The 137,977-nt window shown below is 35.9% G+C and overlaps 22 protein-coding genes and 2 long non-coding RNA genes across 45 annotated transcripts in view; 14 read left to right on the top strand and 10 right to left on the bottom strand.

Annotated features, from left to right (window-relative positions):
* TBPH (TAR DNA-binding protein-43 homolog) overlaps positions 1–4,535 on the top strand; it is a 5,587-nt gene extending 1,052 nt beyond the window's left edge. For 4 of the 6 annotated variants that reach the window (XM_064686965.1, XM_064686966.1, XM_064686964.1 and 1 more), the window contains exons 2-7: positions 2,509–2,769; positions 2,839–3,149; positions 3,215–3,419; positions 3,485–4,113; positions 4,173–4,325; positions 4,385–4,535. In XM_064686965.1, coding sequence (XP_064543035.1) covers positions 2,529–2,769; positions 2,839–3,149; positions 3,215–3,419; positions 3,485–4,113; positions 4,173–4,325; positions 4,385–4,465 — 1,620 coding nt within the window. In that variant the 5' untranslated portion in view covers positions 2,509–2,528 and the 3' untranslated portion in view covers positions 4,466–4,535. Of the gene's footprint in view, positions 1–2,508; positions 2,770–2,801; positions 3,150–3,214; positions 3,420–3,484; positions 4,114–4,161; positions 4,326–4,384 lie in introns of all 6 variants that reach the window. The other 2 variants (XM_064686968.1, XM_064686969.1) reach the window with 2 other exon arrangements.
* A 1,126-nt stretch (positions 4,536–5,661) lies between these two features.
* Positions 5,662–8,694, bottom strand: Cpes (Ceramide phosphoethanolamine synthase). Of its 3 annotated transcripts, XR_010436876.1 has the most exons (3): positions 8,411–8,693; positions 5,924–7,300; positions 5,662–5,865 (listed from the first exon to the last, which is right to left on the bottom strand). XR_010436876.1 is itself a non-coding variant. In XM_064687426.1 (2 exons), the coding sequence occupies exon 2, from the start codon at positions 7,244–7,246 to the stop codon at positions 6,116–6,118; it is 1,131 nt and encodes a 376-aa protein (XP_064543496.1). In that variant the 5' UTR covers positions 7,247–7,300; positions 8,512–8,694; the 3' UTR covers positions 5,662–6,115. The 3 variants fall into 3 exon arrangements, 2 of the variants coding, with proteins under 2 accessions (XP_064543496.1, XP_064543495.1); XM_064687426.1 differs by having other exon boundaries at positions 5,662–7,300; positions 8,512–8,694; XM_064687425.1 differs by having other exon boundaries at positions 5,662–7,300.
* Positions 8,695–10,331: 1,637 nt separating this feature from the next.
* Positions 10,332–11,300, top strand: LOC135431913 (NADH dehydrogenase [ubiquinone] 1 alpha subcomplex assembly factor 3). The gene is made up of 3 exons (XM_064687322.1): positions 10,332–10,623; positions 10,694–10,892; positions 10,950–11,300. Exons 1-3 carry the CDS (start codon positions 10,370–10,372, stop codon positions 11,088–11,090), a joined length of 594 nt encoding a protein of 197 aa, XP_064543392.1. The 5' UTR covers positions 10,332–10,369; the 3' UTR covers positions 11,091–11,300.
* A 341-nt stretch (positions 11,301–11,641) lies between these two features.
* Positions 11,642–13,858, bottom strand: Mtpbeta (mitochondrial trifunctional protein beta subunit). The gene is made up of 7 exons (XM_064687321.1): positions 13,701–13,858; positions 13,191–13,350; positions 12,949–13,123; positions 12,683–12,883; positions 12,440–12,614; positions 12,250–12,380; positions 11,642–12,194 (listed from the first exon to the last, which is right to left on the bottom strand). Exons 1-7 carry the CDS (start codon positions 13,762–13,764, stop codon positions 11,691–11,693), a joined length of 1,410 nt encoding a protein of 469 aa, XP_064543391.1. The 5' UTR covers positions 13,765–13,858; the 3' UTR covers positions 11,642–11,690.
* A 3,327-nt stretch (positions 13,859–17,185) lies between these two features.
* On the top strand, positions 17,186–24,040 carry ken (ken and barbie). Its single transcript, XM_064687169.1, has 3 exons — positions 17,186–18,019; positions 21,690–21,859; positions 21,920–24,040. The coding sequence occupies exons 1-3, from the start codon at positions 18,011–18,013 to the stop codon at positions 23,424–23,426; spliced, it is 1,686 nt and encodes a 561-aa protein (XP_064543239.1). The 5' UTR covers positions 17,186–18,010; the 3' UTR covers positions 23,427–24,040.
* A 1,551-nt stretch (positions 24,041–25,591) lies between these two features.
* TM4SF (Transmembrane 4 superfamily) lies at positions 25,592–28,423 on the top strand. 2 transcript variants are annotated; one of them, XM_064687302.1, is made up of 6 exons: positions 25,592–25,725; positions 26,110–26,276; positions 27,183–27,371; positions 27,449–27,634; positions 27,840–28,040; positions 28,103–28,423. In XM_064687302.1, exons 2-6 carry the CDS (start codon positions 26,211–26,213, stop codon positions 28,319–28,321), a joined length of 861 nt encoding a protein of 286 aa, XP_064543372.1. In that variant the 5' UTR covers positions 25,592–25,725; positions 26,110–26,210; the 3' UTR covers positions 28,322–28,423. The 2 variants fall into 2 exon arrangements, with proteins under 2 accessions (XP_064543372.1, XP_064543371.1); XM_064687301.1 differs by having other exon boundaries at positions 25,634–25,805.
* A 27-nt stretch (positions 28,424–28,450) lies between these two features.
* On the bottom strand, positions 28,451–30,219 carry LOC135431901 (uncharacterized). The gene is made up of 4 exons (XM_064687300.1): positions 30,087–30,219; positions 29,695–29,961; positions 29,311–29,638; positions 28,451–29,257 (listed from the first exon to the last, which is right to left on the bottom strand). The coding sequence occupies exons 2-4, from the start codon at positions 29,919–29,921 to the stop codon at positions 28,580–28,582; spliced, it is 1,233 nt and encodes a 410-aa protein (XP_064543370.1). The 5' UTR covers positions 29,922–29,961; positions 30,087–30,219; the 3' UTR covers positions 28,451–28,579.
* A 2,454-nt stretch (positions 30,220–32,673) lies between these two features.
* On the top strand, positions 32,674–35,603 carry LOC135431751 (uncharacterized). Its single transcript, XM_064687027.1, has 4 exons — positions 32,674–32,840; positions 34,631–34,821; positions 34,882–35,159; positions 35,236–35,603. The coding sequence occupies exons 1-4, from the start codon at positions 32,792–32,794 to the stop codon at positions 35,501–35,503; spliced, it is 786 nt and encodes a 261-aa protein (XP_064543097.1). The 5' UTR covers positions 32,674–32,791; the 3' UTR covers positions 35,504–35,603.
* A 2,635-nt stretch (positions 35,604–38,238) lies between these two features.
* PHDP (Putative homeodomain protein) lies at positions 38,239–41,978 on the bottom strand. Its single transcript, XM_064688213.1, has 3 exons — positions 41,533–41,978; positions 39,533–39,723; positions 38,239–38,424 (listed from the first exon to the last, which is right to left on the bottom strand). The coding sequence occupies exons 1-3, from the start codon at positions 41,804–41,806 to the stop codon at positions 38,239–38,241; spliced, it is 651 nt and encodes a 216-aa protein (XP_064544283.1). The 5' UTR covers positions 41,807–41,978.
* Positions 39,591–49,300, bottom strand: DNAlig1 (DNA ligase 1). 3 transcript variants are annotated; one of them, XM_064687029.1, is made up of 8 exons: positions 49,171–49,300; positions 49,047–49,103; positions 48,726–48,983; positions 47,925–48,557; positions 47,103–47,728; positions 46,641–46,886; positions 46,208–46,582; positions 39,591–39,723 (listed from the first exon to the last, which is right to left on the bottom strand). In XM_064687029.1, the coding sequence occupies exons 1-7, from the start codon at positions 49,185–49,187 to the stop codon at positions 46,215–46,217; spliced, it is 2,205 nt and encodes a 734-aa protein (XP_064543099.1). In that variant the 5' UTR covers positions 49,188–49,300; the 3' UTR covers positions 39,591–39,723; positions 46,208–46,214. The 3 variants fall into 3 exon arrangements, with proteins under 3 accessions (XP_064543099.1, XP_064543101.1, XP_064543098.1); XM_064687031.1 differs by lacking the exon at positions 39,591–39,723 and adding an exon at positions 46,095–46,150; XM_064687028.1 differs by lacking the exon at positions 39,591–39,723 and having other exon boundaries at positions 46,095–46,582.
* Positions 44,488–46,243, top strand: Upf3. The gene is given in 4 exon segments (XM_064687032.1): positions 44,488–44,648; positions 44,706–45,474; positions 45,477–45,817; positions 45,886–46,243. Coding segments are annotated over 4 exon segments (1,452 nt in total). The 5' UTR covers positions 44,488–44,585; the 3' UTR covers positions 46,165–46,243.
* Positions 49,301–50,557: 1,257 nt separating the features above from the next.
* DCP1 (decapping protein 1) lies at positions 50,558–51,760 on the top strand. Its single transcript, XM_064687550.1, has 2 exons — positions 50,558–50,575; positions 50,627–51,760. Exon 2 carries the CDS (start codon positions 50,628–50,630, stop codon positions 51,720–51,722), a length of 1,095 nt encoding a protein of 364 aa, XP_064543620.1. The 5' UTR covers positions 50,558–50,575; position 50,627; the 3' UTR covers positions 51,723–51,760.
* Positions 51,761–56,220: 4,460 nt separating this feature from the next.
* Positions 56,221–57,620, top strand: LOC135432075 (protein-L-histidine N-pros-methyltransferase). The gene is made up of 3 exons (XM_064687545.1): positions 56,221–56,564; positions 56,669–56,956; positions 57,016–57,620. The coding sequence occupies exons 1-3, from the start codon at positions 56,472–56,474 to the stop codon at positions 57,565–57,567; spliced, it is 933 nt and encodes a 310-aa protein (XP_064543615.1). The 5' UTR covers positions 56,221–56,471; the 3' UTR covers positions 57,568–57,620.
* A 1,097-nt stretch (positions 57,621–58,717) lies between these two features.
* Positions 58,718–65,890, top strand: Lpt (Lost PHDs of trr). The gene is made up of 10 exons (XM_064686951.1): positions 58,718–59,367; positions 59,424–59,546; positions 60,104–60,273; positions 61,655–61,845; positions 61,909–63,833; positions 63,895–63,956; positions 64,017–64,102; positions 64,166–64,413; positions 64,470–64,781; positions 65,226–65,890. Exons 1-10 carry the CDS (start codon positions 58,764–58,766, stop codon positions 65,879–65,881), a joined length of 4,377 nt encoding a protein of 1,458 aa, XP_064543021.1. The 5' UTR covers positions 58,718–58,763; the 3' UTR covers positions 65,882–65,890.
* Positions 65,891–69,003: 3,113 nt separating this feature from the next.
* Positions 69,004–80,725, top strand: SERCA (ATPase sarcoplasmic/endoplasmic reticulum Ca2+ transporting SERCA). 5 transcript variants are annotated; one of them, XM_064688176.1, is made up of 10 exons: positions 73,066–73,298; positions 74,753–74,900; positions 75,090–75,107; positions 75,199–75,281; positions 75,432–77,603; positions 77,663–77,778; positions 78,005–78,241; positions 78,305–78,422; positions 78,480–78,597; positions 80,557–80,725. In XM_064688176.1, the coding sequence occupies exons 2-10, from the start codon at positions 74,783–74,785 to the stop codon at positions 80,583–80,585; spliced, it is 3,009 nt and encodes a 1,002-aa protein (XP_064544246.1). In that variant the 5' UTR covers positions 73,066–73,298; positions 74,753–74,782; the 3' UTR covers positions 80,586–80,725. The 5 variants fall into 5 exon arrangements, with proteins under 5 accessions (XP_064544244.1, XP_064544245.1, XP_064544246.1 ...); XM_064688177.1 differs by lacking the exon at positions 80,557–80,725 and adding an exon at positions 80,157–80,388; XM_064688174.1 differs by lacking the exons at positions 73,066–73,298; positions 80,557–80,725 and adding an exon at positions 69,004–69,147 and having other exon boundaries at positions 78,480–78,787.
* Positions 80,726–83,808: 3,083 nt separating this feature from the next.
* Positions 83,809–86,815, top strand: Taldo (transaldolase). Its single transcript, XM_064687430.1, has 3 exons — positions 83,809–83,965; positions 85,526–85,649; positions 85,911–86,815. The coding sequence occupies exons 1-3, from the start codon at positions 83,869–83,871 to the stop codon at positions 86,683–86,685; spliced, it is 996 nt and encodes a 331-aa protein (XP_064543500.1). The 5' UTR covers positions 83,809–83,868; the 3' UTR covers positions 86,686–86,815.
* Positions 86,816–87,775: 960 nt separating this feature from the next.
* LOC135431367 (U3 small nucleolar RNA-associated protein 25 homolog) lies at positions 87,776–91,063 on the top strand. Its single transcript, XM_064686486.1, has 3 exons — positions 87,776–88,043; positions 88,107–88,778; positions 89,807–91,063. The coding sequence occupies exons 1-3, from the start codon at positions 87,812–87,814 to the stop codon at positions 90,934–90,936; spliced, it is 2,034 nt and encodes a 677-aa protein (XP_064542556.1). The 5' UTR covers positions 87,776–87,811; the 3' UTR covers positions 90,937–91,063.
* Positions 91,064–91,711: 648 nt separating this feature from the next.
* Positions 91,712–96,415, bottom strand: LOC135431368 (WD repeat-containing protein 47). Its single transcript, XM_064686487.1, has 5 exons — positions 96,340–96,415; positions 93,041–93,198; positions 92,580–92,976; positions 92,301–92,521; positions 91,712–92,048 (listed from the first exon to the last, which is right to left on the bottom strand). The coding sequence occupies exons 1-5, from the start codon at positions 96,373–96,375 to the stop codon at positions 91,823–91,825; spliced, it is 1,038 nt and encodes a 345-aa protein (XP_064542557.1). The 5' UTR covers positions 96,376–96,415; the 3' UTR covers positions 91,712–91,822.
* A 1,906-nt stretch (positions 96,416–98,321) lies between these two features.
* Positions 98,322–112,432, top strand: kcc (solute carrier family 12 member kcc). 6 transcript variants are annotated; one of them, XM_064686480.1, is made up of 22 exons: positions 98,322–98,482; positions 100,380–100,504; positions 104,246–104,437; positions 105,391–105,524; positions 105,590–105,672; positions 106,283–106,385; positions 106,454–106,559; positions 106,631–106,760; positions 106,820–106,938; positions 106,998–107,216; positions 107,289–107,445; positions 107,507–107,766; positions 107,831–108,083; positions 108,170–108,532; positions 108,591–108,777; positions 108,834–109,049; positions 109,109–109,216; positions 109,458–109,511; positions 111,385–111,477; positions 111,812–111,945; positions 112,004–112,143; positions 112,204–112,431. In XM_064686480.1, exons 2-22 carry the CDS (start codon positions 100,390–100,392, stop codon positions 112,293–112,295), a joined length of 3,258 nt encoding a protein of 1,085 aa, XP_064542550.1. In that variant the 5' UTR covers positions 98,322–98,482; positions 100,380–100,389; the 3' UTR covers positions 112,296–112,431. The 6 variants fall into 6 exon arrangements, with proteins under 6 accessions (XP_064542550.1, XP_064542552.1, XP_064542554.1 ...); XM_064686482.1 differs by lacking the exon at positions 109,458–109,511 and having other exon boundaries at positions 112,204–112,430; XM_064686481.1 differs by lacking the exons at positions 98,322–98,482; positions 100,380–100,504 and adding an exon at positions 102,615–102,789 and having other exon boundaries at positions 112,204–112,432.
* Positions 102,783–103,903, bottom strand: LOC135431369 (uncharacterized). 2 transcript variants are annotated; one of them, XR_010436783.1, is made up of 3 exons: positions 103,739–103,903; positions 103,611–103,678; positions 102,783–103,563 (listed from the first exon to the last, which is right to left on the bottom strand). It is a non-coding gene; the product is annotated as an uncharacterized LOC135431369 (long non-coding RNA). The 2 variants fall into 2 exon arrangements; XR_010436784.1 differs by having other exon boundaries at positions 102,783–103,556.
* An 839-nt stretch (positions 112,433–113,271) lies between the features above and the next one.
* Positions 113,272–117,717, bottom strand: LOC135432483 (inactive pancreatic lipase-related protein 1). The gene is made up of 7 exons (XM_064688212.1): positions 117,558–117,717; positions 117,441–117,501; positions 114,928–115,076; positions 114,681–114,753; positions 114,448–114,623; positions 114,053–114,386; positions 113,272–113,408 (listed from the first exon to the last, which is right to left on the bottom strand). The coding sequence occupies exons 1-7, from the start codon at positions 117,715–117,717 to the stop codon at positions 113,312–113,314; spliced, it is 1,050 nt and encodes a 349-aa protein (XP_064544282.1). The 3' UTR covers positions 113,272–113,311.
* Positions 117,718–118,663: 946 nt separating this feature from the next.
* On the bottom strand, positions 118,664–121,259 carry Nap1 (Nucleosome assembly protein 1). The gene is made up of 5 exons (XM_064687181.1): positions 121,155–121,259; positions 120,617–120,721; positions 120,079–120,547; positions 119,031–119,360; positions 118,664–118,968 (listed from the first exon to the last, which is right to left on the bottom strand). The coding sequence occupies exons 2-5, from the start codon at positions 120,700–120,702 to the stop codon at positions 118,750–118,752; spliced, it is 1,104 nt and encodes a 367-aa protein (XP_064543251.1). The 5' UTR covers positions 120,703–120,721; positions 121,155–121,259; the 3' UTR covers positions 118,664–118,749.
* Positions 121,260–124,157: 2,898 nt separating this feature from the next.
* Positions 124,158–133,186, top strand: Galphas (G protein alpha s subunit). 2 transcript variants are annotated; one of them, XM_064687191.1, is made up of 9 exons: positions 124,158–124,176; positions 125,548–126,021; positions 127,900–127,996; positions 130,275–130,395; positions 130,698–130,826; positions 130,891–131,070; positions 131,124–131,248; positions 132,773–132,846; positions 132,910–133,186. In XM_064687191.1, exons 2-9 carry the CDS (start codon positions 125,746–125,748, stop codon positions 133,054–133,056), a joined length of 1,149 nt encoding a protein of 382 aa, XP_064543261.1. In that variant the 5' UTR covers positions 124,158–124,176; positions 125,548–125,745; the 3' UTR covers positions 133,057–133,186. The 2 variants fall into 2 exon arrangements, with proteins under 2 accessions (XP_064543261.1, XP_064543262.1); XM_064687192.1 differs by lacking the exon at positions 124,158–124,176 and adding an exon at positions 124,301–124,316.
* Positions 133,187–133,240: 54 nt separating this feature from the next.
* Positions 133,241–136,645, bottom strand: LOC135431852 (uncharacterized). Its single transcript, XR_010436848.1, has 2 exons — positions 136,495–136,645; positions 133,241–133,653 (listed from the first exon to the last, which is right to left on the bottom strand). It is a non-coding gene; the product is annotated as an uncharacterized LOC135431852 (long non-coding RNA).
* Between the last annotated feature and the right edge of the window lie 1,332 nt (positions 136,646–137,977).

Genomic DNA, 137,977 nt, shown 5'->3' with positions numbered 1-137,977 from the left:
TACACACACATGCATATATACACACACATTAATACATACGTATATACACACACATTAATACATACATAACCATACACATACACATACATAACCATACATACATACCCACACACACACATACATACATACCCACACACACACATACATAACTATACATACACAACCATACATACATACCTACAAACACACGCCTCCTGCCCCGCCCCCATGGTGGTCCTCCTCCTGCTCCACAGCTTCCAGCGTTGTAACCGCCTGCGACTAATTTATAGGTGAAGCCTGCAAGCCTTACTTACATTTTTGAGAATCGAGGAGGAGAGCAGCTTTAATAATTACGTTTACTTATTTCAATTTGCCGCGCAACAAGAAAAATTGGTCTGCTATTGGTATAGAAGACAATTTACATGCATACACACATACATATATATACACACATACATACATACACACACGCACACACATACATTTATAATTACATACACACATTTCAATTCAATCATTTTGTCATCTTAATCTGACAGCATTATTCGTATATATACATATATGTATATACTATAATTATAAAATATTGTATATTGTACCACATGAACTGCTGTTGGAACACTATATTATATAGCTCACATAGGAATAATCGGTCGAAAAGTGGGTTCTTGTATAAACAATCTATTAGTTTTTCAAAATATGTATATATTCACCCAACTGAGCAACTGCGAGCTTCCCTATTCTACACATACCTTCAAGCCCATACGCCACAATTCTGCAAAGGTATTTTATCTTCGGCGACTCGAAGATAGCAATTCTTTATTGTTTTCGGGGTATCAAAGTCTTCAAGGTAATGGGCGGGGTGGACACATAAATAAGAAAACTTGTTTTGGTTGATTTCCTTTTTGAATAACAACAATACTGAACGGTAAATTGTTAAAGTATATATGTATATGTTTTCTTGAGAACTCATAATTTTTAGTTAAGAAAAGTTCAGTTTATGAAGCTATTCAAACGTTTGTAACAGAAAGTATATATAATTGTTTCAAATTCAGATATAATAAGACTAGGTTCTAAGGTTGCAATGGATGCATTGCAATATTTAAACATGTATACTCCGTTTTGATATACTCATGTCCGCTTTTTTGTATGTTTCTTTTTCAAAGACGATTAATTGAATTGGCTACGAATATTTGAGAAATGTAGAAAGTCGTATGCCAAAGAGACTTTCAAGAAAACGAAATATATACGAATTTATTAAGAAATCAAGACCGACAACAACAAAAATAAAAAAAATATATATATATATAAAATGTGTTTACAAAGATTTGTTATTTGTTTGCATTATGTTATGTATTTAACTTTGTAAAACTTGTATATATCATAAAGCAAATATTATCGTTAGTTAAGCTCCTTATTTGTACATAAATCTGGGTACCTGCATTCCCCCTCTACTCGACGCTGTCGATGGGGTTGCTATCCATAACCACCCCTAAAGATGGAACCACCAACGAATTCTTAAAATCTACATTTTATAAAGTCTCACTTAGAAATGGTCAAAAATCAATAAAAAAGAAGACATCCGAGTGCTAAGTTAATTATAATTATATATGTACAAATATTTTTTTATGTCTTTATTGCATCTGATTGTAATTTTCTTGCATTTTTCTTTTTATATAATGCAAACTATATCAAATCTGCATCACCTTAATTAGCACATATTCAAAATTGTATTTATTATATTTGAAATGTTAATATCAGTATGCGTCCAATAGGCTGTGAGGTGTTTGGAAGACATGTAATTGAGTGTGTGTTTATGAATGTGTATATGTGTATGTATTTGGGTATATGTGTAATGTGTGTGTTTTTATATAAATAAATATATACCTCGTTTTTTTTTTCCTGCAAAACTCAACTATTTTGAAAGGAAAGTACGTCTCAAAGATTTTCGGTCGAAGTTTTAAGTTTCGAATCGGCTTCTACATTTTCAAATTTCTGCATAAGAATTTTATGAGTACGTGCTTCAACGAAAATGGAATTAATTAAATTTGCATAAGTAAAGTTTATTTTTCGGCTTCGAATTTGCTTTTTAATTCGATGGACCTTAAGTTCATTTTTAAATATCTATGTAAAGTATAATTAGGCTTCAGAGTTCAGGAAAATACAGGTAGAATACAATTTTCCATCGGAGGAAAATGAATAGAAAATTGATGTTTAAAATTTAAAGCAAATAACTTGGACCGAGCAAAGCCAGAAACTTCCAACTAGTTAATAAGAGTTAAGACCAACACAATATTTTGAATACCATGTTTTGTTTGTTTTGTTTTTTTACACATAAACGCATTTAGTAGGCAAATCAATGTGTGAACAATCTGTTGCGGAGTGAGTGAATACATTGAGGTAAAATCCAAATATGGGATTAAATTTGGAGTATATTAGAGTGATTTTTCAGTTGATTGAATGGTGTAGATAACATAGAAATCATATTAAAATGCATATAAATTGGATTAATATTTTAAACATTTTTAGAATTTTGAGAAAATCTCAAAATGGATTTCGTGCAAGTATCCGAGGAGGAGGGTGATGAACCAATCGAGCTGCCAGCTGAAGAAGATGGAACTTTGTTAATATCTACACTTCAGGCGCAGTTTCCTGGTTCTTGTGGACTTAAATACAGGAATATGGATTCGAAGGCTGTTCGTGGTGTTCGCTCTAACGAAGGCAGACTATTTCCACCAAATGTCGATTCGGATTGGGGAGATTATGTCTACTTTTGTGTGTTTCCAAAAGGTATACCAAATTTCAAAAGTTCTGTCCCACAGATCGACAGTGCTTATCGCCCCATATTGCCTCCCATAGAAAACAAACGTAAAAGCGATGATAACTTGGAAAATTCAACGGCAAAAACAAAACGTATTGAAACACGTTTACGATGCACTGATTTGATCGTTTTGGGACTGGCTTGGAAAACAACTGAAGACAGTTTACGTGAATACTTTGAGGGTTATGGCGAAGTGCTCATGGCACAAATAAAAAAAGATGTCAAGTCGGGCCAGTCAAAGGGCTTCGGATTCGTACGTTTCGGTTCTTACGAAGCCCAAATGCGTGTACTCTCAAATCGTCATCTTATCGATGGCCGTTGGTGTGAAGTAAAAGTACCAAATTCAAAGGTGATAATAAACTACCTTTGAGTTAAACTAAGCTTAACTCAGTTTTTTTTTTTTTTTACCCATAGGGCATGGGTCACCAGGTGCCATGTAAAGTATTTGTAGGCCGTTGCACGGAGGATATTAACTCGGATGATCTACGCGAGTACTTTTCGAAATTTGGAGAAGTGACCGATGTTTTTATACCACGACCATTTCGTGCTTTTAGTTTTGTTACGTTCCTTGATCCTGATGTAGCCCAATCTCTCTGTGGTGAGGATCATATTATTAAGGGTAAGCAATTAATTGAATATATATATGTATATATGTATATGTGTACAAATGTGTCATTTTATTAGGGGTGTCAGTGCACGTTTCAAACGCTGCTCCCAAAGCCGAGCAAAATCGGACCCATCAAGGCCAAAATTACAACTATAACTCTGGAAATAATTTCGGGATGCATTCATACCATCCTCAAGGAAATCACATGAACTCAGGCCGAAGCGGACATCATAGAGGTAATAATCAACACAATGCACACGGAGGTGATAGCACTGCAATCGGCAATAGTCACAGCAACATTGGCAGTGGTGGCTACGGAATGGGTAGCAATAATTTTGGTGGAAATATGGGTGGGGGTTACACAAACGGTAGTAATCATAATAGTGGTGGGAACATGAACCGCCAAGAAGGTGGTATTCCCTATAATAGGCAGAATAATTTTCATGGCATGAACCAGCCACACAATGGCAACGTAGGCAATGGTGGTTGGATGAACAGGGGACATTTGGACATGCCTAACCTACAAGCATTAGGCATAAATTCGCAAGGATCCAGCTCTTCCAATCAAGGGCAAAACATGAACAACCCTTTAGGCGTTGGACTTAATTTAAACTCATTGCCGATGAACCCTGCTTTGGTTGCTGCTGCGTTGAATCAGTGGAGCCTTCTTGGCAATCAGCTGCAAAATCAAAACCAGGATCAGCAGGCAAGCCTTCTATACACTATCATTGTTTCAAACAAAAAACTCTTTCAGTTACTTCTCAGGGAGGCAATTTTTTATCATGGATGGCTCAAAACAACGGGGGGCATTCCAACGCTTCTAATATGAACTCGGGCAACCGCAAAGGTTCTAACAATCCAAACAATTCTGGTTCTGGCGGCATGAACAAAGGTGATAACTCGGCTGCTAACGATCAGGTAAGAATTTGCCATTAAGATGCATTTCGAAACATACATTTTTTTCAAATATTTTACAGAATGGCTGCCCATCTGGTAACTCTTGGTCAAATCAGAGCAGCGGATCCCAAAATTCTGCGGAAAAATCAAATTTTCTCTAATTATAAAATATAAAAACTCTACCCATATGGTACCATTAATATAAAATAAAATAAAATCATTTTATCTCAACTATCGAACTTCAATATTTTTAACTATTCAATTTTTCCCAACTGGGAAAAGCCAGCCTCTTGGCTTAAATTAGTTTAAAGCACATTCACATAAAGCACGAAGAATCTTTCAAACAATTTTTATACCCTGCACCCAGTAAAAATGGGTAAAGGGGTATAATGCAAGTGTATGTAACAGGCAGAAGCAAGCATCTCCGACCCCATTAAGTATATATATTCTTGATCAGCATCAATAGCCGAGTCGATCTAGCCATGTCCATCCGTCCATATGTATGAACTAAGGGATCTCAGAACCTATAAGAGTTAGAGACTTGAAAACTAGTTCCTCTTCAGCTCGGATGTTTCCTTTGGGATTTCAGATTGGCGAGTGTTAAGATTTTTTAGTCTTTGCCGGACTGCCTCTAGGTGCTGAGCGAACAGTTGCAGGTCCTGCACTTTGGTGTCGGTTGCGTACCATCCCCCTGGAGGACCATGCTCATGAGGAAAGGTCTGTTGAACTGTAGCCGTTGGTATGCACCACTATCACACTGCTAAACGAGCTTGTTGCTAAGATGCCCAGCAATATGAAATTGGACTGGGCTACGAGACAGACTAACTACGAAAACAAGAGCTCTGTGAAAGCCAATAAGGGGGGCTTCATATGCCAAGTAAGCCGGTAACCACCGTCCAGCAGATTGGGATAAATGGATCTGCAATCGTATAGTAATGTGACGGCTCAGCTTATCTTTGATTTAGATATATGGTCTGTATATGGTCATCCTGTTGTGGGTGACAGCACCACGCCTCGGGTGCTACATATTTGCCCGTGCAGTGCGGCGCGTAGGATGGATGAGGCTCCGAAGAAATACTTTTACCTGAAGTCCCTAGGCTTGAGCGTCTCTTCACATTACAAAGGATGAGCTCTAGAAGCAGATAGTTAAGGCAACGACAATCTATCTGGTAGAGACGCTGGCAGAGCAGCCTGTAATGCAGGTTTGGTCGAATGTATATGTCGGACACGATGTCAGTTGGCTGTTAAGCGCCTTAAGTGCTTAAAGGCAAAGACCCTCCAGCGAACGAGTCTATTATAAACACGATCTGAGACTATAGAAGCAAAAGAGAACAGAAGCGCATGCAGAGCATGAATGTAAGTATCATAAATTTATAAAGATAAGTTGTTAAATAATAGCAAAATAATAAAGATTCCAGCGTAACGTACCATATCATACAACACCTTCGAAATAGTTGTTTATTGGGATGCTTAAAATGCCCAAGTCTGGGTGCTAATAATGGATTCGGGGTATAAACTAAATATAGATCAAATGAAATCATAAATTGTCGCTTTTGTGCTCCTCTACAAACGAAACACACATTAACTGTAGAGGATATGTTGCACGCAAATAAGTGCACGTTTTTGATCTACTTGCATAATTATATATTTGACAGATACATACTAAAGTATTTACCCTAAGTTGCACAATCACAATGTATATGTAGTTTGCACACAAACACAATTTAAAATTATGGATACAGGGTATAAAAAGGCATTGTTGATCTCGACTACAAAAATATTATTGTATTTTCAGTAATATATAGTTAAAATCACAGTGAGATGTTACTGCACGCTGATGAATTAAATATATAGTTCTGGGCCTCCAATATGTGCATTTCAGTTAAGCAAATGGCAACTAGTAAGATTATATATCCACTGTAACGTATCGCTCGTAGAAAGTCCCATAATTTGTCACAAAAGATACTAAGCAAAACACAATGAAGCAAGGCATGCACGTTGACAATGCGCCACATCCAGGCCACAGAAAAAAATAATGTGGACTTAAATATATAGTTCTGGCACTGGTACTGGCTGCTGTTGACATCTTCTCGCTCCAACATATTCTGATAGACGGCGATATAGCGATTCCACGCCGTAGAGCTTAGTAAAAGTTGGCCAGTAAAGCTAATAACATTTTTCGCAACCTTGCGCGTGGTTGCCTTAATTTTAGGAATAATCGTTGGCTCTGGAGTTTTGGTGTCGCTCATTGGAATTATTGAGTAGCCTCGGCGAGGTGGGTTACTTTTTAAAAAGAAGAATATGCCAAAAAGTAGCGCAATGCAACCAAGTCCATCGCACAGTCCGTCAACATAATAGCCAGACGTTCCAATCTCCGACCGCTCACCGCGTATATGTTTCCTTACACGAGCCACATGGCCGTCCAAATCATCAAGGAACGTGCGTATCTGAAAGAGCAGTACACCAAGCCGCCTGTATCCCAAGCTATCGGAGGCAACAAGTTTTCCCGATACGCAAGCTACCACAACATGAAAAAATGATATCATGTTGGGTGTTATAAACGTCGACTGCGAGATGCCAACCACATTGTCAAAGATTGTTGCCAGCGGTGCGAATAGATAGTGATTGGTATGATCCAGCAGTATCGCTTTGACCGTAATATGACAAAGTGGATTTATATTGCATGATATCCACGTATAATCTTCGTAGGACGGTTCTTTTTCAACGGTGGGTGGTTTCAGGCCGCTGCTCGAATCGGATGCCAAATTGGTTGGTTCCATCGACGACAATGGCGTTGTCGTTGTATTGATGTGGTAATTTCGGTTGATAGCATAATTATGAATTCGCAGATACAGCTCAAAATCCATAAACACATAAAACACTATTAACAGAAACAAGAGCGTTAATAGTATCTTGCTTATTTGTGAACTGGGGCCAATCATTTTTATGCTGTGAGGTAGATATCATCTATAAATTCTTCAACTCTCAGTGAATAGCTAAAACGAAAAGAAACAAATTGAATTAATTTTTTAAAAAAATAACAATAACAAGAATCATTATCTTCGGCACGCCCAACATTCAATACCCTTTTTGTCTATTGGAGATATGTGAGAATAATGAAATCAGAGTAACAAATTTCTTCTTTTTATTGTTAAATTTATTTTTATTGCTGCTAAAGCAGAAGAGGGTTCAAGGTTCATTCGTCAAGTCGGGAACTCCCGACTAGAGCCTCTTATGGATTTCGGGAGAATGGACATATTCAATACTGAAATATGTAAAATCTGTGTGTACTATACGTGAGCCTACGTTTGGTGCATCTAGCTTTTATAGACTTTGATGTATACTTAAAAAGCCAAGTCTTAAAATGGATTTAATTGTTATTTTGGAATTATGAAGAGACAAAGTACATGCAAGACATGATGGAAGAATATATGCATATTTCAAATTTCAAGTCTCTAACTTTTATAGCTTTGTAGTATTAAAATAGCTGATCTTGTCAGAATCTCTATCATATTCCATGTGAGGGCAGCCTAATCAATGTGTACCCTTATCTGGCAGTTTGTTAACGTTTACATAAGGGATACCTTTTACGTGTAAAAAGCCACAGCCAGAGATTGAGCAAAAGAGCCTTAAGCAACAACGTTTTTTTTTTGTACAAAACTCAATTTGCAACCGGAGCTATCTATAATAGATATGTATGTAAATATATAGAAATATAAAAAATGACATGTTTACTAACAGAAACCATCTATGTATATAGATTTAAAACTTATAAGCATAGACACAGACATTGCTTTAGCGACTATCTTTTATGCAATGACACAGAACTACATATAAACACAACCATAAATACATACATATGTACGTAAGTGTATATTTGTAGTTGTATTTTATAGTATGCCCATACCATATTTTATGCAATGACACAGAACTTCGTATAAACACAACCATACATACATACATAACTGTATAGTTGTAGTTGTCTTTTATAGTATGCCCATACCATACATGCATTTATACGTACTGTATAATTTTGGCGAGTTACTCTGTGAAAGATAATAACCCATTGAATTACTATAATCAAATAAAAAACTTTAACTACTTACTACCGATGTGATACACTTTATATTATTTACATTAACACATTTCATTTTCGATAAATTAAAATATTTGTTTATATGATAATTAATCATATATTTGTATATACCATATGATCATACATATTATTGTATGCAATTGGTTAGATAGCTTTTGCTATATTTTATTTTGTTTATTATAGTTTTTCGTAAGAAAAGCGGCTATGCTCGTCCAATTGTAAATCGGTAATCAACTTTTGCGTTAAACTGATATTAATTTAATCTTTTTCTTTTATTTTACTTGTGTATGTTTGTATGGGAAAAGTAATAATTCTTTAATTATACTATGATTAAATCGAGTGTATTGACGCAGCTATTATCGATAACTTTTTTTTTTATATTCCCACCTTGCGCGTTTTGTATCAAGGCATTTGAAAAGAATGCCGTTTGGCGCTGATACTGTTTAATTAGGGCTGCTATGAACTTAAAAAGTTTTAGATATTGAATTCACTCGTTAAATTTTAGCATTATTTTATTAAAAAGAACTTAAATAATTCGTATATGTACAACTTTTTGTTCTAACTTAATGACTGACTGACTGATCGGTGATAAACGCACAGCCCGTACCTTCTTTAGCATCCGCTCAGCCTCAAACTCACACTTTATGGAAAATCCATCACTTCTTGGTGGAAATGGGTATCAAAGATTTGGTGGGTGGTGTTACCGATTCAAAATCATTTCTAAGAATCTCTGTGAAAATTCAGGGTCGGGGTCATAGTAGCGCCGACAAACCTCTGCGGCGGATACGGCGGTGCAACCTCCGGCAGTGCGAGCTCCGGTCCCGGGGCTGACAGGGGACCTTCCGTTTCGATTGGACTTACGGTCCCTGTTTCTTTTATGGAGGCGGTGGGCTTGCATGGCTTCGACGCGAGCCGCCGAAGTTTCTCATCATCCACCGAATCGCAGGCTGTCGCTCAGGTCGCCATACCAGGCGACATTGGTAGGGAAGATGCCGGCAGGGGGACGGTGGTGGCTTCACCTTGACCACCAGCAACTTAACCACCATGTGTACAGAGTGTGGCGGAACGGGTGAGGCGGCTCCTCCTCCTGTCGTCGACCATAATAAGCGCTTCCATGGCGGGGGTAACGCTAGTGGCCTCCTGTGCCGAGTCCGGGGAAAGGCTATATGTTTCCCCTGCATGCATCTTCGTCAGATGAAATAAAATTTGCTTCGGGGTCTATCTGTGAATTCAACTTATTTGTTAACATATCTATTACTTAACCGAAAATACACTGTTCTCGCAGTGCGGCTAACATTCCATGAAATCTGCTCGTTCTATTCTACTTAGATTAGCTTCATCTACGAATTCAATCTACAGGAAAGTAGAGTGTCGCTGTTACTCTTCGGATACTCTTGGGCGTCTTGTTTTCCTCGTCATCGCTGGTCGTCTCCTAAAAGAAATGCTTTAACTGCGTGATATTTTCCCCACTTTTCGTGCGTTCGCTGGGCTTCACGACACGCCCTATGTTGGGGGATATAAGTTTGACGACCCAATAGAGAAAATCGAATTTGGCAGCTAACATCGCGGCGAAGCCTTCAGCGGCTTAGTACACTGAGACACTGCCGCAATTAGTCGGGGCCCTTGGGCTACGAATCGTCTCCACCTTTTCCGGATCGTTTAGTATGCCGAAATCTGCACACATACATTTAAATTTATGTTCGTTACATCGGTCATTTTGAAGACCGATGGAGCCGACGGCTTTCCATTTGACCGTTTCGCTCGTTTCTGCGTTCTCAGTTTTGTTTCTTGTGTTACAGCAAGCTGTTAATAAATTATGAACGCTATAATCAAATGTTAAGTGTGGGAAACATGTTTTCATATATCGCATTGGTTATCGATATATTTGAATATCGATACATTTGGATATCGGGTATTTTTATATTCGTTTTAGTTCTTCGCTATTGGGTTTAATAACACATAACAGCAAATGAATATACAAGCGTTAAGAACTGCGGCGTTTAAGACTGCTGGAATGAGTTGGTTTCAGTCCTTGGGACGACGGCGGCTGATCGCAACGGTAGCGACAAGACTGAGCAAAGCATATGATTATGATGGAAAAACAAAAGTTTCAATATTCAACACGGAAACAGACATGGGTCTTATGATCACAGGCTATAGCCAGTACGGTTTCCGGCTGAACAATGATATGGTCTTAATAGGACCTATTACAGTATTTCCAAGGTGTGTATCAGACAAACATGTACATACAACATGTAGCTTAATATCCATTTAAGAATTTTCAATATTCTAGGTCCGTACTGTCTTGGAACGTAAACTCTTATGATGATATAAACGAGGAAAGTCTTTCGCTTTTTCCGACATTGGAGCCAAAGATAGATGTCCTTATAATAGGAATTGGGGACCAGAATCCAACACCAGTCCTAACAAAACGCATTATTAAATTCATGAAAAAGTACAAAACAAACGTCGAGGTGCTTCGGACAGAACAGGTACGATTTCTCACAATTGTTAAATCTATCCACCAACTGCAATATTTCTCTTTGCAGGCTTGTGCCACGTTCAATTTCTTAAACGCAGAGGCCAGAATGGTGGCATGTGCTCTCATACCTCCGTTGCATATTTCTTACAATGAAAACGATGTTCTACAAACGAAGCTTAAGCAGAAACAGCTTTATGAAACAGAATAATTAACTAAATTAAACAAATCAACAACTAGGAACAAATAAGAAGTTGTGTACATTCAATGAGAATAATTAGGAGCAGATATTAAATTACATATGTTTTGCGTTCAACGAGTTAAAAATGTATGTTATATAGATGTTGTCCTTTATTTTAGAGATATGTCAATAAAACAAGGCTGCACATTAATGTCGATTTTGCCTTAGCAAAGACACAAACCCTGTCAGAATCCCGGCTGCAAATACATAAAAACAAATCAATTTGTAATTGCCCTATTTTGTGATAAAATGTATATCGTCTATAATGTATGGGTCTATAGGGAGAATCGGGAAAATAATATTTTGTATGGCAAAATATTGCTTGCTGGCGTACACGTGCTTCACTATTCTCACATATCTGCAAAGCCGTGTCATACATACTACAAGTGTATCAAATATTCTGTGTAAATCTCCGAAACATATTGTAGGTTTATGGTAAAAATTAACTTGAAATTTCGGGTGCGAGCCGTTTCGTAACCAGTTTTGGTAGAAATCTTTGTAATCAGCGTAGCACCAATACGTATTTTTATTAAAATATATTTATTGAAAAGAACTTAGCATTTTATATTTTCAGTCGGCGGTTGCTCCAGGATAACGTTCTATAAGCATGGCCACGCCTTGTCCACCAGCAGCACATGCCGCAACTACACCAAGTTTACCATCTTCGCGCACCAGGCGGTTGGCGGTGTGCATACATAGACGAACTCCCGTGGCAGCAAATGGATGACCAATAGATAGTGATCCACCCCAGTTATTCCACTTGGATAAATCTACAGATCCTACTTTCTCGTTCAGGCCCAAATATGTTTTACAAAACCAATCAGAATCCAACGCTTTCAAATTGGCCACAATTTGACCAGCAAAAGCTTCATGAATTTCCCAAGTATCGACATCTTTCAGTGTGATTCCGGCCTTTTTCAAGAGTTTTGGTATTCCATAGGCAGGACCCAATAGCAGTTGGTTGACAGGATCTTGAGATACATAAAGAAAATCACGTAGAAAAGCTTTCGGCTTTAGGCCCAACTGCTTGGCTTTCTCCTCTGTCATGATTACACAAGCTGATGCACCGTCAGACTAAAAGTACAACAAATTGATGATCGTTCGCTTATATAGTATACAAAATACGTACCAAGAATGAGGCGTTGGCAGCCGTAATTGTGCCATAAGGTTTCACAAAGGCTGGTTTGAGCTTTGCCAAACTTTCAGGGCTGGAGACTCGAATGCCGTTGTCTTTATCGACAACTTGATCAACACCTTGAACTTGAAAAGAAACATACCTTATGTAAAATATTGTGTCCAATCAGATATTATTTACATACCTTTGAAAGGAACCAAGTCCGTAAAGAATCCACTTTCCTGAGCTTTTTTGGCTAAAGTGTGGGATCTTAAAGCGTAGTCATCCTGTTCTTTGCGTGTGACATTAAAAGCTGATGCCAATCGATCGGCGGAGTGACCCATGGTCTCTCCAGACGAAAACTCCGCAACAGCCGGCAACTGCAAATGGAAAAAATTGGTGTTATTAAAGCTTGAGTTAATATGTTTGGCACAACTGTTTGCCATACTTCCGGAGCCAAAAATGCTGGTCTGAATGTCGAGAGTAACGAAAGACGCTGTCCAAGCGTTTTTGCTTTATTTGCCTTCAACATAAGGGCTCTCATCTTGCGCGAATGCCGGATCGGCACATCCGACATAAACTCAACGCCACCAGCGACAATCACATCATACGTGTTCGTAGCAATAAGTCCCATGCCAGTTGTTATTGCCTAAAATTGTATATATAAGGGGTAAATATTTGAGTTGGTTAAGAGGGCCAAGAATGAGTTTTTACCGCATTGGAGCTTATGCAAGCCATGGTAACAGTGTGGGCAGGTGTCTTATCGCTAAATCCAGCCGCTAGCGCTGCCTCGCGCGCAATATTCGAAGTTTTTACCTCCTGTATAACGCTGCCATAAACAATATAATCAACAAGTTCCTTGTTGATTTTACTCTTTTGCAATAGCGATCTATATACACAAAATATATATATATTAGCAGAAACCATATATTGTTTTCACTTCAATGGGAACTTACAGCAAAGAATGTCTAGCCAATTCATGGGGCATTAACTTCGAGTATGATGTACCAGATGTCAGAAAAGGCGTACGAACTCCATCGACAAGCACTATATTTTGGCTGTTTCCGCTTCGTTTCGGTTGTACTGCGGCTTGGACGGACAGTTGCCGGTGTCCAACTAATGTAGAAAATTAATATTTATTGTATTTATATAACTATACATATATACATATATGGTCATTAATTGCATTAGTTTTTTATAGTTAAGCCCCTTAACATTCAAAATCAATTGGCAGTCTACAAAGTCGTAGTATTCGGCTACACACATATATGTATATTCGTGGAATTTGAACCCAGAAATCGCCTCTGAGTGCGTCATGTAGATAATTCATCTTATGACAACTACAACATATTTTATTTGGATCTGTACTTTACTCTAAAATAAATGGACTTTGATCACCCAGAACTGACGTCGTCAAATGCTTCGCCTACTCAATTTACAAGTATAAATCTTAATGAATTACTTACGTCTTCTAAAGAAGCTTGTCATATTTAGAGAATTGTTTCGAGTTTGAATAATTCGGAAATTCATTTTAATTATTAACAAGACTTCAATATATGATCGATGCTTTAACTTTATTTCACCGCTGTTTAGCGATGGCCGGATAATCGACTTGGCTATGTTTCCTACAACTATCGCTAACAATCCGATATATATCGATAAATAGCCTTTACATTACGAAATGTTGGCAGTTCAAGTATTTAGCAGCTAATTAGTATGTTTATACATTTGAATATATCATGTATATACATGTTCGTATCTTTTCAACTTTCAAAACTATAACTACACTGCACATTCATGGAGTAGAAAACTGAAATAGGAAATAGTCCAATGCTCACTTTCTCATTTAAATAGGGCTACATAAATAGATTCCAAAAGTAGAGTGCCCAATTAATAGTGCAGAATGCCTAGTTCAAGGTTGAATTTAATTGTCTCCTTTTAGAAGAAAGGGTACAGGCACGTGCAGCTCATTACATTTACATACATAATGACATGTATGTTAGCATCAAGGCCATTTAAATGCAACTCACTGTACTTCACTGTTAGGATAAGTATTTATGTACATGTGTATAGTATGGACGAATATAAATACATAAGCGTCCTCAGACATTCATGTACATATTACATTACATACTATTTACATAGGTATGTGGACTCAAGAAAGTTGAAGCCGTTAAACAGTCGATACCAACGAAAAGGCAAATCGATCATTTAGGGACAATGCCTACCAAGTTTACTCTATGTGTAGAACTGTTTATGCTAATGGACTGATTGACTGATTGACTGACTGACATGTTGATCAGCACCAGTTTTATGACCTTAGTCAACACTTAAACGAGGGTGTTTTCTATCAGATCTCATTTCAACGCCCTAAATTAAACTAAAACTAATATAATATGATAACTAAGTTGCAGTTTATTGAGAACGTCTTGAATTTGAATAACTTATGAACAACTTTCGCCATATCAAAGTTCATTTTTCGATTGATTACGAAATAGTTGACAAATTTTGATAAGATTTGCCTCATGTGTAAGGAGCATGGTAAAATATTAAATGTTGATTTTGGTTCATATATAATGAAAAACAAACAATTTTTTAACTATCATATTTAGTTAAAGTGCAAAGGCATAGAAATTTTAAAACTCATTCTCATGAGTTTCTTTCGAATCATAGCCAAGTTGGCCCGCGTACGATAAAAATCGATAAAAATCTATATCGAAAGCCCGTAAAACCGATAAGAATCGATATCGGAAGCCCATTTTATGAGAATAACTCTTCGGTTTTACGAGTGAGAGTCGCGAGCTCTGGCCTTTTATATAGTATACATATATCAGGTCCATTTAATTATTTTGATACCTCGCAAAACTTAATTAATAAAAATTACAAACAAGCCACAATTCTAGGAATGCCCATTCCGTATTAGATAAGGATTCACATTCAAATTCCTTTTGGGCAAAAAGTTTCTGCTATGAAAGTTCAGATTATCTACCAACACAATTAACAACTGGATTCGAACCAGTTGGGCTCGAAATAGTTTAACAGCCTTGACTACAAATTTCTTCGGTATACATTTTACTTATTGTATAGGAAAATCATTGTAGGCTGACAAAACTCACTTCCAGCTTTCTTAAAAATGCTTTGGAATGTAAACCCGTTTTTGTGTTTTTATGTACACAACAACTTCTATTCATAAGGGCCGACACGCAAGACGCGTACATTTACATCCTTTCTTTAAAATGTGCAATTAAATGTGTCCTTGAACTACAGAGCGTATGCAAATGGGAAAGTGGACATGGACATCATTTACTATTTACTTACATCTATACAAACATCTGTACGGGAATGGATCTGTACAGGAAACAACTGTGTACTTTCAGCTAGATATCCGTGCATAATTATCTTTAATGGATGTCAATTTTAAGCGAACTCTTTGGGAAAGTTTCAAATGCTTGTAAATAGAATATATCTTAAAGAAATGGCTAACTTTTAAAATGCGAAAGGGAATTACAATAAAGGATAAACATTCTATTCTACTAATTCTCTAATTCTACTATACCTCTAGTCAATTCTTTAATAATTTAAATTTTTCAAATGTGCTCAATAAATAGGATTTCGATATCGAGGACAAACGTAACAATTGATACTGACCATAAACATATATCCTTTATGGGAATGTATACATATCCTTATGCCTGTTACATGCGTTTCCATAAAATCATCATATCCCTTTTTACCCATTATTAATAGTCCATTTTATACCCTGTAGCACATTATAAACTGCATTTGACAGGTTCTTATTCTTATTATCCGTTCAATTTTTCCTTAATTATTTTACCTCAAATCTCATAAATTATATTCTTAAGATTTGATATCGAAAAAAACAAAGATCAAGTATTGCTTCGATAGTAGAAATTCTACCTTAGATCAAGGATAATGGGATGGAAAATAAATTTAGTGGAATGACAATATTTCCTGAAAATTTAGAGGAGAAGTTTTACAACCTACAGAAAAATTTCGATAGATACTGATTTAAAATTTTGTATAATTTCAATGTTGTTGGTCCCCAAAGTAAGAAAAGAAAATCTCGTATGAAAGAAATCAGTTTGATTACATTTTCTAACCTGTATGCAAATAATAAAATTGATTGTATCACAAATAGAATATTATTGATATTTCAGAGAAAAACAAATTAAAAATTGATTATATTAACATATAAAATATGTACATATTTTATCAAAAAATAAGTGTAAAAGATGTTCTATAATACACCACATACACCCTATGTAAACTTACATAATATAATACATGTTAAGATAAAAGAAAACTGTTGGCATCTTCAACATTTAAGATAAAATGTGGTCTGCTTAAATCTAACTAATGGGGATTAAATTAAATTTAAATTTTTAAAATTTTAAATTGTTATATACATTTAATTTCATAAAAAATATTAACATTTTTAGTATATTAATAAGTATTTAGATATTTTAGTTAATAAATCTCAAATTATCTAGGTCAATCATCTGAGGGCAACGAGACAGGTGAAAATGGTTATTGATGCTGATCAAGAATATAAATATGGATATACATACAAATAAAATGTAAATGTAAAGGGTTAGTCTTTTTTGGCAAATATAAATACTAAGACAGTTTATCCAGGATTGATACATAGTCTAATCAGAAATATACATACATATGTATGTACACTATATTTAAAAGAAATGATTGATGTATTAAATGTGAAAATACATATGTATGTATGCGTGTAAATACATTCAGAGGTTAGTTTTTGTTACAGTGTTATAAAAACCCCTCTTGGGAAAGGCCTAACACATCATAAAACGAAGTGGCTGCAAGAACAAGTCCGAAGACCGACATGTTCACACGAAGACTGTATGATCTCGCTAGCTGCTGTTGTCGGCTGCCACCGTCTGTAGTTTTAGTGCACAAATAGTGCTTTGGTAGGTCGGACGTGTTGTCGGTGTGCGCGTGATTTAAGAGAGCCGCTGTGTTACTTTTATACGAGAGAGGCAAAAGCCCGATCTCTCGCTCGCAAAGTCGGAAAAAAGTTTTACCAATCAAGTTTTTTATTTCGCAATAATGTATTACATATAACAAAACTTCAACCTAGTTAAAAGTTACTGTTGTTGTTGTGAACTTTTTGTATGTGTGCGGAACACACACATGCATATGGATTGCCATCAGTATGTGCATGTGTTGTTTGTGGCATTAGCAAAAGCTAATAAAGCTGTGAACTGTACGTGCGTTGCTTAAAAACAAGATCCAATTCAAAAGAGAAATTAAATCTACTCTGCTACTATCAAACTGTGTTTCAAAATCTCGAACAAATATGATAAACAAAAACAGAAACAGTTGTCTTATATATATGAACGTGTGCAGATGTTGAAACTGAAAGTAACAATTAATAAATATATATAGTTTATAAACATACATACATTTCTACATGTGTTAATTCTGTCGTTCAATGCAAAAGGAATAGAACGCGTAATTCACACAACACATACACGTTCAGGTATATGTTGGTATGTGTGTATGTGCATACACAAACTTTAACCAGAGACTGTGAAAGTGGAAAGCTCTACTGAGTCGCATACATGTATGTATGAATGTGTATGAATACATAAATATATGTATGTATGTGCAGAAAACTACTATATTTACATGTATGCATGTATGTATATGGTTTACATACATATTCAGAAAGTCTACAGAAGATTTTCCACCTATTTGTGAAAGGGAGTAATTGCTACAAGACTTAATGAAAGAGGTAAGTTGAAAAAGTTTATTTATAAAAAGGTGTTTGTATGTATATATGTATGTCAAAATGGAGACAGTACAATTTTTTTATAAACAAAAAATAATGTTTGTAAGCTGCATGTTTAATTAAAATATAAGATGGACAATTAATGCAGATGTTTGTACATTAATACACTTATGTGGTTTTTAATATGCATAAATACATTTACACAATGCCAAATTTCAAGTTATGAAGAAAAGCGGACAATCGTACTTAAAGTTTGAATACACATATTAATGCATGTCTATATAAAGCTACATACATATGTATATAGCTGATATGTATGTAAATGTGCAGCAGAGCCCAGTTTTCTGTATACCGTCCGATCGTCACGATTAACGACAGCACAAACAACTACAACACTAAAAGATCGCAACGCAACGCTCACCCAAGCAAGAGACAAGAAAGGCTTAGTGACCTTCATAGCGTGCTTATATGAATGTATTCACACATATACAAATGCCTGAACAGACGCATGTATTAATGTATACGTATAGCTGTATATATATAAATCTATATGTACAAACATATTTCCATTAGTGTGCGTCTTTCGTGTAAGAAACTTGTGTTGTGTGCACGTCGCTTACGCTTGTCGCTCTTTCTCTTTCATTTATTATTGCGCAGAAATGTTAATAAGCTCCGTCAATATATACAAATATGTATGTTTTTATACAGTATGTAGGAGCGTACAAATATGTACATACATATATATATTTGTTTGTGTGTGTGTGCATGCATATACATACGTACATGTTTTGACACTAAGAAAAAGTGCATTAGTATAAATTGAATGAAAATATGTTTATATGAATGTATATTCATCACACAGAAAGTTATGTAGAAGAAGCAGTTCACTTTTTCTACTGAAACTGATGAGGAAAAATGAGCTTGTTCATTGTTATAATTATGTAATTCAAATTTGGGTCATTTTTACGAGTGTGGCATTTACAACATGTTCAACGACGACGAGTAGTTGTGTGCGAGTATGAGATTTTTTGGCTGGCTCACCAAAAGAGCTTTCGTGAAAGGGGAAAATGAGCAGAAACTGTGCATTACGTTAGTATTGGTCCGTGACAAACTTCAGCAAAAACAAGTTTGATCATGTTAAATCCGCTCACTTCATAAATTTGATGTACTTACTCATGTACGTATACATATTTAAGTACATACATACGTATATGCAGACAATGTGTTAAAATATATGCATAAAATGTTTACATTTTAAATATAATTCAAACTCCCTTACTTTTCATAATAGGTTGATTATCAACTTTCGTTTTTATATACAAATTATATTATAACACATATATGAAATATAAATACATGCATACGTTTGTCCATAAATATACATATAAACATACATATATATGTATGTGTGTCCATACAATTTCAAACAACGGATTGCAAAACTGTATATGCATTTATATCGAAACTACGACGACAAATTCGGAAAGCCAAGCGTAACTGAGTGATCGTATTTTGTATACACAGACACGATTTTCGTATGTATTGCTTAGCTTTCGTGAATACATTTACACATAGACATACATACATACATGTATATGTGCATGTGTATTCAGACTCATTTAGAGTAATTCGAAAGCTTTTTTACATGCCTTTATCTAACACAAGCGCAAAAAGTAATGAATGAATACACACAAACACATACATATGTATATGCTTAGAGAGAACATCATCGAGAGAAAAGCTTTTTGTGAAAGGTGATGTTTTTGGTCGTTTGTAAGCGCGTTTTTCGCTTTTCATTTTTCGCCTTTTGCTTATGAATTGCTATTTTTCGCTTTATCAAAACGAGTATGTATTTATGTACATAAATGAACATTGAAAGTATGTATGTGCACACATACATATGTATGTAAGTAAGTTTGTATGTAGTTTATGTACATTCAAACAACATAACCCAGAAGTATGGATAAGTATGTACATACATATGTCCATGCACATTTCACAATATTAAAACTGAATTTTTTAAAAATCAATGCAAAAATAATAGAAACATACTTTCGACAGATACATACATATGTATGTAAGTACATTATCAAAGAAGTGTTTTTTTATATTAACTGAAGAGAGAGGGATGGGATCTCCTTCAATAAATTTTAAAACAACTATTTCATAACATAATTCATTTAAAAATATCTTCTATTCCGCTTCTTACTAAATCTGGTTATTTTTTCAAACTTTCGTTTTATATACTATTTTTGTACTTTTGGATTGGGCTTAAATAAGATACAACTGCTTGATGTAATGTATGATGTATGTACGAGATATGATGATGTACATATGTATGTATGTATGATCAGTGCGTGTCTGTTTAAGACCCTGATAATAGATTTTCTTTCTTATAAGCTAAAGAACTCAAACCAATCATAAAACCTTGAGGGGAAAACCTGCTAAAGCAGATTTTATATGTTTTATTGTTAATTCCTGTTGAGTAGAAATGTACTTGGAGTGCTTGCTTAAAACATCACAGTTCCGTTTATTTTTTTATTGTCGTGCTCCATGCCATAAAAATGTACATATAATACCATTCTCTTGCTTGGGCAAGCCAGTCAGTCAAGTTTTATTGAAAGTGAACGTTTCTTCTCCATTCACGGCAAAAGCAAGACTATCTCTTTCTAAAGTTTTAGAGATCTGTGAACTTTAGCTTCAATGTGTGGCCCTGTAGACTCGCACACAGCGACAATTCGATAGCCACACATGCACACATGCGTGTGCACACATACATGCGCGCTGTGAATCTGTAAGCCCGTGTGCTTAAATGTGTGTGTGTGTTTAAATACACACAATGTTAACTTTTAAATTCACAAGCTGACAAGCCGTGCTCTTGCACAATACGAAATGACACATGGCCTTTTATTTGTTCATATGAACAGACATACATACATACATACATACATACATACATACGTACGCTTGGTATAAGCTGAAACGAACATGCATTTTTTTGATTTAACAATTTCGTTGGTTTTTAAATCCAATGCCCTTTCCCAAAACTTGACACCGAGAAAATTTCCAATTACAATTCTTTTGGAAAAGCTTTTAAAGCTTTTTATGCCTATGCATTAAGTTCATTCCTTGCATTCCTTAAGATAAGTTTCTCCTTCAACTGAGTAGTTTAAGAGAGTTCTGGTCGGGAGTGCCCTACAGAAGATACCCTGTTTCTGGCGCCAAAATGCTCTGCTTCTTCTTGTATGCTTTCCGTTTTTGGCATTTGATGTCCTTAGACTACTTAACCTTGCATCACATTGTACAGATTTGAATCCGAGTTGTTTAGTAAATATATTCCATATAATAATTGGAAAAATTGTTAGTAAAAGATTTTCTTTAAAATGAGTTAATTCGAATCATTTTAATATGGACATTCTACTTCAAGAGATACTGAATAAACACACCAAATAATATATAAATAAAAAAATATAAAATATATAAATTTAATCCAATATCATTCATCATCAGTAAAAATCCTTTATCCTTTACAATTACTTTTACATAAATTACAATTGATTCTACAAGAAGTAGATAACCTCTGCATTATAATATCTTTTATCTAGTATTGATAAGCGATCAAGAGAATATGGGTTGTATTTACATGGATATATGTGTTTGTTATTATTCACAGTTTCAAAGAATGTTGATGTTGCAATACAGCAAGCATGGTGAGTGCATCCTCAAAGAAATCGGAGCAGCTTTCAGAGGAGAGCATCCAGCAGACTTGACAATCGTGTGTGAAAACAAGGTGAAGCTACATGCGCACAAATTGGTACTCGCTGCCGCCAGTCCACTTATAAGGTAAGCGAATGGATGCAATAGTTAATTTGCTAAGCAGACTAATTTGTGTTGAAATTGTAGGAATTTATTGGAGGATACTCACCTGAGTGATTGCACGACAACCGTCTATTTTCCGGACGTGAATGCCACATATTTTAAATTTCTATTGGATTTCTTGTATTCCGGGCAAACGTGTATAACGTCGCGAGACGTCAACTATCTGCACGATTTGTTGCTGTTGCTGCAAATCAAGTCGGACAGTTGGAAGACTACAGATTCAGCCTATCTGAGCAGTAAATGCTCCAGCATACGTGAGAGACCACGGAAGCAGTACTCCTCCTCGCAAACTCTAGACCAATCCTTAAAATATGAAGTCGAGAGTGTGGACGAAACGAGAAATACGGCAGACTTTTCCTCGTTCTCAGCTGAAAACTGCGAGAGCGCGATCGAGTGCTCGCATAAGGAAGATGACGATGATGACTGCGCCAACAAGGACAATAAGAGCGATAAAGACACTGATGAAATTGTAAACCTTTCGGACATTCCAGCGGGTGGACTTGCCAATAATAGCAGCAGCAGCAATAATAACAATAATAATAACTCAACAATAAACCCTGTAAACTTATCCCTTGATCTTCGAACGAAAAGTGACAATGCGGCACGGAATGATAGTAAAAATTTTCAGTTAAAACAAAATAACGTCGACACAATCAGCGCACATGAAAGCACGAAGCGAAAAGGACTATTTTTTGACGCACACAAAGATGTTATGAAACCCCTCTCTGATGGATCCGATATAAATAGTTCTCCGGAGAACTATGTTGTAACGCCCCATCGAAAACGTCGGCCTGGCTTTCACAATACGCAGAGCGATAACCAACCCTTCACAACGTATCAGCACAACCTATTGGAAGAACTGCGATTGGTAAAGTCGACAACATCGCCCATATCCGGATTAGCAACAGAAAAGAACATATTATCACAGCTCGAAGATGGGACACTTAATACTGACACTATGACGCCGGAAAGAAAACTGCTGGAAGCACAACGAAATCGAGTGCAAAGCCCGGAGCTGCATCAGCAGATGCACCTGGGTCAACAATTTGTATATCAATGGCAATCGAATCAAAATGCTGCCCTTTCCACAATGCCGAATTTGCAGTCGCGACTGTCAAGTTTATCGCACATAAACCTAAACCTTGACCCAGATGGTCGCAACAGTACTACTTCCGTGTCCAATATATCCACGAACAATACGCACTCGTCGTCGGTGCGCGAATATCGATGCGAATACTGTGGCAAACAGTTTGGCATGTCGTGGAACCTTAAGACACATCTCCGCGTCCACACTGGCGAAAAGCCGTTCGCCTGCCGCCTCTGCGTGGCCATGTTCAAGCAAAAGGCGCACCTTCTTAAGCATCTGTGCTCCGTTCATAGGAATGTCATAACCACAACGAATGGCACGGACACTGAGAATCGATATAGCTGCTGTTTCTGTTCGATGTGCTTTGAGTCCGTGCAGGAGCTGGTACGCCATTTGTCTGGGCATCACAACAACCTTCTGCTCACCAAGAATCTTCGGGAATAATCTACAAAAATGGATCTGTTCGATTGGCTGCCTGTTAACGCCAATCGAATAAGTAATTGCAAAGAGACCTGAATTTTATATATACTTATAAACTTACGGTAACAGTAACAGGAGCTAAAAACAAAAAACAAAAAACAAACAAAACAAAAAATCAGCTCTTGTATAATATGTAAAATGTACATTTAAACACACATAACTTTATACACATTCAATTGTTTTTACTCAATCATTTCATCGGCGACAGACCCGTGAGACAGTCAGAAGTGCGAGCACTGCCTATTGGCTTTTAATTTAAGTCGGATTCGAAAATGTACTATATATGTATGCATATCCATTATTACATCCGATCCCCTTTCTTTGAGCCGCCGGCTGGTCCATTTGTGTGGATTATTTTAGGTCGTAAGCATATTTTTATTCAGAAGGTATTGTAATTTGTATTGTATTTTCTACTTGATTCACATTTTACTTTTGATTAACATTTTTATACACAACACACTCCTGCATACTTTTTATATGTAGTTTCAATTTTTTTTAAAATCATAAATAAGAATATTGTAAATTGTACAGAAAAAATTTACAACTTTGTAATAAAAACAAAAGCATTTCTTTTTTAAGTTTTATTCCCGACTTTTTGTAGGCCAAACCGTCAAGTAAACCTTATTATTCAAATTTCTAAAACTTTAAGAACAAATATATAAAAAAAATATATAAAAATCGATTGATGCAACCGAGAAAAATGCAATGTGTTGCAGATATCCTGCAAGACGCAATCGAGGAATTCCCAACTGGAATATATGAATGTATAAGTAAGTATCAGTATATGTTTGCTCTTCGATTGGGGACTGATGGGACTTGAAGAACAAATATAGACACACTTATTGGAATATCCCAGCATCCTCGGTGGAAATTGCGATTCAAAGAAAGTTTTTTGAAAACTATCCGATCGGATTTTGAATCATTTCAAGAGCCTCTGTGAAAATTCATTTGATACGTCGCTTACACTATTCGCAAAATCCATCCTTTTTGGATGATAAGCGCGGATCGAAGGTGGAATGGAGGAAGGGAATTCCACCGGCAACTATGGAAATTTACCATCCGATTGACATCCAACTTAGCGAGCAATAATCGGTGAGTTCAGTTCAAAATTAGGATATGAGCTTTGATTAGCTGTTGTTGGTAATGATACTTTCGAATTTTTCACAACATCGATAAGAAATTCGATTAATCAACCCAAAAAAACTATAAATACACATTTTTTTTGAAAATGTCACATTTTTGACAATTATGAAAATTGTGTTTTCTTATGGGAAAACGTACAGGCAACATTTTTCACATTTTTCAAAAATGTGACATTCGCGTTGCCACAAATATTGCATTTTTGTCATTCGCATGTAAACGTGGCACGTCAATTTATCAATCGATTGGGAAATTGAAGCCGCTAATGGGACACTTTATCTGACAGAGAATCTAACTTGAACCTGACAGAGAATCTAACTTGAACCTTAGCCATATAAGACCTTATCTACATATGGGAAAAAAGGTACTTAAAAGTTGAGACGAGCCGCGTTCCCGTCCCGCCCCGCTTCCATCTCTGTTTCAGGGAATTCTTATTAGTTTTTAGATAACATTTAAGGATTGAACGCATCGGTATATCTATATAATATACATACTTGATTCTGTATCACTGAAAACAAATTTTAAATCAGATTTTAATTATCGAATTATTTGTGAAGTGTTAAAAATATTTAAGCCTCATTAGGTATTTATTATAAATATTAGTTTTATAATATTCAATGCAATTTCAAGACCCCAAAAAAAAATAAATCAAAGTAGTCTTTGGGTTCCCGTTATAAAAATTAACAGCTGACGAATTTGATTGAACTTTCTGCAGGGTTTATTTTCAAACGAAAGCTAATTAAATGGAAACGCAGATAAATACGTGCTAAATTACCTTTACAACCAAATGATGTACACTACGAACGGAATGCAGCAAATTAATTTTTATTAGAAAAATTGAATTTGAAACAAGATTACAGTCAAAGCAAATTTGGCGCCAACGAGAGCTGCTGTCATCGAGCGACTCGAGCGACTCGAGCGACCCGTTGCCGCAACGATTGCAACCGAGCCAAAGGTTATAGATAATATTTTCACTGTTAAACTGCAAAAGTATAACAAAACAAGGAACAACGCGTCAGACCGTAAACTGCGTGTTTTTATCTATGGACGATTTTGCTCGCATCGAAGTTAACTAACTGTTATTTTTAGTTAAAATTTACAACTGTGAAGTTCGGAAATAACGGTGCGATATGTTGATGTGCTCTGTGGATTATATACAAAACAACAAGGAAAATCATTAAATAATGACAGTTACAATTTTCAGTAAAAACCAAGCAAAAATATTCTACAACTGACCAATTCGAGTCTCACTTTGGCATACATATGTACATATGTACATGTGTATTTGCAATTAAATAAACAAATATATAGAGCGTTGCATTGTGTACAACTCTATCTATTTAAATATGTGTGTGTGCAGTACATATGTATTGCATGTTTTCTTACATGCATTACATGCAAATATGCATACATGCACATATGTATACATGCATGCATATATTTGAGTTATTGATGGATGTGCTGCACACATACATTTACACTCATCTGTTCTCACATGCATACATAGATGTAAATTCGATTCGTGAGTGCTTGAACGACAGGATAAAAGACTTTTTCAAAAGTATCTGAAGCATATAAATAGAATACTCAAAGCAGAGCATATATATTATGGCTCTACCGAAAAAGATCAAAGTTTTTAAATATTTAGTTTACAGTTATGTGTTCCTCTTGGCGGTAAGTAAAATTAAATTGTTCACTGTTTGTTAAAAAACCATCAGGGTAAGGATGCATGAGAATGCACATGTATATACATATATATGTATGTATGTATTTAGGTGTATATGTATTTGTGATGCAACGACCGTTGCTCCGAAGTTGTAAGCCCGAATGCTGCAATTACACACTTGCATATACATATATATATATATACATATATTTACTAAGTAAATAAACATTTGAAACAGCAAACGAAATAAAATAATAATAATTTTATAGCAACGTGCATACTAAATCATTTATTTACAATTTCGTATGCATTGCAAAAGCTCAGCACACGCTCACACATACAGACACATGCTTATGTGTGTATACATAAGTGTATACTGTATGTACATATGTACATGCGTACACTGGCAAAAATTGGTGCTTCTGCATGTGACCTTGAGCTAATTTACCTCAGCGCATTATATACACTTTTTTAAATACATGTATTTGCACATAAATATGCTGCATATATAGATACATACATCTATATGCTACATACATACTATGCCTTACAAATGTAGGCATATTAAGGAACATACATATGTATGTGTGTGCATATGTATGTGTGTGCATATGTGTCAAGGACTGAAGTTTGTCTGCTTATACACCAAAGACAACATTTGAAAACAAATTCAAGCGAGTCAAGGACTCAGGGACTCTCCTCATGTATCTTAGATAAACATTGCTATTCCTCGCATATTCTTAGATAAATATTGCCTAAGCTTTTGCAAAGTAAAAACTATTTTCGATTAGGAGTTACCCCGAACCTTATCTATTTAATTGAAATGGAATATGCCAGCATTATTAAAAATATAATTATATGAATATAATTTGTAGTATTTATACAAGACCCTTTTCTGTTGTTACATGGTCCAGCTAACAGGAGCAGCTCAAATATTTCTGGGAACATCTCTCTTATGGGGACACTCGGTCTATTATGGCATTGTCCAGAACAAGTTGTGGGCACCAGCCGCAATACTCCTTTGCCTGGGACCTGTCACGTTCATATTGTGTTGGATGGGCTGTCAGGCAACCAATCAGAGGAAACGCTGTCTGCTTGGAATGGTAATCCAATCAGAAATGTTAATTGTTTTGCTCTTGTTTGTAGATATGTAAATACGTATTTCTAATTTCTCTTGTAGTTTGCAGCTCTTTTAGTGGCGTGTATATGTGTTCAATTTATAATCTGTGGTTGGTCCTTGGCAATGCGGGAAAATCTGCCGACGTCTGTAGAGATTTTCATAGACGATTCTTTTGTAGAGTTTTTAGACAAGTTTTCAAGGACTAAAGTCGACAACTTACATCTGTGGAATCGCATGCAATCTCAGGTAAGCCTCACCCAATCATGGCCCCCAAGAATCCCAGTAAGATTTATCTTAGCTCCGAGCTGCGGCAACATGTATTAAAACTGTAAATGCAATTTACTGCAGGGTATTCCTAGTCGGGCTCCCATCTAGAGCACCGCTCCTTGTGTTATAAGCATACTTTTATCATATCAGATCCTAGTTAAGTCAACATGTTTTATGGTTCCAGTTGCAATGCTGCGGTGTCGATGGGCCGCTCGACTATCGACGACTTTCCTTGCCCTGGTCCTGCTGCTCCCGGCCTGAACACGCCTACGAATCGGCTTGTGATACTCACTACAAGCGCGGCTGTTTGGCCGTTGTATCGGAACAAATCAAGAGTCGTCTGTTGATAACTGCATTCGGAGCTGCAATCATTGCGATTCTTCAGGTAATCACAATTCAAGACGATCACAATCAGCGAATAACGTATTATATTTTGTATTATTATAGAGCTTGGGTATCTTCTGCGCAGTCCACCTAACCATTCTGTTTGGAAAGAACGACAATACCCATCCAATGAATATGAATCGAAAAAAGAAACAGCAGCAGTTCTTACCTCTGACTATTCAGGACAAGAGGCATGATTTACCATCTCCGATCAATCTGTCGCCTTCAGCACCAGGACAGCGCGTTTTAAAAACTGCTCTGCCTCCGGCCATGCATAAATGACAGACGATTAGTTTTTAATATCTAAAATTTATGAAAACTCAAAAAGTTATAAAAATGTTGTAACCTGAGATGGAATGAATATAACTGTGACCCTCAATGTTACGTTATGGTAATTTAAAAAATTTACCGTTCGAAAAAAGAGACAACATTTAAGCTTTGTTTATTTCGCCAGCATTTAAATTAAATCTAAAAAACTGGGCTCCAATCGTTTTTGGCCTACATATATGCTCTCATATACATATACTAATTCATCGACAATTAGTATCCCCGAGAAACGTTTGGCGGTACATAGAACGCGTCCACTGCCTTGGGCTTCTTCTTCTTGCCAAACCAGCGTTTGGGATAATAGACTTTTTTCTTGTAAATTTGAATGTCGATATCTTCTTTGTTCTCGAAAAACCAAAGGTTTTGGCGCCTCGATTTTAATGTTTCCAATGTATTTTGAATGCTTTCAACACGGTTAATTGTATCCTGGATTTTAGTTTGCTCTTCTACGGCGCGCTGAAACCTTGCGTCCCACTCTTGGTAACTTTTGGCGTACTCTGACATGAGCTGTGGCTCAAAGCTTGCGGCACAATGCTTAACGCGGGCATCTAAAACCTCATCAAATGAATCAGTTTGTGTACATTTTTTAAGTGTTTCGTCCAGTAGATTCTTAAACTCAGGATTACTTTGCGCTTCCAAGATGTCAACTATTTTACGGCACAGCTGCAAAACGTCTTTATATAAAACGTCACTGTCCTGGGTAACAGACTCTTCTGCTTCAGCATAGCGATCGCACAGTACAAAGCCAAGCAATGATGCATTTTTTGCAAGTGTCCTTTCTAGACTCGCACTGGATCCTAACTTAATCAGGGCTTCGCCGAGTTGTTTTTCTTCTGTTTTCGCATTTGTATTCTCAAAGGAGTTGCGCAGAAATTTCACACGAACTTTTTCCTAAAGTAAACAAACCTTTAATATTTTGATTATAAAAGTATTTTAGAACATACCACTTCTGAGTCCTCAGACTTTTCTTGTAGGCTTGGTTGGTAGTTCTTTAAAAAGGTGTAAAACGATTTTAGAGAAAGTACAGCGACCAGCTCGTTGTTGCATAAGTCTCGTTCCACAAGTAGAGCTGCTATTTGTGCCGCTTCTCGGGTGTTTCCAGCGTGCAACAAATGGTCTATTAAATGGCATCCTGTAAACTTATCAATGAATATTCCATACTGCAAAGGGCTCCGTAGAACGTTAACTGCATCTTGTGGGCCGGAAAAGTCGACTAGTTGTTTTGCCAATATATTCGGTAGAAGCGGCACAGCGGTGCAATCCTTCAGTTTTCTAAATAAAAATAAAGTTGACTCGTACGTTCAATTATTCTTTGGTAACTGCTATACCTGAGTTTTGTTAGTTTGTCCAATAAATCCATTTGCTTATGGTCCTGGTTAACAAAAACATCTAAATCCAAGTTATTGATTCTTTGGTTGGGTACATTTTGTGGAACTTGATTTGCTAAATTGTTGAATGCACTTGAGAAGTATGACAAGCATCTTCTGTGGGCATGAATGCAGATTACACTCGATTTAAGCATACTCGCTTTAATATTTATAAAATTCTTGAGCATTTCATTAGCTAACCACGTGAGAACGCCGCTTTAATTAGAGCTGTGTAATTGAAAAAATAAATAAAAAATAAATATAAATACACCCTTTGTTAGTTGATTGCAGATAAATATTAGTTTACTAGAATAAACCAATTATTTATGTACAAACCACCTTTAGCAACGGACCTGGTTTTTGTATGCACTTATGTACATTAAAGTTGGAATAACAAAACATCTGATTTCACTGCAGGGATACCTGGCGATTTTTGTTGTTTTTCGATTGTCGATATTAAATCGAATAGCTGGGTAATTTATCAGGTAATTCTTCGTTTAAGTCATCCCACATAAGGAACGTCCAAATGAGTCGGAGGTGGTGTCTACTTCAAATAGTTTTTTATTAGGTTCCATTTCCGCCGGCGGAAGTTAACTTTGTAGTGTATTTTATTTAATATAATCAATGAAAAGCTGCCGATAACGCAGTGGCAGCACGATTAGCGAGAGTCGTGCAACAACGATACTACTTGACGATGAAAGTTTTGAACTATCGCTAAGACGGGCGATTTAGCTGCTAACTATCGATGAGTAGTCATTATAAAGCTTGAATTTTCAATTTGGCGGAGCCTTTTGTGTATTTAAAATTCTTGTAAAAAATACTGTTTTGTTTTCAATAATTAAATATACATTTTTTAATGCAGCTCGAATATTTTATAATTCATGTAAGCCATTAAATTAAGTTCTGTAATAAATAACAAAAATAAAAATTTAAATAAAAATTTTAATGTATGTTAATATCATACATACATACCTACATTCATTAATACACATTCATTAATACACTCGCACACAAACACATACAGACAAACATATGTACGCACATAAATACATATATATGTACATACATATATACATACATACATACATACATACAAACATATATAATTACATACATACATACATACCTACATACATACCTACATACATACATACATACATATACATACATACATACACATACATACACATACATACACATACATACACATACATACACATACATACATACACATACATACACATACATACACATACATACACATACATACACATACATACACATACATACACATACATACACATACATACACATACATACACATACATACATACATACATACATACATACATACATACATACATACATACATATATACATACATACATACATACATATATACCTACATACCTACATACCTACATACCTACATACCTACCGGCTCCGCCCCCTTGTTGGTCCTCCTCCTGCACCACGTTGAAGCCGCCAGCGACTAACTCATATGTGAAGCCTGCAAGCCTTACTTACATTTTTGAGAATCGAGGAGGAGGGCAGCCTTTATGAAAACGTTTTCTTATTTAAATATGCCGCTCAACAAGACAAATTGGTCTGCTATTGGAATTCAAGAAAACTTACATGCTTACATACAAACATATATACACACATACATATATACACACAAGCACACACATATTTACACACCCATACATAATTACATACATCATACATAAATTCAAGCATTCATTCATATATTTACACCTGCTTACATACATACATACTTACATATGTACATACATATTTACATATATATATTAATACATAATCAATTTGGCATATAAATATGGCAACATTATTTTTGGTCAAAATTCGTGTAAAAATGGTACCCTCAAATATCCTATATAATCATTGGTCAAAATTCCCCATCCCCATTACTCGGTCAAATCTCATCCGATTTTCACGAGGTTGGCTCTTTGTTCATTGTTTGACCTCTAGATCAATTTAGCATCTCAATCTGGTAACAATATTCTTGGTCAAAATTCGTGTAAAATTGTAAAATTGTACCCTCAAATATCCCATATAGATGTAAAAACAGTTTCTTGAATCGAATCCAGGTGATCCCCAAACTTAGTTTCTATGGAGTTCATAATTTTGTAAATTATTAGAATAAAATTTAAAGCCGAACCGCAATAGTAACCCGAACCCAAGGTTTGAACCAGCAACTGGATACATTCGAACCTGTAGACTAGTATTTACATATATATTTATATACATTTTTAACCATAACATAAATATGATAATGATGTTAGATACACATACATATGTACATAGGCAGGTACATATTAGCAGCCGTTCTTCATTTCTTACTTACATATATACACACGTTTGTTTGTAGGTAAATGTGCACATGTACATATGTACATGTAAGGTGCATGCATCGTAGACTGCACTATTTTTGAACAAACTTACATATATACACAGTTCTACTTGCATGATAACACGGGCTGATGCCCGCTATTGACTGTAGTATAAAGTAGTTAGCTGAAATCAGCGAAGCAGAAAGCCTTTCCATCCCTCACTCATGTGGCAGCTGCTGATATACACACATGTCTGTAAGTGCCACGAGCTGCACATTTGGATACACATGGTAAACTGAGCACAAGTTCTCCCATATACACACATACATACATGCATACATACATACATACAAGTGTGCCATAATATAAAACACGATCAAAAGAGGCAACGCCGGAACAGACAGAGCAGAGCATACATTGGTGGGTTTTGTCTCGTTGACTCTCTGCGATCCGTTGACTGTTCTGCTCAACATATATCCACGCTGTAAGTGTATATATATACATATATACTAATACATGTGTGCTTGCGTATAAACATATGAATGTGCCTAAGCGTATGCCACGGTCGACATAGTTCAGTTGTGATATACCAGACAATTGTGCTTGACCATGCCCAGCGAACGGTTCGGCAGGAGTATTTAAAATAGTGAAATTTACTGTTCTTTCTGTGTTACACTCTTTAAAGAGCCCAAAAATAAGTTAATATGCAACTCTTCTTAGCTTTGATTATTGCTACATCGACTATTTTAAAAGGTAACGGTTAAATCCGTTTTCTCATGCAATAAAAGTGTTTAATACTGATCATTTAAAAATTATTTATAAATTTAGAAATGAAATCATCTCTTCACGTGAATAATGAATGTATATATAATTACTTATACCTATATTTATACAGATATATATATTTGTTTGTGTGTTAAAAATAAACAAAACTGTTTAAAGTAAGAGCATGTTTGTATACTTTTTGCGAATATATAGTTTCATACAAATTTACAAGCAAATAAAAGTGTATTAAAATGAGGTCAATTACTAAAAAACTACTAAAAACCAAAAAACATTGGAAATATATCATTTAATTTAATTCATAATTCTGAAAAAACCAACGGATATGACACTTTTAAAATGAAAAAAAAAAACGTGTCTTGTTAAAAGAAAATTGTGCTAAAAATCAAATTTAAATTAATGTATAGAAATAAAATGTGATCATACCAATAAAATATACAAATAATTAGCAAACCACTTGCGGGAAAATCGAGGAATCTAGGATTTGTATGGGATCTGCATTTAGACTGTAGTTGAGCACTTACTTGGAAGCTGGCAAGCTTGTCCTTAGCTGGACACAAATAAAATTGTTGTCATTTTCTTAGGAAATTTGTTTCGTTGTTTTTGATATAATCAGAGACTTACAGATATGCAAGCTATAACAAGCAAAACTGCTTTGCTCCAGCGTGATCGCCTAGGAGAAAGCCTCTGTGCCTAGACTTGAGTTACTGTTCCTAAGCTTCGAACTTTCTTTTAACGAAACAAACACACATAAAAATTATGGAATTCTGCAGTCACTGTGCTATTAGCTAATTAACTAACTTAACCCCTAATCCCTGTTTTAAGCAATCAAACTAAAACTACACACACGCACATGATTTAAGGCCACACACCGATCTTATTTATAGCTTTTGCCGCCTAACATCGATACTATCAATAGTATCCCTTAAAATATATTATAAGGCGTTTATTTCGTTGCAGTGTTCTAAGCTAGTAAGAGCTTGCAACAACAATAACACTGAAGAATTTCTTGCAATACTGTGACCCTGACATGATAAATATTCGATTACATTAATCGGTATTTTGTTGATTTGGTATATTTTAGCGCTAAAGTTGCGGCAATAGCTGTTTAATGGCCTGTTCGAGGTTCACCTCCTTAACCGTTAGCCATAGGTCTTCTCAAGGGTATTTAAGACAGCCGTACTTTCTTTTTTATAAGTATAACCTTATATTCATTTTGTTACAAATGTAACTCATTCAAGGACCTCAAATTAGATATATATACATATATATATATATATTCTTGATCAGCTAAGCTTATAGACTTAAGAGTATACGTACCATATTGTGAGTTTTAAGAAAACAGAAGAATCTAATGTTAAGTAAAAATTTGATTTAAAAAGGGATTATTTTTAGAATTTTCTGAAGAGTAACTTGTAAGGAGCGAACTTTGCCCGCTGTTAAGCAAAACAATCATGGGAATCAATCGTAATATTAAAACAAGGGAAATGTGTTTTATTAATACCTGTTGTCAATCAAAAATTCATGAAATTCTCTTTCATCTTTGATATCACGGCAGTCGATTACGCTCGGCAGATTAAACAGACTTGAAAACGAATGTTCCGTAGAGCGAATCATTCCTACTTTCTTCCGTACGTCTTAAATAGCACTAGGATTTATTACATTAACGTAAATTAAGCCCAAAGTGGGACAATTTGAATGTAATATCAAAATGTAATTAATGAGTTCTCATTCAATATTATGCTTTTCTTTTTGCAAAGATGTACGATGTCTGCCAGTCAAAATCGATGCGGAAACAAAGTTTATTGTCCTTCAGAACGACGGAATGGAACCAACCGTATTAGATTGTGATTATAATCTCAATGACACCGATTCATTTCTGACTGTCAAATGGTTCAGAAACGACAAAACTATTTACCAGTGGATCCGAGGATCGCATCCGGCGCCAATTGTATGTATTCTATTATCTTAACCTTGTCTAACAATTTTATATATGTGGTACTTTCGTTAGCCGGAATTTAAAAGTGATGTGGATAGTTCATATGAAAGTTCAACGGATCCAAATAAACAATACAGTGCACTGGCCCTCATAAATCCTTCTATAGACTCTACCGGAGACTATAAATGTGTTGTACAGACGAGAACAGAAACGATTACGGTTCATAAAAGCGTACAGGTTATTGATGTTCGAAATTTTACACTGAACATGTATCGCTATCAAATTCAAAATGAGACTCAACTGGAGTGCACGGTCTCCAACGTGTTTCCGAGGCCAACCATAACAATTACGTATGTAACTGCCCGCGAAAGGCTTGGAAATAAAAATATATATTTCAAATTTATAAATTACATTTCATTGTTTTAGATCGGAAGATGATGATATTGTTAAGGTGGTGGCCAACGAGCCCCAGGAAAACGAGGATGGATACTTTAATGCAACTACCTTTGCTGCGATCCAGGATGATGACGAGGACACGGACTCCCACAAGTGTGTTGTGACTTTCGAAGGATATTCACAGAATTTGACTACCATACTAACGTCTGGATCGTGGAAAAGTTGTACAGATTTTCGGATATTATTGCTGAGCTCCTTAGTGTATTATTTATTCCCTCGCTTGAATATTTTAGTTTAAATAAAATTTGTTGTTATATTGTTGAAACTACTGTTACACAGGGTTGTTCTTATTATTGTTACATAAAATACACCATTAAAATTAAAATGAGCAACACCAATACATTTGTATATTCCTTTTTAAATGTGTCCCGCCAACCGAACGAATACCGAAGTCCCATCTTGCTAGCGTATTTTTTTCTATCTCTTGTGTAGATTTAAAGTTCGCATATTGGCAAGTGGAACTAGAAGACAAAAGCAAACCATAAACCGCATTTATAGTCCCTAGTAGACTCTTATATCGATTCCGAGCCATCCCATTTGGGCTGTGCAATGCAGCACAACGACAAGTTCGCCTGATAGACGAGGACAAGGACAAGATAATACTCACCCAGCTGCGGTCCAATGTTTTTGTTTAGGTGAACTCACCTAAGGTACTTGTAAGTGAAGCGTATTCTTCCATGGGGCAGCACAAATCTAAAGTCTGCATCAAAGTTTTGAAATATGTCGGTTTTGTTATTGGTAGTGGCACGCATGGACCCCGGACAGATTATAGCTATATATTTAATATATAGGAAGACCGCTCATTTTTGGGTAAAGCAGGTTGGTACCGGCGCTTTATGCGAGGTTGAACGGTAAAGAAGGATAACGGCAAGTTTATTCCCATGGAAGCGGCAATTCAAGCCATTGATAAGTTGAAGACGGCACTGACCACAGCAACTGTGCTTGTATATGCGGACGTTTCAAAACCATTCATCAGCTTCGGGTGGGAACGGTCTTGTTCCAAAAGGACGCCGATAATCAGGAGCGACCCATGGCCTTCTTTTCAGCTAAGTTGAGTAAACACCAACGAAAACATGACGGCTGGCCATGGTGGTGTCGCTTGAGACCTTGCTCCGTCAGTTTTACTGGCCCGGTAGGGCTAGTCAGGCAAATGATGGCTTACGATAAGTGGGTCTGGGGAAAGAACTAGTGATCGAGCCGCCTCTTATAGTGCTGAATGGCATCGACGACATTCAGGACGTGTGGCTCTTACTGTCACAATTTGTGGATCTTGATAGCATCAGGTGAGCTCCTACCACATAGTAGTCAGACCCATTTACCACTCCATACTCAAGCGCGAGATCATTGATGACCTACGGTGCGATCTGAAGCGGAGTCTCCAACGCTTGGGTAGGCAGACGAAGGTGTCGGCTTACTCTTCGTCTGTAAGGCAGTATTAGCCATCATTGCGAACAAGAGGAACGTTTCTAATGGGTTGGCGCTTCAGGTTTTATGTAGGTCGCCAGAGCGAGTTTCCTGCGTCGTGGGTGTAGACCATGCTCTCCAATCTATTGGAGAAGGCGATCTTAAGCTCCCACCCCATTTTTCGCCACTTCGTCTGTCCCAGAGATGATAAGTCGTCTGAAACCTACGCCTGCACTGGCAGATCGTTGCCAGCACTATCCAGCCGTCTGATCACTGGTGGATGACTTGCTTCGGCTGCTGCTGCGCGAATCTTTGCATTAGGCAAATCATTCATCTGTCTCTGGAAAACACTGCGATTAGTGCGCGCGTTGATCGGTATTCCGCAGACCACTCTGGCTCCGCTCTCTAGGGTAACTATCAGGGCCAGGTGGTCGGTCGGTAAGGTCCAATCGTCAGCGATTGGGAGGAGCTTGCCAGAGATCCCCTGACAGCTGGCTAGGTCAAAATAAGACGTAGTGCCCCTGATTCCGTGCGGGTATCTTGTGGGAGAACCTGTGGCCAGTACCTTTGCCTGACGGTGTCCTAGGCTGTTAGCTTGATGAAGGCCACGCGCATTGCTGCTATTTTGTTGTGGCCTTATCAAACTCTCCTGTTGCAACTCTCCTGGATCCTTGGATCCCTGTAGGACTTTATTAGACTCAGGTTCTCAATCGATACTCCCGTGGCTCGAAAAATTACCGATAGTTAGGTTAGCCTAGCTTCGTCATCGATAAATCGGATTGGAAAACTGGCCAAGCAGCATGTTTACCGCTCTCCATATCCATTGTAAGCTCACACCCATCTCTCTATTCTCGCTCTCAGAGATCCCAGAAGATCTATATGTCCCGACTCCTGGTTATCTAGTGTTTGGTGGTCCTCCAAAAACCATAATCGAGGCTGATCTAACCAAACTGTACTACAATCGCTTGGATGGATGGCAGCGTATGGTACATCTTCAAAAGGTGTTCTGGCGTGAGGAGTACCTCGTCTTACTACAAAAGCGGGCTAAATGGCGTACTCTAAGAATGCTCGTTAAGAATGAAAATATGCCTCCCATGCGTAGGCCGCTGGTTAGGGTACTGAATCTGATTCCTAGCAAGGATGGAGTATCTCGCGTATCCGATCTGAGGACATCATCCGGAATCATTAGAAGAGCAGTAAAGAAGCTGTCTGGTGCCCATTAAGGAGTCTGTTGAAAGTCAGGCTTCCAACGGGGGAGTATGTTGGATTCTAGATTCGCATCGCAAAAGCAATTTCATTAACAATAGTGCGAATTCACACATTTAGAGGTATTCTTCTTTTATCTCACTCACTTATTCATTCGTTGTTGATCTTAGCAAAGAAATTATTCTGAGCCACAGTTAAATAACTTTATTCACGACTCCATGTTTCCTGGCAGTAGTGATCTCAGAGATCACACAAATAAAGTATATTCATGCTGCCACGCCCCGAGCTAGCAAATCGTTTTTTAATTTGAATAGCTGCAATTGCACTCAAATGTGTTGGATATTTTTGTATAAATTTTATGTTTTATATTTTATTATAAAAACATTTTCTTTGGCACGAATTTTGAGATTCCGGAATTAATACATCATAACATTGAGTCCCAGATACTGCATCTTGCCGCCTTTCCATTTTGGTACAATTATCTTTCATAACATAAACGGCATGCCTTTCTTGTTTCCGAAATTTCGCCCTGCGATTCTGGAACCAAACCTAAAAAGACATCGCAAATAAATCATTAGTGCAAAGAAGAACGGCCATCTTCGGCACGCCGAAGACTAGTTAACCCCTTTTGACATAGCCATGGCAGGGTTTTAATAAAAAAGCTGTGTTCCTAACGATTATTCAACCTTCCCAATTAGCCAATTAGAACTGATAGGTCGAATATTCGGTTCTTGTATGGCAAAATATTCTGTTTTCCAAGAACTTTTCGGCAAACTCAGCAATAATAAGGTTCACTTTAATCAAATATTTGCAAAGCCGTAAGGCTTGCCGAAGATATCCTTTCTCGCTTTCCCTTCTACTCTAGTTATATGATATTATATTTGTATTTTAGTTTCAATAGATTTCATTCCCCTTTTGGTCCAGCTATTAAATATAGATTTGCCACGGCCCCAGCGGATTAATTTAAAACAAAAGTTCCTTCTGCCGGTCTTGAACTTATCCTATATATTATAGCCAAACTAAGGGAAGTTTTAAAAAAATACTGAATTAAAATTGCAGCACATGCACGCAGGATAGCATACAATATACAGATAATTGCAGTTCAAGGAGTTAAAAGAAGCTCTTGCGCTTTACGCTTGTTTCCAAGTAGCTTCCTTTGCTCATGGACGGGCCAAACCCTTTAATAATTTCACACAACAGCTCACTCGAAAGAGAAGACATACTCTTTGCAGTGCTGTCATTGATATCATTGAGATACGGCTTGAAACTAATCGATCGGCTCTTAAGACTAGGCTTTTGGCTTCCGCTCTCGGCAGTCTTACTCTCATGGGGCTCACTAGCATTGAGAATTCTTGATTCGATTATTTTGCAATTTGAACCCTCCATATATTGTATGCTTAGTGCCATAATTCGCTCACACTCAAACAGAAAAAAAAAATAATAAATAGAGTTGATTGGGTTCAGGTTATTTGTTATTTGGGGAACACTTAAAATAAATCCCAAATAGAGTTTTATGTGTCCAGGGTGTTTGTTATTTGTGAAGCACCAATAAACCAAAAAAGTAAGGTTGCAGAAAATATATTTGTTATATAGGTTTATCTGTCGGTTCGTTTTATTTATATGCATTCAAATATATTTTGACTTTTATTAAATTTACCTGTACTCTTGCCTCCGTCAAATGCAACTTTGATGCAATTTCTTCTCTTGTATATATATCTGGATAGTGAGTTTCCAAAAATATTTTTTCTAGCTCATTTAGTTGACTTGATGTAAACGTTGTACGTATTCGTCTTTGTTTGGATTTATCGCTTATACTTGAACATTCGTCAGTATATTTAAGTGGATATCCTAAATTAAAATGAGAAATGTTTGCAATTTACATGGATTAATTTTTGTTTGCTCAAAAGCCATTTATCGATAGTCTTAGAAGATAGTGCAACTTCCACAAGTTGGCCCTAAATATTAAATTGGCATCCTAATGAGTTAAATATCGAAACATCAGGTGATAATTAATTCAATGATATTTTTATACCCTGAATCCATTGAAAATGGATTAAATGGATATAATGCTTTGTATTGCCCACCAATATAAGCCACAATTTTAAAGCAATTGACTTTTTGAGAATATAAAAATATTTTATAGTACAAAAAGATCTACTGTTGAAAATTTCATCAAGATCGGTTAAGAAACACAGAAGTTATTAAGGAAAACGTGATTTGGCTGACTTTGTGTTCGCGGCAGCTAGCGCAAATTGCAAGAATTTCTGTATACAATTACACACACACATTCACACACATCTGTATTGAATTCTATCTACAGCTTTGCAATTGCGATTGTATTGTTTTCTGTGCTGCTATTTTAATCCGTTTTTTCTCGCTGAGACTCAATTGTTAGTTTGGTTGTGGGGTAGAGGCGGCGGCAAGTAGTGTGGTCTGTTACGAGTTCGAGTCCTATCGAGAAAACTATTTTTTTTTTAATTTATTTTTATTACTGCTGAGACAAACGAGGTTGTACGTATTCGCGAGCTTTATTTGGTGATGGTAGAAGAGAATTCAGGGTATCCCCAACTCGGGAGCTCCCGACTAGAGCCTTTTACATGTTTTTTATATATTACTGCTAAAGCAAATGAGCTCGTAGCGTGAATGTATGTAACAGGCAGATGGAAGCATCTCCGAACCCATAAAGTATATATATTCTTGAACAATATCAACAGCCGAGTCAATATAGCCATGTCCGTCTGTTTCTATGCGAACAAGTCCCTCAGTTTTAAAGCTATCGTCATCAAACTTTGCGGAAGTGCCTCTTTCTGTTGCACGCAGTATATACGTCGAAACCGGCTGGATCGGACCACTATATCATTTAGCTGCTATTGGAACGATCGATCGAAAATGAGGTTCTTATATGAAAAACTTTTTTTTTATCAAGATATTTTCACCAAACTCGGAATTTATTAGTTGTACTATGCTTCCCATATAAATGCAACATCCTATCAACATCGGACCACTATATCATGTAGCCGCCATAGGAACGATCGGACCAACATTAAGTTATTGTATGGAAAACTGTTTTGCTTTTCTAGATATCTTGACCAAACTTGGCATTTACTAGTTTCCCTGTGCTTCTTATTTACAGACAAAGCACCCTGAGCATTATGAAAAGGTTGGTTCTGCAAGGATATTAAATCTTCGGCGTGCCGAAGATAGCTCTTCTTTCTCGTTTTTTTGAAAATTATCTTTGTTAATGCTGGTATATCCCTTTATCTATTAAGCGAGAGTGCACTTTGTTTCTGTAGAGCTGAAGATTTGCCAGAAACGGAAAGTGCTAGCCACTAATCATCCCTGCGAATTGTTATTGACCATCTAAGTGAGGGAGGAGGTCGGTCAAACAGAGAAATAACATTTTTGTGCATCCCCAGTCTTAGAGAACGCCTCGAGTGAGGCAAAATTGTTGTCATTTGCGTTTCTAAGTACAGTGCGAATTCGCGGCCAAAAACCATGTCAGGATGAGGAAGAGACAATAATTGTATTTAACTAATATAATTTGTCCCCAAATTTACTCTACTTGAAGAATTATCAGTTGATCAAAATTTAACTCCACTTGGGATTGTATAGAATCTTCAGAACTTAACTTATATTTTTGCTAAATTTAAGACTTACCGGAATTATAGGACGCAATGTTGTGAGTTCCAGGATAAAGATCGGCAACATTCGTTATTTTTGAAAAAAGTATATTGGATTCTTGATTTAATGAATTTCTTATTGCGGCCTCATTGGCCCGTAACTTATAGCTTGAGTCAATTATTAAATTATAATGGGCCATGTGATTTGGCACAGAAATTCGGGGATTCGCATTCGAATTGTGCAATTGTGAATTTGAATTATATATACAATCTTTATCATAGCTTGTTTTGCTTAGAAATGAAAATTCCATTGCATATAATCAATCACTTTTTGGCACAATAAAAAGAGCTCGACACTTATTAGATAATCATTTCGCTGTAACAATCACATAATAATAAAATAACTAAATTTGAAACCACTCACAAAATACGAGTTTTAACTCTGCTTAAATAAAAAATTACTGTTACGATTGTCTTAACATCATCCTTTAGATAAAAAAGGACACTAAGGATGCATAAAACGAAAGAGAGAAAAAATGTCGTGCTACGTGTTTGGAGGCGGTGCCAAATAGCTCACATTGTTTTGGGGGTGGAAATGTTTCAAATTACACCACACACGTCACAAAAACAATGACCATAAAGAAAGTGCTTGATTACAAAAGTCAGCTGAAGTATCTAGGAAATGTAATTATAGATAATTTTCCTTCGATTTTATAAAATACAAATTTCTTGAGACCTGCAAATATTTTCACAGGATTCCACTAAAGTATTCATATTCTTCATTAATGTCATAACAAATGCGTCCATTCCAGAAAATATAAGATATACAAATTGTGAATAAAGATAATCTATATATCTACGGAATTTACGCTCATCCAGATATAGGTCTGGAAGATGTTCAATAGCCTTCAAAGCAAACTCAATTTATATGATAAATATATCAGAACTATGCTAATTAAGTTTGGGTTCGCATTTACCAGGCACAATAAAAGTCCTTGGTGTGTTATTTACACTGAAAAAAACAAGCAACAAGTAAAATTTCTGTATTCTCCCCGACTAGCAGATACACTCAACTGAGGCTGTACGTAATCGTACTCCGTCTGCAGCTCTGCTTCGCCACTTTTCAGGGCATAAACATGGTCTACAAAATGTATTCCCTTAAAATGGTTTCCCTGTTTTGGAGGAATCAGAATATCTAAGCCCGAAATCATAAAATCAGCTGCTCATTCACACACATTTGTATGTGTGTGTGACATCCCAGAAAATCAATTTTTGGTCTTTTTTCAGAATTTTTGGACAAGCCGACCATGAACTATCCTTGCAGAAATACGACTTTTTTATATTAAGCTAAATAGTCCTATATCCCCGCAGTAAACAAAAAAAATTATAATATAAAATATAAATAGTTGTTATTATGAAAAATTAAATCTGATTCTTCTCATCTTGCCTCACTGGACGAAAAAAAAACATGAAAGGGTCTACTAAAAAGCCGAAGGCAGCGCCAACCCAACCCGGCGACAAACGCCGTGATCTACTTGTGCGCACATCCGCAAAACATAAACATATGTATATTTGTAGATCGCGGGGTTTCTTTAAAAGCTATAAGCTATGCAGGAAGAATGAGATACACACAAGTGCGAAAAGCAATGAGTGAGAGCGAAGCGCCTCTGCACATGCAAACACACATTTGTTGCCCGCTGAGCGAGATTCGGCTTCATACTGAGCGTTCGGCTTTCGAGTCCGGCGTTCGGCAGCCACAAGCAAGCAGTCATGGGGTTTACTCACATCAATTTATCGTGTTTCGATTATTTTTCTGTTTGACGTATCTATTTATTGTATGGTTAGTGATAATAGTCAGGATCGTATTGAGTCAGTTCTCTGCTTTTTGCCTTACGAGATTTAAATTGGGACCCCCATCTTCGGTTGTCATCATACTCCACAAGGCTTCCTCTTCTTTATCTTCCGTCGTTAACCAACCGTGGGACAATCCTCGGTGATGTCTTCCTAAATAAATTGATTGTTGTGGACAACAATTCTTCTTTTCTGTTAGGGAGCCTTCAACTGTCTGCGCTGTCCAGACCTACCAGGAATTATCGCCCCTTTTCCTACCTACGTGCACAAGGGATTATGCTATGCGCAACTCTTTTGGTGTATTATGCAAAGTGTTTTCCACCTAACTTTCTCTCTCCCTTATAAAATTTTTGCTTTCAGAATACGTTCGGAAACTCACTGACCATTCCCAGCTATTAGTAGAGCAAACTTGCCGGACAGACCATAAATTTCCCCCACCGTCGGAGATTTCCCTTCACTATCTCTTTATCCTATCTACTTAATACTCGATATAATAGTATAATTTTTTTTTTTTATTGTTCTTTACTTATAACTTCTTGAAAAATTTTATTTTGTTAAATAAAGTTTAATTATAAATAAAGAAAACTGCATTAATACTTACTGCTAGTTAGTTTTTTTTCTTTACCAAAGAATATTTTAATCGCTGTACGTCGACATTATTGTTTCACTGTATTGTGCATCAAACCTCTTATGAATAAATCTTAAATAAATAATAAAATGTTTAATTTAATATGAGTGTTTTCAAAAACAAAAAATGAGCATTTTAGAATACATAATATGTGCGGGAGCTTAGCATAATGGCAGCATGAGGTTAAGAAACGTACCTGAATCGATTTAGCATAAGAAGTGTTTGGAAAATAGGAAGATGAATCTTGGTTTAATTCCATTGTTTCCCAAAAGTAAAAAAAAAACATTAATGTTTTCAAGAAAATAAATAATTTAAGCATTTTAGAATACCTATATGTGCGGGAGCTTAGCATAAGTGAAGAACGAGGTTGAAAAACGTACCTGAATCGATTTAGAGGAAGTGTTTGTTTAAATTGTTCTCCAGAAGTCCAACTGCAAGTGTTTATACACTTATTTTTACATGTTAATGTTTCATTTCACTGTTCCAATGGTGTTTTACGACGCTAAGTTTATTTATCGATAAGTGTGTTTTAGAATATTTTATCGAGTATGTGGTGTTTTTAACTTCGTTTTGTGCGGCGTGAGATTAATAAACAATAAATTCGTTTTAACATGGAAAAGCAGCGAGTAAATAAACGTCGGGATAAGAAGGATAAGTCAAACCAGTCAATCAAGGTACACAATAGTTAAATATTTAAATTTCAATTACTAAAATGTTGAACACTAACTTAGATTGTGGTCCGTCATTTGCCACCGACAATGACCGAACAGGAGTTTTTAGAACAAGTGGATCCATTGCCGGATAACGATTCGTACTACTATTGCCCTGCTGACTGGTCCCTCGGACTAGAAGCCACATGCCGTGCTTACATTGATATGTCTCTTAAGGATATTACCGAAGTTCTGCAGTTTCGCGACCGGTTTGATGGATATGTTTTTGTCGACTCAAAGGGTGCAGAATATGTTGCTATTGTGGAGTATGCCCCGTTTCAATGCTTTTTGAAGAACAAAGCGCGGAGTCACGACAACAAAGTCAACACTATTGAGAAGGAACCGCACTATCAAGAATTTCTTCAAAAGTTAGCTGACGAACGCGAGGAGGCAAATCGTTTAGGAGATATAAAGATTGATTTTACGTTTGAAAATCGAGGAGATGAGAAGGTAAAATCTACTCCACTGCTTCAATACTTGGCAAACAAAAAAGAAAAGCGTCGCGAAGAAGCCCGAAAGCGAAACGAGGAAAAACGAAAGCACCGTGAAGAGCAAAAATTACAAAGGTCGACAGAGCAACCGGAAAATATTAAAATGAAGGATACTGGAAACGAAAGTAAAAAGTCTCTTAATAGTAATGCCAAAAAAGGATTTAACAAAGACAGTCAATTGCCAGAAGATACATCGAAAAACGCACGCTCCAAGCGGCGGACTGAACGCGACCAACGTCGGCGAGAAGAACACGAACAACGAAAGTTGGTGCGCGACCGCGAAATCCGCGATAAAAAAAAAATGACCGCCATGACAAAGATATGAGCCAAAAACCCACAAAAAATTCAAATTCAAAGAAAGAAATTGTCATTTTAAAGAAAAAATCTATAGCTGAGACTAATTTAGCTGACTCGAACACATGCACAGCCACTTCAGTAGATGTGTCCAGTGAAGTGCTAGCAAAACCTAAAAATAGCAATGAGCCTGCAGAGAAATATTTAAATTCGAAAGAAACTGGTAAATCAGTGCCAACCCTCTCTGAACTGAACAGCCCGTTAACTAGTGAAGAAATTGGTATGCCACATGATACATGTAAAGCTAATAATGCACGTGCAGCAGAAGAACGTCGAATAAGAAATAAGGTTCGTTTTTCACATAGATAATTATGGATGATTATGATAAAGTCAATATTATTTATCTTCTCTAACAGGATCGCCCATCAATTGCCATATACCAGCCCAAGGTTAGAACCAGTTTGCGATCAGAAGATAATTCTCCAAGTGGTTGTAAAGACCCAAATCGTGTAACAGAACCTCCTTTATTAGCTTCCGAAGGCGATACTTTTGTGACAGACGAGACGCCCAAGAACAAAAGGTTTGGTAGACGCAATAAGCACAAATTTCAGGAAAATAAAGACAATTTTGAGCATGCACGGCGTGAATCAAAATCTTCGGAAAGCAGCACCAGTGCCCATTCTATATTTAAATAACTAAATTAAATGATTTAAATGTTATTTCTAGTTATGCGCTTACTGTTTTATTAATAAAAATCACTCTCAATATCCATAAGACTGCTGGACTTCTGATTGTTTCTAACTTGATCCTGTGATTTGTACAAATGGGCCACTTGATTAGCGTCGGTTGCATTTTCAGGACTCTTGTCATCACGAATGCGTATGAAGCGAGGAAAACGTAGTGAAATGCCACGTTCAGCATCAACAATTCCTATAGACGCTCTATGAATCGGACTAAGCGATAGATCTGCACATTTAACCTCCCAAACTTGAACAGGTTCAAACCAAACATCCGGCTCCAAGCTGGGGTCATATCTGAAATATGATTTGGCACTGCCAATTACATGCTTATTGAAAAATTCCGAGTGCTCCCGTAAATCATCATCGGTAAAACCTTCAAGTATAAATATTCAATTCAATAAAAGTAATCAATAAATATGTAAATTAAATACCTGTTCCAATCTTGCAAATGCTTTGGTATTCTTCATTTTCCGTGTCATAGCAAGCTAGCAAAAAGCCACCGTAGGTGCCAGTACGGCGCCCTTTGCCTTTGTAGCCACCGATAACGACAAGATCGAGTGAATCTCCAACATTTGACAGATAGTCTTTTTTCAATTTAAGCCAATTTCTTGATCTTTTTGCAATTTCATAAGTTGCTTCTTCCTCCAAAGTTTTTACCATAAGACCCTCACAGTTACCTAAAAAGTATGAATATAATTATGAAATATAAGTTTTAAAGGACCAAAAACATATTAGAGAATTTTTTTTTAATAATGAGCCTCGTTCACTCCAAACCCACAAGAATCGATATTTCACTGTGGTTATCTTTTCGATTGCTTGAAGATATTACCAATGTTAGAGAATTGTATATAAAAACTGAAAAATAAATTAGCGAAATCTTAATGTATACTTGCCTTTGATTGATTCTTCTAAGAACTGTTGCACTTCATCCATATCATTTGTGTCAAGGGCTGTGGCGAATTTCCATTCACCTTCCACTTCTTGAAAATGTTCAAATAACATCTTTCGACGTAAGGAAAGCGGCTTTGTGACAAGGGAATCTCCGTTAATATACAGAAGATCAAAAATGTACACGCACACTTGAACCTTAATATCATCGATATCAACATTTTTCCTCTTACGTGTACTAAGTATTTGAAATGGAAGGATTTGCTTGCGTTCTATATCCCATGCGACAATTTCACTATCAATTATATACGACTGAACATCAGTTTTAAGAAATGACTTGCTTCTTGCAATAACATCAGGATATTTCGGCGTATTGTTTTCCGAATTGCGCGAGAAAATTGAAATTTCACCAAGTTCATTTAAATGAATTTGTGCCCGTTCACCATCATACTTCCATTCACAAGTAATATGCATTCCACTAAAGCGTTCCAAAACTTCAAGAACGCCTTTAGTCGGTTGCGCCAACATGGGTCTAAGCGGCATTCCAGGATGCATCGGGCAACGCTCTTGAAGCTCCTTAATATCATATTTCAATATTGCTGGTATGATGATGTCATAGTTTGGACATTGGCTGAAAAAGTTTAAAGAGAATGATAAAGCAATCTTTGTACACCAGTTATATAGCAAAACAATAAATAATTATATAAATATATATATATCGCTATATATAAAACTGTTTGTCCTGACTGCCTGACTGATTGGTGATCAACGCACAGTCCAACCTGTAAGAGTTAGGCAGCAGCTTAGCAACATAGCTTAGAGCTTACCTAAATGTTGTTTTGAGCATTAATGTGGTCTCCGTTATTTCATCTTTGTAAACATCACACACTTTGTTCGTTTTGCAATCGTCTATATGATTTTTTTTAACCAGAGCAATTGCCAGAGCAGTTAGTAAGCTCTGTTCGGCAATGCCAATACGCAATTTACCAATCAAGGACCGAATAAAAAAACGTGCCTCAGACAATCGGCAGGCAACAAAGACATCATAGACCAGTGTCATTTTGGCTTGCCCTGAAATTTTTGCAATCTCTTTTAGCTTGGCGAAAACGCCGCGCACATTCAAATGCTTTGGGCGAAACATCATGCGCTGCGATACACGCGACTGTTCCGCCACAATGCCCAGATCGCCAGTTAAATGTGTTTGCGACTTAATGTGTGCTAGGTTTCGGCCTGTTGCTTTGCAAATTGCTTTCATGAGCGTGGTTTCGGCGACGCCAAGTTCCAGTCCCTCATAGGCGGGGGCCAGCTGATTGATGCTAAGGTAGACGCACGGCACCAAGTCTTCCGGACTAACCAACATAACCGAGCAAAAAAAGTTGCTCAATATGTCAATCATTTTTATTCGCCCCGAAGTCTCCTCAATAACTTGAAACGTTCGAGCCAAGGCCAAGTAAGGTGTCCTTAAAAGAGATATAATTAAACATGGTTTAATAAATGCAAGGCCTCACGGAGCTCAAATAAAATGTGGGCATGTATTAGTCTGCTCTTAACAGAACGTACTTTATTGGGACCCAAATTTAAATCCATAGATTGAGACATTTTGACATTTTTATTTCAGTAATACTTACACGCGTTCTTCTCTCCAATAGGCGTGCTTTAAGGGATGATAGGATTCCAAAGACGGGTCGTAGATTTCAGTCCCTTCACCTTCAGTTATCTCTGAATTCAATTCCATCTTTGTGATCTTACTGGGCGGCATGTCCGTGGGCTTGTCTGCCTCCGTCGATCCCAATGCCGGCAGTTTTTCTTCATTTCCCGGCTCTTCTTTAGCGACTTCAGATTTAACGTTCTTAGATATATTCTCTGGGTGTGTTCTTTTGGCCTTTCTGTTAGTAATAATAGTTAAATGAATTATATGTTAATATTAATTTGTACTTGCAAACACTTACTCTGGGTCGCTCGCTTTTTCTGGGCCTGGGAGGTCATCTTTCGGTTTAAAAAATGAGCTACATTTAAAAACAAGACAATGTGCTTAAAAACAATATCAGGTTCATTTTGTGTATTCATATTTACGTTATCGACTTTTGCATGCTAACACTAATTTATCAAAACTTTTGTTCATAAACAAATAAAAATATAATATTTACGATCGCGCCTTTTTTCGTTGGAATATCGATAACATAAACAGGAATTTGTCTTTAATCGAGTCCTAATATAATTTTGATATGGGCAGTCCCTTAGAGTCACGAAATAATTGATAAATCATATTGCGATCTATATTAACCCATCCTTCGAACATATATCAAAGCTTATTATCTGAACGTATATATTTAAAAAAAAAAAAATAAATTAAAATATAAAAGTTGTAGGAAATTAATATATGAAATTGAGAAAATATACTCACGATTTTATATTTAATATTAAAACATTATAAACTTTTGAAGATTTAATACATTTTTCTCAGCTGACCATATCGCCCGAGGACAATAGAAGCTTGAAAATTAATTTGAAATCGGTTAAAAACAATACAAAAAGTTGAAATCAACGTTCTCGCCCGTTTTAATATCATGGTACAAATATGTTTCATTTTGCTACTTTTAGCAATTCTTAGATAATTATTTTATAATAAAGATTACTTAACAAAATAAGTATATGTGACATACGTTAAATAGCTTCCCAATATAATGAATAATGAAATTAAAAATAGTTAGCATACAAGAAACATATATACTCTGGATTCCGATAACTTTGCATTCCGATAACTTTAAAGCAAAACTTCTCACCCAATTGGAGATTTTACCTATGGGGAAGCTTAATTAAAATGTTACACTATGTGCTGCCGTCAAGTAAAAGTTACAGTTAGCTTTAATGGCCTCTGGGGGTCTGCAAGGTAATCTAAATATGTTGTTTAACAACTTTCATTGATTGGTGCATTATTTTTAATATTTATCTTGAAATATAAAAGGGATTCTTCTCCGTAGAGCTTTCAAATAGCAATTAAAGTGTGCATGTGTTGTGAATAGAATGTCAATATCAAAACGCAGGTACCATGAAATACTTTAAAAACATTTCGCAAATCTCCTCAGAAGCATTGTAATCTATCTTGTTCATGCAAATAGGAAGGTAAAACTTAAACCAATTATTACCAAAACTCTTTTTCGCTGCTCATAAAAGGATATTACAAAATTGCCGGATTTTAATTAGTTCTAAAAGAGGTGATCAATTGTATAGTAAACAATAATCACGGGCCAAATAATTTTTAAATATCAGACAAATGTGGACAAATTGAAAATAGTTAAATTATTAATTAATTAATAAACACTTATAAAATGCTCTTTATATGAGAACATTAAAAAATTTCAATATTATTTGTTATCGGTTTAAAAAGTATTTATTAGTTACACCTCTTGTTAGCTTCAGAGTGAACTGTGCTTACGATTACTCAAAATAAATCGAATATTGCTCCTCACCAACATTTGTAATAGGATTGTTAAATTTTTGATTACAATAATAGTTTTAAATATTATAGCATGGCGGACGAGAGCATAACTCGAATGAATTTGTCGGCCATCAAGAAAATTGATCCATACGCTAAAGAGATTGTTGACTCGTCATCACATGTTGCATTTTACACTTTTAATTCGGAGCAAAATGAATGGGAGAAAACTGATGTCGAAGGCGCATTTTTTATTTACCATCGAAATGCCGAGCCATTTCACAGCATATTTATTAACAATCGACTAAACACGACATCATTTGTGGAGCCAATCACCGGCAGTTTGGAATTGCAGTCGCAGCCACCTTTTCTGCTATACCGCAACGAACGGTCGCGTATCCGTGGATTTTGGTTTTACAACAGCGAAGAGTGCGATCGTATAAGTAGCCTGGTTAATAGCTTGCTGCTAAATAAGTCAAGTAACGGACAGCAATCTGGATCATTACTGGCATATTCGGCAAAATCGGGCAACTCAAGCATATTTAACATGCTTAGCCAGGCCCAAAAGGAATACAATGCACAATTAAATTGTCAGTCCCAGGCTGCAACCACAGCTGCACAGCCCGAAAACGTGACTTCCCATAATGTATTGAAGTTCTTTGAGTCTGCAAAGCAGGCTACAGTGGAGGCGCAATTAAATCGGCCACAGCCTCTTTCAGTCGACCAGTTGGAGAAGCAACAGCGTTCTGTTACGCCCAACGAGGCGCACTGTCAATCTTCGGCAAGAGACGGCGAATTGATGGGGTCCTTAAAAAGTCCATTGTCACCATTTCCTACGGCATCAACATCGTCGATAGCTCGGAATACTGGAAAGCCAATCTCTTTCCTGAGAGATGAATCACCAGCATCGGCTTTGCTAGCGAGTGCAGAAGCCGAGAAGTGTCTGAGAAGGCTGCTGGTCGGGGATAAGCCTGATGCGAAGCCCGCGCTTATGCCGCCAACAATGTTTGATGTCCCCGGTGTCAAACCAGAGCCAGAGCAACCATATTTGCCACTTAACTCTGCGCAATTTGTACAGGCCTTTACTTACCTTATTCAAAACGACAAGGAATTTGTCAATAAGTTGCATAAAGCCTATATCGACGGCTGTTCAAATTCGTTGATTGACTCAAACACAACATATCAATAAAAAACAAAATTATTTTGGCGAAAAATTAGAAAAAACAACGTCTTTCCATTTGAGTTACAATATGCAAAGGTAATCAAATCCGAGTTTTCATTAAAAATTATTGATTATTCACACAGTATTTGAAAGAATTGAAAGGCCAACTTTCTGTATATAAAACTGTTTGTTCTGACTGATTGATCAACGCCTAGCCCAAACCATAAGATCGTCAATTCATTTCTTGTATTTCAGACTTAAATTTACTTTCAAAGCCCTACATCAAAACATAATGAATACGTGTTTCAAAGATTTCGTACATTCTGTCCGCAACTGGGATAAATTAGCGGAATAAAGTTGTATGAAAGCTTTTAGTTTGCCATCCGATCGGAGCAGAGCAGAGATTGAAAGGCGAGTTTAGGTTGAAAGGTGATCTTTCGGAAGGAGATTTATTCGCATAGATCTTTAGGAAAATTCGTTGGAGTCATTTTTTCCACTTTTTGCAAAATGTAGGTCTGGATGGGAAATGAGAGTGAACAATTTTTTTCATCCCATCGGCTTCAAATTTAACGATTTTGGAAATTCCCCCCGCAGCTATGCAAATTTAGCGGAAAGCTGTTGCTCAAAACTTTTTTGCTTACCATCGGATCGGCTTTACAATTATTTTCAGTTATTTTTGATAAATTGGAAATGGATGGAAATGAGGGTCACGGTTTTAATGAACGAAGGTTTATATCTATATAGGATTTTTGAGGGTACAATATTTACATGAATTTGGTCCCAAAATTATGTTGCCAGATTAAAATGCCAAAATAATAAAGGGTCTAAACCATGAACAAAAAGCCCAACTTCGTGAAAATCGGTTGAGTTTTGACCGAGTTATGGGATAGGGAAGTTTCGACCCAAGTCTATATGTCTATATAGGATATTTGAGGGAACCATTTATACATGAATTTGGACCCAAAATTATGTTGCCATATTTGAATGCCGAATTAATAAAGGGGCCAAACCATGAAGAAAAAGCCCAACTTCGTGAAAATCGGTTGAGTTTTGACCGAGTTATGGGATGGGGAAGTTTTGACCCAAGTCTATATAAGATATTTGAGGGTACAATATTCGCATGACTTTGGACCCAAAATTATGTTGCCAGATTAAAATGCCAAAATAATAAAGGGTCTAAACCATGAACAAAAAGTCCAACTTCGTGAAAATCGGTTGAGTTTTGACCGAGTTATGGGATGGGGAAGTTTCGACCCAAGTCTATATGTCTATATAGGATATTTGAGGGTACCATTTATACATGAATTTGGACCGAAAATTATGTTGCCAGATTTAAATGCCAAAATAATAAAGGGTCTAAACCATGAACAAAAAGCCCAACTTCGTGAAAATCGGTTGAGTTTTGACCGAGTTATGGGATGGGGAAGTTTCGACCCATGTCTATATAGGATTTTTGAGGATACAATATTTACATGAATTTTGACCCAAAATTATGTTGCCATATTTGAATGCCACATTAATAAAGGGGCCAAACCATGAACAAAAAGCCCAACTTCGTGAAAATCGGTTGAGTTTTGACCGAGTTATGGCATGGGGAAGTTTTGACCCATGTCTATATAGGATATTTGAGGGTACCATTTTTACATGAATTTGGTCCCAAAATTATGTTGCCAGATTAAAATGCCAAAATAATAAAGGGTCTAAACCATGAACAAAAAGCCCAACTTCGTGAAAATCGGTTGAGTTTTGACCGAGTTATGGGATAGGGAGTTTCGACCCATGTCTCTACAGGATATTTGAGGGTACAATATTTACATGAATTTGGACCCAAAATTATGTTGCCAGATTTGAATGCCGAATTAATAAAGGGGCCAAACCATGAAGAAAAAGCCCAACTTCGTGAAAATCGGTTGAGTTTTGACCGAGTTATGGGATGGGGAAGTTTTGACCCAAGTCTATATAAGATATTTGAGGGTACAATATTCGCATGACTTTGGACCCAAAATTATGTTGCCAGACTTAAATGCCAAATGTATAAAGGGGCCAAACCATGAACAAAAAGTCCAACTTCGTGAAAATCGGTTGAGTTTTGACCGAGTTATGGGATGGGGAAGTTTCGACCCAAGTCTATATGTCTATATAGCATATTTGAGGGTACCATTTATACATGAATTTGGACCCAAAATTATGTTGCCAGATTTAAATGCCAAAATAATAAAGGGTCTAAACCATGAAGAAAAAGCCCAACTTCGTGAAAATCGGTTGAGTTTTGACCGAGTTATGGGATGGGGAAGTTTCGACCCATGTCTATATAGGATATTTGAGGGTACAATATTTACATGAATTTGGACCCAAAATTATGTTGCCAGATTTGAATGCCGAATTAATAAAGGGGCCAAACAATGAACAAAAAGCCCAACTTCGTGAAAATCGGTTGAGTTTTGACCGAGATATGGGATTGGGAAGTTTTGACCCAAGTCTATATGTCTATATAGGATTTTTGAGGGTACCATTTTTACATGAATTTGGTCCCAAAATTATGTTGCCAGATTTAAATGCCAAAATAATAAAGGGTCTAAACCATGAACAAAAAGCCCAACTTCGTGAAAATCGGTTGAGTTTTGACCGAGTTATGGGATGGGGAAGTTTCGACCCATGTCTATATAGGATTTTTGAGGATACAATATTTACATGAATTTTGACCCAAAATTATGTTGCCAGATTTGAATGCCGAATTAATAAAGGGGCCAAACCATGAAGAAAAAGCCCAACTTCGTGAAAATCGGTTGAGTTTTGACCGAGTTATGGCATGGGGAAGTTTTTACCCATGTCTATATAGGATATTTGAGGGTACCATTTTTACATGAATTTGGTCCCAAAATTATGTTGCCAGATTAAAATGCCAAAATAATAAAGGGTCTAAACCATGAACAAAAAGCCCAACTTCGTGAAAATCGGTTGAGTTTTGACCGAGTTATGGGATGGGGAAGTTTCGACCCAAGTCTATATGTCTATATAGGATTTTTGAGGGTACAATATTTACATGAATTTGGACCCAAAATTATGTTGTCATATTTGAATGCCAAATTAATATAGGGGGCCAAACCATGAACAAAAAGCCCAACTTCGTGAAAATCGGTTGAGTTTTGACCGAGATATGGGATTGGGAAGTTTTGACCCAAGTCTATATGTCTATATAGGATATTTGAGGGTACAATATTCGCATGAATTTGGACCCAAAATTATGTTGTCATATTTGAATGCCAAATTAATATAGGGGGCCAAACCATGAACAAAAAGCCCAACTTCGTGAAAATCGGTTGAGTTTTGACCGAGATATGGGATTGGGAAGTTTTGACCCAAGTCTATATGTCTATATAGGTTTTTTGAGGGTACCATTTTTACATGAATTTGGTCCCAAAATTATGTTGCCAGATTTAAATGCCAAAATAATAAAGGGTCTAAACCATGAACAAAAAGCCCAACTTCGTGAAAATCGGTTGAGTTTTGACCGAGTTATGGGATGGGGAAGTTTCGACCCATGTCCATATAGGATTTTTGAGGGTAAAATATTTACATGAATTTTGACCCAAAATTATGTTGCCAGAGTTAAATGCAAAAATAATAAAGGGGCCAAACCATGAACAGAAAGCCAAACTTTATGAAAATCGGTTGAGTTTTGACCGAGTTATGGGATGGGGAAGTTTTGACCCAAGTCTATATGTCTATATAGGATTTTTGAGGGTACAATTTTTACATGAATTTGGACCCAAAATGATGTTGCCAGATTTAAATGCCAAATTAATATAGGGGCTAAACCATGAACAAAAAGGGCAACTTCGTGAAAATCGGATGACATTTGACCGAGTTATGGGGTTGGGGAATTTTGACCGATTTCGAAAGAATTTTGGGCAAGAATAATGTTGCCAGATTTACTTACTGCTCTAGCAATTGCTCTGGTTAAAAAAAAATCTTGTAAGCGATTGCAAAATGAACAAAGTGAGTGATGTTTACAAAGATGAAGTAGCGGAAACTTCATTAATGCTCAAAACAACTTTATGGTAAGCATTAATAACTTTTACTTTGGTTTTATAACCGGTTAAAATAAAGGTTTAATACCCTCAGCTTTATTTTCGAGCCGACAAACTGTCAAAAACTATTCTTTTTCGTATACGTTGTCAGAAAGACTATCGAAATGTTTGTAAGAGTAAAAAAGGAAAAATAAAAATAAAATATTTTTAAAAACCCTTCTTTCATATAACGCATTTAAAGATATGGAAGAACAGCGAAAGGACGGCTAATATTGGGTGGGATGGCAACATCTCTCAGGGATGTTTAAATAAATTAGATGTTGGCAAGGCAAAACCTCATTCAACATCTTGCCAGAAGATGTTAAATGTTGCTTCCGGGTGAAAACAGGCGATTGAGATGTGCAAAATAAAATGTATCGATTGTAGTAAAGTGACATCGATAGCAGCCCTCCCGTTTTCCCAGTCGATACTTTCAAAAGTGTTATCAATTATTATGTAGCTCAATGTTGATTCAGCATTGTTGAGCAGATATAAACTAAATTGCCAAAATTAACTATCTTGCGGTCTTGTGTTAAAGCGTTTATTACATTATATAAATATACACGCGTGTGTACATAACTTTTAGATTAAGGAACTGTATTGTCATTAATATATGGGCTGTTCGGAGAGGAGAGTATGTAATTAACATACACAAAATTCGTGCACATTGTACAATGCATGTATGCAAAAGTATACATAGTTTACAATGGCCCTTTATCGACCCAGAGGCACCTTGGCACGTGTTATATACGCCAAATTCCATAATGACAACTTTTTGGAGAACTTAGATACCCAACAGGTAAATATTAATAGATAAACACATTCGTAAAGTGATTTAAACATATGTAAACATATACCATCAACATATGTATGTATATACTTAAATATATATTTATATTACAGTGGTACTCTTTGAATTGCGAATTACCTCAAAGATTCCAGTCGAAATTTGTTGGCCTTAAGCAGCCCGACACAACAACAATAAGATGGCTGGAACGGGCAAAAATGCTGTCTTCAAACATTTGGCTGCATTTGTGGCATGCATTGGCCAGGTCTGTTTTGCAGATATTTATGACTCAGACGGATATCAACGGACTTTTAAAACGTGGTTCCATGTTTATTTTGTCAGAGGAACAATTCTGTAAACTTCTGGAGTCGGGTGGCTTTTTACCCAAATCTTTCACTGAAACGGTAAGTTTGCCTGGTGAATTATATATACAAATAAGAATAACATTAATTATCTTGTTTAGATAACGCTTCTAGATATCGGAGCTGGCGACGGTGAAGTTTCGCTGCGCGTGGCAAACAGCGTGGCCGAGCTTAGCAAGAATGCTGTGTTGCAATTGTTTGCCACTGAAGCTAGTTGGACCATGCGAGAGAGACTTAAGAAACTTAATTTTAACCTAGTTACCGAAATAAGTGTCCTACATAGTGTAGATTTAATTTCTTGCCTTAATGTGCTAGACCGATGCTACGATCCTTTTAAACTATTAGCAGATATACATAAAGCATTAGCTCCGGCAGGTCGAGCTGTTATTGCGCTAGTGCTTCCATACATGCACTATGTAGAGACAAATACATCGCATTTACCATTGCGGCCACTAATGGATAATTCCAAAAGGAATGGCCGTGAGTTGTCGTTTGAAGAAGAAGCAACAATGTTCTTGGAATTACTAGAAAATTGTGGGTTTCGCGTCGAGTCCTGGACAAAGGCCCCGTATTTATGCGAAGGTGATCTTCGACAATCATTCTATTGGCTGATTGATCTTATTGTTGTAGTCTCAAAAAAATCTACCTATTAAAATATTTGATTTTTATACATTATAATAAATTTTTCATAAATAGTATATCTAAACCTAGTAAAGCATATTTTATGGATGTTATGAAAATTATAAATGTACATATGCCTGAAAACTACTGTTTTGAATTTGGACATATATGGGACAGGCAGTAAAAAATGCGAACCAATCATATTGATTGCTCCTTGAGGCTTGACGGCCTTTATGCATCTCAGAACCTTTGAGAGCTTGAGACTTAAATTTTGAACGTAGGTCCTCCTAGTGACCGCCCAGTAGGACTTTATTTCCAATAACCGATAACTTGCTGCGTTTCCAATCATACCATAAAAAGCGATATCGAAATCTGCAAATCTCGTAAGTTATAAGAACTAACGTCACCAAACTTAATATGCAGTTTAAAATAAGTAGTATAGTATATATATATTAAGTATCTTTTTTTTATGCTATAAATAAAGTAAATAAACCAATTGGTATTGCCCACTCATTTAAGCCTGAATTTTTATGCAATTGTCTTTTTGAATATACGAATATTCTATGGCACAATATGATCTTCAGTTGAAAATTTCATTAAGATCGGTTGAGAAACACAAAAGTTATTCAACAAAACAAGAATTTATCTATACATCTACACACACATACATTCATGAGTTCTTATTGTGTATGTGCTGCTAATGCCTTTAAGTGACGTTTAATACAAGTTTTTGGAGAATTGCACTAGGACCGTTGGAAACATATTAAAATACCGATAACTTTTGCCAGATATCGTAATATATTTTATGGCAATATTTCGCAACTTAACAAAATCAGCTTAAAAGCTGATGAATCTGAATTCGTTTTCATTCCTTAGGTGACTGCGCCCTTCTAATAATATTGAATATATTATATAATTCTAAAATGCGGACGTAGTAAGTTTTTCGCATTTGAAGTTCTTATAATTTAAAAATATTTTATAAAATCAATTTTAGAATGCATTTATTTTTGAAGGGAAAAAATGCGAGAAACTTATAATATTAAGTTTTTTCTATCTTCAAAAGCTAAAAATTGTATATTGCAGCTGAAACAAAAATGAATAAGCAGATTATGTTTGTTGTGCGATGATAATTTTGACAACAAAATTTGATTACAACTATCGATAACTCTGGGTTATATTGCACATCACTAGTTTGTATCTGTGGTGTTTTAATTTTTGTTAATATAATATGAGCTTAAACATGTTAGGAAATATAGAAGATAAATCTGTTGTGACAGGTTTTGATGATCTTCCATACTTTCCCGAAAACTTTCCCGGGAAAGTTTGTTGTCTCTGTAATCTTGGGGAGCGAAGTGCGCTTGGCCAAGGGACACTGATTCAACTTAAAGTGCCTTCTAGTTGTAAGGAAAGAAAACCCAATGAAACTGAAAAGGATCAGGACAGTTTGCGTAAATTCAAGTGCGGGCTGAAAAATAAAAGTGCTGCCAACAGCGAGAGCACCTACGAATTGGACAAAATTGGCTACGCAGACATTGTAAATACGTCGGTGTTCTTCGATGACGAATTTGTTTATGTTCATCGCATGTGTGTAATGTGGACATTGCGTAAAATTCATATAAAGGATCCTGATGTTGTTCAGTTTATAAGCCATTTATCTAGTTATTTAGAACAGAAATGCAGTTTCTGTGGACAATACGGCGCGTCCATTACTTGCAAGATGAACTGCCGGCAAGTACATCATTGGCCGTGCTCTTCTGCAGCTGGTTGCCTACTTATCTTGGAGAGCTTCACTGTATTCTGTACGGAACATTTAAGTCAGGTTCCAATCATTTGTAAGTCGATAAGCTAATATAAATTTTCAAAAAATATTTAAACCATTTTATTCTAGGTACTGATAACAATGTCGAGTGTCTAACGTGTTCGTCATTGGGCGATCTGTCAAAACTAATAATGTGCTGTTCATGTGGAGATCATTTTCATTCTACTTGCATTGGATTGGCAAATTTACCTGGTAAATATGCTTATTTATAACTCTAGATAGTCATTTTCAGCTTAGGCTGGGTCAAGTGATAGAAATTTTAGAAATCAAATTAATTTCTGGCATATGAAAATCTGTTCAAAATCCTCTCGGTTCCATTAACAGCAGAACTTGCTACGACTCTATATTGCCAGGCCTTTTACTCGCTGCAAATCTCATATTTATTAAGAATTATAAGCTACGAACGTATGTTCACCCACCGGCAAATACTGTATTTGCAAAAGCATAATTTTTCAGTTTGTCAGTGTATATCGTAGCTTATAAAAAGTAGACACCAAATTTTGTATAAAGATCCGTCATATTTATGATCTTGAAATTCCATAAAGATCGGACAATAAAGTTTACTGCTAAGGAAAGAAGTCGCACCGTATTTTGCGCATAAAGCGTTTGTATAGAAAGTAGCTAGAATTCTTGGGAGGGGGTAAACTCCTAGTCGGGCATTCCCGACAAGAGCAATCTTTCTTGCTTTATTTTGCCGAAAATGGCATGATAATAAACGCCTAATAATATTTTTTTATATTATTTATTAGATACGCGATCTGGTTGGAGCTGTGCGCGCTGTACAAAATGCCAGATTTGTAGACAACATGAAACTAATGATATCAAATTCATCAAGTGTGAACAGTGCCAAAAAATGTATCACGCAATGTGCTTACGGCCTACAATATCTTCGATACCTAAATATGGCTGGAAATGTAATGTAAGTTGATTATATCTCTATATATAAAACTCTTTGTCCTGACTGACTAACTGATTAGAGCTCAACGCACAGCCCAAGAAAAAGTGCTAGGAAGCTAAAATGTTCACTGTAGTTACCTTATGTGATAAAGGTGCACGTTAAGACGGCGTTTCGGGAAATTCCACTCGCATGTGTGGAAATATTGTGTATACATACATATATGTATGCATGCACATACATACATGAATGCACACACACATACAAGTATGCATGCACATACATATATACACACATACATACATGCGTACATACATATATACACACATACATACATGCGTACATACATATATACATGTGTACATACATATGTACATACATATGTACATACATATGCACATACATACATACATATGTACATACATACATGCATACATACATCATGCATACATACATTTGCATATACATACATACGTACATATGTACATACATACATATGTACATACATACATGTATACATGTGTACATACATAAATACATACATATGTACATACATACAATTAAAAAAACACCAAAAAAAGGCACTGCACTACTAGCTAAACATGCAAAACTGCAGAGCCTACTTGAATTCTTGAGAATCGAGGAGTAGAGCACTTGGTAGAAATTCGTTTTATTTAAATTTGCAGCAAGCGACAACTGAGCTTGGCCTGCGCTTGGTATTAGAAAACAAACATGCATACATACATACATACATAAATGCATACATACATGCACGCATACACTAACACACACACACACACACACATGCACGCACACACACACACAACCACAAAAACCCAGGTTCGAGGAAAGCGGCCTATAGATATATCCTCCGCTATATATATGTATATATATATATAAATAACTATATGTATACTTCAAAGACTTGGCAACAGAAGCTGCGAACGGTGTTTAGAAATATACGTATATATGTATATGTATCGGTCAAAACTCAACTGATTTTCATAGCTACATATACATATAACATAGTTCGCCAATCCAAGTGATACAGCCGCAATTAAGTGCTGCAGTAAAGAGAAGATTCTGTATCAAGTTTCATGAAGCAAGCTTCAGAGAGACCTTGTATTTCATATATCTCTCTATATTCAACTTTGTCCTGACTGACTTATTGGCTATCAACGCACATCCCAAAGCATAAGAGCTAAAAAGTTTTTTTACTTTAGTTAGAAAAATCCCAAAAAAAAAAATGTTGTATGAAACATTTTTGTTTACCATCCGATCGGCATCAAAATCATTTTCGACCCCATCTCTTATTTCGAACTGAGCGTTGATGAATAGTCAGCCAGGACCGATTATATATATACATTACATATTTCACTCTATTACTTAATACAATTATTTTCAGCGATGTCGTGTTTGCACAGATTGTGGGTCTCGAACACCAGGTGGTGGTAGCTCATCTCGATGGCACAGTCACTATACAATTTGCGACTCATGCTATCAACAAAGGAACAAAGGATTTTCATGTCCAATTTGCCAAAAGGCATATAGAGCTGCAGCTTATAAGGAAATGGTCAAATGCAGCTGGTGTCACAAGTAAGTAGTGAAAATTAAGAAAGTCGTTCGTTTTTTTAATCTTTTGACATTTTGGTATCTTAGATTTGTTCATAGCACATGTGATGAGGAAGCTGATTTGACTGCCTATCACAAAAAAAAAGAATATAACCCTGACTATGATTATGTCTGCCCTATTTGCAAAACAAACTCATCTGCTACCCAACATAAAGCAGTTGACCCGCTCGAACGATCCATAACAGATATGCAAAACGCTGAGCAGTTTAATATTAAACATGTGGAAATTGAATCAATAAATGGAAGAACATGTATCGAAGGGAACAGCGAAGATCCTCTGAAGTTGCCAAGCACTAAAAAAAAAGTTTGCTTAACTAACATTCGTGGCAAAGGAGGTAAGTTTGTGTTACACCGATTAGGATCAATGTCACAGTTAGGAAGAAAGCGTAGCAATCGGGGCAAGGGACGTCAACTTGTTCTTCAAACAGGCTCAAGTGATCGTTACATAAGCCGTAATTTGGATACAGACCTTTCCAGTGACAAGAAAATGCTGTTGTGCTCGGCTCGTGATAAATTTGTACTCTCGCAAGACATTTGTGTAATGTGCGGAACATTGGGAATTGAAAGCGACTCGGTTTTGATCACGTGCGCACAATGTGGCCAATGCTATCACCCGTACTGCGCCAGTGTTAAACACTCCAGGGGTATTCTGCAAAAGGGATGGCGCTGCTTAGACTGTACTGTCTGCGAAGGTTGTGGAAAGAAAAACGACGAGGCCCGTTTGCTTCTATGTGATGAATGTGATATTTCGTACCACATATACTGTGTTAAGCCGCCTCTAGAGACGGTTCCACATGGAAATTGGAAATGTTCTTTTTGTACCATATGCCAGAAATGCGGTCGAAATCCAACCGAAAAAATTAAGAACAGTGACGCGAGTGTGCCAGAATGTTTGCCCTGCGCTAGCCAAAATAGCTGTCCCTTATGTAGAAAAGCCTACATTGATGGGGAGATGATTATTCAATGTGAGCAATGTGAACAATGGTCGCATTTTCTTTGCGACTCAATAAACACTCAGTACTCAATGGAGTATTACGACAATAATGTCTACAAGTGTATGAAATGTCGTTCCAGTTCGAAGGCGATATCGCAAATGAATGCAACACCTTTTAATGAAGATTTATTGACAACATCGAAGCTGTTACCGGAGGTGGGCCAAGGGGGAAAGACTATTAATGTCTCGGACCGCAATATTCGGTTGACTAACGAATTATTAGAGAGCACAGAAGCAATTCATTGGATCGACGGTGTGTGCTTAAGTGAAAATGGTTTGAACATGATTAAATCGCTTTCAACTGAAATTAAACGTAAGAGAAAAATGCGTCAACCTACTTCTAATTCGAATAAGGATGCACAAAATGAAACAGTTGTGTCCGATGATGTACAAGGCGATAAATACAAAGATGGAATGATTTGGGATAGAACAGAAACTGTGTTACCCGATGGATTTTCTATATCTACGAATGATGATGGTGTCCAAATTTTACGCAAAAAGCGTCAGCGAAATCTGCAGAAATTGGGTATCGGTGGGTTTTCAGTGCGAAATCGAGCTCTTAAAAAAGATAATGACGATTCTGTGGATCAACTAAATGCCATTTTAGTATTGGACAAAAAAAAGAAAATTATACGCAAAAAGCAAAAAAACAAACTCATCGAAGCTTATCCGGCATATTTGCAAGAAGCTTTTTTTGGGAAGCCCCTATTGGAATCTGGCGATGTGGCAGTCTACGATTCAGATTCTTCGGATGAAATCGGAACAACAATGAAAATGTTCTTTACACACTCAAGTGAAAAAGTATCCGATATTGAAATATCTAATAAAAATCCATTAAAGGCAATAAAAAACACAAAAGCCGAGAAACCTCTCCATGAAAACAAGAACATTTTTGGGAACCAATTTTCAACAACTACACAGCAAAACAAAAATCAAATATCTGCTGGAGTTATAACTGGTTAGTTTAAACAGTGCAATAATATTTCAACAAACATTAAAGACAACACTTTTTTATGCAGATTCGTCTTTGTCAGATATTCCAAGGAACGCAGCGCCGAATATGCATGCTTTGGATTCTATGGTAAATATATATCATAATGTTAGATCTTTGTAATCAGTTATATGTATTTGTTTTGCACAGGCCTCCCAGGGAATTTCCGATTTGGATGAAATAAACGTTCCCATCAATTTTATTGCATCGTCTGATAATACAAAGAATGCGATAAGGTACAATATGCTTAACTTATTTCAATTGAAGGCTTAAATTTCTCTAATTAAAACAAATTTTAGTGTGTCGGCAAGTTTAGTTGATCCTTATACTGCACCTCCACAATTAACTCAAGATCGAAAATTTCAAAGCAAGCCTATGTTGCCAGCGAATAAGTTGGCACTCACACAAAATCAGCCAAAACCGCAAAATATCACAGGACCACAACAAAATGAGATAAGAGTTGTCGAAGAGCCCAAACCACCCGAAACCATTGAGTGCATAAACGTTGGCACACAAAAGACAGCTGAAAAAATGCGAAAAGATGAGGGTATGTAAATCGGTGTCACAGGCGAAAACAAGTAAATATACAATTTGTTCTTACAGATCTTGGATTAATGGCCACAATTTCTGCTGTTTTGTATGCTAATACAGAGCATGCAAATCTTAAGGAATTGTATCCTAATTGGACCGATCGTTGCAAGCAGATTCTTAAGAGATGGCGGTCTTTATGCAACGAAAAAAAGGCACCATTCCTACAGAAAGCTAAAGATAATAGGTCGGCGTTACGCCAACGGCGCGAACAGTGCAAAGTCAGTCAACCGTCGAAACTAGAAACCAAGCAAGATGATGGTCGCTCTTGGAAAAATCACCCTTGTAAGCCAAAGGAAGATCAACCAAATTTGTTTGGTAATTACAGTAAGTGCAATAATATTATTTTACATTTACACGCTTTCGTCGTTCAAAATGGTCAGCCATCATTTGTAGGCAAATAACATTTTTTTCGGATACGCGTCGATCTCCGATCTGAGCTAGAGCTTAAAAGAAATTATTTAAGGCTTAGGAAAAATGCAAAAATGTAAACATTTCTTATACACGATATGTCTACCGATTCTTATTCACTTGATGGAAATGATACAAACTTTCGATGAGTGATGAACCTTTCAGTTTTATATAAAAAGTATTTCGCTCTTATAGTCTTTGAGATCGTCGCGATTTGATATGTAAGGAAAGACTACATTTTCAGAAAACTATTAAAACCTTTTTTGACATTTTCAATGGACAAATATATATGACTGCTATTTTCTTTAGAAGAAATTGCTTCCCTGCGTTATTAAAATGAATATTATTGCTTTTATACAGATGGAATTTCATATGATCACCCATCATGTTACATCGGGACAGCCACCCACTCTACCAATTCCCATCAGCCGACGGAAATTTCTAATGAAAATGTCGGAGTTAAATCTGCAATTCAGAGGACAACTATGCATACTGCATCATCATTGAAAGTATCATCGATGGAAACCAGAATGGAGCATAATGCAGCTTATGAACCTGAACCAGTTGGTGATAAAAAGCTTAGAAACCTGTTGCAAAAAAATAACTCGGAAACAGTGCTAAATAATTCCAACTCTGAATTCTTTATGCCTAACGATGTTATGAGACTTGGGTTGATACAAAATACTGCTTTAACGCAAAATAACCCAATGTTAAGTATGAGTGGAAAACCCCAGCATACAGATATGAGAAGTCTAGAACAAGACGGAAAAACACACCTTGAAATTAAAATAGCTGAATCACAGGAAGGAATATCATCGTCAGCAGTTGAACTAGAAAATGTCGGGTTTGGAGATATTTTAGGTGGATTCGGTGAGGGTGATGATGACGACTTGCTTAAATCCTTAACATCAGAGATTGGCGATGATTTTAATATATTGGAATATGCTGATCCAGAGCTCGATGTTAATGTTCTAAACACATTGGATTTTGAAGAAACCGAAAAAAACTCAGCCTGAATATATAATTTTGTTCAAATATAAAATTGTGTTACTTGTTGGGAGTCAATCAACAAATTTAATAACTATAATTCTTACTTCTCTATGATTAAAGATACATATACTTTCAAAGAAAAAAAAGCTTATTACTGACAGGGACTTGTGCTCATATTGTGTTCCACTCAAAAACTTAATGCTAGGTACACATTCGCTTAGTACTTATTCCTCGTTCTTAAACTGGTGAACTTCTATAGCAACTGATAGTAATAATAGTTATCAGTCTAAATGGAAAAGCCTATACTGCTGTCTTAAGCAGCCTAATAAAGTCGTAAACTCGTAAATGATATGCATGTTATCTTAATTTCTAAATAATACCTTAATAATTCATCTTTTTACATCGCTGAACAATAGGCCTGACCATCATATGATACAGCCAGTTAATTTTTTGGAGTGAAAGCTCTACCTTTTACAAAAGTACTTACGCACTTAGTTCGTTAGTTAGAGGATAAATGATAATCTCAAGATGCTGGTGCCGGAGGGCCAGAAAGATCTGATCTAAACAGTGCGAACAATTGAATTATACGCCACCCTCGAGAGCACAACTTTACTTCGGCGGCGGAGAGCGAAAGCTCCGGAGCGAAGATGCAAAAGATCGCAGCGAAGTTGAGCGGTCGACGCGAGTGCATGCCTTGACAGCGAGCGAAAAGAAGTTAAGGGAAACGATTTTAAGTAAGTTTGCAGCGGAGCGCTAGGGCTCCGAACAGTGCGGCAAAGACAGCGTAGGAGTGTTGTGTTAGTTTGTAGTATTTAAACGAGGCCTCGTCCCGTCGACCGTGAGACGAATCCCAGCATTCGATGTTCGTGTTCAAATAATTCTAGGACATATGTGGAAACGATAATCTTAGATGACATTGCGATGATAGGGGCTAACCGTGAACAAAATTTAGAGAATCTTAGGGAGGTGTTCCCAAGATTTTACAAATTGCCAAGCCGCAGTTTCAAGTCCTTCCTTGCATTCTTTTAGGAAGGAGTCCAGTATACGGCATAATACTTTCCACAGAAAAACCCACTGCGAGAAACAACAGAACGGTAGAGACGATGATAGCGCAATTTATCGAAGACCATCAGAGTCTGTGGCTGGTCAAAGATCGGCGTCTTTCCGCTGTATTATTCGACCTGGTTACTCCGGGGTCTGCAACTAGTGAACTCGACCCCAGGCACAGGTTGAGGGAATTTTTTGATATCGTTCACAGAAATCTACAACGTGCTTCAAAGGGCCTAGGCAGGCACGATAACTGAGACTAGAATGGCGGCCTATCATCCGTAGAGTAAGCGTATCTTAGTAGAAACCCGGTTCTGTAGATTGTCAGCTGCACTGACAGGACAGGGATTACCAGTTAAGTTACGGATAAGTTAACGAGTGAGCTACTCCCAGACGTCCTCACCGTAAACGAACTTCAAACTTCGTCCAAAGTTAACTACTGGTCCTGGTTAAGTTCGCCAGACTTTTCCAAGCTATTATTTCTTGTTTGCATGGGCTGGGTGGCGTGTTAACTCAAGAAAGCCCAAAGTGTTACGTAAACGTAACGTATAGTTTCTCATGGGTTCGATATCTATGTCTAATAGCCTTTGCATGTGACACTGTGGAAAATGTCTGACATTTCCATACTTTCATCCATTGTATCACTAACCATACAACATATGTTGTATTTGCGTGATATGGTTTATTTACTTGATTTAAAGCTATGTGGTGGTAGCGATGACGTGGCGATAGCTATACAACGAAAGATACTTGATATATATACTATTCTAGAAGCTCCATGTCAATTTTGGTGACTCTAGCTCTAAAAACCTAAGAGATTTGCTCAAAAAAGGATTTCGATATCGGTTTGTACCGATTACTTGGAAACGGGACAAGTTATCGATAATCGGAAAACACTCGTACTGCACGGACACTAGGCGAACCTACGTTCCAAATATCTCCAGCACTAATAGGTTCTGAGATCCTTGCGTTGATACATACGGACGGGCGGACAGACGGAAATGGCTATATAGGCTCGGCTTGTGATCAAGAATATATATACTTTATGGGGCCAGAGATGCTTCCTTCTGCCTGTTACATACTTTTGCACAAATACATTTTACCCTATTTACCCATTTTCAATGGGTTCAGGGTATAAAAATCGACTATTGTTAGCATAAAGAATAAAATATTGATAGTGTAAGATGTTAGAGATAAAACTAAATTTTAACTGAAGCTTTAGCTTTATATTCCAAATGTCTGCTAACGTTATCAGCTATAAACATAAAAGCTTTTTATGTTGATTAATCGGCACTATATTAAATCCATTACCCCCAATAAAAATAAGTTAATAAATTTTAATGGTAGAAGAACACTGGAGAAGGATAAAGCCGAGTGAATTTAGCCATTTCCGTATGTCATGTTAAAAAAAAAAAAAAAAAAAAAAAAAACCGTATGTTGGTATATCTGCCCACCCGATCGTGTCCGTATATATGAACGCATCGATCTCGGGAACTTTAAGAGCTATATAATATAAATTTTGAGAGTAGATTGCATATCAAGATTATTTTGAAATTGTGTGCCAGTAAGCTTTCCAAAGTTACTTGTCAAAGATTAACTATATATTCTAGCATTTTAGTAATGTTTTTCATACAGGATAAAAAAAAGAGTTGCTTAAATTTTAGCTTTCGAGTGTTGTAAAAGTATATGTATATACTCGTGTGAACTAGAAGATTGATTAGATAATTTTTAATAATTTTCTAGTAATTAACAATTTATATAAATAATAATGAAATGTAAAATAAGTAATGAAAACATAGAAATAATTTATATATATGTACATATACTGTATATAAAGTTATATATATTTATATATATATATATATGTATATATAAAGTGTATGCACAAGCATACACAGCTACTTAAACTCATTTATTTTATCAATGTATACACATATACATGTAAATACATACTCAAACATATGTGCACACCAACACAACAACACAAAACCGAATATACGGTTAGTGCTTAAAAGTTTATGCGTGCTAAAAGTATTTTCCCAGGCCAAAATAGAGAGCGTATCTAGTTTTGGGAATTTTGCCAAAATATATGAATTTTGTAATTCAAATAGACACTCTCATCAAGCAACGTTCTCCTTGCGTTCAGTTGCCGTTGATCGTTATAATAGCGCGATCTTTGTGTTAGCTCTTGGTCTTTTGACTAAAAATATTATATAATACAAGAATTTTGTTTAGATCAAAATTTGTAAGTTTTGTTGATTTATTACAACAATTCTAATAAGTACGATCACGAAAGTGTAAAAATATATATACAACATTACAAGTTCTATATACAGCGTTTATATATATATATAAATTTATGTGTTCATATGTTAATACAAGTATTAAAACATTTTTAAAATTTAAAAACCCGCGCACTTGCATGTACATATAAATACTATATATGTATATATATATGTGTATATATATATATATATAGTATTTATATACATACGTATATATATATAAATATAAAAGCATATACATATATATATATATATATGTATATATATACTTATGTACATTTAATAATGAAGTTGGTGATTTAAAGTGTATCCTACAATATTTCAAAGTTACAATTGAACCAGTTATGTATTGAAAATTACGTTTCCCTGATCTACACTCAACACAAGTGCACAAACATATATAAGATATATGTAACACATACATACCTAAATATACAAGTACGGGCAACCATACGTATTTGCATACATAATTATATGTATGTATATAATTTTGTTCATCTTCATGAATAGAAAATTTCGAAATATACATATGCATGTATGTACACACATACATATGTAGATACATAAAAGAAGGTAGTTCGCTCGACATGTTCAAAGACATGCAAATGTGATTTTAATTTGGATTATCTTCTGAAAATATTTAGTCATCGAAATATAAATTATGATCATTTATGAAGACCTTTATTTTTATTTTAAACATCCATTTATATTTATGTGTGTACACAAGATTTCAAGGTATACCTACATACCTAAATGTAAAAGAGTATATGTATTTACCTATGTACATATGTAATTATAACACATACATACATACATATGTATGTATGCGTGGAAAAGTTGATTATGCAACCCATGCTAAATGACACGCGAAAGACAAAAAATTGAAATACAACTTTTTAAAAGCAGGTCTAAGAAATAATAAGGTGCATAATATTTTGTACATTTTACTAACATATGTACATACATCAATGACCCTATTTATTGGTCTTGTATTACATATGTACGTATGTATGTATTTTCAACTTATATGTATGCATATAAACGTATATATTATATATATATAATATACATACCTATAATATATATACATATGTATGTATATATATATATATATATATATATATACATATACATATACATATACATATACATATATGTATATATGTATATATATATATATATATATACATATATATATGCGTATGAATGTATGTATATACTGTAGAGGTTATACATATAGTATAAGTATATTTTTGTTAGCGAACTATCAACTACATACATACGTCTGTATGTGCATATGCTTGTGTGTTGAACGTCAGTAGCTAAGTGTCTATTTTTAGGTAATATCTTGAATACCCAAATTATATGCCTCTATATGTGTGTCTAGGTAATTTATTTATACATACATAAAAATATTTGCAAATAATCATACAGACGTATTTTTTCATGTATACATATCCATGTACATACATACAAACCAATGCATATACACATACGCAAACTTGCATATAAATATATATATATATATATATATATATACATATATGTATGCACGTGCAAAATATTATCGTACTATGTGACTAACAGACTTTAATTGTTGTATGCATATATAAGGGGCTCCTTTTTACATTGATTTGTTTGTTTCGCATTCGTTAACGAATGATCATACATACATACATATATACATATGTATGTATGTTTGTATGTTATTTATCTATGTATATGTAATATCTACATATGTATATACATTGTTAGCTGATTAAATATTTATGAACATTAATGTACATATGTACATACCTAGGCGAGCAAACATCTTGATCTGCGCGTATTCTGCGAATAATTCAGCCATGAGATCCATTTTTCGTCGCTATTGATAGTAGAGTATTAATACTGGGAATATACAGTAGTTTACATCCGCTTCAGTCAGAGTATCAGTATTTTTCAATACAAACAATTCGTAAAATAACGTTGTACAAATGTATAACAAGCTGAAGAAGGCATTACCGACCTCATAAATTATACATATTTTATATTGTCATCAATGTTCGAGTCGATCTAGCCATGTCTATCTAATTTATGTGACAATGCGTCGATCTCAAAACCTATAGGAGTTACAGAATTTAAATTTTGAAAGCAGGTCCTCTTAGTGGCCCCGCGGTACAAGTTGCTCCCGATTATCGATAACTTTACACAACTTTAAACAACTTTTAATCGATACCAACTTCTTAGTTCCTTAGCCTTTTTTATTATGTTTGGAAAGCTAATCACAAAATCACAAGTATAGTGAAGAATAGTATTTCGAATAGTATTAAAGTACCGTCTGCCTGCCTTCCCAATAGGCAAAATCAAATGAATAATAAGAAAAATTTGGTACCAGACAACTATTTAAGGCTGATTTCCTTTTGCGAATGTCATATAGCACAAAAAGGTCTACTAGAAAATTTCTTACAGATCAGATGAGAAATATGGAAATTCTTAGAAAAATCGTTTGCAATCGTGGCAGCTAACGCAAAACGCAAGGATTTCTATATTCATGTGCGCACCTTATGTCATATACCCGTTTTTTTTATATTAATATTATAAATAGAATTGTAATAGGGATTGCATTGTATACTGCCCTTGTAGGTATATGGTGCTATTTTAATTTAGTTTTTGTTTCATAAAAGCCTAAATGTTTCATACGAATATCAATGTATAGCTGTTATATATGAAGCGATTTCAAATAGATCGCTCGGTAAAAAGTGTTGCGACAGGCAAAAGGATCATTTATATTATATATATTATTGAACTACATCACTAACCTAGTCGATAGCCATGTATGTCTGGTAGGACCTCATAGTGCTTAGGCAGTACGGTTTTGTTCCCGATAATCGATAACTCGTCCCGTTTACAAACAATCAATAAAAGTCGATATCGAAATCCTGATCAAACCTATTATTCTTTAAGGGCTAGAGTCAAATCTTAATATGGCTGTGGAGTATGAGGCGGTGGCAAGTAGTTCGGTCGATTATTGGTTCGATTGCAGGTGGGAGCTTTTTTTAATCATTTCGTAACTGCTGCAGCAAACGAGATCGTAGCGCATTTTGTGTTGGTAAAAGAGGGTTCAGGGTATCCCCACATTTGTAGATCCCTATTAGAGGTCTCTTAATTGTTAAACCCTGACCCCATTAAAAATGGGTAAGAGGGGTATAATGTATGTAACAGGCAAAAGGAAGCATCTCCAAACCAATAAAGTATATATATTCTTGATCAGCATCAATAGCCAAGTCGATCTAGCTATGTCCGTCTATCCGTCCATCCGTTCGTCCGTATGTATGAATGAAAGGATCCTAAAAACTATAAGAGCTAGCGATTCAAATTTTGAATGTAGGTCCTACTTGTGCCCGCGTAGTTATTAAACGATTTCTTAATGAATTTAAATTAAATTGCAGATTGATTTATTGCGTTTAGACAATTATAAATCAATTATTCAAAATATTACCGATCGCTAAGAAGATTTCACACTTTTCGTCGTTCTACTCTCAGTTTAAATGAGCTAATCAGTTTAGCGTGAAGCGCCACTCGATCGTTAGGAATAAATATATTTAGATGGTGAGAAAACATGCTTATAAATATAATTTTTAACATAACAAAATAAACTAATAACCGAAAATCTTGCGGTTTAAAGGTATTTTTTTAAAGCAAATTTTTAAAATCTCAGAATCGACGAAAATAAATAGCACTGATTGACGCAGAACGCTTGTATCTGACGTGTCTATTGGAAACTACTCATTTTTCTTATCGATATTTTAAGAAAATCAACTTGCGGTCCTGTGTATGAAATTGTCATGTCATAGTCGCTAAACGCCGGAATATTTATTAATGAACGGCCTAAAACTGCATTCTTGTAACAGTTCACATATATTTTTAGAACAAAAATAAAGGCGCAATGGCAATTTAATATAAAAATATTGGCTGCAGAAAAATTAAGTACTTAAAACGTAAAGTTCGTTCGTCTTGAATGATTGTAAATAAATGTCTATATCACGATTGCAAAAATTGTACTAGTTGGCCAAAAGTGACACGTGTGTGAATCTCATAAGTCGACACTACAAATAAGACAAATTCAGTGGTAATGAAAGGCATAAGTATTACTTGTATTTTGTGTATGTGTGAATGCGTGTGTATTATGTACGTGGAGTCATACCTAGCCACACGTGTCCCATTTTAACATGTATGTGGGATATGTAAATACATATGAACACAAAGTACACAATCAAGTACATGTTGTGTGTGACTTGTATTATGACTGTAGTATTATTCAAAACCAATTTGCTATAATCCTTAATATGGTTCATGATCAAGGTCGCAGATACATTTATATACTAATGTGTTTTGTCACCCATAAAGAGTGTGAGCAATAAATATTTGCATCAAGCTAGTGCGACAGAAGTTGTGCGCATGCAATTATGACAATGGCTGTGTAATCAAAATAAGAAATATAAGCAAATAATAGAGTTGAAGCTCCCGAAAATTATCTTGAAAATGAGTACCTCTAAAAGCTGCAGTATTAGTGTGTGCCTTATGCGGGTCCGTGCAAACCTCATTAAAGTACGCAGCAGTCAAATAAAATGAAATTAGAGAGTAGAAGCGAAATATATATGCCTATTCTTTAATTTTGGAACAGACAGACATTAGGGAAGTTAATACTTTGCATTTTAGCTAGATCTGCGACTGGGGTTTAGTTTTTTTCAACATCAAGATGTCTTCTTGTTTGAAAATTTGTACAAAATGTCAAATAAAACGATATCTTAAAACATGTAAAATTTGTTGAAATACAAAAAAGTTATACTTGATCGTGTTGGGTTGGACTAGGCCGTATCTTGGTAAATATTTTCCGTCCTTTCTTGTTTGTGATATAAAAGCCCGGCTCCCGACCATCCCTTATCTAGGTCAAAAAATATTTCTTCTACGTTTACTCCCATTTATACAAATAGCAACAGTACATATTCACTTTTAAATGGCTTGGGGGGAAGTCATTGGAATTGGTTTCTTCCAAATTGTATGTAACAGGTAGAAGCAAGCAACTCCGGCGACATAGTGAATACATAATGAATTCTTGATCAGGTCAACGAGCTCAGTTGATTTATGTCTGCTGAAACGCATGGAAGCCACGAGAAATGGGTCATTCTTTAATGCTACCATTTACCTAACAGCTTTATTTTAAGCCTAATTCGTAGACAATTCGACCTAGAGACAACAATCTTGTTATATATAGGTTTTCGTAAACGAATATGCAACACACACACAACATTTTTTAAAGATCGGACAGCAAGTTATTCAAGAATTCAATTCGAATGTATAAAAGAAAGTTGAAATGTTTGCAATAGCAGATTGGCGCTGTGTTGTTTAGGGTATCTCCTAACTGGGGCACTCTTGTTTTTATTTTTTTTAAATTATAATTAAGTTTCAACTCTCGGCAAGTGAACATCGAGGTTGCGTCTAAGGTGTTTTAGGTTGATAGCTATAAAACTTTGACCTACTCATAATATATATATAATAGAACTTATCATAATTTTGTTGTAGATTGTTGAACGCGAAGGATAATCGTTCAATATGGAAGACGGCCACGCGAAAACCGTCGAACAATCCCTCAATTTCTTTGGCACAGACGCTGAACGCGGTTTAACCATTGATCAGATCAAGAACAACCAGAAAAAATATGGACCCAATGGTAAGTAGTTTTTTGTTGAATATAAATAAACAAATATTAAACTATTATAGGCATAAAAAAGTCACAAGTATAAAAAAAATAGTCTGTAAGGCAATCAAGGCCTTTTTAACCTTGCACTTATTATTATAATGTATTATTGCTTATATAAATAATATTATAAGTTAAACTTTTCTTTCTGTGTACTTTCAGAATTGCCAACAGAGGAAGGTGCGCAATAAATGTTTTTGCAAGCACTTAAAGTGCTTTAGCTGATGTGTTCATGTGTTTGTAAAATCTGATATATTCCTTTTATTTATAGGCAAGAGTATTTGGCAACTAGTTTTAGAGCAGTTTGACGATCTTCTGGTTAAGATTTTGCTATTGGCAGCCATAATATCATTTGTAAGTCTTATTGCGTTGCAATATTTTTTGTCCTGCCACTTTTCTCAGGGAAGTGGATTGTGATAAAAGCTAACTGCTAATCGAGCACTTCCGACTAGAGCTCCCTGATTTGTTTTGTTATTACATTAACTGTGCTCTTTTTCGTTAAAGGTATTAGCGCTGTTTGAAGAACACGAAGAGACGTTCACTGCATTTGTAGAACCTTTAGTAATTTTACTTATTCTAATAGCAAATGCTGTCGTTGGTGTTTGGCAGGAAAGAAATGCCGAATCAGCAATTGAAGCACTAAAAGAATACGAGCCCGAAATGGGTAAAGTAATTCGACAAGACAAGGCTGGTATTCAAAAAGTTAGAGCGAAAGAAATTGTTCCTGGAGATTTGGTTGAGGTGTCTGTTGGTGACAAGATTCCGGCTGACATTCGTATTACTCACATTTATTCAACAACATTAAGAATTGATCAGTCTATCCTCACCGGTGAGTCGATATCGGTTATAAAACACACCGACGCAATTCCCGACCCCCGGGCAGTCAATCAGGACAAGAAGAATATATTGTTCTCTGGTACAAATGTTGCCGCTGGCAAAGCTCGTGGTGTCGTTATTGGTACTGGCCTCAGCACTGCTATTGGCAAAATCCGTACTGAAATGTCAGAAACTGAAGAGATTAAAACACCATTGCAACAGAAATTGGATGAATTCGGTGAACAATTATCTAAGGTCATCTCGATTATTTGCGTTGCTGTTTGGGCCATTAACATTGGTCACTTCAACGATCCGGCACATGGAGGATCTTGGATCAAAGGCGCTATTTATTACTTCAAAATCGCTGTAGCATTAGCTGTCGCTGCTATTCCCGAGGGTCTCCCTGCTGTTATTACCACATGCTTGGCGTTGGGAACACGTCGCATGGCCAAAAAGAATGCAATTGTGCGATCTCTGCCATCTGTTGAAACCTTGGGTTGCACATCTGTTATTTGCTCTGATAAGACTGGAACACTAACTACAAATCAAATGTCTGTTTCCCGTATGTTCATCTTTGAAAAAGTTGAAGGTAACGATAGCAGTTTTCTTGAGTTTGAACTGACCGGCTCGACATATGAACCAATTGGCGAGTTGTTCTTGGGCGGTCAGAGAGTAAAAGCCAGCGATTACGACGCTCTACAGGAATTGTCTACCATCTGTATTATGTGCAATGATTCGGCAATTGATTACAATGAATTCAAGCAGGCATTTGAAAAGGTCGGTGAGGCAACCGAGACTGCGCTGATTGTGCTGGCAGAAAAACTGAACTCTTTTAATGTTAACAAATCTGGATTGGATCGCAGATCAGCTGCTATTGCTTGTCGTGGTGAAATTGAAATGAAATGGAAGAAAGAGTTCACCCTTGAATTCTCTCGCGATCGTAAATCTATGTCTTCTTATTGTACACCACTGAAGGCATCTCGCTTGGGTACTGGTCCAAAACTTTTCGTCAAGGGAGCTCCCGAAGGTGTGTTGGACCGCTGTTCACATGCTCGTGTCGGTACAAGCAAAGTGCCACTGACGTCTGCGCTCAAGACCAAGATCTTAAATCTGACTGGTCAGTATGGTACCGGACGCGATACCTTACGTTGCTTGGCCCTTGCTGTTGCCGACAGTCCAATTCGCCCCGAAGAAATGGATTTGGGTGACTCTAATAAGTTCTATCAGTATGAAGTTAATCTGACCTTTGTCGGAGTCGTTGGCATGCTGGATCCCCCGCGTAAAGAAGTTTTCGATGCCATTGTTCGTTGCCGGGCCGCCGGTATTCGTGTTATTGTTATCACTGGTGATAACAAGGCAACTGCTGAAGCCATTTGTCGTCGTATTGGTGTATTTACTGAGGATGAGGACACCACTGGAAAATCATACTCTGGACGCGAATTTGACGATCTATCTCCTGCTGAACAAAAGGCCGCAGTTGCGCGTTCTCGCTTATTCTCGCGCGTGGAACCACAGCACAAATCCAAGATTATTGAATTCTTGCAGGGCATGAACGAAATATCCGCCATGACTGGTGATGGTGTCAATGACGCTCCAGCTCTTAAGAAAGCCGAAATTGGTATCGCCATGGGCTCTGGTACAGCTGTAGCTAAATCTGCCGCCGAAATGGTTTTGGCCGATGACAATTTCTCTTCTATCGTCTCTGCTGTTGAAGAAGGCCGTGCCATTTATAACAACATGAAGCAGTTCATTCGTTATCTCATTTCATCCAACATCGGCGAAGTTGTTTCCATTTTCTTGACAGCCGCTCTTGGTTTGCCCGAAGCGTTGATTCCAGTTCAACTTTTGTGGGTTAACCTGGTATGTTTTAAAACACTTTGTCTACCTATTGATATATAAATTTGATTCTTTTTCTGTAGGTAACTGATGGCCTACCAGCTACAGCTCTTGGTTTCAACCCACCTGACTTGGACATCATGGAGAAACCTCCAAGGAAAGCTGACGAAGGTTTAATTTCAGGATGGCTGTTCTTCCGGTTGGAAATTTGTTAATAGTCTGTTTAAACAAAGCAACAGCTGCTCATTGAAAACATCTTGATACGGGCAAATTGAGTATTAGCTGAATGCTGAGTAAAAAATAATTCTCTGCAATTAATTTTTTATGCGGCAATTGCATTTATGAACAGCTGACGCTTCGTTTATACAGGCTGTAAAATTTTTATTTTTTTTTCGCATCTTATATTTAATTTATTTCGAATTTAGTTATATGGCCATTGGTTTCTATGTCGGTGCAGCAACTGTTGGTGCAGCAACTTGGTGGTTTGTGTTCTCTTCGGAAGGTCCAGGCCTAACATACTGGCAGCTTACTCATCATCTTGCCTGTTTGGGCGGTGGAGAGGAATTCAAAGGTGTTGATTGTAAAATCTTCAGCGATCCACATGCGATGACCATGGCCCTATCTGTGCTTGTGACCATTGAAATGTTAAATGCAATGAACAGGTAAGTTTATTTATATTAATTTTGCGGAACAAATAATATACGAGTAATATGTTTTCTTTTCAGCTTATCAGAGAACCAGTCTTTAATAACAATGCCTCCATGGTGTAATTTGTGGTTGCTTGGCTCAATGGCTCTATCTTTCACGCTTCACTTTGTCATTCTATATGTTGAGGTCCTCTCTGTAAGTAGTTTTAAAAAACACTAAGTATACGGCACTTAAATTCTGTATATTTTTTAGGCCGTCTTCCAAGTGACACCGTTGTCTGCAGAGGAATGGATAACTGTGATGAAATTTTCAATTCCTGTAGTTTTATTAGATGAAACGTTGAAGTTTGTTGCTAGAAAAATTGCAGATGGTGAGAGTCCTATATATAAGATGCATGGGATTGTGTTAATGTGGGCTGTCTTCTTTGGCCTGCTGTACGCTATGATGCTTTAAGAATATTATAATCATTAAGCCCAACATCATTATTCTAATAACTAGCATAAAGTGTTACTAAATATAAACAGAAAGAAATACCTATAGTAATGATTTTAACCAAACAACACATAGACTTATTTCCGAATATTACTAAAAAACAAAAAAACAAAAACAAAATCACGCGTGATATTTTGATAGAGATTTACTCGCTAATTTACACAAACACCGTGAAATCGTCAATAGATTATGATCAAATGATTAATTGAAACGTACACCTAATAATTCTGTTTGAATGCGTTTTACATAAGGCATTGATTTTGTACATGCAATGAAATATAGATGATTGTAGTTTGGAAAATTGGAAATACATACGTGAAGTTTCAGAAGATTTTTTCTTATAGTTTTTGAGAACCTTTAAAATCAAAGATTATTTCTGATTTAATCATAGTTAATTTTTTGAAGTTTAGTTTATTGAGAAAATAAACAATCGTAGATTTGTTCGTATTTTTTATGTACAAAAAATTTAAAATAATTTTTCGTCAACGGATCAAAAACTTATTTTTTCTATGAACTCTGAGTACATAGCTTTATGTAAATATTTCTTCAATGAGGTGTCATTACACTAAATAAAACCACGAAAAGATTAAATAGATAAATCCTGAATCCCTATTTATGCAATTCATATTTTATTTATTCGCCAACAATTGGCTTACCAGCCTATTTTCGTGGATGGAATTGCAGATAGATATTTTGTATTGAATTTATGTATTAAGTAGTCTTAATTCAGTCAGACTTTGGCCTTAAAGTTAAAAAAAAAAAAAAAAACGTTAGTTCATTCATTCCATAGAATATAAGACGTAATCTTCAAGCAGCATAAAATCAATATTTTGACTTATCGATCGATCGGCAAGACAATCAATTTTGACAACAACAAAAATTGATTGAGTTTTTATACAACATTGGAATGTTAGTTTATCAGTTCAAGTATCCGTTCCAATCAACTAAATTTTTTTTTTTTTTTTTATGATTTGAGGACTTGCTGAAAGTAAAATAAGGTAATTGGGATCCAGGATTCTGTCCGTGGTATTTATTTTTACGACATACATGTAATGCATACAAGAAAGAATTATTCGATTTGTGTCAAGCTTAGGTTAAAAAGAAAAAAAAAATAAATAATTTTTTTAGTTTGTGTTTAAAAAAACGTTTTTTTAGAAATTTCACTTAAAATTTACATGATGTACATCGTTATAAATTAAAGACACTGTGAAATAAACAAATTACAAACAACATTAGCATTACCGTATGCTAAACTAAAAATTGCGCCTGAAAACCCATTAAATTGTACAGTGGTGGCGCAAGCTCATCTCATAGTACGCTTTTGAATGCTCGCTCGCAATTGCATTTGCTGCTGTTGACGATTAAATGAACGCATTATTGACAACAATCTATTCCAATGAAACCCGTTTTTTATAAATAATTTGTTTTTTTATACAGTAAATCCCCGATTTCATTAATTGGATGACACCCTATTAATTTTACATAAATTAAGTCCATCCCTGCTATAGAGAATATGTGAAGTTGTTAAATGTTGATATACTAGTGTGCCAAGTTATAAGTGAATTCGAGAGATCTTTTGCTGTACATTATGGTCTACTAAATGAATTCATATTTAAAATTCAGCATGTAAGATATCAATAATTACGAAATATAAACACCGAAATCCGAACTGGTCTACTTTTTAAACGAAGCAGCATAGTACTTACTTCGCTAAACCGTTGCTGATGTCCTGCCAATCCTTTCATTCCAATTTTAGTTTTGCAAGCATATTGGTTTCCCTATTTTTAGTACACGCATTTTTTGGTAATTATCGCCAATATTATTTATATGTATGTAGTTCCTGATGTCGTCGTTTCTAAGTTCTAAAGGTCTTGGGCAGTGGAACAAACATGCAGAAGATCCTCAAGGATGACGAAATTGTAAACCTTTCAATCAATCTTGTATTCTTTGCTCAGAGAATTGTATCCAAAATGAATAAAACTTATTTGATTTAGAGAGTAATTAAAGCCTTTCTTGAATTATTTACAAAAGCTCGTATTATTACATAAGTACTTGAAAGCTTTAATTCCTGTTACTATCTACTTGCTAAATAGCTTAGAATAGATGACTTTACGAGGGTGAGAAGACTTCGAGCTGAAAACTCTATAATGCTTGTTATAATCGTCACAGCGGAAGGGTTCATGCAGTGAGTTGAACAAAATTAAAGCGATAAAGATGTAACTATACATCTGTGTTAGTCTAGTCAAGCCAGACGAGACGATTTCACTCGTAATTGACTTATAAATAAATATTACAAGCATACTTCTACGAGTAATAAAAGAAGGAAGATTAATCATCAGAAGTCTACGGGAGTATGACGGCAACCGCATTCGACGACCCAAGTTTAAACCACGAAGGGCAAACAACAAGAATTGTTTCTGTACAGATTTAATTTTGTTTTGATGAATAGAATATTGTGGCGACCAGATACATGACGCATACTCTAGAAAAGGTCGTACCAGAGATATATAAAGGGTCTGCGTCGTGAACGGATCGTCAAAGTTCTTTGATCATCGCAAATATAAATTTATGATCATTTAGAACATTAACTTCATTGCTGGAACTGTTGACACGCTCGAGCGGTACAATATCAAGGGTGTAAGAAATCATTTGAGGCGGGCTTCTATTATATATATAGAAAGCGATTGCCTTGCATTTGGAACAGTTTCAATTTTACAGGTTGAGTTCACACCAAGACTGGAAGACAGCAATGTCGGCTTTAAGGTTATTGATGAAAAGAGTAGCGGGCCAAGATGACTACCTTGAGGAACACCAGAAGTCCGAAAAGTACATTTTGGGTTCTGTTGCGCAAATATTCAGAGATCCAGTTCAAGAGATTGACTGGGAAGCCGAGGAGGCATAATTTTTAAAGCAGTAAGAAGTCGGAAGCCTTAATCAAAGTCAACACGGCTATACTAAACATCTGTAGCGAAGGGGCTTACACAATTTATAAAAAACAAAAAACTACAAAAATAAATACAACTGAAACTTAAAATAAATAACAACAAAGGTAAGAATATCATAAGAACAACAAAAAAAATACTTATCCAATTAAATTCTTCAAATAGGATAACGGTTCACGTCTTCCTCGGTTGTCCACCTAATGGGTCTAACTCAAATTTTGCTTACAATATATCTTGTAAATTATATAATATACATTTTTACAGTGGGTTTATATGGTATTTACAGCGGAGCGGTCTCACCACTCTTTAGGCGACCTAAAAGGCAGGTCAAGTAGGTGGTGTCTTTTAAGGCGGCAGGGATGCAGGCTGTTGTCGAGGAGGTTTACTGCAAAGTGATTGCAGTGGCAGTCCAGTCTGAACGTATGATTCAGGCTAATTCGTTTCACTTCTTCGGTGACGGATGGGATGTTGAGGACCTTGTGGATTACACTGTTTTTCACGTAATAGGAAGCCTTAAACCGCCTGCGCTGTGTTTTGTTTTGAAAACTTTGAATGATCTCAATGTTGGAAGTTGAGGCCGTGCCCCACAGTTGGATCCCGTATGTCCAGATTGGCTTTAGAATGACCTTGTGTAAAAGCACTTTGTTTCTGAAGCTGCGTAGGGTGTGGTGCCGTTTAGGTTAACAGGCGGGCAGGTTTTGCGTCTTGTGGTGAATGTTATGCGTGCGGACTTGGCTTCATTGACCACAATATTCCACCTTCGTCTCGATAACAGGAAGGTCACCTGTGTACAGGGTGTATAGGACAGGGCCCAACACAATTCCCTGCGGAATACCGGCATTGATTTGGCTGATTTCGCTTTTTACGTAAAAAGTGCTCTTATGAAGATGCGTCATATAAAACGGAGCTTCAGCTTGAGCAGCAATCCTGGATGCCACACGCAAACTAAAGGTGGCTTAACCTAGAACTCTACCGGGTGTTTTTTGAATTGAAGTCACCCCCAATAATTAACCTGTGGAAGAGATCATTAATGTCTGGATGGTACATAAGCCGTTGCAAGTGTCAGCCTTCCAGTTGGCGTGTTGATTGCTGTCACGGCTGCTTGAAACCAAGGCTCCAGGACAGGAGTGCGCTCAGCGAATTGTATGCTTGATTTGATGACTGTGGCTGCACCGCCTCGGGCATTGCCACTCGGATGGTTTGCGAAAATCAAGGGATATCTATTTATTTTAAAATAAGTTCTATCGGTGAAATGGGACCAGAGATTAGCATTATGTCTATATTATTTCTTTTAGGGTACATGTCAACCTCATGCCTACTTTTGCATAGGCCGATGACATTCTATAGGACCAGCTTTCGGCCTATTTGCATAATGATGCCAGGATAGTGTCCATCGTTCGCGTCATCTGGGCAAAGTGAGTATACGGCCGCTTAACTATCTAACCTATCTTTAAAAATAATATAACAATATATTTATTTTTTAATTTTATATAAAATTGCGCGGCTAAAAGTCAACTTACAGTCGGTGTTATTATTTATTTGTTATTGTTTTGTAACTGTCACAGTTGTCAACCTGAAACAGAAATAGCACTACCGATCTTTCCGAAATAGGACACGAACCCGTAACAGACCGCACAAATTGCAACCCATAAAGCGAGATTTACTCAAAAACAGGATCTCGATATCGATTTTTATCAATTGCTTGGAAATGAGGCAAGAAATCGATTATCGGAAACAAACATGTACCGCGCGGACACTAGGACGACCTTAATTCAAAGTCAAGCTCTTGTAGTCTCTAGTTCTTATTGTTTCTGAGATCCTTGCGTTTATACGTAAGGTCGGACAGACGGAAAGACAGATTAACTTTATGGGGTCGGAGATGCTTCTTTTTTCCTATTATCCATTTTCAAAGGAGTCTTTTTGTCGCAAGAGTCTTCTAAACTCGCTTTCAATTACGTAGCAAAGACCATTAACCCTCTTATATAACAATATTTATCCAATCTTCCTATCAGAAGTCTACTTGTATGTTTTCATGGAGCTGTTATCAACTTTCGATAGTCAAAGATCCCAATTGTGAAATGTACTGTGGAAGCGGAATTGGAACTTATCAAATGAAAAAACATCGATTACTTTTTGGTAAGAATCGATGAAAGGAAGATTACCATCGATATTTATACCCACAGACACCATATTCAGTTGGTTGGGCAATGGGAAGTGATCGTGTGATAAAAAAGAGGAAAATGTCGGCTTTGGAACAGCTTAAAACTATAACTACCATTGTTGCTGATACCGGCGATTTTGATGGTAAATTTGTTTAAAAGTTATCACTCATAAAATTATAGATTAAGTACTGTTTAAAGCTTATTAGTATTAATCATTTGAATATCGTTTTTGATTATAAATATGTTAATCTATGTTAATATGCCTATATGTGTAGGTACATATATATTTCAAAGGTTAAGTTTGTTGTATTTTATTATTTAAAACAGCATCCAATTGGGACATTCATTTTATTTCTATATGTACATACGTAAATGTATGTATGTACATATGTGTAACAAAAGTCGGACTCACCTTCGACTTTAACTTTTATTTGAACTTCAGGGGCTCAATGTTTTTATTAAATACAGCCTTTCTCCATATACATACATTAGAGACATATTGATATATGTATGTACATATATATGCGAATGTAGTTTATAAACGTATGAAGTTCATGAAGTTCAAATCAAAGTTATTCGAAGGTGACTCTGACTTTGTATGACCAAAGACAATATAAACATTCAGATAAGTAATGTCATACAACAAAATGTTACTATGCAGCATGATTTTCTCAAAATTGAGTACGCAATCGGTATCCTTCAAATTCAAAACCTACAAACCTACTACAAAGCGCAGAAGCTGTCAGTGATGGCAAACACAGTCGCTTGAAATACACGCCGTCCTTTAACACTCGATATCTGCAACGTGTTCGATGATTGAGAATTTTCATTAAGATGTGATTGCAATTGTATCACGTCTTAAAAATGTAGTCAACTTTGTACTTCAAGTGCAGTTAGAATCGCCATTGGGCTATTTTACGTTTGTTTTCGAATGTCATCAGAAAAAAAGAAGAATCAAAATAAGCAAGCTGCACAACAGAGAACACTTTGCACAAGTAACAAAAGCCTTTTGCATTAAGCAAAAAAAAATGCGAAATCTACAAACTGGTTAAAAGCGCAAAAAATACAAATATTTGGGAACACTAGTAAAACACGTCAATCATTTTCAAACTTAGAACTCATACAGTCTGTATGAACGCAATTGTTCCCGTGTATGTCTGCGCCTGAGAAAGGGCTAATATTTTTGTCCAATTTGGGCTAATCAGATTTGGCAGGTAGACTATTGAGGACCTTCTCTAAAAATCAGGAAAAAAAAAAATATATTTAAATACCAAATTGCTAAAATCTATATATATATATTTATGATCAAGAAGACGCCTTTCGAATGATTCGAACTGCAACGTTTTTATTTGTTTAATTCTTGGGTTTTTGAGACTATAAATTTGATCCAATGCAACTACCGATTTACCTATTATTACGACTTCATATTTATGTAATAAGAACAATTAGAAAGAAAATGGTTTGTATTAATTAATAATATAAGATAAGAAAGAAAAGTTGTCGTGGAAGTGCTGAAGATTAAGATTATCAGATATGAGATAAGTATATTTCTATATTAACCCAAACATTTGTGATTTTACTCGCTATACTAATTTTCACAAAATTTTACTTAGTAGTAAAAAAGTAGTAGTAGCTATAAAAAATAGTTATATTGTTTTAAAATGCTCCTAGCTGTGTCTTCTAATGATATTCTTCATTTTAGCCATAAATGTCTATAAGCCTACGGATGCCACGACTAACCCATCACTTATTTTATCTGCGTCGACTATGGACCGCTATCAATACATAGTACAAAATGCCGTCGATTATGGAAAAACTAAAAAAGGGTAATGTGCGTTTTTAATATTTATAGATATTAAGCAATATTTAACTTAATTATGTTTTTTCAATATTTCAAATGTTTATTTTTGTATTCTTTTTTATTAAAATTTAAAATTCCTTAATATCATTTGTGACAAAGGTGTTTTGACTTAAAGAAAATGATTATTTGTATCTAAATACCAGCTTACCTAACACTGTGTGATCCATTTATCTTTGAAATCAGTTTTTCAGTAAATTTCTGACAATATTTGGTATTTTCTTTTCAGATCGCTGGAAAATCAAGTATCCGAAGCTATGGATTACTTGTGCGTATTATTCGGGTGTGAAATTTTGAAAGTTGTGCCTGGTAGGGTATCTACTGAAATTGACGCGCGACTCTCATTTGATACAAAGAAAAGCGTGGAAAAGGCATTAAAATTGATTGATTTATACTCCACCTTTGGAATAAAAAAGGAGCGCATTTTAATTAAACTTGCCTCAACATGGGAAGGTATAAAAGCTGCCGAAATTTTGGAAAAAGAACATGGAGTTCATTGCAATCTCACACTGCTATTTACATTTGCTCAGGCGGTCGCTTGTGCTGAAGCTGGTGTTACTCTAATCTCCCCGTTTGTGGGTCGCATATTGGATTGGTACGTGGCTCACACCGATACCAAGAGTTATAAGGCTCAAGATGACCCTGGCGTCATTTCAGTTACGAGTATCTATAACTATTACAAGAAATTCGACTATAAAACATTGGTAATGGGTGCATCATTTAGAAATACTGGTGAAATTAAAGCATTAGCAGGCTGTGACCTGCTTACAATCAGTCCATCTTTACTAAAAGATTTGGAAAATGATGAAGAGGTACTGAAACCCGCTTTATCCGTAGCCTCTGCTAAACTCCAAGATATTAAGCAGATTTCTATCGATGAGAGTCAATTCAGATGGTTACTTAATGAAGATGCCATGGCTACTGATAAATTGTCTGAGGGTATACGGAAATTCGCAGTAGATACAGTGAAGCTGGAAAACTTAATAAAAAAATTGTTTAAATAATTTTCTTACAAACACATAAAATGTATAAACTTTAAAGTTTAACACACTGTTCCTTTCTATATTCTCTTCTAAAGACATACAAGATTATAAATGATTTTATAAATAAAGTTTTTTTATACAAAAATATAAATTTGGGCAGATTTTCATATCTTCGTTCTGAATAAAGCGTATGGTGCATGTTGGAAGATATTAATAGGCTAGCTAACTATACTCGGTTCTGATTATGCTAACATGCATGCACAAATCGAAACTGAACAGCCACAAAATGTCAAAGTGTGCAGCTGCCGTTGAGCTTAATGCGAACAATTTCTAACTTTGCCCTTTTAGTTTATGTTTAGTTGGTTTTACAGCGAAGCGAGTTGTGGTTCGTTAGGCATTTCGAAACAGGGCGCTTTGAACCTTGCCATAAACTGGACGGATTCAAGGCATACTTTTTTAAATTAACCTATGCTGAGCAAACTTCGCATATTTTTCCGCGGGGAATAGAAACGAACTCCAGCTCCGGATATCTTTCAGTATTTATTTTAGGGTAAATAGGCGAATATATCCAATCCAAATTAAATATTCTGAAGCTAGGCTTATATATAGTATCTGAGACTTTTATTTTAAAATAAATACTTAAAATACTATTGGTTATTTAAAATTCATAGAAATTCCAGCAGCTGCGACGAAACAATGCTGTGATGGACGCTATTTCATTGAACTTTGCTCGCTGGTGCTCCAGTTGTCCCTTGCCATGTCACGTGCGATTTATACAATTTATTTAAAAAATATGTTTTTATGCTGTTTAAATAAAACTCGTCAGACAGAATGATAATATTCTTAGGGATGTACTCAAAACTATTGGTTAATTCTTTTTTGGAACAGTATGGGATAGGAACTTCTCTCAGAGATTTTGTTTCGCAGTGCCAATATCTTGACAAAAGATGTTAGGTGCTAAATGTTCCTTAATGTGAATTGACTATAAGTGGTTACTTTTAAGTACTTTTTACTTTTAAGGGTTGAGTAAATAAGTGGTTACTTTTAAATACTTGGTACTTGTAGCGTGTTGAGTAAATATCGCTTATTTAAACAATGCGGTCTATGTTGACTATCAGATATAGATAGGATTTAGGCAAAAATAAAAATGAATGGGAAACGGATTAACAGGACTCCCTCACGGGGGGATAAAAAACGTTCGAAGAATAATAGTTTTATACAAAGAAGCCGGCAAATGGAACAAGCGCATAGGGTTGAAAGTCATTTTCAACAGACTATTGACGATGGAGCCAAAATTGCTGATGGCTATTTACCAATATTAAAGGATCAAACTCAATTTTACGAGCAACTTGTGAGTGGATGTAGTTTTGCAGAGAAAGGTATGGATAACATTTACCAGATTCACTTATCTGTCTATTAAATCCACATCTCATTTCCCTTAGTTGAAGGATTACCGAAACCCGTTATACAAGAAAGAAAAGATGACGTCGATGTGGATCAGGAACAAACATACACTACCGATTTAAATAATTCGTTTACGGATCGCTTTAATGTAGGACTAACCTCAGATGATATAACTGCAATACTTTCAAAACACACAACAGAATTAAAAGGCAAATGGTCTGCGATTGGCCATTTCAAAGTCGAACAACCACTTTTAAAAACTTCGCTTAGCCTAGATGGCATGTGCAAGCAGCCTCCAGAAGTTTTGAAACCCGCAGACCTTGAACAAATGAAAGTGCAAGCGCGCCTAGCCGCGAATATTTCCTATCCTCTATCTACTCTGCAGACGGAAATCTTCCATATTGCGAATAGCTACTTAGACCTTTATTATTCCCAGCGCTCTCATGATAATGCGGAGGAGATCCGATACGTATATTGCATTCATACAGTAAATCATATATTAAAGAGTAGAGCATTGATTTTACGTAATAATGAAACGATTGCTAAGCTCGTCAAAAGTCCACAAGAACTGCCCAGCGAGGTGGTATTACCAGATAGTGTGAGGGATCAAGGTCTTACACGAATGAAGGCTCTCATCGTATTGCCATTCCGAGAATCCGCTCTGAAAACAGTTCAAATAATAGCAAACCTACTATTTGGGAATCAGAAGGGTATGTATAATTAAAACAGAAATACAATTTAAAATCCGAGGTAAAATGGCATATTACCTATACAGAAGTGATCCTCAGATAACTTGTTTAAACTCATACCCATTGAAAATGGTGAAAGAGATTGTATGCCAATGTGTCTAACAGAAGAGTGAAAGCATCTCCAACCCCTAAAAGTATATACATATATACATATGTATATTCCCAGTCAGCATAACTATCCTATTTTATTTCAAATTAATTATATCGCCCAGAAACGATTAGATTTTCTAAGCTACTTAGATTTAAGAGTCAATGCACAGTCCACACCGAAAGATTTGTTGGGAGATATTTCGGGCCTAAATTCATTTTTAAGAATCTTTATGAAAATTCATTTGAGACATGTTTCATGTGAAAGATTTTTTGGGCCAAGCTTTAAGTTTTGTCCGATTTGATTCAAAGCCTTTTTTTAAAGCCCTTTAAGCCGTTGCAGGAAAGTTTTTAGTTCGGCTTCAAAATCATTCTCAAAGATCTTTGTGAACATTTATTTGAAGAGGCTTTAGTCGGGAGATCCCCACTAGGAGATACTCTGACCTCTCTCCTACATTTGCTTCTGTTAGGAGCTTAGAAGTTTGTAATCAATACGTTTGGTCAGATATTTAAAAATTGAAAGTTTTTCGTAGAAATAGGATTTTAGTTATTTGCTGTGTTTTCTGGAAATATCTAGAAAGCTAATATCTTTCAAATATATATGTATTACACTCGAGCGTCTCCGGAATCTGTACTACCTGCAAAAAAAAACGGATGCAGAGTTTTTTCAATTGTAGCAATCAAACTGATTAGTTCGTATTAAATCAGACACTGATGCTGTTTACGAATAATTTAAGGCTTTGTTTGGGGCGGAGATGTCTCCTTTTATGCGTCAAACGATTCTTAACAAAGTTTTATAAGTTTCAACTAAAAACCAAATGCCATTTTTTCTCAGATTAAAATCGTTTATGTTTTGCATATAATATATTATTATTATATTTTAATTTATTTTAATTTTTTAGATCCTAATACCGGCTATTCGATACCAAAGTTCGATCGATTTCTTTCTGAATTTTCTGGAAATACTGTATACTTTCCAAAAACTAATCCCAAACCATATGATTATGAAAAAACATTTAGCGGAAATACTGATGACAACTTTAAAATTGGTATTCGCTTGACCAAAAAAACGATGTCCTTATATTCCGACTTAAGCGCATCGGACATTTTAATTACATCTCCGTTGGCATTACGTATGCTTATCAATGATAAAGACAAGGACTTTGATTTTCTTAATTCAATTGAAATACTTATTATTGACCAAGCGGAGCTGTTTATAGCGCAAAATTGGGAGAATCTTCTCTATGTACTAGATCATTTACATATGCAACCGCAAAAGCTCCCTTCCACCAATTGTCAACGTCTACGATCATATTGTCTCGATGCGACGTCTCGGTTCTATCGGCAAACTCTACTTTTCTCATCGCATGAGCTTCCAGAATTTCGCGGAATAATAAATAATAAATGCCACAATTACCAAGGCAAAATGCGCATTATTAATCCGATTGAAAATGGTGATATGTGCAATGTACTGATCCCGGTCAAACAGGTTTATCAACGTATTGATTGCTCAAGCGTAGAGTCTGCTTTGGAAGATCGCTTTCAATATTTTGTACGACATGTTCTTCCGCAATTTACAAGAACGGGCTTCTCTCATTGTCTGCTGTATGTACCCAGCTATTTTGACTACGTTCGTTTAAGGAATCACTTTAAAAAAGAAATGATCAATTTTGTTCAGATAAGTGAATATACTAAAAAAGAAAAAATATCCCGAGCGAGAGACATTTTTTTTCATAGTGGTGCACCGATTTTGCTTTACTCAGAGAGAGGTCACTTCTTTCGACGCACGCGAATCAAAGGAGTTCGTCATTTAATATTCTATCAACCTCCAAATTTTCCTCATTTTTACTCTGAATTGTTAAATTTAATGCTGGAAATTAATCAAAACCCGCGAGATGGCTTACAGGACAACATGAGTGTTAAAGTCTTTTACACCAAATTTGATTTACTAAGCTTAAGTAATATAATTGGAAATGCGAATGCGCGGAAATTGACGGCACGCAGCAAAAATTCATACGTATTCTCGCATTAAGAATAATACCACAACATTTAAGACTTGGCTTAGTTCATTTAAAAATTGTATTATATGTAAAACAAAAATTGATTCGCTTATAAAAAAAAATGATGGAATAAAATCTTCTGTTTGGTTGAGTTCCCTATCAGACAGATGTAAGTTCTCTCAGTCCTAACCAACAATTTGGACTCATCTTAAATGGATAAAAAAGAAAGAAGAAGAACATCAACAAAGTAAACTGCGCAACAAGCCTGTTTTTCCATAAGCGGAGTTACGACACAGCCCAGATTTACTCAACAACAAATGTCGCAGCATACAACGCCGCCGCCGATGGCGGCAGCAGAATAACAAAAATTTCAACAACAGCGGAAGCTGAATACAACGTCCCCACAGACAGCAGCTACTGGAAAATTTTTACAACAACAAACAACTGAAGCGGCATAAAACGTCACCACCGACGACAGCGGTAGAATAAAATCAGCAATAACGTAAAAAGTTCGTAAGAATTAAATAAAAGCATGTAAGTAGACCCCGCGTTGATATCCTTTAAGTTTATAATGCAAACAATGCTATCACAAAGCTAAATTTCAAATCTGAAAAATTTTATAACTCTCCCAGTAAAATTATTTTGGCCAATTTCTAAAATTTGTGCAAAATTCTTAACCGTGTACGTGGCAAAAATTAAATACAAAGTTTACATTTTAGTTTATTTTATTTTTAGATTTATCAATAAAACATAAATGATCCACTTAAACCGCCATTAAAAACAATACTAGAATACATAAATACCTTAGCTATGAATGGTTTTCTAAATAAAATTGATAATTACGTTAACATATTAATATTTAATTCGTACTACATCTTAATAAATATTATAATATTAACGTTAAGGATTTTTAATAAGTTAGGATTGAGGTAAGGCCCATAATGTTGCAGTCTTGTCCGCAGATGTTGAAATAAAAGAAAATTCGGTTGGATGCCATCTTATTGTAATAGCCTTGTCTTTGTGCTTTGCTACAACTACAGATGCGAGGTCACTTGCAAGATCACCTTGCAAATCCGTAAGTCTTATGGTGTTATCATAGCTACACGTGAGCATATAATAAGCAGAAGGAGAAAAGCGTATGCATCTAAAAAAAAAGATGAGACAACAATTTGAAATTTAAAAACGCATTGTCTTAAAATGTAAAGTTGCTCCGTTTTTAAGCAATCGATAAAACTCGATATCGAAATCCTGCTTTAGGAGCAAATCTCGGCTTGAGAAAGTAGCGAGTTCTTCACTGGCATTTTTTTTTTTTTTTGTAAAAATTGTAAAGCGGAAGCAGGGTATCCCCAAGTCGAATTCTCCCGACTAGAGTCTTAATTATTTTTGGATCGCTTACCTTATTTCTGCGCTGTGCGGATAGAACCGTTGTATAAGCCTATTTCCACGGATGTCGTAAAGCACACAAGCGCTATCTGCGTGTCCTGAAACAAGTAGTCGCCCTGTCGGGTCTACACAAACCGCTGTTACAGGCGACTTTTGGAAAGCGTCGGTCTTGTACTCATCAAACGAGTTGATGACACCATTTGATCGAATGTCCCAAAAGCGTATTGTTTGATCCTGTGGGTTATTTTTTGTGTCAACATGTCTTTAGTATGGATTAAAATTTTAAAATTACCTGAGATCCAGATGCGAACGTTGTATGGTTCCAGCTATAGAGTGATGAAATATGTCCAGAATGTCCACTAAACACCTGTACCGGCATGCCCGTCATACAGTCTGTCACGTAGATTTTACAGTCACCAGCACCTCCGCTAGCAAGCAATCGTGATTTTGATGATAAATTGTCAAGAAAACACATATCCCTAACAGTTCCGTCATGCATATTGAGCTCAACTTCCTGTCCCACTAGTTGATTCGTATCTTTGCTAAACCTCATATATTTTATGGTTTTATCGTTTGACCCGGTTGCAACAAGTTCACCATCCGCTGACCAGCATATGCAATATATTGAGCCTCGATGGTGTTTTGTCCGTTTGCATAAGACGGATGGAGGATAAAAGTGTTGATCTTGTCTGGCGGTTTGTTTATAAATGAACATCATTATGACAGTTTGCAAGTAAACGGAATGAACATTACCTTAGCTTGGTTATTTGGGGGTATTGACATATTCGAAAGGTTTTTGAGTTCGACCCGACCGCATAGTGTTGTCCATCGGGGTGAAAATCCACACTTCGAATAGCTTGTGAGTCAGATATGGTAGTAACAGCTACAAAATGTGAGCCTTCTTTATCTCTCTAAACCAAAGTAAAACGATAACTCGAAATTAATAATAATTTGTGAGATTGATAAAAAGAAAGAAAACAAGAGGTTCTAGTCGGAAGTTGCCGACTAGGGGATACCCTGAACTCTCTTTTACCAACACCAAATGCAGCTTGTGTTTTTCAACTGATTTTGATTAAATTTTCAGCGGTAGATCTTAATATAATCTCATATAATCATATAATCTCAAAAATACAATTGCATTGAAATTGTCACGCGTTTAATTGACAAGCCACAAAGCTAACATTCTACACAAGTTAAATCGAACATCGATTCACGATGAGAGCCCGCACCCGGAACACCAACAACAACGGAGTGATCAGGACGCCTACCAATACTATACTGGATTCAGCGTGAGATGCAACTTGCACAATGGCACCCAACCGCAATAGCAACCTTAACTTTACCGAAACTTTTAGTTCCTGCGAGACAAAACGGGCAACGGTGTCGCCCAAGCCAAGATCGGGTCGACGCCGACATACACATGACTCGGTAATAGGGTATCCACTGAAGGTAGACGGTGGCCGGATCGTCGCGACGGTGAAGATTGGCGTGCGGACGATGCCTGCGACTATCGACATCGGGGCCACTCGCAGCTTCATGAGTGAAGATTGCGTGTGCAAGTGGGCAATTCGGGGAAGAGCGTAGGACGTGCAGACGCGCATTCGTCTGCCAGATGGATCCACGCTGGAAGTAAGGAAGGCATTGTGGTAAGCCGTGGGCCTAGCGGGGAAGGTGATCAGCATGTCGATGCTCACCATGCTCTCTATGCTAGACCAAGTCATCTTCGGAATAGATTTCTTGTGTGCAATGGGCACCACAATACGTTGCGGCAATGCCGAATTGGTCCTGGAGACGGTGGTCCTAACGAACCGAAAGAAGGCCGCCCACATCAGGGAAAGCGAGTGCCTGCTCGGCAGCCGAATGGGAAGGATACGAAGAAGGAAGCGAAGTAGGGGCCTCACTCAGAATCGGACCGAGCGCACTAGGCACTCTTCGAGGGTCTGCAGGGGGTCTCGCATATTGCGGAGGTCCAGATCCGGCTGAAGGATGACAAGCCATTGAAGCAAAGGTACTACCCGAATAATCTGGCCATGGAGAGGGTGATCAACGAGCAGGTAGATGAGCTGATCCAGGCAGGTGCCATCGAGCTGTCGCGTAGTGCACACAGCGCCCCAATCGTTTTAGTCAAGAAAAAGACTGGCGCATGTGCATCGACTACCGGTAACTGTATGCGCAGTCCATTCCGGATGCTTACCCTGTCCCTCGAATAAGGCACATCCTTGATTTGAAGCACGGTTACTGGCAGATACCGGTGGCAGCCAATTGTTGGTAATGCACGGCATTCGCGTTTCCGGGAAGAGTTATATTCCAATGGCGGGTGATGCCATTTGGACTACATTCGGAGTGTGCGCACTTCCAGCAACCGTTGGACATGGTAATAGGGCCGGAAATGGAGCCTCATGCGTTCGCCTACCTGGATGAAATCGTGTTGAGAGGGGCGACACGAAAACAACATGTCGAGAATCTGAGGGAGGTATTCCGCCGGTTGAGGGCAGCACACCTTAGGCTGAATAAATGTAGCTTCTTCACGGAGAGGCTGGTATATCTTGGACATGTTATTTGCGGGAAGGGGATACGGACTGATCCAGAGAAGGTGGATACGTAGCCTTAGGCCCCCGACTAATTGTAAGAAATTGCGGCAATGTCTCGGGATGGCTTCGTGGTTCAGGCGTTTCGTGCCTAACTTTGCGAATTAGGTACAGCCGCTGACGACGGTCCTAAAGAAGGGGCGGTAATGGTTATGGGGTGAGGAACAGGAGGTGGCATTGGTTCAATTGAAGGATAGCTTGACGACTGCCCCTGTGTTAGCACGTCCAGACTTTTCCGCCAAATTCGTCTTGCAGACTGACGCGAGTGAATATGGCTTCGGTGACGTGCTGACGCAGACGATAGAGGGGCAGGAGCAGGAGTGATAGCAAACGCGATTCTTAAGTTGCTGGAAGCTGAGGGAAGCTACTCTACCACCGAGAAGGAGTGCCTGATCGTGTGGTCGATCAGGAAGTTGCGTTGCCACCTGAAGGATTATCATTTCGACGTGATAACGGATGGCTCTCAAGTGGCTTAAGAGAGCCCTTTAGGGAGGATCGCGCGGTTGGCATTAGAACTGCAACAATTCCAGTTCGATGTTCACTACCGACGAGGGAAGCTCAACGTCGTTGTTGATGCACTATCAAGGCATCCTCTAGAGACCTGTCAGGAAGCATTGTGGCCGAGCCCCCCCTGCAAATGGGTCGCGAGTAAGCGTGCCAGGATGGCCGAAGAACCAGCAAATTTTTCCGAGAAGAAGAAGAAAATGGGAAACTGTATAGACATTTGGGCCAAACTATGTATGACCAGTGGTCAACGTTAGAGGGTATTGCAGTAATGTCATGATGCTCCCACCGCCGGAATTGGAACTACCCACCAATTTAAACCACAATTTTGATGCAAATGCAATTTTGAATATACGAATATTCTATAGCACAATAAGATTTACTCTTGAAAATTTCACCAAGAACGATTAATAAACAGAAAAGTTATTAAAGAAAACGTGATTATATTGACACGTGTTTGCGGCAGCTCGCGCATATTGCAATAATTTCTGTGTACATGTACACACGCGAGCTGCATTTGGTGTTCGTAGAAGATGGTTCAGGGTATCCCCTAGTCGGGAAATCCCAAATAGGCCCTCTTACTTTTTGTATACTGATCCGAGTGGTTTTGTTCAAATGTGTGTAACACGCAGAAGAACCCATTTTCGACCCCATATATAAGATATTAAAGATATATCTGAAATATATTTATATTATTTTTTTATCTACCACCTCACCATATTTGGTTGAATGAAGTATCTCCAAGCTGGGCGCTTTTGTGTAGATAACTCTCACTTGTTTATACGCAATTCACAAGCAGAAATAACCTATTTTTACAATGTTAACTTTTATTGTCGCGTTCATACAAACGGACAACAACTTGTAAGGTATACAATTAAAGCTCACCAATAAAATACGACACCTGAACTAAATGCATACTTTTTGTTTTGTATGCATATAAAGAAATCACATTTTACTTACCTCTCTCATGTTAGTCTCCGTTTTGTTAATATTCATTAATATTAAGCTAATAAATTAAATATATATTTATATATATATTAAGGAGATTTTATATTTAATATAAAATGTGTTACAAATATATTTTATACTCAGTTGCAAACTTTTCAATAAATGGTAATGTCCAATACGGATATTGTTTTTTATTAAAGCACATTCAGGGAATTGTAGTCTGTTGCAGCATATTTTCTCGTCTTAGCTCAGATTCTCATCGCTATTTTTGACTTTTGTTACACTGTGAGCAGAGTTTTCCGATGTCCTTTGCCATTGCGAGTAGTCCTGCAAATAGGAAAATACTAATAAGAGCCGCAATTTTAGACGTATTTCTATGCTTAACACTTTTTATAAGGAAGTCTTAAGTGAAAAAGATTTTGTAGACATATTAGGTTAAAATTGAAGCTTGTATAAACTAAGTTTGGTGAAAATATCTTGAAAGCAGGATCCAACGATCTTTTGTCTCTGAGATCCACGCGTTCTTATAGAGACAAACAGACGGGCATGTTTAGATCGACTCGACTACAGACTTTACGGGCTCGGAGATGCTACCTCTAACCTGTCACATACATTTACACAAAACCATTTGGTACCCTCAAATATCCTATTAAGTCATAGGTCGAAATGTCCCACTCCCATGCTCGGACATATTTCATCCGTTTTTTCCGAGGTTTGGGTCTTTGTTAATGTCCTGGCCTCTAGATCAATTCGGCGTATTATATTGGCAACATTATTCCTGGTCAAAATTCATGTAAAATGATACCCTCAAATATCTTATATAGACATAAGTCGAATTTCCCATATATTCTACATGTACTTGATCTCAGAACGTAATGGCAATACGATTTCATTTTTCGCGTGCAGTGGAAACCAAATATAAGACGGTCATGAAATGTTCATTTCACTCCCAGTTCGCGTCAAGTGGATATAAGTCTTAAAAATGATATTCGTCAAATAATATTGCCAACACTATTAGTGAATTTCAATATCGCAAAGGTTCTACTGTTCGAATTTATTGAGTTTTTTACATATGTACACATAAGTTTATGTACACACGCCTATATATGTATGGCAATTGATCTTGTGGATGGTAGAAGCGACAGCCCTGTCGACTTTGCGCGACAGCCCTGTCGCCTCTTTAAGCTGGTTTGCAGACAAGGTGCAGTCTTACCGTTTTTTGGCTGTGACATAGTGATATCGATAATCGATAACTTCCCCTGTTCCCAGGCAGTCGATAAAAATCAACATCGAAATCCTGTTTTTTAAGCAAATCTCTTTGGTTTGAAGAGCTACACATACATATTCATGCGCGTCCTTATTGAATTCTATAAAAGTTGAGGAAACTTTATGTTTAAACTTATTATTATTTCTCCTAAAGCAAATGATCTCGTAGCGCGAGCTGCATTTAGTGTTGGCAGAACACGGTTCATATATGTATGTATGTATGTATGTATACATATAATATAAATATATATATATGTATATACAAAATAATAATATATATGTGTATACATATGTCTTTATTTATATATGTATTGAGTTTTATATAAATATATATATATATATATATTTCGTCTATATATGTATATATATACACGCAATATATATATATATATATATATATATTTATGTACATATATTTTTTTATATATGTATATGTGCGCCTACAGATATTATACATTTACATACATATATAAACCATACATATATTTATGCGCTTACAAATGCTTTGGTTTTAAATGTACGTACGTATATGTATAGACGTCTGTATATATATACATATACATACATATATACATATGTATTCTCTTAAGGTTTTTCTAAAATATGTTCGGTATCCATACTTAATACGCTAAATAGGTTTTCAGTTACTTTTTTCATTAATACAACAGTATTTCCGCCAACTTGCGCTCCAAATTATATACAGTAGAAAATTGGTTTCTGTTACTCATGCGCCTTCAATATGATAGTTTAATTTTATTCGTACAATGGAAAAGTTCACAATATAGTAGTAAAATAAAAAAACAACAAAGCTGATAGTTAATCATTAATATTAAAGACACTTTGTACATTTTTCGGGAATCGGTAACCTTGAAAGAAAGCGTTTACTCAAGTAAATACAATTTTCAAATACAAAAGCACGTTTGCGTATAGTACAAGTATTTGTTATACATAACATACATAAATATACATATATATATATATAGGCATGTAGATAAGTTTGTGGAAGTCCAATTTTGTTATATTCATTCGATTTATTTCGGGGTGAATATATATGTACATATGTGTATTTTGGTGCATATGTACATATCTATATGATAACATGCATTTGTATGAAGTAATTTTACTGCTGGACGAGATAAAAACTATTACAAAATGTTTACTTTATAACGAAAAATGCGTGTGTTCCATCAGGCTCTGTTATAGGAATCTGACAATTTAAAGTTTAAGCCTAATGCGAGTCCAATATAACTGCAAACTAATGTTTATATACGTACATGTATACACACAAATGTATGCACATACACAACAATTGTAGGAAGATTAAATAATTGTAAACATCAATTTGTATGTAAACCTCGTAATTACTTAGCTTGGTGAACAACTCTTGAAAACCGAAGAAAATGTGCAACACAGGAATTTAATTCTATTGTGACTATAGTTGTTGGATTTTGATAAGATCTTGTTTATATGTAAGAAACATTCCTGGTTTTGTCAGAAACAATAACTTAAATATGATAAAAAGATTTGACCCGGCCGGTTCTGTACTTCCTGCGACAGGACCAAACCTATACAAAGTTTCATTATAATAGCTTTACAACTGAGAAACTAGTTTGCATACTGATTTCGTAAGAAAGTTGTAGAAAACCCTCCAAAAAAGGTAGAAAAATAGGTCAACTCCATTCTATGCATAGTATATGTTACATAATATCTGTAGACATTAAACTGTTTGTCCTGTCTGACCGACTGATTGGTTATCAACGCACAGCCCAACCCGTACGAGATACGTAGCTGAAATTTTTACTATAGTTACCTTATGTGGTGAACCTTATGCGGTTCACGCTAAGACGGGTTTTGGGGAGTTTTAACGTTTGTCTTATATGATTTAAACATATTTTCTAAGAATTTAATGAAATCGTGTTTCGGCGATTTTGGAAATTCCACGCAACTGTGGAAATTAAGCGGAAAATTTGCAAAATTTTTAGTTTACCATCAATTTCAAACTGATTTTCATAGATCAAAGCAGAATTTATTTGATACTTTTTCGCAAATTTCATAGCTCTTTAAAAAAACAAAAAGTTTTTATTTAACTTAATTTTCGACCGATCGTTCCTATGGCAGCTATATGATATAGTAGTCCGATGTAAATAAGATTTTGCTTAAATGTAGGAAGCATAGTGAAACCTATAAATAGCGAGTTTGGTCAAGATATCTAGAAAAACAAAAAAGTTTTCCATAGAACAACTTAATTTCCGATCGATCGTTCCTATGGCAGCTTTATGATATAGGGGTCCGATGTTGATAGGATTTAGCATATATATGAGTAGCATAGTAAAACTAATAAATATCGAGTTTGGTCAAAATATCTTAATAAACAAAAAAGTTCTTTATACAAGAACCTACTTTTCGACCGATCGTTCCTGTGGCAGCCATATAATATAGTGGTCCGATCCAGCCGCAACGGAAAAAGACACTTCTTTCCTTAAAACTGAGAGACATGACTATATTGACTCGGCTGTTGATACTGCTCAAGAATATATATACTTAATGGGGTCGGAAATGTCTCCTTCCATGCGTTACACATTTGACAACAAAATTATAATACCCTCTGCAAGGGTATAAAAACAACGAATACGAAACTACGAAGGTATTCTAGGACGCCTTAACATAACGGTAGCTCGGCGAAGGTTCAATAATATCTCCATGGAGTCGGACACTTCCGATTAGAGCTCTCTTTATTGTTTCTATTGAGTTGTTTTTAATTGAAATGCAATATTTATGTTTTTCAGACCCACAAACATGCCAGATAGATTTCAAGTCACAAAAACCGACGAAGAAACTGTATTGGATTATCTTCAAGATGAGTCAGCAAGTGGCAAGCTTTTAGGAGATACACTGGATGATTTACAAAGTGGTCAGTATTATTTTCTTTTTAATTTTTCATATAAGTGTTACACATTTAAGTTCTGTTTCTATTCTATATAAAATGTGTTCATGATTAAGATTTGGGTTCATTGTCCGATCTTTATGAACCAAAATTACAATTTTCTTGCGAACGGGCGGTAATATACGAAAGTGAAATTATCACGAGCTCGAATCAATTTTTTAGTGATAAATATTTTTTCTTTAAGTTGATATAATTGTAAATAAGTATTATTCATTAATATAAGCTTATGTGTATAAGTTTTAAGTATTATGTATACACTATCTAAAAGATAAAAAAGTAAGAGCTGAAATCTTTTATATAAGTTTGCAATTAAAAAGGTTGCGTTTTTTCGAAATCATCAACAACCTTAGATATTCTGTTATGCAGGTTGCTTAAGACTAAAAAGTTATGAACGGGTCGAATTTCCGTTTTTTGAGAAAATCTCTATAGTGGTAATAACTAGAGTCAGAAAATTTGATATGTAGCTCCTAAAAAGTGTAGACAATTCAAGTATCTTTAATTTAATTTTTTAGCTATCGCCACCCGCACGCCTCCGTCCCATAGGTTAAATAAATAATTTAACTGGAACTACTAACCAATTTAAGCTACAATTTGAATGCAATTGTCTTTTTGAGAATATTCTATAGCACAATTCTATGGCAGAATAAGATTAATGCTTAAGCAAACGAGCGCATAGCGCGAACTGCATTTGGTGTTGGTAGAAGAAGGTTCAGGTTCATTAATTTGGGCGTTAAACGTCACCCACCAAATCTTTGACCCACATTTCTACCAAGGAGGGATGGATTTTCCAAAACGTGTGAAACACCCTTCAAATGAATTTGAACAAAGATCTTTGAAAATGAGTTTGAAGCCGATCGGTTGGTAAACAAAAAAGTTGCATTCGAAGGTTTTTCGCGTTTTTTCCACACATGCGGGTGGAATTAATTACAGTAATCAACCCATGGGAGAATTCCTTTTTAAAAGAGTCCTTATTCTACGGCTTAGTTCCTGCATTAAAGCGAATTAAAGATTTCATTTTAAACCTACTACTTCAGTTCGGAAACTGCATTCCACGAGCAAAACTTTTAGATAGGAATCTCCTCTAATGGGAAGTACAGAAAGGTGTGCATTGAATATATATACACAGATACACACTTACATGTACATGCATCTATTTTACTCCAATGCATGGATGTAGTATTGTGTTAGCTGAAGGCCAGTTTTATTTAATGTAAATCCTTTGTTAATAACAATATTTTCATATATGCATGCAGTCGAGACTAAGTTGCAGTTGTCCCGGTGACATACTTAGCCCCACCTGCACCTTAAAGCTCCTGTTAGAAAGCTTTGAGAGCAGCTAAGTACCGTAAGCTTTTTCCTGTCATTGTCAGCGGATGCTGTGTGAGAGGACTTTTTATGTATATACATTGAAATGTGTGGGGCCAACCAAATACAAATACATGTACATCTATCTGCAGTGGCTCTCTCTTGTTGTCCTCCAAAAACAGGGTGAAATTGTGTGTAGATAAAAGCTTTCGTTTTCATCTCAATTTTATCGCTCAGAGCCCTGGGCAACAAATTTTTATTTGGCAGCATACAAACCGTTTTTCTTAATCTTTTCTATAAATCCATTTAACAATTAATCAACTGCACATTATTTAAAAAACTACAAAAATTAAATTATATTGAAAGTCGAAACAACGTGTTAAAATATCAGGTTCTACAAAAATCACTAAGCCTAGTTTTATTAATTGGCAAAGTTATAATTGTTAAATATCTTAATGAAAGTGCGTTCAATAACAAAATCAAAGACGAATCGAAGCTGGTTTTAATAATATTAAATAGCAATTCCCCATAAAATTGTACATTTCATAAAGTTGACTATTTGCTCGTTTGCGTTATTCAATATAAGCTCATTACAGGCTTATTATTATTGACCTACATTTTTCTGTTTCACATTGCATAGGCTGCTTGAAGAACTCTTAACTTTTATTTAAGAGAACTGAATTTTTTCTTTAACCTAATCATTTCTATAGTCATCTAACAAAGTGTTTTTTTAATAATATGCGAACAAATATTTAGAGTTGTTTAAATGTTGTTCGTATTATGACCTAAAGTGTTAGCTAATTTTAAGTGACAATCGTGATCTGGGCGAAGTGTAAAATTTGCATTAAGCGGTAACATGCAATGTAACAGTGAAAAGGAAGATGCCGATGAAATGAATAGTACGCTATCAGATCAAAATGGAACACGACACGACAGAAAACATTCAGGTATGAAAAATGTATATGCAAATGTAAAACATGTACAGTGCAATACAGAAAAATGTTAATGATTGAAAGTAAATCTTAGGCTCTTGTTAACATTCGATACCTGTGTCGGTATTTTCATTGCGATTTAGAAAAAGTCCAAAAAATCCAATAGACAGACATCTGATTCGTGGGATAAGCTATCGCTTGATAATATCTAAATGTAGATTAACTATAAATTTCAAACCAGCATGGCAAAACTCGAATTTTCCCAACGACGCCCTAAACTACCCACAGATGCAATCGAGCTTCGCATATCGGAGGAGGAGTACTCAATATAGCTGTTGAGTCTACTCTTCCGTCGGAGCCTACTGAGCCTCTCATCTTAGGGGTTCAGTTTGAGGGTGTTTTTTATTTTCCTTTTTTTATTTCATTTCTCCTCCCGACGTTCTGATAATAACTTGGCGACTTTAATCTTCTTTGACACTGCCTGCCTCTGACTTTTTTTTGTATTATTCACGCTTTTAAATCCATCTCCTACCTACTCTCAGATAAAAACTTCTAGGTCGGTCCTGACGACTTTAATCTTCTTGACACTGCCTGGTTGTCGGGTTGAGTTGTCCTTAATCCAATGCGTCAGTCAAGAGACACATCTCTTGATTTGAAATTTGTTTGGATTCATTCAGCAGCTTTCTGGTTGGAACCGTTTGTTTTCGAAGGTCTGCTTTTTTATAAGCCCAACGTTCGCATTCCAATCCAACTGGTCTCAATTGTACAATTGTAAGGAGATTCTGTTCCCTTAAATTCTTCGGTAAAGTTTGCAAATGAGGTTGCGAGCTACCTACCTGCTAGTTCCTAGGGGCACAATAAAGGTCATCTTTATCCACATCAGTAACAGACTGAATTTTAGATCCTATTATCACGGAAAGGTCACTAGTCAGGGAACTTAATATAATCAAGCCGATATACTAACCTGGTAATGATGGGGTACCCGCTTGTCAGCTTAGCAAGTGTGCTACCAAACTTTGTTGCTGAAGAAAGCGTATCCGAATAATGTATATATACTCATGAACAGGATGATGAGCTAAGTCTTCTTGGCCATATCCGCCTGCCCATACATAAAATTTGGTATGTAGGCTTTCGTACTTACATAAATGGAACATTTCTAAATTTATGCTCTTAAAATCTCATGAAGCTTAGAGAACAAAAAAAGGAAGTTGTGTATCGTTAATTTTTAATAGGGAGGCTGCGCAGGCTGCGAGTAACGCACGGAAAACGTTTGTCTGCAAGTTTTTTGTTAACCATCCGATGGGCATCAAACTTATAAGCTCGATCTTTAGATTGATAATCTATCAATGTGTTAAATTTAGTGGCTCCAGCTTTAAGGCTCTGGACGATTTAACATTTATCTAAGTTTTTATTTTTTGCAGCAACACATCAGTTACGTTTAAGCTAATGAAATAAGTTTCGATGCTTTCAGATTCGCGTGATGTCCGCATTGTAGAAGAAAATCAGAAATCAAGCATCGACCCCAATTTGTACCTCTATGACGATGACTTGGAGACCAGGCCGCATATTTCGACTTTCATTTCATCAATTGCCAATTATGAAAACACGATACCAGCGGCCACCGATCCTGATGCGAAGCCACCACCGCCATCGGCTCGAATGGGTATGATAAATAAATATCAATTTCTTGTACTTGCCTAGGTTAATGTTGCATTTAATGGAGACAGAATGTGGTGTTAGTGTTTGATATTATTGGCAGCGTCGATATCATTTTTGTTGTGTTGTGTAGTCAGGGTATCGGGGCTGAAATCGAAAGCATACGATTATCCAATTAGCGTTTGGGTGGCAACGCCATGAACTTCTGATGGACAAAACCCCAATTTTAATAAACTTCATTAAATACAAGCTTTACATATAAACACATATATTCATATATTGTTATCTACAAAATGGGGACGAATAAAGAAATCAGAATTCGGTAAAGTTAATCATGCCGGGCAAACGTAAAAAAAAAACTTAAACTGCAAAAGAAAAAAAGATCTAGAACCATGCCTAAGGACGACAGCCTGGCCGATCAAATTTATCGCGGGCCGGAGACCCTGAGCACAGCCAGGCCTAAGCGACGCAGCAGGGAAGATGAAGAGGCGAGCGGCAAGAAGACTCCGACACCTCACCTTCTAAGCAACTGACGAAGTTATTACATCCATGTTTTATATCCATGTTGAGGCGCAAATTGCGTCGCTATTGATGCGCTGCTTCAGATCCTGTAATACCTTCTGTATCTTGCACTCCGTCTTGGGACTGTCCATTTGATGGTTCCAGCTGCTGATGGTTCAGAGAAATTTGAACAGTTTATAAACTTGCGACGACCGAGCGTGAGACCAAGGTTTGGTTTCATGGGCATGGCACGTGCTATTTGCACCTTCTGCCTCATCTCGGCAAACTTCATGACCAGCATCATCACTCATCACTTTTAAACGATGTCCATTTTTAATGTTGTATTGATTAGAGAAATGTTCTCGGTTTTCTTTTTTCCTCTTCATGCGTTTTTTTGTGTTTGTGAATAAATATAAGTTATTTCAAATTTATGTACATTTTACAATTCTTTTTTTTTAGGAACGCTTATTGGGGTCTTTTTGCCATGTATTCAAAACATTTTTGGTGTAATATTATTTATTCGGTTAACTTGGGTTGTTGGTACAGCTGGAGCAGTTTGTGGATTCTTAATTGTGCTGACATGTTGTTGTGTGGTAAGAATACAATACTTTTAACACTTTAAATTAACACTGAGTATTACGAATTATTTCAATTTTAGACAATGCTTACTGCGATATCAATGTCAGCGATTGCAACGAATGGCGTTGTACCCGCAGGAGGCAGCTATTTTATGATATCACGGTACGTTAAACATTTACAAACACCAAAGAATGACCAAAGAAAATCGAAGTGTGTTAACAGATCTAGGATCTTGAGTATATTGCTGACTTACTCATCGCACACCTTAAATACGCCACCTTACGAAAATATTTGAATATGACGGTTAGGCCATTTACTAGTGTTTCATCACGTATACAACAAGTGAGAGGGCTTTCGTCCGACGTGCCCGACTAGAAGATACCATAAAGTAAGGAGTTTCGAAAAATGTACTTCGATAGACAAAGATAGCTACTTTGATTTTGAAATCACCAGCAATACTACAAGACTAAGAAATGTGGTATCTCTTGAGTTCTTATTAAAGCTAGGCTTATGCTGCAAGGCAAATAAAGGTGCTATCCACAATTCCTCCATTCCTTACGAAGATTAGATTCATAGACTTCGTCGATCGACAAATCGCCTTTACTGCTTATATGCACGCTTTTTCCTGGTTTCTTAAGCAGGAAAATTATTCTTCTAACTATTTAATTAAGACAAAATACCCGTAGCTGCCGACTTCCTTGACAGCATATTTAGACAGCTCTTCTACATTGAAGACACATGTCGTTGAAAAATTTGACTTTAATTTATATAGATCGCTCGGTCCTGAATTTGGCGGTGCCGTGGGGATGCTGTTTTATACGGGGACGACGTTGGCAGCTGCTATGTACATTGTTGGAGCTGTTGAAATTGTATTGGTAAGAAGTTGTATATGATAACATGTGTTTATTGTATAATAATATGTATTATTTCAATTATTTCGCAGACATATATGGCACCGTGGGCATCCATTTTTGGAGACTTTACAAAAGATGCTGAAGCTATGTATAATAACTTCAGAGTTTATGGTAGTCTACTTCTGGTATTTATGGGTAAGTAAATTGATATTCTCACTCGCATCTGTAATTTATGATACAAGCAAGACAATTTTCTTCTTTATAAGGTTTAATTGTTTTTTTGGGTGTTAAGTTTGTCAACAAATTCGCAACAGTTGCACTGGCCTGTGTAATATTTTCTATAATAGCCGTATATATAGGAATTTTCGACAATATTCATGGAAATGAGAAGTTATAGTAAGGTGCTTATAAATATAGGTTTGAGCATTTGAATTTAATATTCGTCTTTATTGCAGCCTATGTGTACTTGGAAAGCGACTTCTCAAGGATATTCCAATTGAAAATTGTACAAAAGAAGATCCCATTATGGTCGATATGTATTGCCCAGATCGAAAATGTGACGAATACTACCTAAGTAATTTACATATTTGTAGATAATATATTTACTTTTTTAACCTATCAGCTTATCAACAGATAATAACGTGACCAAAGTAAAGGGTATAAAAGGTCTTGCCAGTGGCGTATTCTACGACAATATTATGCCATCGTTTTTGGAAAAAGGACAATTTATATCATACGGACGTAACTCAGTTGATATCGAAAACATTGGAAGTCAGTCATATAATCAAATTATGGCTGACATAACGACGTCCTTCACGCTACTTATCGGTATATTTTTTCCGTCTGTCACAGGTAACTTAATATTTAGAACCCGAAAATTAAAATTAATTTACTAACTCAAAATGAATTATTATAATAAATTAGGCATCATGGCCGGCTCCAACCGATCGGGCGATTTGGCTGACGCCCAAAAGAGTATTCCAATTGGCACAATTTGTGCTATTTTAACTACAAGTACTGTTTATTTAACAAGTGTTCTATTTTTTGCTGGAACTGTTGATAATTTACTGCTGCGCGATAAGTAAGAATTACACTATAAAAGTATCTCGGAAATATAAAAAAATATATTCATATTATTTAAGGTATGGACAGTCAATTGGAGGAAAACTAGTTGTGGCTAATATTGCGTGGCCCAACCAATGGGTGATATTAATTGGTTCGTTTTTGTCAACCCTAGGTGCTGGGTTACAAAGCTTAACAGGCGCTCCAAGATTGCTGCAGGCGATCGCTAAAGATGAGATTATTCCCTTTTTGGCCCCATTCGCTAAATCATCTAACCGTGGCGAGCCAGTAAGGGCTCTACTTTTAACTATTGTTATTTGTCAATGTGGAATTTTATTAGGTATATTTTCTTAATTATTTTGCACGCTCCTCTGATACCACATATTAAACTGTCTTTTCCACAGGGAATGTTGATCTACTTGCGCCATTGCTGTCAATGTTTTTCCTCATGTGCTATGGCTTTGTAAATTTGGCATGCGCCGTGCAAACATTACTACGAACGCCCAACTGGAGACCTCGCTTTAAGTTTTATCACTGGAGCTTATCCTTGATAGGTCTTACCTTGTGCATATCAGTTATGATAATGACATCGTGGTATTTTGCACTTATTGCCATGGGCATGGCGATTGTTATATACAAATACATCGAATATCGAGGGTAAGTTCTATCTAATTTAAGGAAATATGGATTTCAGCCAGCAATCTATGCAATCACATAAAATATCTTTTAAATTTGTATTACAGAGCTGAGAAGGAATGGGGCGATGGCATTCGAGGAATGGCGCTAACAGCAGCAAGATACTCACTTCAACGCCTGGAAGAAGGCCCTCCACATACCAAAAATTGGCGTCCCCAAATTTTGGTGCTTTCAAAACTCAATGAAAACCTCCTTCCAAAATATAGGAAAATATTTTCCTTTGCCACTCAGCTGAAAGCTGGCAAGGGATTGACAATTTGTGTGTCTGTGATAAAGGGTGATCACACAAAAATTTCAAATAAAGCAGTTGACGCGAAAACAACACTTCGGAAATATATGACAGATGAGAAAGTAAAAGGATTTTGCGATGTTTTAGTTGCCCAAGAAATCGGCGAGGGTCTAAGCTCGGTGTAAGCATTTAGCTATTTTGAAACCTGTATAAATACTTTGATTTACTTTTCAACTTAGCATTCAAACGATTGGGTTGGGTGGAATGAAGCCAAATACGGTTATTATCGGATGGCCGTATAGTTGGAGACAAGAAGGAAGATATAGCTGGAAGACGTTCATACAAACAGTTCGAACTGTTGCTGCATGCCACATGGCACTTATTGTTCCCAAGGGGATCAACTTTTATCCAGAATCTAACCACAAAGTAGCTTAGTATTAATGAGTATTTAATTTTTTCGAATAACCTGTAACAAATTGTAGATTGGTGGAAACATTGATATTTGGTGGATTGTTCATGACGGCGGCCTGCTCATGTTGCTACCATTCTTGCTAAAGCAACATAGGACTTGGCGTAATTGTAAGCTTCGCATTTTTACCGTTGCTCAAATCGAAGATAATTCTATCCAAATGAAGAAAGATTTAAAAACATTCTTGTACCATTTGCGGATTGAAGCAGATGTTGAAGTAGTTGAAATGGTAACTGCAAAACTGATTTTTACTGCTTATAAAACACCTCTTATAATATTTTTTATCAGAATAATAGCGATATTTCTGCATATACTTATGAGAGAACTCTCATGATGGAACAGCGCAATCAAATGCTAAGAGCATTAGGCTTAAACAAAAAAGAAAACTCCAAAGTGGTAAGTAAAATATTCTGAGTTTCATAATTAGGTTCAACTCCTTAAAACGACATCAATTCACCTTATAATGTACATATTACATACTCTCAGCAAATATTGTTGTTATTTTTTTACATCTTCGCATAATTATTTTAATTTGTTCCAACCATTCTTTTCGGTTCCTGTTTAGAACTTTTATCAAAAAACCAGACATCTATTAAGATAAATAAAAAAATTTTAATCTTTGTATATTTGATCAAAGGTTCAAACTATTATGGATTTTAAGGAAACTCCCAGTGATAATAAGTTATCTTTGGTAAAGCTCAATATGGAATTTAGAACTTATATTATTGTATATATATTATCTTATATATATACATATACATTATCTTACATATATATCAGATAAAACAATTTGTTTTCATTCACTGTGTTTCTAGCATAATAATGGAACCTATTCCTATGCAAATTAACAAAGCGAATGTCACAATAAATAGGCCAACAACTGTATGAATATATATATATAAGAATTTATTAATGCATCTATAAGTAAATAAATAAATATATAGATATGTGCTTATACATATACCTATATATATTATGGATGTCTTCAAAATAAATAAATTCTTATATATATGCATATAAACCTAAATCCACTATAAATGTGTTAAAAAACCGTATAATGTTTTGTTTGCATGTTAAAAGTATAATGATGTATCGCCAATACCAAAAAGTATTTATGTATTAATTCTTGGCTAGGACGAAAAGCTGAGTTCATCGAACCAAGTCCGTGTGCTTTTATATCTGTTTTCTATTCATATTGAAAAGTGTCGCTGTAAAAACAAAATTTCGAGCATAATTCAGAGAGAATATGACTTATTGACATCAAATTAAGTATCTTCCTGAAAATACGTTCCGCAATTGGCGAACAATTAGTCACGCCCGAAAAAATATATAGTAAACTTATTAGCTATTTAATAGATATCCGTAGTGAGGCTGTATATAGAAAGGTATCGAATATTTTTGACTAAAAAATTATAAACTTCTTATTATTTCTTTCTTGTGTATTATTTCTTAATTTAAATTTCATATGTATACCTGTGCATGCCACGTACAATTTATTTTGTATATCCAACATTATTTTACGCCTACAAAGTAACGTAAAGTATTATTATTTCAAATATTATTTACTATTAATATTACGATATGCATCGAAAACCCAAATAGTTGTCGGCAACATGTTTATGGCTATGAAGCTGGGTTGTCTGATTAGTGGTAAATTGTTCTAACGGACATTGCTAGATCGACTCGGCTATTGATGCTAATCAAGAATATATTCACTACCTGTAACATACATTTGCACAAAAATATTATACCCCTTCTATCAGTTTTCAATGGGTTCTGTGCATAAAAAGCTTCCCAACTTGGTGCAGAGGCATATGAAATTTAAAATAAGGATATACATTTATAAATTTAAGCAAAGTCGTGGCAGGTCAATCTTTAAACAAGGTTATAAGTAATTTATCCGCTTTTTAACTGACAAACAAAGTGTTAAAACCTTATCTGTCGCTTGTATTCACGAATATTTTCCCCAGGTTGGGATTCTTCGATCTAAAAGTATCGAATTAATTAAGTTCAATTGGTTAGCTTAAAACGGTTGCATCAAAGTTTTTTGCTTACCATCCGATCGGCTTCATGAATATTTTCATTGACTTTTGTAAGAATTTATTTGATTCGTTCTCGGACGAAGGTTTATTCTTCAGCTTCAAGATTCTCACCGCAACACTTGGTTCCTTATTCGATGCACTTAAAACATATTTTTAAATAGAAGTGGATATCAAGATGGGTAGATTTAACGGGCGTGTACTTAGTGGAAAGGCAATATCTAACATTTTTAGCACAAAACGTTCCACGGCAAGGCCGGGCTATACCCGCTAGTTAAGATATAAGAGCTTCGTATATACACTTCCCTTATATCAAATTAATTCCTTTATTTCTTAAGGTTACTCAATATTAAGAATATAATATAATAGAGACCTTTTTATTCTAAATGAATGTGACACTAAGGTAATTTTGAATAACTAAATTAATATTTAAGGAGTATGAAGAGAATTACATATATATATATATATATATATATATACAATCCAATGTACGTATAAGTATGTAAATACCTTATGCATTTTCAGGTTCAAACAATTGTAGACCACCATTATGACGCCATAAAAACGGCGTCGAGAGTTCGGTTTGCCGATCCTACCATTGAAGAAATACAAAATAACGTATGTATGCCTTAAATTGTTTCGAATACATAAATGTCGAATGTTTAGTGATTAAAATTAAATGTTAAGTACAAGTAGGTTAGTTCCGTTAAATTTTAAGGTTAACGAAAAGTATCCATTGTAGATGATATTTTTTTTTCTCATAAATTTGCAGGTATTTTCATCCCAAATCTAAAAGCAATCGTTCACGTTTGTTTTATGATAATTTAAAATTTTGTTTGTCGTTTTTAATCTTCAGTTCGTTTATAAAGTTCCAGTTTCCATCAGACATACAAATTGAAAAACCAAATGTATTTTTGCTGATGAAAAATGTCATTCCGAATCTTTAATACAGGATACTCAAAATGAAGAGAAACGTAATTCTATTCAATCAGATGGTGCAGACAGCACGGAAGCACCTGATAGCAGAACTAATAAAGATGAATCAACAGAAAAACCTGACGTTAACATCAAATCCAGTGCTAAACCGTAAGCGCACTCTACTAGCTCGTTTTTCGATTAATTAACATACTTTTACTACTCGCAGGGATGAGTTCAATGTGCGTCGCATGCACACGGCAATAAAACTAAATGAGGTTATAATAGAAAAGTCTCAAGATGCCCAATTGGTCATAATGAATTTACCGGGACCTCCTCGGGAAGTAAGAGCGGAACGTGAAAGCAATTGTAAGGCATTTAACAGCTTTGAGTTGCCCACATTGTATTTATTCTCTTTTTCTTAATTAGATATGGAATTCCTGGAAGTTTTAACGGAAGGTCTTGAAAAAGTATTAATGGTTCGTGGAGGGGGTCGTGAAGTAATAACAATTTACTCTTAAAGGGCATTAATCGCCCGGTTTTTAAGAGTTCGCAACATTAGACAAGTTTAAGAATCAATCAAATTTTTAAATGAAGGTGATTATTAATTTGTTATATTAAATCATATGTCCAAATATTTTATTTTTACGTAAATAAAATATCAAAAATTGTAACAATAATTAAAATCAAATTATTTGGCTATATTTTTTACAATGTTAAATGTAAAAAATATATCCGTATTTTTATAATTTCTATATGCAACTTCAAAAAATTCGCTCCTAAGGTAAAATGTTTATATTGATTGGAGCAGCAACTCCGGCGGCAAAATCAAAATGATTATTGTAAAGCTATCTGAAATAGATGCGCTTTTGCACAAAGATTAGAAGCATACTGAAACTCGTAATTGGTAAGTTTTACTACAAATATCTCTAGATACCTAACCTCGATTTCTGCTGGCTAGGCAATTTTGGGCCTAATTTGCCTTGCAGAGCTTGTCAAATTATATAACACTAGTTTGGGTTTTCCAGGATTTTTTAGAATTTATTGCGAATATGCATTAAACTAAATCTTAATACTCCCACGATCATAAGAAGCTTAACACCTTTTCTATTATTCTATTTATATATAAGTATTATATATATATGTGTGTGTGTGTTTGTGTGTATGTGTGTGTGTGTGTGGGCCTGTGTGTGTTAGCGTATGCTTGCATATACATACATGCATTTATGTGTATATGTATGCATGCATGTTTGTTTTTTAATACCAAACACAGGCCAAGCTTATATGTCGCTGTGCTGCAATTTTAAATAAAACGAATTTCTACCAAGTGCTCTACTCTTCGATTCTCATGAATTCAAGTAGGCGCTGTAGTTTTCATGCTTAGCAGGTAGTGTAGTGCTTTTTTTTTGTCTTATTCTATACATATATTAGATTAGATTAAAAACTTTTTAAAGCACCCAAGAAAAAACTTGTTTTTTTTATGTGAATTTGTGCGAATATTTTTACTTTCAATTGTGTTATATATATGATGATCTTTTTAGTCATTCATCCTAGAAATAAGTTGAAGTTCCTTTTTTGATAGGTTGTAGGGATAATGTAAACTTGTTGGCACAAAAATTTTACCAAAAACTTGCCTAGAAGAAAAAAAGTTAGTTTTTTTAATCTTTAATTGCATCTAGAAGAAATTATTCGGCATTGCCGTGGATAAGTAATTATATGTGGACTGCGAACGCCTTCATTTCCATGTTGGGACCCAATCAGCTAACTACGCTACTAAAAATTTGAAACAAAATGTTTCGCTCTTCTCGAAGATAATCATTTTATGTTAGCAGCAACAAAACTTCTTCTTTTTAAAATATTGAAATGCTACCTATTGCTTTAATTTAATTAATTTTAATTAATTTTTAGTGTGCCATTAATATATGGACGTGGCATTGCCTAATCACAAAGCTGTGTTCGCGAAAGTTTCAATAAGATCAGACTATAAGCACCGCAGTTATTCAAGAACTTAAATCCCATGATGTGCAGCTAAGAGAAGAAGAAGCACTTACGTGCAGATTTAGTAGTAACAATAATTTACTTTACTTTGGAGTAGAGCAGCTCAACGTTGAGCATAGATAGGGTATCTCATATAATGAAACCGAGCTAAAACGGTTGGGCAACGGGTCCCAAAGCGAGTTCGTGTCGCATAAAGCGTGAAAAGGCGTTTTTGCTTTAAGTGATGTAACATCAAAGTGTTTTTTTGTTGTAGATTTAACCAACTTTGTGTTAGACTTACTTGTTGAAATTTTCCTGGTATCCCACAGTATAATCATTTGGTATGTTCGCTGCTTTAGTTAATGATATGCATTCAGGTGGGGGTATTCTCAATGCATAAAAAGGATAATCAAAGGTATTTATATAAATGTCGACGCATAGACCATGACTTCCAAGATGTAATTGACTTGCGACGGAGGGCTGGCTTAGTCCACAGCTGCCCAACATGATATTTCTGTGGCAAGAATATATCAAAGTTCCTTTATCCCGACTTGTATGAAAACATTGAACGATCTTTCCGGCTTTCGAATGGTCTATGTCAATTGGATCGAATCCAGGTCCAGCCATATCACAAGCTGAAAATGTTTCGAATTAGCAACATATGTACATATTTATCTTTCATATTTTATAAATTACTGTCTATATTTTGTATAGTAAACTGTGGCTGTAATATTCGTCCCACAGCTGATGCTAGTTGCCCACCAAAGCTGAATCCAAACAAGTATCCCCGGCTGGGATCAAAGCCGTATTGAAAAAGGGATATTACGATCGAAACAATAACTTCGGATATATACTCAAAGTTGGCGTACAACCTAGAAGATTTTGCAAAGGTATTTTATATTTTAGTTGATTTATTAGAATATACATACCTGACATAAGAGGAGCTTGCGACATAGCTGTAATCAATACATATTACACAGCCTCTGCGGTAAAAGCTCAACCCTGAAATACTAATAATATATAAAAATCCAAATATATGAAGGAAATGGCTATAATTCGGAAAGGTTAGACGACAGAACTTGGGAATTTTTATTTTTGCCTGTTATTATTGCAATTTGGTTGTCAGGCAATTGAAGCTAGATATTTGTCGTAATGTTACTAGAAAAATAAACTTACGCTCGATTAGTGCAACTGCCCATTCATCCGAACAACTTTGAATCCATCCATGAAGTACAATTGAAAATTTCTCTGATGGTAAACATCCGGATTTATCCAGTTTATTTTCTGTCAGCGGAAGATAGGTTTCCAATGTCTTTGTGTTGTTTCTAGAATCACGTACAAAGAAATTTGTATTTATTATTATATTAATAATATTAATATTATATATGTTGGGTTCTGCGCTTCCTCGCCTGTCTTTGAGATGAGGTGAAATAGTTTTTCGACCTCGGTTAACCGTGGATTGGTTATGTAGACTGCTGTGAAAATGTCAATTTACACGGGAGGGAGACTGCAGCCTCTTGGCTGTGGGCTAGGCGCGATCAGGGCCGCTGCTCTCTCTATGTGCTCATTAAGAGTAGAGGCACAAGGGTTATATAGACTGCTGTGAAAAGGTCTCGGAAAGGTCTCTGCTAAAAAATGTCAATCTCCAGAAGACTGCAGCCTCTTGGCTGTGGGCTGGGCGCAGGAGCCGCGATCAGAGCAGTTGCGCTCTCTATTTGCTCATTAAGAGTAGAGACACAGCGCTCACAAACGAAATAGCAGTGATCATATTTCGCTTGCATGGCTAGCATATCTTGCACGTTCGACTCTTCTTGCCTGAGAGCTTTGGAACAGCGCTCACACTCCTTTTCGATCCTACCCCAAAGGGCACGGACTTGGTCTAAGCGGACTTTAGTCACGGCAATGAATTCACTGAGCGCCATTTTTTGGGTGCAGGAAAATTTCAGACCTGCTGCACGAGTGGTTAGAGGACCGGATACCGAAATTGTCGGACCCCTAGCGGACACCCTTGAAGAAGTTGCTTGAATAGCTAACTTTTCTCAGGAAGGACATTTTTCACGGTTGATGACGAAAAATCTTTTTTTATCTGAGGGTGCGGACGTGATGTTGATCTTCTGTGCTGTGTTGATGGAACGGAAAGTCGTTGCTTACTGCTTTTGTCGCTCTCAATTGGCATAGTAGCTCCTAAAGAGCCTCGGACTTGAATAACAGCGGCGAAACAGAGGAAATAATTGTTTATTTTAATTATGAATAATTGGAACGATGGATTTGGTGTAATTGAAATGAAGTGGTTTTCTTATTCAAAAAAGGCGAGAATAACAGAAAAAACAAACACAATATATATATTTTATTTTAATTAATCAAATGAGATTAATTGGAATGATGGAATCGGTCCAATTTGGATGAAGTGGTGTCTTTTTTTTTATTAAAAATAAACCAAGGAAAAACAAATAATAAATAATTAGTGATTTTAATTAATCAAGTGAGATTAATTGGAATTGTATTAAAAAATTATTTATTTACACACAAAAATATTGTATTTATATATCTTTTTTTTAATATGTCATCTAATTTGGATGTGCATGTGGACGTGACTTGAATAAAAAACTTCTTCCCGAGTACAATATAATTTTCAAATACCCAAATGTAACGAGTACTTTGCAACGGGTACTTCAGTAACGGATACGTCTGATACCTTCGCTATTTCGTGTTGGTATAATGTGGTTTATTGTTTTATTATAAAACAAAAAACGATGCGGCAAATTCTAATTGTAAGGAATGCAATTAATTGCCAGATGTATTTTTGTTAGTGCCTCGTCTCAGTTTGTGGGACCCAGCAGATAGTGAGCGGGGGCTACTATGTGCAGTTTTAATATACATACATATATTTTTTGGTTGTTATGCTTTGTTAATTTTGTAGGAGCTAATATACAATAAACGTGATAATTATTCAAGTATTTCTTCTGGATGTGTGTGTTCTGCCGCTTATATATGGACATATACACATACAATGTCAATGTATAAGGTTCAGCAATATGGACAAAAAGTATGTGTCAGTAAATAATAATTATTTTTTATTTATGTGGATATGGAAATACAATTTTAGCGAGAGGTTTTTTTTTCTTTATGTGTTTTTGGAGATCCGGTTCAGATTGCAAGATTGGTATATGCATGTATGTATATTTTTTTAAGCGGACTGTATGAACTTATATATGTGTGTATGTACATACATACATACATATGTACATGCATACAGAACCAAGATGGAGGATGATGAGATTCGCTTTTTTTTTTGGGTAAATAAAAATCATATGACTATTTAGATATTCAAGCTGTGTGGTTTTAGTAGCATTACTCGAAAATAATAAGCATTAGCTATGCAAACTACGCTATTTAGACAATTGTACATTAAACACAGATCACTTTTGTTTCACTTTTTCTATTTTCTACTTAACAACCGACTTGTTGACTTTGTCTTCTTTTTGATTTAGCTGCTTAGCAAATGATTCAATTGCTGAGTACTTGTATATTTCATCCCAATCAGATGTTGGCCGATTATCTACACTGTACTTATTCAGAGTCTTTGGAATGGAAGCGGCATTTGAAAAATTTGACCTCGAGCCGGCCAGTTTTTTGTTTGTTTATAAATTATAAAATACACATATGGACAATTAACTGCAATCACTTACTTATAGAATTGTATTGCCAAAGTTTTGCGTACATCAAGTCGTATTCCTCTTTGTTGGTTAACTTGCGAATTTATTTATTTATTAAAGATATAATACGCGAAAAAGCATCGCACCTACCCAATGTTTCGTTCTGTAGGCCATATATATTTCCGTTATGTCGTTGATCTAACTTTGAATGAACCTTATAAATCAAAAATGTCCAAATTATAATGCGAGTCAAAAATAAATATGGATTATTTTCAGAATATTTCTTTATAAACGTTATTTTATAATACATATTTAAAACAATCATATAACTCAAACTTAAATAATGTACAATACAAGGCACACAAAACTTATTTTGAGAAATAAATAAGTTGTTACTAGTCGAATTCGTTAGTTTATCAAATTTGATAAATTTGATTGTCAACACTTTCATACTCAATATACTTTTGCTGAATCCATCGGAGAATTAAAATTTCAATTAATTTTGTAAAGAAGCTAAATTTTATGACTCTAGCTATAACCTAATCAGAATTTCTAAATCGAGTCCAAGCGATTGCTTAAAAATCGGAATCTTGTACCGCGCGGGCACCAGACGGACCTATGTTCAAAATTTCAAGTCTCTTGCTCTTACAAGTTCTGAGATCCTTGAGTTCATACCAACATACGGACGGACGGACGGACAGACAGACGAAGGTGGTTAAATCGACTCGGCTTGGGATGCTGATGAAGAATATATCTACTTTATGGGGTCGGAGATGCTTCCTTCTGCTTGTTACACAAATACATTAAAGCCTTCTTCCTTTAATGGGTTCAGGGTACAAAAAATACGGTTGAGAAAATCACAAATTAGTAATTAACAGCAAGTATCAATGATAGATAATTGATAGATTGAGATCCTGCTTAGAGCAGGTTGGTCCTATTGATCTGCTTAAATAATCCAAGAATATCTCAGAAAGAATTAAAATTGCAATAGAAATAGACGGAAGGGATAACAATTGCGTAGGTAGCGTCTTGTGCTATACACAATTTTAAAGATATGAAAAAGATAACATAAAAAATAAGAGATTTATGCTGTCACGAGCATCCTTTAATGGGAGGTCCTTTGTCCAGACAAATTGACGTCTTATATATGTTGTAGTTACATAAACGCTTTGTGGTCTTATTCTCCTTTTTATATATTGCTTGAAGAGCTGCATTCTTAACTGACTAACTAAACAAGTGAACAACAAGTATATCGATTGAAATTTTAATTCACCAAAAATATATTTTTATTACATATACTTATTATACACAACTTTTGCAGTTGAAACATCAAGGCTATATTTTACTGATTGGGACAGTCATTTGGGGACTGTTTTTTGCTGCCAACAGGTTTGGTATGACCCTCGTTCTCATCATCGTCGTATTCATCTTCTTCGTTTTCAAATTCCTCATCATCGTCGTCGTCTTCATCATCGACAATGTCCCCCGTATAATAAAGCACCGCTTTCGGAATAATCCTGGCGCGCAAAAAGTGACCGATTTCATAATCGGTGGCCAATATCTGTAGATGGATGAGCATAGTTAAAAAAGAAAAATCCTAAAAACAGAATATAAAAATCTTACCTGCTGTGATTCATCATCGATTTCATCCTTATCAGTTGAAACCTCCGGTGGATTAAAGAAATTGAAAAAGGAATCTGTAGGAACCTGTTTAACAATAGTGCGCACGGCGCCACGTTCCTTGTGCTTCTGCTTCTTTCGGATGGTCTTAACAGTTAAATTCATTTTCTTTTCCCAATTAATAACGCAACCCTTGCATTTATAAATTTCCGGGCCTTCGAATGCAAATGGATCTTCTGGGTCAACAGAAGATTTAAGGAAGTATTGCTTCGTAAGTACGGTATTAGAGAAATATTCATTTTTGTCGAAATGAAACTCTAAAGTATACGAATGCTGAAAACGAAAAATGTTCATAATTTCATTTCATTTGTAATAATTAAAAAAAAAGTTATACATTAAATTTTTGTTCAACTATTTGCTTTCAAGTTGTGATTAGATACTTGAAAAACAAAAGCTGAAAGAATTAACTGCAACGAGAAAGTAAGAATATCTTCGACACGTCGAAGATTTAATATCTTTATATATATGTGAGAATAGTTAAGCTCGTAAATGCAGAGTTTGAAGAAAATATCATGTGAAACAAAATATTTAATAAAGGTTTCCATACCAAAACCTACTTTTCGACCGATCGTTCCTATGGCAGCTTTACGGTATAGTGGTCTTATCTAATCGGTTCCAATGAGAGACTAGTTCGCATAAAATGAGACAGACAGACGGACATGGCTTTATCAACTCGATCAGGAATATATCTATATACTTCATCGGGTCGGAGATGTTTCCTAAGATTTACAAATTTTAGGAAAAAATATTATATTATCCTCTAAAAGGCAACATAATTTCGCCAATTTAGTTATACTTCAAAGGAATACTATGTGAATAATTTCACAAGTACACCAGATATATGGCAAAAACTTTGGAGCATATTATAATAAGAAATACAAATTATATAGCTATGGAGTAAATAAATTAAATAGGCGCCATAGACAGACAGACCTGGCATTGCCAGATTAGCTTATGGCAAAGCAGATAGTTGATTAAATGGTCTACGTACTTCATTATCATATTTAATTACAATATCCGTGAGCTTGCGAATAGCGGGTTCATCGTGAGTCTGGACCATTTCAGACAACATTGCTGTGTTTCGGAACACAGTTAGCCAAAAGTCTGGGATGCCCTTTGCATCTTGAGGCATTTTTTTGATGGATTTAAGAGATTCACGAAATCCATCGCCCACTTCTCCATCGGTCGGTACATTCTCAGGCTCCTTCCAATTGGGCTTCTCTTCGGAAGGATCTACGTTGCCGACAACAATTTCTTTGCGCTTATCAAACATAGGTTGGTATTTCAATTGATACTTTTTCTCCAACTTATAAACCTCGTCAAAGAACTCGGCTTCAATTTTTAGATGTTCCAATTGCAAGTTCTTCAGTACAACAATCCTGTTTTGAACGCCTAATGGCAAGGCCTTCACCATTTCTTGCAAAAACTGCCGCCGTAGCACCGAGTTCATGTAGGCTGGCCTGTCGTCGAGTGGGTGAATAAAAATTTAAATATCCAAAATGTAAGAAAACAAAAGAAGGTTTAATTACATGGATTGACAGTCCGAAACTGACTTATCATCTTCAATTTCATTACACGACTCAGCATCGACATTTCCTTCCTGTGGAGCATCCATTCTGAATAAATACGAGATTCTGAAACACGCATACACGTGCATATTAATATAGTTGAACTCTTCGATTTGAAACAGTAAAATGCTGACACATATGCACACATGTATATGTGAAAGTACATTTTAATAAGTACGTACATACTAAAATCTCATATATTAATGTGTATCGAAGCACACATCGTAACACATTTTAGGTCAAACATAAACAGATACGTAATAATGAAAAAATTTCGTTGAGCGAGAACAAAAAAACCAAATGCGTATTCCATGCCATGTGTAATCGTACATTCCTTAGGACTAAAGCACGTGTGAGATGGTGCTTAAAATTGCCAACCCCCATTTCTGTGTATTACAATTGTATAGCACAGGCAATGACTTTTAATCAATTAAACAAGCTTATTCCTTAATATACAAAAGCGTTTTCGTACGAAAATATGATTTTTAAGACGACATACCTTCAGACAAAAAGTTCAATCGAAGAGCACGCCGCAACAATGTCGGCCCAAAAGAATTAATTTGGCTGCGCAGGGCTACCTGTGAATAAAAACTATAAAATAATTATATACATTGCGTCAAACCATTGCACCTAAAATGTAAGACATCAAAATAGCGTCGACAGTTGGACAGGGGAAAGTTACACGAATACTCTAACGGTTGTAGCAATTGAGCTTGATTTAACTCAATAATATCAAACAACAAAAAGATCTATAAGAACACAGTCATCTCCAATCAGAAACGGCTCTTTGTTTTTTTTTTAAACTGTTGGTAGGTTAAAAAAATATTATCAATGCAAATAATATTTGTTTGTGTAATTAATATTATATCAGAATTATTTTAGGTTCGTTCTGGCTACCAATAAGTGTTCAGTAGCATTCAACATCGCAAAAAGCAAAACTTTAACATAAGGAACACTTCAATAAATAACTATAATATAAGAAATTTAAAATCTATGAAAACATATTGAATATTAACGGCTTACTTATTTCTATATACAAGATCACATTTATATATAATATTTTAAATTTCTTACTCTTTGTTCATGTAATTTATGGAGCATGAAGTGAATATTACGTGAACACTTCTTAGACCCACAAGTTATTTATCGAAGTGTTCCTTATGTTAAAGTTTTGCTTCTGCTTACTCAACGGATCATCCTCGGCTTGCAACTATCTACTAATGAGCATTATATAGTATATAAGTATATAAACATGTGCGCGTACATGACCTGCCAGAAAATGATTCCATGCACACTTGGCAACGTATGCTTACCAAAAATAACCATGGCAACCCTTTTCAATTATTCATGTGAGTTGAGAAAAATTATATTGTTTGGCATACTATCTGTAGACAATAATGAGAACACTGAGAGTAAGCTACATGAGTTTTCTGTAGTGGGAGCAGAACAAAAATCAGCATCTAACTGTATTGAACTCTGTGTGAATAGGATTTTGATATTACTAAAATGATCGTCTGGCTGCTCTTTAGTAGATAGTTGCAAGCCAAGGATGATGCGTTGAGTAAGCACGAAAGTGGATATGTCTACACCCTTTCGTAGAAATTTTACCGTACAAGGGTGATATTCTGGAGAGTCCAACGTGTCGATATTTCGAGAAAGATAATCCGACGATAATTCGTATAGTGACTTTATGACTTAATTTAGCATCTAAGTCCGGCAACATTATTCTTTGTCAATTATTCGTGTGAAATCTCCTATATGGACATAGTTCAAAACTTCCCACCTCCATAATTCGGGCAAATCTCATCCGAATTCCCCGAGATTTGGCTATTTGTTCATGTTTTGGCCTCTATATCAATTTGCCATCTAAATCTGGCAACATTATTCTTGGCCAAAATTCATGTGAAAAATGTATCTTTAAATATCCTCACCTCCATAATTCGGTCAAATCTCATCCGATTTTCACGAGGTTTGGCTCTTTGTGCATGGTTTGGCCTCTATATCAATTTGGCATCTAAATCTAGCGTCATTAATCTTGGTCAAAATTAATGTGAAAAGTTTACCCTCAAATATCCTATATATACATAGGTCAAAACTTCCCACTTCCATAATTCGGTCAAATCTCATCCGATTTTTACGAGGTTTGGCTCTATGTGCATGGTTTGGACTCTATATCAATTTGGAACTTAAATCAGTCAACATTATTCTTGGTTGCAATTCATTAGAAAATGGTAAAATGGTACGCTTTATCCAAGCGTATCACCTCGTCGAAATCATCGTGTAACGTGCTCCAATCTCATCAATATTTTTCTCTTCTAGCTGGCTATGCGCGACATTAAAGGCATATTTAGATTGCTCGCAGCCACTTTGCTCTTAAGATAAATCTCCCCGTTTTCGAGCACATCATTGTTAAACTGTAGAACGTATTTTTATGTATAAGCGTATGTATTTAAGCTGAGCCGGCGAATAGCCGCACAAAAGAGAGAGCGGGAAAGCCAACTAGCGGCGCCTATGTATTAATATGCAAATTTTGGGAGCTGTAAATTGTCAGCGTTTTACAATTGCCTAATTGTTATGTGTGACAATCATTTTGTTGCACTTGAATAATAAGCATTTCTGGATTTAAATTAATTATATGAACTGCATTAATGTATGTATATAAAAATGTATGTATGTTGATATCTAGCCGGGGCCTCCAAATGTAGAGTTGCCAATGTTTCTTAGCAACTGTTTTAAAAACATTAAAGTTAAAGTAAAATTGTGATTTTCACAACAGCAATTTATAAAGGGTTTATTAACCTAAAGCAATATATTGTTTTGTATAATTTATTTGGCTTTTGCTTAGAAAAATTCCTTTGCTTCGCCTACATCAACAACGAATGAATGCACTACATAGCAGCTGCGACAAGTGCAAGAGATGCTTCCCCGCCTTGTTTACAAAGAAAAGCTGTTTTGATTTTGAATGTTTGCTAATGTAATTGCTGATGCGATGCGACTCCTGCAGATACATCCTCCCACAACCGAATCCCGCTAAATTTCCACAGAATTTATGCATTAAGATTTATTATGATGATCGAATGGTAAACAAAAGCACTTCATACTACTTGTTTTGTTATTTTTCCATATTTGCTCAAATCCCTATCTTTGCGTGCACCCCCATCATAGAAGAATATCGCTGCGATCTTTAATATACATATTTATTAAATTGCTCGTCACAGACGAGCCGGACAGGCAACCTCTCTATCTATTCCCACTCAGAGAGTGGCTCGAATTTTGGTGTTCTCAATCCCCTCCGCTTGCTGCATTTTATCGCTAAGAATGATTAAAATTGCAACATTTACTTGCGTTTAAGTTCGTTTTGCAAAAGCTCTTGTTAGGTAAGCAGTATTGTACCTTAACCGAATACCAAGTATAATATTTGGAGTGTGTTTAACATCGCTAATAACGATTTCTTCGAATTAAAAAAAACTATCGGTTAAGGTACATCTCTAGGTTGATACATAAAATAAAAATACATAAAAGTGAGTTTTTTAGTTATTGAAGAAAAGTTTAAAATCGTATTAGTTTTATAATGTGGCATGTTAGGGCAATTAACAAGATTTGTTATCCACTTTATATGTTTATGAAAAATATCTAGTGTATTGGTATTTGTGTAATCAAGGTATATTTTTCCTTGACATTGCCTCAATAAATGATGCTTTTATAATATAAGGCTTTTGTTAATAGAAAGCACATCATAAACAATGAAAATCGCGTTTTCTCAATACGTATTGAATGTTATGTGTATTTATAATAAGTATGAATGTTTCCTTGCGTGGTAAAAGGCGAAACAAGTCTGACCTTTTAATGCTGAAAAAAATTAAAAACTATGAAACGTTACCTGATAAAATGAATTTGAATAAAACCTTGCTTGATCTACTTGCATATGGACATTACATTACAAATGGGCACATATTTATACATTGGTAGAAATCTGTGTACATATATGTACATGTATATATATATATATGCGATACGTAAATTTGGGTATATGCATATATGTGAATACATATTTATAAAAATTATTCAGATATGCATGCGCGACAATTCATCCATTCATCATTTTAGTATATTTGTAATATGTGATTAATTCCATATAATATAATAGTTCCATTTAAATTAATGGTTTACATAAAGTATATACAGATGTTTAAATAATACATTTTATATTTATAACCAGAGATGTCCTTTAGGTACCAGCTATATATACATTATATATATATATATACATATATATAAATACAATTACATATGTGCTGTGTACGCGCTAACAAGCCCACTTTTCACCTGTTACACGGTACTCGAAACTTGTGCTTGTTCGAATAATTCGACATATATGTATATAGGCACATGCATATATAAATATGAATATCATATATATGTATTTAATTATGCTTGATAAAATAAATTCAATTCTTACGTTAAGCCTATGCAAATGCTAACAATAAGTTGAAAAATATATCTTCATAGAAAAGTATCAATTGTGGCCCTAAACATGTCCGTATGTCAAGGTGCTCTAAACTCTTACGAGCAGCTCGTATGTGCTTCCCCTCGATGGCTGCCAAAAATTAATTCTGAAGAGCTTCAATGTCAGTGAAGTTTTTAGGTTTTATATTTTATGATTATTTGCCAAAAGATTTTATTTTATATTAATAACTTAATTTGTATTTGACCTTTTATTCATATTATCTTCTATTGGTTCATATAACGAGCAATAAATATTTAACTTACATTAAGATAAATAAACAATAACACTGAACAATATGACTATATATGTTTATATATATATTTATATTTATATATACATGTTTTATGATTTTATTTCTTTTAATGTACATTGTTTTTTTGCGTAGATTAATCTTGAACAATCGTTTTGACGACTCTTGAACGGAGTAATTGGAATTGCATAAATTGGTTATCAGAATCAATTTAGTACCTAATTGAAAGACTCTGTTATACTGGAGCAAAACGGAGAAAGTACTAGGGGTGCAGAGTCCCCCGACGCCAACCAAGAGAATCGAGCGACGTGTTGGTGGACGCCGTGGACTGCTATGGGTTGCTTTGGCTCTCCCACTTCGAAACAGTCTGATGTAAATTCGGAGGATTCAAAAAGCCAAAAGCGTAGAAGCGATGCCATATCAAGGCAATTGCAGAAGGATAAACAGCTTTATCGGGCAACACACAGACTTCTCTTATTGGGAGCGGGTGAGTCCGGTAAATCAACTATAGTCAAACAAATGCGGATATTGCACGTCGATGGATTTTCTGAACAAGAGAAAAAACAGAAAATTGATGATATTAAAAAAAATATTCGTGATGCTATATTGGTAAGTAAGTTAGTTTGTTTGACAACTCTATGTATATGTATATATATCTTCATATCAGCTAAAACATAATTTTTATTTGTTCGCAGTATGGCTTGAGGTTTTATAGAACATATTTCAAAGCTTTTATTTGATCTGTTCAGCTTGCCATAATACTGGGTAATGAAAGTTTAAGTTTTCAACGTTTTATCATTGGGCGCACCTCTTATATTGGGTATAATAGGTATTACTAGTATTACAAATCGGTATTGCCAATCTGTTCGTAAACTTTTTGAAAAAACCCTAATCCTCTTGGTAAATCAGCCTTATTCACATCCGTTAATATATTGGTGTGCATTCAAACAGCAATAATGTATAATTTTTGGTCGCATTTCTAGATTTGGGTGGTTGTAAATAGAGTAGCAGAACTAATAAATGCCAATTTTGGTAAATATGTTAAATTTAAAAGGTTTTTCAGCAGATCACTTCACTTTCGACCAATCATTCCTATGGAACTATATGATATGGTGGTCAAATGTCGCCAGATATAATGTATTAAGCCACGTAAACCATGTAAATGAGAGAATAGTTTCGATCTCTCCATATGTGACCTGAAATCTGCGATCTGCGAGAATAAGGACCAAGTCTGTTTCAAATCTTAGAAATAAATGCGCCGATCTCCATGTTTGGAATGTAGTAAAAGCAAAGACAATATAAACACTAAGATGAGTAACGCCCATACATTTGAATGTGACGTAAGCGAGTTCTACCCTGGCCTTTCATCTGGCCTTTGAGGCTTTACACGTCATGCCTGCCGACGGCTGTTCGTCCACACGAACGAATGCCCAAGTCGCGACTTGCTGATGCTGACACGAGCAACAAAGTTAATCGCCAGCCTGCCTTCAGCAAAGCTGGTCGATGGTGCTTTGTGTCGCTCCGTTTTCGAAGTACATTGAGTGAAAAAGTTATAAACTTACGATCGCCGTGTTTATATTGTCTTTTGGGAAAAGTTCTAGTCGCCACACGAACGACGACACGTGCAGTGCCAGGCTCTTACCGTTTGACTCCCCAACATAGAAATCTAATTGAATCCCTACATGTATGTTCGAATATATATGCGACGCAAAATTTTTTAGCCTGGCTTTTCAGTCTCCAGCCTGCCTTCAGCAAAGCTGGTCGATCTCTGCGACGATTCGTTTTCGAAGTACATTGGGGGAAATAGTTCTGTACTTACGAACGACGCTTAGTTATATTGTTTAATCCATGATATGCATGTTCTACATGATATCCTTACATACTATTGCTAAATTGTAAAGCCAAGTTTAGCACATATGTTTGTATGTATTCTATTATGGGTGCATGAATACCGCTGACCATAATTTGTCTCAAATTTATTTATTCATATAAGTTGCGTACTTGTAACCATACATTCCTCCCTTATTTATTCGCTTGGTAGAGATCAGAAGGCACTGATCGATTCCAGCGCAAAATAAAACATATTAGAACGTAAAAAAAAAAGTTTTTATTTTTTTTAAATATAATTTAATATAAAGTATTTCACATTTTTGTAAAAAAATAATAAATTAAGAATCTTGCTTAGTCGCAGAGCTAATATACGTTTGTTATCAAGCTGTGGTTGTTCTGTCTTTAAATTTGCAAAATTGTAGATTTGTGTGTATTTCATTAAAATCGGACAATAACCGACTTTAGTTAGGGGCTAAGGTAAGAAGAGGAACAGCCGCAGCTTAATGTGCATAGCTCGCGAAGTATAAGTTTATTTTTTGGTTTATTTTCGTAAATGGCGCTGGGTGCAGGGTATCATATGGTTGGGCATTTTCGAGTCGAGGACTTTTACTTGTTTTAATGCTAACTCTCTCAATATGTATTTCTTACTATTTACAGACTATTACTGGAGCCATGAGCACACTAAATCCACCTGTAGCTTTAGAAAAGAAAGATAATGAACCCAGAGTGGAATATATTCAGGATTACGCCTCTAGTAAGAATACATAAAATTAATTATTGATATATCTTGCTGGTTTTTTATTTAGCTTTGATTACACATTAAGCCCTTTGCTTGGGGCTAAATATTTAAAATATAAAGTTTTTTTTTATTACATCTCATTTCACAAATTATATGTGTTTTTCACTTTAGTCTCAACCATCCAAACACTTCTTATTCTGTTTGATACACTATTTTTTTTTGTTTTGCATTTTTTGTGGTCGCAGTATTTTGGCTCGGTCTTTAGAAGAAGTCATGAGTAGTAATCCTGCAATATTTGGTGTTTTTAAATCTGAAAAATAATGGAATGTTATCGTTTTCGCCGCTTGCCTGAGCAGTGGGCGTTGCCAAAAGATTTTTGGTTGATCTTTAAAGGAGGTAATCAGTATTTTTCCTCTTAAATTTAGTTACTGAATATTTAAAACTAGTAGCTTGCCCGTATTTTATACGCTCATTCACAAGGATATATATTAAGTCTCTAGTCTCATCCAGACAAGTCCGGACATTGCAAATAGCATATTATAATTTTGTCACGAAATGTGTAATTCACTGAAGGAGACGTCTTCCATAAAGAATATTTATGCTTATGCATACACATACATGCTCCAGACATTAATGAGAGAGCACTGAAAGTGAGTCAAATCTGTAGTGAGAGCAAAGCATATGCCAGCAATGCCACTCTGTCACTTGAGCGAGTTATAAACAAGAGCAACACAAAGTCTATGTGGGACCTGCTCTATGTGGGCCCCACTTTTTTTGTACTTATTATTCCATCTGTATGTTCTATGGTTAGTACTCGTCCTTTAGCAGACATGCAATTGACACATTTTTATGTTTTATGAACAATTAATGGATTTTGTAATTAGTTTCTCATTTCAATGGCACCAAAAAAGTTATGAAAGGGAAAATCATATTTCATTGTCATTAATAAAAATTATCAGAAACACATTTCATTATCGTTGCAAAAAGAAATGACAAATTTTAGTATCGTTTATAAAAGTAAAAACGAAATTATTTATAAATATACTTACCATGTGAAAAAATACGAAAACTTTTCTTAAGCATTAATATTTTCAGTGAAAACTTAATTTACTATATTTTTAAAAATGTACAAAAACCCGATAAGTTTTGCAGCAAACTTAAAATTACAGTGTTGGGTTGGCCCACGGCAAGAAGAGACCATATTTATCGGATGAACATTTCCAAAGCTTAGTTTTTTAAAGCAAACAATATATTTTTCATTATTTTGAGTTTTTTTTTTTAGTGATTTAATGTTTCACTGATGATTACGTCTGATTCACATCATTCGTTTCTTATACCCTGAACCCATTAAAAATGGGTAAACAGGGTATATTGTATTTGTGCAAATGTATGTAACAGGCAGGAGGAAGCATCTCCGACCCCATAAAGTATATATATTCTTGATCAGCATCAACAGCCGAGTCGATTTAGCCATGTACGTCTGTCTGTCTGTCCGTCTGTCCGTCCGTCCGTTTGTATGTATTAACGCAAGGATATCAGAACCTATAAGATCTAGAGACTTGAAATTTTAGCTGTAGGTCCTCCTAGTGCCCGCGCAGATCAAGTTTGTTTCCGATAGTCGATAACTTGCCCCGTTTCCAAGTAATCGAAATCGAAATCCTGTTTTTTGAGCAATTTCGGTAAATAATATGAGCTAGAGTCACCAAACTTGACATGTAGCTTCTAGAATAGTCTATACACATATATCAAGTATCTTTCATTTTATACCTATCGTCTGTTGGAAGAAGAGGGTTCAGGGTATCCCTTAGTCGGGAGTTCCCGACTAGAACCTCTTACTTGTTAATTTTTGCGAAACAAATGAAATATATTAAAATAGTTTTTTTTTTTTTCAATTTTCATTGTCATTAATTTTTCCGGTAATAACAAAATGTCACTTTCAACATAATAACTTCTTTCAATATCAATGAAATAAGATATTTGTTATTATAAAAAATTTAAAAGAAAAAGAAAAAAAATTGATAATCCCTTTTGACACAACTCTGACGCCTCTGAGAGATCAGAACGGATACTGGCCCATTGAGTCGGAGAAAAGATTGTCCACCCCAACAAAAGTTCACTAATAATGAATTCGTTTTCCCTTAAACTTCAGCAGCTCGGCGCTGGGTTCTGGGTATATCTTAGACGGGGTTTCCCCGACTAGAGCTTTTATGTTTTACTCCGTAATGCTAAAAACACAAAATTAGTTCGCTTATCATTGTATTTTAACTTATTGCCCAACTGTTTTTTAATCTAGGTCCAGACTTTAACTATCCTCCTGAATTTTATGAGCACACAGAAGAATTATGGAAAGACAAAGGGGTCCTTCAAACCTATGAGAGGTCAAATGAATATCAATTAATTGACTGCGCAAAATAGTAAGTAATATAAAATTTATGTAAAGCTTACAAATTATTTTGGGTATATCATTAGTATTGTTTTAAGTGAGCCTATTTTAAATGGCTTCCCCTACATAATTTTCTTACTTATGCCGTATAATTATTTGTACACTTCTCTTGTATGAAATGTTTATACACATAACCCATTAAAAATAGGTAAAACGGGTAAAATAGTTAAGTATTTGCTTCGACTAGAGCACTCTTAACATGTTTTTAATTCGTTATTTTATTTTTAAATAAAACTATGTTTGGTAATTTTTCTCTTTTTTTTTGCATTAAAGCTTTTTGGATCGAGTTAGCACAATTAAGAATCCAAATTATACCCCTAATGAACAAGATATTCTTCGGTGCCGTGTTTTGACTTCTGGAATATTCGAAACAAGATTTCAGGTGGACAAAGTTAATTTTCAGTGAGTTACGTTACGTATCTGCTTAATTATCGTCTTTTAATGTCTGAAATTTCTTAATCAATAGTATGTTCGATGTGGGAGGACAACGCGACGAGCGTAGAAAGTGGATTCAATGTTTCAATGATGTAACTGCTATAATATTTGTAACGGCATGCTCAAGTTATAACATGGTTTTGCGTGAGGATCCCACTCAAAATCGGCTTCGTGAATCCTTAGACTTATTTAAGAGTATTTGGAATAACAGGTATCACAGGAACTAACAAAATTGTTTATTGTTTTAATTCTTTTTAATTTTAGATGGCTACGCACAATTTCTATTATACTTTTTCTAAATAAGCAAGATTTGTTAGCAGAGAAAATTAAGGCTGGAAAAAGTAAATTGTCGGAATATTTCTCCGAGTTTAACAAATATCAAACGCCAAGTAAGTAACATAATCCATAATAAAAACCAATATCAGTCATACGAAATTAGTTATACATTGCTTAAGGCACCACAAACTGTAAACTGAATATGTGAAGCGAACAAAAACCAAGAGAAACCCTCAAATGGAACTGTATTGGTTCAAATTTGTAATGAATTAGCTAAATCCACAGCACAACCCAAAAATGATAATCGATAACGCGCTGTTATTGAAGAAAATTTATTTTTTGGCAGCTAGCGCAATTTGTAAGAATTTCTGTATACATGTACACATCTATAACTGATATAATGATAGGATAAGTCTGATTTGTATTATACCTAGAGTAGGTAGTTTGAAAAGAGATTGCGAACAGATCGGATCACTATTCGCGCTCTCATCTACAAACTTAACCGAAGATGGCAAAATAAATGTTTTACGTTTAGAGTTGACAAAGTAAAAAAATTGCTTGGGATTACGTGCAAACTGAAGGCGATAACGGCGAAGATAATCCTTATAGCATATGGAATTTTGTTTAGAAAAGTTTGATCGGGCAATTGCATACCGGGAGAAATCAGTGTGATTGCCCGATTCCTTGCACTTTTTTTAATACTTCTCCTCCGATACGGTTGGCTGGATCTAAAAATAAAAATATGCTTCCTTGGTGGAACGCCCACTAGAGGATTTCTTGTACCGATGGAATAGAACTAGTGTCCACAGCAGACCTCACAGCTACCGGAGCAACAAAAGAGATGAGCTGCTGTGTGATCGCGGTAGTAGGCTGCTGAATTGCAGTCGAAGGCTGAAGGGTAACGGCAAGTCACGAGGAAAGGACTTTTTAGGCCCTCCAACAGTTTTAGGCTATTGGATTGGGTATCCAGGGTTGTAAGCTGATTGTTTAGTTTGCAAAAGCCAACAATCAGACTCCTAAAGCCAGTCCTGGTCTGTCGCATAAACGCCCGCATTTCGCCATTTATCTCCCTCCCACGCAAGTATAGTGCAAACCATTACGTTGGGTAATAGCAACCCTCACTAGGCCAGTGTAAACCGCACATTTAGCATGCACGACATTAACACATACTTAGTTGACAAGCTATGCTCGATTGATTTGCCGTAATTTGCTTTTGGCAAGCTTTTATGAAGCAGACAATTTAATGATCCATTTTTGTGGGTTTCTACAGTGGGTTTCATAGCACACGCTGAAAAAGGGCGCGAGAGAGCGATCTATTTATAGATTGCTTGCTTGCTCACGAGGTCACGAGAGGCGCTGTGCAAAAATCCAAAAACAAAACGTTGAGCAAAAAAAAACTACGTCTGTTCGCTTGAAAGAGGAGAACAATTGAGATGGTTTGCTTAACGTTTAATAGTACTATACTTTACAAGTATTAAACTTGCCATTTAGAACAGCCACATAATTTAATATTGCAGTTAGTCGTAGTTAATTTTTGACATTTAGATAGGGCAGCTAGGGTATATATTTTTATGTATTACTAATAGATGTATATTAACATTCTTTTCTAATCAATTGCTTAATCTGTTTAAAAATAGGTGACGCAATAATGGAATCTAATGATGACCCAGAAGTAATAAGAGCAAAATATTTTATACGGGACGAGTTTCTGGTAATTTTCTCTAAGAAATCAAATAACAATAAATTGAATCGTACAATTTGTATATTTGAACAGCGTATATCGACAGCAAGCGGAGACGGAAAACACTATTGTTACCCACATTTCACATGCGCCGTTGACACAGAAAACATAAAGCGAGTTTTTAATGATTGTAGGGACATAATTCAAAGGATGCACCTGCGTCAATATGAATTGTTATAGGTTATCCCTATCACCGTAATTCAAAAAAATAAAGTGAAAAATATATTATTGAATTACTGTTTTAAATATAATATTATCAAATGTAATTTGTATTTAAATAGTCCCTTGAAAAATAAAAGCGCTGCATTTAGATCTGGTATGACCTTTCACAAAACTCAACATTAAAGAAGAATAAATAAACATGTTATTAACAATTGTACTTGTTTTTATTAGTATCGCTTTATATCTAAACATTTTTGATTAATTTTCCTAAGTATTGAGCATTATTTTTATTATAATTTTCCCCTTACACAAAGCAAATTTGAGTAAGTTATTTTTGAGCTAGTAAGTCTAGTTAAAAGTTAAAATATTTATAACTATACCAGAGGATTAAGTATACCAAAACTGACGGAAGCCTTATCAATTTCGTCAAAGTTTCTTTTTATTTTACTTTTCCAGGCATTCTTGTTGTATATGGAAACCTTTCTAACCAGCACAGGCCGTGTTGCATCATGGGCGTTGGCGTTATTGCTCTGCGGTGTAAAATCTCTTAAGTCGCTTTCTGCGTTGAAACCCTGTTGCCTCTTTAGTGCTTGTCCTTTGGAGATGAATGCCACCCTGAAATAAATAGTTTAACTAAAATTAGTCTCTAATCTGATATAATTTAAATATTTTTCAATATTTCGATTTAACAACTAACTTTTGACTCTTGCAATGAGAAATTATTGTTTAACGCATAGCCTAATATTGCCATTTTATAGCGAAATTCATAAAAACTTTTACTTATTTACTCTTCTAGAGAACGTCAATCATTTTTTGGAAATGGAGAAGATTTCCTTTAGACATATTTACTTCTGTTGGCAGTGGAACCCAAATGAACCCATCAAATTAACTTTGTATATACCTGAATATCTCGGACGGCTTTGATGACTTCATGAAAAAGTTTTTGCAGCGTTTGGTTTAGGGGATAAAGCAGCTTAAGAACCGTGAGCTAAGTTGAATTGGTTGGAAGATTCTTAAGGCTTACTGCAAACTGTCAGCGAAGTTGTGTCAAATTGTCTTTGAACCCACCAAGGAAGATTCATGTTCGTTATGAAGCATTCAGGACAGCTAATCATAGTTGTTATGATCTATGTTGATTATTTACAGAAAAAATTGAGATTAATTGTAGCGGCCTAGTGTAAGTTAAGGTGTCCGGTCAGACAGGCCTGTATGGTGTGATTGATGCAGACTTACGGGCCAACTTATCCTATTGGCGTTCTAATTCTAGCCAAACTTAGAAAACAAGATAAGAAACATGGATGGATCAGCAGGGAAAGAGAACTGACATCACGATCGAAGCAACAGACAAGCCTCTAAGCTGCTTCAGAAACCAAATTTCCTAGCTTTGATGCCAATCTATTCCGTGGACCGTCACGAGTTCAACGCTCCCAATCTTCCTATTAAAAGTTTTTGACAAAATTACTTTTGCTGTTTTTGGAGCTTTTTAGCCATATCTGCCGCGCATCGCGTAAACGGACAGTCAAACCCGATGGTTCCTAGATGACCCACATATCCTTGGTTTTACCATACCATTGATATAGTCCTGTTGAACCTACAGTTCTAAATCCGTGCTAAATTTGTTCGGAAATAGTTCAGAAATATAAATATGCATGCGTTACTTTCAGCCGTCCTCTCCTCCCTCTATGGTTTCTTGATGCCCGATCTATCCTTGGTTTTACCATACCATTGATAGAGTCCTGGGGAACCTATAGTTCCAAATCCCAGAAAAACTCGCCTAATAGCTTTATCCGCAATAAATAAAGGTTTAAAAATTAACGGTCGCAAAATGCCTTTGCACTGGGCCCGGCCGTTGGCTCACATTTTCAAATCGAAATTCAGCTGAAATACCAGGCGAACAGAAATGCCCAGCAGGTAGATGCATAGAATTTTTTTTTGCAAAAATGATGACTTGCAAGTTTCTTAACAGGTCACTGTTAATCAGCTGTTATTTAACATTCCACTGTTAAGTCACTGTTAGTTAAAATACCAATGCTAACAGCCCCTGCTTAATGGGGGCGTCAGGTTTGATCGGAAATTTGGCAAAAGTACCAGGCGAACAGAAATGACCAGCAGGTAGACGAAATTTTTGTGAATCAAAAATTTCATTGCATACCCACAAGGTGCAGCTGTGTAAAGGGGGTACTGAAAGCATAAAACATACATATTTCTGGACCGTTTCCGTGCGCATTTTGCAGGGATTTGGTCCTTTAGGTTCACCAGGACTATATCAATGGTATGGTATAACCAAGGATATATGGGTCAACTAGGTACCATCGATAGGGCTGTTGCTGGGGGCGGCTGGAAATAAAGCATTCATATTTTTTGACCATTTCGGTCATTTAGGTTCACCAGGACGATATCTTTGGTATGATAAGACCAAGGATATATGGGTCAACTAGGAACCATCGGCTTTGGTTGTCTGTTTGCCCGGAGCATGGCAGATATGGCTGAAAAAACACAAAAAACAGCAAAGAAAATGTGATTTGTGGCCTTCGCACCGCATCGCCTAGCGCTAATAATCGGTGCTAACATCAGCGATCTTGTCCTCCTCAAACGGTATTTGAGAAGCAGACAAGAGAAGCGCAAAATCAGCGAGCTGATGGCAAAGATTGGCATGCCCGAGGACGGACATGGATCCAAGGGGGGAGCATTTAACTGCTGACACCATTCTCGGTGTCAAAATGCATAAATGTCATCTACATATTTTTTATTATTAATTTATTAGTAATGTTGTCCAACAGTTCTTCCATTTTTATGTCAGCAAGCCCTGGAGAGGCCAGGGATCCCATTTTCATTCCTTTCAATTGTGCATATATTTTGCCCTTAACGCAGATTTTAACGTTGTCCATAAATAATTATTAAGGTATATCCGTGTGTTCTTTTATTTTGCTTAATTTTCGTTTTATTCTGTCCAGTGCCAATTCCATTGGTATAATGGAATACATGGCAAGGCCTTTTATTTAATCGGAAGAGCAAACTTCGACTTTTTTGCAAGTAACGCTTCTATGTTTGGCGGGAGTAATCTTTTCTTTTTGCTTACGAACCATTCTCTTTGAGTGTTCTCTTCCGCTAAAGCAAGGCTCCGATGATCTCTTAATTTCTTGTGTTTCGTTGCTTGCCTTTACTTGCGCGTTTTTGTTATTTTGTTTTACGTTTTGGAGTTCAGCTTTTCCATGTTTGTTTCTGCTATTTCTATATATTTGATTTTGTTGTTGGAATCCTTCGATGTCCTGGTCCCGATCTTAGTCTAGAGATGTTACACGGACACTTTTAATTTTACGAACGTTGTGGCCAATACAGTCGACCGTCAAAAGTGTTAAAAAAAAAACAGCATTTTGAACTTAAAAAACTAAATAAAATAATAAAGTCTATTAATATATATCTGTTTTATCAATAACGGTAAGAGTTAGTACTTACCTCAGGACTAATTGTCCATCTATTATTTCCCAGAAGGCTTACGTAAAAAGAGAAAGAAATATTAATTTTCTCCATCAAAGTTTTAATATAATTTTCAATCAAAATACCTTAATAATTTCAAAGCTATGATTAAGAATTCTAGAACTTACAGTTTTCACCAAGAAAGTAAACAATAATACAGAAATTATAAGCATGTTATCTTTAGTTTAGTTAATAGTTAGTTAGTTCATTGGTAGACAATAAATTTAAAATTCTCATGCAGCAATCAGTATTATTTTATTGCAACTTATTAAACCAACGCTGTGCCCAATATTAATTTTTTTGAATTATCATTACACGCAAATCTAAAAGAAAAATAAAATCATGCGTCCTCACACTTAATCCAAGCCCAGCAGATAATTTTAATCAAGTACAGGAGCGGCTATCTGCTGGCAGACAAATGGTTTACCGGCTTGAAGATACATTACGAAATATTGAAGCGAATTATTGCAATTTGATGAAGATACATATTTTGAAGAATAGAATATTTCCACAACTACTTGGTTACCACGCGAACGCTCCTTGCAATTCCGTTGGTCGTCAGAACATCAAAGTCTGCCATGCACATTTAGGTTTTTATCCAGAGAAGCTTCAAGAAGTCCATCTAGCAACTGCTCGTGGTTCATATTAAGATCTCAAGCGAACATCATTTTACTTTTAAAGTACAAACTAAATTAATGGAGTGTGGCACCAGGCCAGTCGCTTATTATTGTTGATGTTTTTGCCAAATTGTGCATTGTCACGAGTTTTCATTCGGTATCTTCTCCTAGCTTCAGATGTTGATTGGCAGTTCTGCATAGCTTAATTGTGTGTTTTCTGCGGCAACTGTTTACTCATGCAAAATGTTTCAAAATGCGTTTTTTTTCAAACTTTTCTGTAGGGTCTTTGGACGTTTGAGTTCATATTTCCTTGGGGGTAGCAAATGGAATGCCCATCGTCAATTCTAAGGCTGTAGACGGTCTAGCTATAAGAGAGACTTTCTAATGTCTATTGTAACTGGGTCCAGCCTTCAAGTCCTGGACGCGGGAGGGCCGTCCGCCTTCGGTGACTGACTTTTCAATTTAAAAGTGTATACCCGCCTCGCCAACGCTAGTCTACTTCTGTGTAGCTGCCTATAAAATCTCTAGCAAGCTTGCCATCTTCTCAAAAATCCTAAGAAGAATTATTCTATCTCATCTTCTGGTTGTGGACGCTTTTGCCTACCGGACCATAAGCTTATGTTCCGAGGAACTATCTACCGTGTTGTAAGCCACATCCGCAGCGCCTTCGAAGGGAGGGAATTCGCTGTGGAGGTCAAGATTGCCCGTTCCTGAATGTCTACCATTACGCCTCACTACCGAATATCGCCCTTAATGTCCGAGGAATCAGCAAGCCACGTCTGCGCTGCGGACTGGTCGCTCTATCAATCATATTGACCTTCGCGTGCTTCTTGATATGTGGCTTA

Source organism: Drosophila montana, unplaced genomic scaffold (assembly GCF_035044405.1).
Source record: "Drosophila montana isolate Dmon_TW-CO22-7 unplaced genomic scaffold, ASM3504440v1 contig_3200_1, whole genome shotgun sequence".
NCBI lineage: Eukaryota > Metazoa > Arthropoda > Insecta > Diptera > Drosophilidae > Drosophila > Drosophila montana.
This window is presented reverse-complemented; position numbering and strand designations above follow the sequence as displayed.

What these genes read in the sequence shown, in the direction of transcription:
- Cpes (XM_064687426.1), bottom strand. Translation starts at nt 7,246, where the DNA reads ATGATTGGCCCCAGTTCACAAATAAGCAAGATACTATTAACGCTCTTG.
- LOC135431913 (XM_064687322.1), top strand. Translation starts at nt 10,370, where the DNA reads ATGAATATACAAGCGTTAAGAACTGCGGCGTTTAAGACTGCTGGAATG. An exon ending in CCTATTACAGTATTTCCAAG is followed by an intron (nt 10,624 to 10,693) that starts GTGTGTATCAGA and finishes TCAATATTCTAG; the next exon opens with GTCCGTACTGTCTTGGAACG. An exon ending in AGGTGCTTCGGACAGAACAG is followed by an intron (nt 10,893 to 10,949) that starts GTACGATTTCTC and finishes TTCTCTTTGCAG; the next exon opens with GCTTGTGCCACGTTCAATTT.
- Mtpbeta (XM_064687321.1), bottom strand. Translation starts at nt 13,764, where the DNA reads ATGAATTTCCGAATTATTCAAACTCGAAACAATTCTCTAAATATGACA. An exon ending in GACAAGCTTCTTTAGAAGAC is followed by an intron (nt 13,351 to 13,700) that starts GTAAGTAATTCA and finishes TTTCTACATTAG; the next exon opens with TTGGACACCGGCAACTGTCC. An exon ending in TTGGCTAGACATTCTTTGCT is followed by an intron (nt 13,124 to 13,190) that starts GTAAGTTCCCAT and finishes TTGTGTATATAG; the next exon opens with ATCGCTATTGCAAAAGAGTA.
- ken (XM_064687169.1), top strand. An exon ending in GCCGCCAGTCCACTTATAAG is followed by an intron (nt 21,860 to 21,919) that starts GTAAGCGAATGG and finishes TTGAAATTGTAG; the next exon opens with GAATTTATTGGAGGATACTC.
- TM4SF (XM_064687302.1), top strand. Translation starts at nt 26,211, where the DNA reads ATGGCTCTACCGAAAAAGATCAAAGTTTTTAAATATTTAGTTTACAGT. An exon ending in GTTATGTGTTCCTCTTGGCG is followed by an intron (nt 26,277 to 27,182) that starts GTAAGTAAAATT and finishes TACATGGTCCAG; the next exon opens with CTAACAGGAGCAGCTCAAAT. An exon ending in CAATCATTGCGATTCTTCAG is followed by an intron (nt 28,041 to 28,102) that starts GTAATCACAATT and finishes GTATTATTATAG; the next exon opens with AGCTTGGGTATCTTCTGCGC.
- LOC135431901 (XM_064687300.1), bottom strand. Translation starts at nt 29,921, where the DNA reads ATGCTCAAGAATTTTATAAATATTAAAGCGAGTATGCTTAAATCGAGT. An exon ending in GACAAACTAACAAAACTCAG is followed by an intron (nt 29,639 to 29,694) that starts GTATAGCAGTTA and finishes ATTTTTATTTAG; the next exon opens with AAAACTGAAGGATTGCACCG. An exon ending in AGTCTGAGGACTCAGAAGTG is followed by an intron (nt 29,258 to 29,310) that starts GTATGTTCTAAA and finishes TGTTTACTTTAG; the next exon opens with GAAAAAGTTCGTGTGAAATT.
- LOC135431751 (XM_064687027.1), top strand. Translation starts at nt 32,792, where the DNA reads ATGCAACTCTTCTTAGCTTTGATTATTGCTACATCGACTATTTTAAAA. An exon ending in TACATCGACTATTTTAAAAG is followed by an intron (nt 32,841 to 34,630) that starts GTAACGGTTAAA and finishes CTTTTTGCAAAG; the next exon opens with ATGTACGATGTCTGCCAGTC. An exon ending in GATCGCATCCGGCGCCAATT is followed by an intron (nt 34,822 to 34,881) that starts GTATGTATTCTA and finishes TACTTTCGTTAG; the next exon opens with CCGGAATTTAAAAGTGATGT.
- PHDP (XM_064688213.1), bottom strand. Translation starts at nt 41,806, where the DNA reads ATGGAATTTTCATTTCTAAGCAAAACAAGCTATGATAAAGATTGTATA. An exon ending in CATTGCGTCCTATAATTCCG is followed by an intron (nt 39,724 to 41,532) that starts GTAAGTCTTAAA and finishes ATTTTAATTTAG; the next exon opens with GATATCCACTTAAATATACT. An exon ending in TGACGGAGGCAAGAGTACAG is followed by an intron (nt 38,425 to 39,532) that starts GTAAATTTAATA and finishes ATGTCTTTTTAG; the next exon opens with GTTTGGTTCCAGAATCGCAG.
- DNAlig1 (XM_064687029.1), bottom strand. An exon ending in GAAAAAGCGAGCGACCCAGA is followed by an intron (nt 48,984 to 49,046) that starts GTAAGTGTTTGC and finishes TATTACTAACAG; the next exon opens with AAAGGCCAAAAGAACACACC. An exon ending in CATTTGCAAGATTGGAACAG is followed by an intron (nt 46,583 to 46,640) that starts GTATTTAATTTA and finishes TTATACTTGAAG; the next exon opens with GTTTTACCGATGATGATTTA.
- DCP1 (XM_064687550.1), top strand. Translation starts at nt 50,628, where the DNA reads ATGGCGGACGAGAGCATAACTCGAATGAATTTGTCGGCCATCAAGAAA.
- LOC135432075 (XM_064687545.1), top strand. Translation starts at nt 56,472, where the DNA reads ATGGCCCTTTATCGACCCAGAGGCACCTTGGCACGTGTTATATACGCC. An exon ending in AGAACTTAGATACCCAACAG is followed by an intron (nt 56,565 to 56,668) that starts GTAAATATTAAT and finishes TTTATATTACAG; the next exon opens with TGGTACTCTTTGAATTGCGA. An exon ending in CCAAATCTTTCACTGAAACG is followed by an intron (nt 56,957 to 57,015) that starts GTAAGTTTGCCT and finishes TATCTTGTTTAG; the next exon opens with ATAACGCTTCTAGATATCGG.
- Lpt (XM_064686951.1), top strand. Translation starts at nt 58,764, where the DNA reads ATGAGCTTAAACATGTTAGGAAATATAGAAGATAAATCTGTTGTGACA. An exon ending in AATATGGCTGGAAATGTAAT is followed by an intron (nt 60,274 to 61,654) that starts GTAAGTTGATTA and finishes AATTATTTTCAG; the next exon opens with CGATGTCGTGTTTGCACAGA. An exon ending in TGCATGCTTTGGATTCTATG is followed by an intron (nt 63,957 to 64,016) that starts GTAAATATATAT and finishes TGTTTTGCACAG; the next exon opens with GCCTCCCAGGGAATTTCCGA.
- SERCA (XM_064688174.1), top strand. Translation starts at nt 74,783, where the DNA reads ATGGAAGACGGCCACGCGAAAACCGTCGAACAATCCCTCAATTTCTTT. An exon ending in TGGCAGCCATAATATCATTT is followed by an intron (nt 75,282 to 75,431) that starts GTAAGTCTTATT and finishes TTTTCGTTAAAG; the next exon opens with GTATTAGCGCTGTTTGAAGA. An exon ending in ATGTTAAATGCAATGAACAG is followed by an intron (nt 78,242 to 78,304) that starts GTAAGTTTATTT and finishes TTTTCTTTTCAG; the next exon opens with CTTATCAGAGAACCAGTCTT.
- Taldo (XM_064687430.1), top strand. Translation starts at nt 83,869, where the DNA reads ATGGGAAGTGATCGTGTGATAAAAAAGAGGAAAATGTCGGCTTTGGAA. An exon ending in TGATACCGGCGATTTTGATG is followed by an intron (nt 83,966 to 85,525) that starts GTAAATTTGTTT and finishes TCTTCATTTTAG; the next exon opens with CCATAAATGTCTATAAGCCT. An exon ending in TATGGAAAAACTAAAAAAGG is followed by an intron (nt 85,650 to 85,910) that starts GTAATGTGCGTT and finishes TTTTCTTTTCAG; the next exon opens with ATCGCTGGAAAATCAAGTAT.
- LOC135431367 (XM_064686486.1), top strand. Translation starts at nt 87,812, where the DNA reads ATGAATGGGAAACGGATTAACAGGACTCCCTCACGGGGGGATAAAAAA. An exon ending in ATGTAGTTTTGCAGAGAAAG is followed by an intron (nt 88,044 to 88,106) that starts GTATGGATAACA and finishes CATTTCCCTTAG; the next exon opens with TTGAAGGATTACCGAAACCC. An exon ending in ACTATTTGGGAATCAGAAGG is followed by an intron (nt 88,779 to 89,806) that starts GTATGTATAATT and finishes TTAATTTTTTAG; the next exon opens with ATCCTAATACCGGCTATTCG.
- LOC135431368 (XM_064686487.1), bottom strand. Translation starts at nt 96,375, where the DNA reads ATGAATATTAACAAAACGGAGACTAACATGAGAGAG. An exon ending in CGGAGACTAACATGAGAGAG is followed by an intron (nt 93,199 to 96,339) that starts GTAAGTAAAATG and finishes ACTTTGGTTTAG; the next exon opens with AGAGATAAAGAAGGCTCACA. An exon ending in CCGCACAGCGCAGAAATAAG is followed by an intron (nt 92,049 to 92,300) that starts GTAAGCGATCCA and finishes CTTTTTTTTTAG; the next exon opens with ATGCATACGCTTTTCTCCTT.
- kcc (XM_064686480.1), top strand. Translation starts at nt 100,390, where the DNA reads ATGCCAGATAGATTTCAAGTCACAAAAACCGACGAAGAAACTGTATTG. An exon ending in ACCGCCATCGGCTCGAATGG is followed by an intron (nt 104,438 to 105,390) that starts GTATGATAAATA and finishes CTTTTTTTTTAG; the next exon opens with GAACGCTTATTGGGGTCTTT. An exon ending in GTGATAATAAGTTATCTTTG is followed by an intron (nt 109,512 to 111,384) that starts GTAAAGCTCAAT and finishes ATGCATTTTCAG; the next exon opens with GTTCAAACAATTGTAGACCA.
- LOC135432483 (XM_064688212.1), bottom strand. Translation starts at nt 117,717, where the DNA reads ATGTATTATAAAATAACGTTTATAAAGAAATATTCTGAAAATAATCCA. An exon ending in GCAAGCTCCTCTTATGTCAG is followed by an intron (nt 114,624 to 114,680) that starts GTATGTATATTC and finishes AAAATCTTCTAG; the next exon opens with GTTGTACGCCAACTTTGAGT. An exon ending in TACCAGGAAAATTTCAACAA is followed by an intron (nt 113,409 to 114,052) that starts GTAAGTCTAACA and finishes TTTTTCTTCTAG; the next exon opens with GCAAGTTTTTGGTAAAATTT.
- Nap1 (XM_064687181.1), bottom strand. Translation starts at nt 120,702, where the DNA reads ATGGATGCTCCACAGGAAGGAAATGTCGATGCTGAGTCGTGTAATGAA. An exon ending in GTTTCGGACTGTCAATCCAT is followed by an intron (nt 120,548 to 120,616) that starts GTAATTAAACCT and finishes ACTCGACGACAG; the next exon opens with GCCAGCCTACATGAACTCGG. An exon ending in TAATTAAATATGATAATGAA is followed by an intron (nt 119,361 to 120,078) that starts GTACGTAGACCA and finishes TTTCGTTTTCAG; the next exon opens with CATTCGTATACTTTAGAGTT.
- Galphas (XM_064687191.1), top strand. Translation starts at nt 125,746, where the DNA reads ATGGGTTGCTTTGGCTCTCCCACTTCGAAACAGTCTGATGTAAATTCG. An exon ending in ATATTCGTGATGCTATATTG is followed by an intron (nt 126,022 to 127,899) that starts GTAAGTAAGTTA and finishes TACTATTTACAG; the next exon opens with ACTATTACTGGAGCCATGAG. An exon ending in TATTCAGGATTACGCCTCTA is followed by an intron (nt 127,997 to 130,274) that starts GTAAGAATACAT and finishes TTTTTAATCTAG; the next exon opens with GTCCAGACTTTAACTATCCT.